A 144,179-nucleotide genomic window follows, 5' to 3' on the forward strand; every position below is an offset into this window, starting at 1 on the left:
TTTATCTATGTCTCAGAAAATGCAAGCTAACTGAAAACACAACATGCCTCAATGCATGGAAATTGTTGTCATAAAAATAAATTATCTCAGTGGATATGCATTCAGAAAGTGGTAAATAATGCTATTCACTCATAAGAACACATTTAAACTGGAAAAAATTACAGACATCTCCCATTAAGAAAGTCTCTTATGTTCTTATAATATAGACACAGTAAATGGTATAAAATCACAACACAGTCAGCAAGTCTGAAAACTCATGAGGTCATATCTACATAATGATAGGACCCAGGTTCAAAAATTCTATCATGCCCATGTTGCCTGTTCTCATTCTAGTACAAAATAATGTAACTAAAACAGAAATAGATGAGCAGATTTTTTTATCTATGGTTTCCTAGGATTAGAAAAATTTGATACATAATCACACTCACAAGGGATAAATTTGGCAGGGTAACATATTCACTTCCATTGCAGTTCAAAGGAAAAAAAGAGTTGCATAGACCTTTTATTCGTTCTATCTGATCTGTTCTTCTTCAGAAGCCTCCACCCCCACTGAGCAGCTGAAAGAAAGAAAACTAAATTTACCTAGTCCAGTCATCTTAGTTTGAATCAATAATGTCAAACGACTCTTTAAGTAATTCCATTTCTTTGGATAAAAAGGTTTTCTTTCAGATGACAATCTCTCCTTTTGAGAGAAGGTGGCCATTTATGCACTCTCATGTCAGAAGAGACTCAGGCTGTAAACCTACGTTATATGTAGGAGTGTTGACAATGCTGACTCCACCTTGTTCATGTCCCAGTGATGATCTCCCTTGGGGTTAAGTGTTCCAGGCCCCTTGGAGGTTAATGTATGCTTGACCAGAGTTCAGGAAGGCTTGTTCTGATCTTCCCTAAAGTTTAAATAACTAGTAGAGAAACATGGTTTCCTCTCCTCTGGCACACAGATGGTGTCACTTTAGATAACTACCCTTTGACTTCACCATAGTGCTCCTTGCTCTATGCAATCTGGGTATTTAGGTCCAGACTTTGTGGAGAATAGCTGTGTATTGCCCTGATCATTATCCACCCAACCTCCCATCCATAAGTTACCCTGAACAAAATTCTGTGTAAATGGTGTGGAGTGGCTTGATTCAGTTTTGGTCTCAAAGTGACTTCACAGTCTGACTTCACAGATGTTTTACTGTCCCTTCTCCACGTTCTAACAATGCCCCATGCATCTTCTGTGATCTTAGCTGTGGTCCAGTGAAGTACGACTGGTCAACTCTCTGGTCTAGTGAAGTACGACTAATCATATATCACCCTATGTGTGTTGTGGCGGCACCCACTTCTGGGTGCCTCTCTAGGACCCAGGTTCAAAATACTTGTCCTATGCCTCTAATTTCCAATCTGTACTAGCTCTGTCATGAAACTCTAAGTTTGACAGGACATCTCCTGTCCCCCTTTGCACATCTGCTTTTCTTCTCAAGGTGTGTCTGACGGCCCAGAGCCTTAGTACAACAAATAAAGGCCTAGAAGAACGTGTGCATGCACCTCTTCAAGTCTATCAGCATGCCTCTGGCCATCACCATTTAGCCAGTACTTTTATACCACATTGACACAGTGGATCCAGAGCATTTTATCAGAGATCTGCAGCTGCCATCACAATTCCTATGGAATTATGCACTTGCTACAATGTTTCTAAAATCTAACCTACAAGAATGGATTTTTTAAAAACCCTCACCTTTAAGTTTTGGTACTGAGTGATAAAGAAGAAAGGAGTTTTGACCTTGAAACTACCAACTCTCTCTTACCAGAGCAAGACTTATGACCCAGTCATCATAAGGAGATGGGAATATCTTCTCTGCAATATGAAAGAAAATCTATGAATAGAGTCTATTAGGCTTATTGCTTTATATACTAAAAAAATTTAGAAAATCATGCTCTATGGAAAAGCTTAGATATCTAGATAATTGTTTATCACCAAAATACTATTTTGAATATTATAAACTGACTACAGCATTAACTCTTTAATCCTTTGCATTCTTGCTGCATCAACTATTACTCTTCACATATAAACTGAAAAGGATGCTTGCTTCTGACAGACTAGTGAGACAACCACAAACCCATTACAGAAAAAAAAATGGTGCCTTAATATATTTCAAAATATCAGATCCACTATACTTAAAAGGGAAACTGTACACTTAGGGTGGAATTGATTTAAATTTGGAATCTATTATCTACCAATTTCCTCCAGACTTTCCACAAATTTCTTTTGAATTGAGAGAACCAAGCAAGTAGGGCTCATATTTTATCATTTCCTTATTTTCTATGCATTCCTCAGGCCAAATCAGAAATTGACTTCCTTACATAACATGAGTTATCCTTGAGAACCTGTAACTCTGGGATTATCCACTAACTACCTGATGAAAACACGAAATGTTAATACTCCATTTTTTCATGTGTGGTAGGATTCTATTAATGTCTATTAATTATCTACCTTACTTTGTTACTGTTCTCACAGAAACCTAGACTTCATTCACCTCTCATATGGCTTCGTTTCTTTCTTTGTCCATCACCTTCACCCTAAATTTGGCCTTAATAACCTGTACTGATCAAACATCTTTTTTGTCCATTCGGCATCATTTCTGTATTAGTTTCCAATAGCTGAGTAACAAATTACTGACTTAGTTCTTAACAAATTAACAATTTAGTTCTTAAAACAAAAGGGGTTTATTGTGATACCACTCTGTGTATCAAGAACTGGGGAGCCTTTCGGAGTGCTTCTGGCTCAAAGTTTCTCATGAGGTTGCCATCAAGTTTCCAGCTAGGCTGCAGTCATCTGGAGGATTTGCTGAAGCTGAAAGATTTACTTGGAATCTCACTCACATAGCTGTGGGCAAGAAGCCTTAGTTCCTTGCTGGCTACTAGCCAGAGGCCTCCATTCCTCCATACGGGCCGCAGGAAAGCTCCAGTGTTCTCATGACATGGAGAAAGCTGCATACCTTTTATGACCTAGTCTTACAACTGTGACTGGCTGTGACTTTTACATTCACCATATTCTATTTTTCAGAATCAAGTGATTAAATCCAGCCCAAATTTAAGGAAAGGGGAATTAAGCTTTACCTCTCAAAAGAAGGAGCATCAGATAATTTGTGGATATATTTTGAAACTACAACACCCTCCTACAGAGAACTACTTTTCTTCCATAATAATGCATCCACCTTTCATAGTCCTCTCCTGGACCCAGGAGTTAGCATGTAAGCAGATCAGGCCAATGACTTCCATCCAAAGGACAATGATAGTACATTCCAGAGCCTACTACTAAAGATCTTTCACTCTTCAACCCAAGAGATGTATCTACACTTACCTACCATAATCCCCTTACCAACATACTCTCTGCGCTCCCAAATCTATATATTTGTCCACCAGATTCCTGCCTGAAATACATTTCTAAATAATTTCCTCATCTTATTAGATATTCTTAATCTTTGTGTATAAAATCTTAATATATCTCTGAATTCTAGCTCAAATGCTACCTCATGTTAAGGTTTTCTGTGTAAAAAATATCTTACCCACCCTTCCCATCTTCTTATGTTCTCTCAGTCTTCAGCCATTGCATAGCAACCAGCTTCACACAGATCTGACCTGACAGCACCTCCCATGGGCTATACCAGTGATCTTTTGCTTTCTGTCCCAAGCTTCTCTGACACAGAACACCTTTGGGAAGCAATCTGGACACTTATGTGCAACCTGGGAGTATGAGAGCATTAATGTCCCAATGGGCCACTATTGATCGAATAGAGAGAGAATAATTGTTATTAAGTTCCGTCCTCTTTTGTCCTTTAGACAGGCAATGCTGGGACACACCCTTCATGGCTCCGCAGAATGTCAAGAGAGAATCAAGCAAGCCAGGTTGCTGTCAGTAGTGACCAATTCAAGAATGTACTCTGGAGTTGGCTTTCCCTCCTTCCCTGTTTCCCTCAGCCTGATCTGTCACTCCTCTTTCCTGCTAATATTTCTGAAAATAAACTACCTGCCCATTCTCTACTTCTGTTTCATAGGTCTATAGCTTGAGGAAGACAATCTACTTGGTGATAATAAAAAGCAATCACTTCTTCCTTCTCTATCACAGTGGGTCTTCTATGTTATGCCTCCCTGTACTTGGATGTAACATTTTTTAAAAGTGAAAACAGTGTGCTATTTATCTTCACAGCCATGATGCCCATCCCAGTGTTTTTCACATCATAGGTTTTCAATCATTTCTTGAATGAAAACATAATTTTTAAATTCCTTAAAAGTAAGTGACATAGTGAATACATATGCATGTTGTCCACAAAGCCAGATAAGAAACTTCTTTGTAAAATGTGCGCTATAATATTTAGTGAGACATATCAATTTCAGCTTGTTTATATTCTTAAAACAGATGCAAACTCTAGCAATTTGGATTTTGGGAGGCATCTCTTCTAGCAAATAATAGCTATAGATTTATGGGGAACTTTCAGGGATTTTAAGGACTTAATAAAACCCAAGCATCTTAGGATCATCTGAGGCTGTGTTATATGACATCAGAAAAAAAATAGCTTACAGAATAGCCAGATTAATAAGGAACGAAAAACATCATATTAACATAGAAACCAGCCCTATCATTTCCCTTTGCCTTTATTTCATAATGTTCTGCAGTGATGAAGGACACTTCTAGCAAAATATCCTTCTTATATTTTGGTTCATCTTTTTCCCAAATCTTCACAAAGTCAACATCTTTCATTCTAAAGAGTTATAAGGAATAACTGTTCTCCCTGTTCCCATTTGACTTTCTTAAAATTAATTTCCCACAGGGCGCCTGGGTGGCTCAGTTGGTTAAGCAACTGCCTTCGGCTCAGGTCATGATCCTGGAGTCCGGGGATCAAGTCCCACATTGGGCTCCTTGCTCAGCAGGGAGTCTGCTTCTCCCTCTGACCCTCTTCCCTCTCGTGCTATCTCTCATTCTCTCTCTCTCTCAAATAAATAAATAAAATCTTTAAAAAAATTTCCCACACACAGCAGCCAAAAAAATTTTGAAAATGCCTATCAGATCATGTCATCATCCTGCTTAAGACAGGGGATGTTAGGAAAAATCCACCTCTTACCTTGAATTATGTAGCTCTATATCATCAGACTCTTACTTGTCTCTCCCACCTTTCATACCATTCTCACTCTTGATTTTGGTGCCAGGCACACAGTCCAATATTCTGTAACATGCCAATTTTTTCTCATGTCGGGGTCTTCCTACTTCCATCTGGAGTGCTCTTCTATCTTTTTGCATGTCTGAGTTCTTATTGTCCTTCAGTATCAGTTCAATGTTACCTTCTTAAGATAATTCTCCCCTAATAATCATATCTAATGAAACCATACTCAACCATTTTTTTCACAGCACCTTTTACAATCCAACATTAAATTACATGTTTATTTATTATCAGTTTTCCTTGTCTCTCTCTACCCCTATCAGATCCATTAAAGCAGGGACCTTGTCTTTTGCTATATCCCCAGTGATCTTCCCACAGCAGGTGGTATTCAATAATTCTCTGTTGAATGAATGAATGAGAAACAATACATAGCATGGTAGGAAGAGCATGGGGCCTTAGAGTCAGGCTGTCTGGTTTTGAATATCAGCTGCATTGCCCACTAGCTGTACACCATAAGCAATTTACTTGGTCTCATGATGCGTCAATAAAATAGAAATGATGAAAAAACAATCGAACATTATTGTGAAGAATACATGCCTAGAACACAGCTCAGCATAAGCACTCACTGAACATTAGATTTGTCAGGGTGGGGAGCAACATGGCCTTATTTAAAGATGGAAACTGCCTGTATCTCCACCACTCATTTTTGAATTAAGAATACTAGTAATTGGAGGAAAGGAGAGTGGTGGTGGGTATTCTTTGTTCCCTTCCTGTAGAAAGGGAAAATTTAAAACTTTTCCAACAGCAAGACCCCTGAAAAAAGCTGGCCACAATCATGGGGTGACTTAGAGACAGCTAAGAAAAATGTCTAGGAAGTAGTGATGGTTCTTCATGGAGTACCACACATAATGACATGAAAGATTCTCAGAAAGAAAGGTCAAGGTGGGTAAATGCTCGCATTCCCTAAGATCAACTCATGAAAAGATGGAATAATTTTCCAAAAGGGACTGTGTACAGATGAAAAACACTATTTTGAACCAGGAACAATGGATAAGCTAAACTTAAAGTTTGCTTTTTGTTCTTTATTTCAGTTTTTTGAAACTAGAGTCAGATAGCAAGATGAAATCAGTAATAGGAAATAAGATTACAGATTTTATGAATTTGAGTTATAATGTATACATTTTGAAATTCCGATGCACACATGTACACTCATTTTGAATATTTTTAAAATATACTATGAAAAATCTCACCAATTATGCTATATCTGACACTAAGGAAAAGGTCCTCAAACTTGAATGGGCAAAAGAATTGCATGGTGGTGTTGTAAACTACAGATGTGCAGTCTTTACTTCTGAAGAGTCTGATTCAGCAGGATGAGGCAGGCCTGAAAATCTGTTTAAAAAAACCCTCTTTAGATGACCAATCATATGACAGGCTGCATGAGGACTAAACTGAAGATTTGTTAAACTGGTTGTTCCAATAAACTAAGAAGGCACTTTCACAGGGCTTATTCCACAAGGGAATAACAAGCCCAGATTTTAGATGGTATGAAAAGAGGGGAGTAAATCACTGAAAACACAAATGTCATCTGCTCACAATGTAAAAACGTCATAACTAATATTGGATGTATTAACTGATAACCAGAAAAAGTTGAAATACTTTAGAGAATGCAAACTCTGTATAATTAAAAAGTCTAGGGGAAAGAAATCTTACAAAGAAATGAAGACAAAATTTCATTATTTTATTCTTCTACCCTTCCTAATTATTTCATTTCCAAATAGCTTAAATTATACCTGAAGTCAAATACAAGCTGTGCCAACTGCTGACAGGTACCTTAATTTTATACCTATGAATGGGCATAATCAAGGGCAAATATGTTCCCCCTGGAGCCTCAAGTGACTTGAGCCAATTTGTCGTTTAAAAAAGAATCTTCTTCACACTGTGTGATTCCATCTGTATTTTACATTCGGCGACAGGCAAAACTAATCTATGCTGTTAGAGGTCAGAACTGTGGTTGCCCTTGGGGGAAGGGGTGGTAAGGACTGGGGATGGAGGTTTTGGGGAGAATGAGGAGGTTTTGGTGGTGCTGGTGATATTCTACTTCATGATCTGGGAGCTAGATACACAAGGGTTTAAAAACACTGAGCTATATACATAGGGCTGGTACTTTTTAAAATACGTTTTTGTAAAATAAAGTAAAATAAAATAACCTTTTGTTATTTTAGAATAGTTTTAGATTGTAAAGATAGTACTGAGAATTTCCATATACCTCACACCCAATTTCCCCTATTATTAACATCTTACATTTGTCATACTTTATTCAGATTTTCTGTTCCAGGATTCTATCCAGAATTTCACACTGCATTTAGACATCATGTCTCATTACCTGTTACAGTTTACCAAAGTTTTTTTTTGTTTGTTTGTTTAGTTTTGATGACATTAACAATTTCTAGAACATGGTCAGGTATTTTTATCCCTCAATTAGGATTTGTCTGATATTTTTCTCATTATAGATTGGGGTTATGGGTTTTGGGGGGGAGGAAGTGCCATTCTAATCACAACATATCAAGAGTGCATACTATCAATATGACTTACCACTATTGATGTTAACATTCATCACCTGCCTAAGGTAGTTATTGCCAGATTTCTCCACTGCAAAGTCACTTTTTCTCTTCCCTTTCTATACTGTGCTCTATAGACAGAAATCACTGTGTGTAGCCCACACTCAGTCAGTGGGAAGTTATGCTCTAACTACTTGAGGTTAAGATACCTACATAAATTATTTGGAATTCTTCTGCACAGGAGCTTTATCTATTTTCTCCTATTTATTTGTTTATTCTATCTGTTATATCAATATGAACTCATAAATATTTGTATTATACTTTGGACTGAATTAATATTACTTTATTATTTGCTCAAACTTTAGTCCCTGGGAACCATTTTAGTTGGTTCCTGTGCCCTTTTGATATATCCACATACTGTGCCTTTTTTGTTTGTTTTTGTTGTATTTGTTTGTTTATTTGTTATGGTAAGCAATTCTTTCCTTCCTGGCACTACAAAATACTCCAGGCTCCTCTTCTGTATTCCCTGCCTCAGGCTTAGAATCAGCCATTTCTTCAAGGAGCAAATGGCTCTTTTATTGGAGAATGATAAAACCAAGATCTGAGTGCTAAGTGTGATCACTGTCACTAGGATGTTGTTGATTCTAACCCTTCTCAGCTGACAGATCAAGAAAATATGTGTGTATATACTAGCTAATATAGGTTTAAATATCCTTAAATATTTCTGTATTAATTCAAATACAACTACATCAACTAATTCATTAATTTCTCAATTCATATTAATTCATCAACTACATAAGCTTAATATAAATTAAGCAAACTCTATTCCATTCTTGATGAAGCCTTCTAGCTCTTGTTCTTTCCTGTATGTAACCTCCCACTCCAATAATAAGAAACCTAGCTCCCACTGTATGCAAGCCATTAATTTAATTGGTCAGTTGCAGTATACATGTAAAACATTATCAGAATTATTAATCAGATATGCTGTGTGAAACAGTTTTATCAACTAGGGTACAGTATTTACATGCAGTTTCTTTTGCCTTTAGTCTCACAGACCCCACACATTTCCAAAATTACTTCAGTCAGCACCTTTCACCCCATCCCTTTTAGTGAACTTGTTTTATACATTTACTCTGCACTCTATCATATGGTATCTTTTTAAATATTTCAAATGACTTAAAAAATTTACAGACATAAAGGTTCATTCTTTTTGCTATAAAGTTCTATGAGTTCTTACAAATACACAGTTTTGTATATCCATCATTACAGTATCATACTGAGCAGTTTTGCCTCCCCGAAAATTCCCATCCCATTAATCATCCTTCCCTCACAACCACTAAACCCCTAGAAGCCACTGATCTGCTATTGTCTTTACAATTTTGCCCTTTCCAGAATGTTATATAATTGAAAGGGTACATATGTAGCCTTTGAGACTGACTTCTTTACTTTAGTAATATGCATTTTGATCCATTCATGTGTTTGTGTGGCTTGATATTTTGTTCCTTTTTATTCCCGAATAGTATTCCATTGTATGGATATAAAACAGCTTGTTTATCAATTTACCTATTGAAGAACATCTTGGTGCTTCCAGTCTTTGGTGATTATGAAAGAATCTGCTATAAAAAATTGTGTGTGGGTTTTTTGTGGATATACATTTTTAAATTATTTGGGGAAATATCTAAGAGTTCGATTGCTAAATCACAAGTTAAGTTTATGTTAGGCTTTGAAAGAAACTGCCAAAGTGTCTTCCAAAGTGGCTGTACCATCTTGCATTCCTTCCAGTAATGAATGAGCGTTTCTGTTGCTATATATCCTCACCAGCATTTGGAAATGTCAGTTGTTTGGATTTTAGCCATTCTAATACATGTATAGGGGTATGTCATTATAGTTTTAGTTTGTATTGCCTTAATGACATAAAATGTTTAGCATCTTTGCTGGTGCTCATTTGCTATCACTGTATCTTCTTTGATGAGGTATTTGTTCTACTCTTATGCTCTTTATTTACTGATTTAACTTATTTTTGTGTTTAAAAAGTTCTTTGTATATTTTTGATATGTTTTTATCATATGTGTTTTGCAAATATTTTCTCCTAGTCTGTGGCTTGTCTTTCATTCTCTTAACAGTATCTTTTGCAAAAAGTTTTTCATTTTATTAAAGACCAGCTTACATGTTTTGTTTTTTATAGATTATGCTTTTAGTGTTGTATCAAAAACTAATCACCAGATTTAAGGTCACCTAGATTTTCTCATATATTCTTTTCTAGCAGTTTTATAATTTTTCATTTTACATTTGGGATATACATTTTTTTATGTAAGATATACATCAATTAAAATATCTTTTTGGGTTTTTTTTTGTTACTTTTGTTAAGATGAATCTTCTATTCAAAGACATTTTTGTCAATTGCTCAGCCACCAGGGATTGAGTTGGATTAAAGAAAAGTTGTCTTTGGGAGTGGTCTGGCCTCAATTAGATAGGCCAAAACTTTGGCAACATATTCCCTGGATGTGATAGCTCTGTTGGCTGCCAAGACCAAGCTCCACCTTGGTGCTATGGGACCCTAGAGTTCTAGTCCGTTATTCATGTTCCATGTTTCTGGGTGCAGATCTTCTCTGAGTCTTGGGTGAACTTGAGGGCTTCTGAAATCTTAGATTGAATTTTTGAGAATGTATCATGGAAAAGAAGGGTAGAAGGAAGTGGTGGGTTGTACATGGCATACTCTTATATCCTCAGTTGTCATGTTTGAGGCTCAATCCTATAAATTGTTTTATAGTAAAGAAAAGACAAAATAGCTTGACTTGATTATATAAACTAAAGTTACTTTGTTCTTTTGCAAATCTTACTTCAGCAATTGATACCAGGAGGTCAGATTGATAGACAACTCTTTGGAAACCATAACACAGTTATTAGAAATGCAGGCGGGTGGGTATGGCTGACATTTTAAAAACTAGATTTATTATACAGCTAATTCTAAGGTTCAAGTACTCTCCCTTAGGTTGGAATTTAGCTTTTGTTAATTAAAAACACATTCATCTAAATTATATTAGGTTTCCCACAAATCTGAAATGTGAACACCTGCAAGTGATATTGACATTCTAAAGCCCTGGCTGCATAAGGATGGGTGAGTTATTTTTCATTGTCAGAAATGCCCTTTTTCCAGATCTCTCTATGAGGAAAATAAGTATGTAATAGGGAAAAAAAATGAAGCCCAGCATTATCCTCTGAGAAGATGGATACTTTTTAGAGGCAGGGGAGTATCACTATATTGATAAATCCTTATTCTGAACTATTTTGCAGTGGATATTTAGAAACAGTAGAACATTATGATAAATCAAAGCTCTGAGGCCAGAGTACATGGGCTTGTATCCCAGTTCCAAAAATGACTGAATAGTTGATCTTGCACAAGTTATTTAATTTCAGTTTCCTAATGAATATACTATGTTAATTACATACATTATAATGAGTCTAATGTTACCTATGCTCACAGGGATATATTTTGGTTTAATCTAGTGTGCCTTTGGTCAGGGATGAGGTTCTTTCCTCAGCCTGTTTCCATCAGGATGTTTGAATTTCCTACCATCTCTTTAAGAGAGAGTTTACAAGCATCCAACCTATGGAAGATCAGGTTGTTTACCATTAATAGATTGGTAGCAGTAGGGGAAATTCATGATCCACTACAGTTCCATCTTAGAGGTCTCTCCAAACCATCCAGTCTCTCCTTTAGGTTATAGATGTCACATCATTTTTTCCCTCTCATTTCCACAGGCTGTTTTATCTAAGAAGAAGCCTGTTTCTGAAAAGAAAACCATGTTTTTCCCATTAGATTGGCAATTTCTTTTCCCTTTAGTGTAAGATAGAAGGAAAATAGCCCCTAGGTTACAAGTGTGAAAGAAAAGGGTAGAGAAGTAGGGAAAATAGCTCTATTAATTAATACTTCAGGATATAATTCTACCATACATATAATGCCCAAAGTTCAGTGCCTGGCACTAATAAGAGACTAGTAACAGACTTGTTACTATCTAATCATGGTCACCACTATTATGATGACTGTCTTAGTCAGTTTAGGCTGCTATAACAAAATACCACAGATTGAATAGCTTATAACCAACAGAAATTTAGTGCCAGCATGATCAGGCAAGGGCCCTCTTCCAGATCACAGACTTCTTGTGTCTTCCTTTGGTGGAAGGGGCAAGGGAGCTCCCCAAGGATTCTTTTATATGAACGCCATCCCATTCATGAGGGCTCTACCTGCATGCCCGAAGCAACTCCCGTGTCCCCACTTCCTAAAGCCATTATTTTGGGGCTTTTGGTTTTTAACATATGAATTTGGGTGGGTGGGTGGGGCACAAATATTCAGACCATAGAAATGACTCAGGCAGTTTCCCTAACATGGGATTTGGGCAAGATTATAAATAAGAATTCCTGACTAGAGAGACAAAAGAAAGGAAAGGAAAGGAAAGGAAAGGAAAGGAAAGGAAAGGAAAGGAAAGGAAAGGAAAGGAAAGGAAAGGAAAGGAAAGGAGAGGAGAGGAGAGGAGAGGAGAGGAGAGGAGAGGAGAGGAGAGGAGGAAGGAAGGAAGAAAGAAGAAAGAAAGAAAAAAGAAAGAAAGAAAGAAAGAAAGAAAGAAAGAAAGAAAGAAAGAAAGAAAGAAAGAAAGAAAGAAAGAAAGAAAGAAAGAAAGAAAGAAAGAAAGAAAGAAAAAGAGAAAGAACAGGAGAGGGGGAAAAAAAAAAGAAAAAAGAAGGAAAACTGTCCTGACTACTTCAAATAGCAACCAAACCAATAATAGAGACAAAAGAGAGAGTGACCCAAGGGATGAAAGGAATCAGAATTGTTCTGAATGCTTTATTTGAGTAACTTGTACTTCACTCTAAATAGCACCTTGATCTCAGATCCAGGAAAGAAAAATCAGTCCTGCTCAGGCACCCATATATATTTTGGCAAGTGCCAACAGAACACTGATTTCAATGAACAGCAAGATAGGTAATCTCTCTCACATCAGTTTGGACTTGGGTGTTGGCTTCTCTAGAGCCTCAGATGGTGCCAAGACCAGGGCTCACTGCAGGGCGCAGGTTGGGGACCCCTAACATTTTCCTTTTCTTTTCAGCACAAATAATTTCCAAGTCACTTGGAATAAAGCAAATTTAATAAATAGGCAGGAAACTCTCTCAGGCAATTGGCTAACGTTTATCAACCAGAAATAATGATGTAGTTAGAAGATTGATCCCAACTTAAGGGTTTAATCAATTTGGGAAGTCATTTTTTATTTCTTGGGTCAGTTTTACATGTTGTATCCAGAAGCTAGAATTATTCCTATTACTAAAATCATCAAGCCTATTCCTTTTCCTCCATTTCTATGATCCTCTAGGATATTATCTGAAGCTACTCTGTGGCTACAGTGACTTAATCATAATTTTGTATTTGTTTTCACTAAACATGCAGATTTTTAGCACTGAACCTCAGCTTAACTTTTACATAATAATGGTCCATTTGCATATGCTTTACATATTAATTATTATGCTGCTAATCTCTTTGCTATAATTAAAGTTAGCACTTCATTATAAAATCCCATTTTCTAAGTTTTATAGCATTACAGTAAATATTTCCTGGAGCTAATATTAACCTACCCACTTATTTGCAGTTCTTTTTTATGTATTGAGATATACGTGTGTGCGTGTGTATGTGTGTGTGTTTTCCCAAGTGTGGGGATAGTATAAAGTTTAGAAAGTTTTGTATTTTTTGTTGTTTTCATTTCTTAGCCTGAAGTTAGTTTACTCATTTCACAATGATCAAACATATCCATTAAAAGTTGTTTTATCTTTGCTACATTAGTTTGCATTACTTACGTATATCTGATGCAATATTTCCTATATCAAAACCTTTCGTATTAAATCACTTCTACCATCTTATAATTTGTGTGGGTTATGAATAATCTAACTAGTTGAGTGTCTTCTTGCAAGGGAAATAGACTCTACCAGAACTTTGCTAAGGGCTAACACCAGTGTTGACCCAGCCAATCATTACTAAATTTAGAGACTCAAGGAGAACCCCAAAGTACAGATATAATTTACTTTCCAAAACATGAGCCACATCTATTTTCTCTTCCAAATCCATCTTTACTAACTGAAGAAAATATTCTGAAAAGAATTTGTGACAATATGGATTGGTTGTCAAGAGACCAAAGTTTTATCTGGCAGTTTGACCAGGTACATGTCTCTTAACTTCTCTGGTATTTGGTTGAAAATATGACGGTTTTGATGAGATCATTTCTAGGGTCTACATGTTGTAAAATTCTAAGATTCTGAGAACTGAAATTTTAAAAGGCCTATGTTCAAATCCCAAATCTACTCTAATAAACTCTATTGATTGGTCAATTGATCTCCCTGGAGTTAGTTTTCTCATCTGTGAAACAAGAGAAGGAAAGTATCTGATAACCATAGGCTTTTTCAAGTATAACATTAAGGATTGTAGATTACTAGTGCAACAAAATAAAGACTAAAACCACAAATAATGGCATGTTGAATGTATGTATTATGTTCCGCTTCTTCCTAAAATCCCATTAAATGACACCAAAAGAATGTTTATAAGATTTGGAGATTTGAAGATTTGGAAAGAAATTCTTTTTTTTTTAAGATTTTATTTATTTATTTGACAGAAAGAGCGAGCAAGCGAGAGAGGGAACACAAGCAGGGGGAGTGTGAGAGGGAGAAGCAGGCTTCCTGCTGAGCAGAGAGTCCCATGCTGGGCTCTATCCCAGAACCGTGGGATCATGACCTGAGCCGAAGGCAGACGCTTAACGACTGAGCCACCCAGGCACCCCAGGAAAGAAATTCTTATAAGAAATTTGAGGCAGAAGGAGCAACTGACTTGGTACACCCAAGGAAACTGAACCTGACATTAATGGTAGGGAAAGCAGAACAGCAACTGTATTTATACTGTGACCCTTCAAAAGGCTCCAGAATTCACCTTACTAGTTACTTCTGAAAATGGGACAGAAAGTAGGGCTATACAAGGCCGATTAAAAATCTCTTTAAGATAGTGGTAGACTTCCACATACTATTTTCAGTTTTGCAACTGAGCAATGGCTCTTCCTCTATCCAGAGAGTGATTGAAATTATGTTTATGGGTTGCATCAAACTAAGGGTTTCTGAACCGGGGGAGAGCAGACCAAGTTGAAAGTTAGAGTCCATATAGAAAAGAGGGAGAATATTAAAGTGCACATATTGATTAAGTCCTCAAACTTTCTCCCTCACTTGGCCCCTAGAATGCTAGTAGCCAGGTCAGAAGATAGAAAGAATCTTCTCCAAGCACTCTAGATCAATCAAGAGGAAAGACTTAATGATATTGACAGAAAATGTCTCAATAAATAGATAGTCCAGATGAACATCCCTCATTAAAACTACACTCAATACAATCTTAATTAGATGTCCCTATCAGTGTGTTACTATCTACTCTAAAATATAAATGGACAGCCAAAGGTATTCTGAAATCTTAGGGATGCATTTAATATGAAAGACAAGGCCAAAAATGAACACAAAAACAGAATAAAAGGATAACTTGGAGGAAACAATTTTTCTGAAAGCAAGGTAACAAAGACTTACCAAAAAGATTTGGAAAGATGAGGGGGAAGTATAGGGGTGGAGGGATGAAGAGCAGGAGGAGGAGGAGAAGAAGGAAGAGCTACTCTGTGGATGACATATAGTAAACACCAAATTTCAACCAACTAATACCCAGAAATAAAACTTTGTAAGCTATTGACCAATTAATTTCTTTCTTTAATATGAAGAAATCAAGAGGCAAATTTCAGGCTTAAGGAGTATTCAAAGATAAGATCCTAAAATAAGAACTTAAAATGAACTTTTATTTAAAAGTCTCTTTTAGTCATGGTTATTTGGATTCATTGTCTCAACTTTCTACTCAATTTTGCTAGCTGAATTCTGACTGCAGTGACACAAATGTGCTGAATTCTTTCTTCTTGCCTGTTTTGGAACTGATTCAGAGGAAAATCCTGAACAACCTTTTCATATCTCTAGAGGTCCTCTGGGGGAACCTACAATGGCAATCCCAGGGGTTAGAGCCACACATACATTGGGGGAACCACTGATTTACTCCTGCCATTCTCAGAATGTTGTGATAAAGGGGTGCATTGGAAGTATGAAGTGGCAAGGATTGTGGCAGATCTGTCTGAAACAATAGCACAGTCACCAGATGGATAGGAGGGACTCACTCAGTGGTCTGGACCTCAGTGGAGAGCATATGGCTGCACTCATGAAAGGAAATCCACATGTACTTGGATCCATATGTTTGATCTTCTTCCCTGTGGCATTATCCAGGGAAAACGGGGAGCCCAGGCCCAGCTCATCACTTTCTATGCTTATTGCAACACAGGGGCCTGCTTGGTATGTGCAATTCACAGGCCGAATTACCCATTGTTCTCTCAACTTTGTCAGTGTCCAGTTTCTATGTTTTAACCTAGTGGTTGGTCAGGTCCAGGAGCTCCCAGGTAAAGGAGGAGGCTATGCTGTGTGAAGTAGCCCCTCTGTTGTGAAGTAGATTTGAGAGCAGTGGAAGAGGCAGGACACCGCTATTCTAACATATTTTGTGGAAAGGAAACCAATAGGCGTCCTATGTTTGTTTCTCTGCCCACTGTTTTTTTTATTAGTATAAAGAAGGGTAATTATTCTTAAAACACCAATTTTTAATTTGATTGGTATTTACTTCGTATTTTTGGGGGTGGAAATACTATTTAACAATATAGCATGCCCGTGATATCTCTTCTTGTTCCAATATTCCCTACTTACTTCACAGAGGTGAAAGAGATTGTCACACTTCAATGAAGGATCCTTCATAAACTGCAAGTGCTAGTTTGAGAAAGCTGACATTTGAGAAGTCATGCTGTGTTTCCATGGAAACTTGCAGGTTTTAAGAAAAACTCTTAGAGCCAGATTTTAATCTCAAATGCAAGAAGCACAGAACTACACATTCTAAATGGAGAAGAGGAATGGAGTGATAGAAGCAATGCTAATTTGAAGGCATAGAATGATTGGTTTTTGTGCAAATTTAAAACCTCAACCTAAAGTTATATTTGTTGTATGTATATAGTTTGCTAATAGTGAATCCAAGTTGGGTTTTGTCAGAGGTCCAAGTGCATTGAAAATGAAGCATTTTTAGTATGAGACTCTCATCTTCAATTTTGGAGGGAATTTGAGAAAGCTGTTTAAAAAGAACCCTATGAAGGGATACTTTTGCAGTAAAGCACGATGGGGTTATGAAAGTTTGGCATAAACTCATCTCTGTGGAAATACAGCACCGTTCTTAGGCACTAAATGACAAATTAGCTGTGGGTTAAAAATTTACTATGAGGATGGGCAGGGTGTGAGAAATATTTAAATAAAGACTCAGAATAAAGGAATAGGATTCTTTTGTAATATTTATAATGAAAAAGAAATGGGAAAAGGGAAAAGCTTTGTGATAGTCTCAAAAACATTCATGGATTTGTTGGCACATTTAAAAAGTAAGTTGGAAGGAGATATGAGGTATTGCTAGCTAAGACAAAATGTCTTTCAAAGGTTTTGAAAGATCTTTTGAATGTTTTTGCCATCTGTGAAAGATCAAAGCTAACTAGAGGGTTACTGATTAGGTAATGAATGTTATAAAATGTCCTAAATAATTCTTTTTCTCAGTGAAATTTTCAGAAAAGGATCAGTTAAGGAGAATTTCGTAAAAGCCTAGATAAATCCAGCTATGACAGTTGAACAAGGAGAATGGAGACAAGATCCCCTATTTCCCAGAAGAAAAAAAAATCAATCTATCAGAAATGTGATAAGATCATCAAAACCACATATATAGCTACAAATAAATTGTAGCACTCGGTGATGGATCGATTGCATAACAGAAAATTCATCATCAAGATACAAAAAATTTTAATGGAAAACTGCCTTTCCTGTAATCCAACAAATGGTAGTATTTTGATATTTTATTTTTTATGATTTGCTGCTTTGCTCATGCTTCACTTAACCCCAGGAATTTGTATGCATTGAGATACAGTAGTGAGTAAAGAAAGAGAGGCCCTACCAGGACATGGAGTTTAAATTCCAGAAGGGATGACAGACTAAAAAATGGCTATGTAATACTGTCTTTTGGTAAAAGAGCCTTGTAGAAAAGTGACATAGTACAAGGGAATAGAAAGTGATATGACTGCTATTTTAAATAGTATAGTATAGTCAGGGAATGAATTTGAGACTTTTGGGCAGAGGCAAAAATGAAATAAGGGTAACAGGAAGCATCTTGGGGAAGATCATTCTGGGAAGAGGAAACAGCAAAGACAGAAAAAGGAGGGCCTGGGGAACACACCTGCATAGAGCACTCTAGAGACAGCAAAAAGATCTGTGTGGCTAGGATGGAGTGAGCAAAGGAAGAATGAGGAAAAAACGATCGGGGCAGAAGCAGGGGCTTGTTCATGCAGGCTTCGATGCTTACTAAGTACTTTAGATTTTATTCCTAGGGGTGAAGGGAGTCATTGGATGTTTTTATGAAATATCATGATGTAACTTAACATAGTAAAAAGAATCATTCACTTAGCTACTAAGAAGGAGATAGACTGCATGCTTCCAAAAATAGAAACAAGTTGGGAAGTTATGGTCAGGAAATAAAAGGTGGTGGTTACAACCAAAGTGGCCCTAGGGAATGGAGTGAGAAAGTTTCATATTTGGGACATATTTTAAAGGCAGCACTGGTATATTTTCCATAAAAAAATGGATGTGGGATGTGAAGTAAAGATTGATTCCAAGGATTTTGGCATGAGGAACAGAAAGTATGCTGATGCCACTTGCTGGGAAAGTTAAATGTTTGTGGGATGCAGGAAATTGAGTTCAGTTTTTAAAAAGTTAAATTTAAGTTACCTATTAGAAATCCAAATTCAGATTGGCTATATAAGCCTAGACATTTCAGATGAAAAGTCAGGGCTTACAGATACAATTTTGGAAGTTATATCCTATAGATATAGTTTTAGAAGTTATATGCATATCCATGAGATTTAAAGCCATGGAACTAGATAAGTTTGCCTGAAAAGAGAATGTGGATAGAGAAGATGTACAAGTACAGAGCCCAGAGTCTTGTTACCTTCACTGATTAAGAAAGGCATGAATATGCAGCAAGGTAGACTGAGAAAGAGTAATGAATGTTAGAAGGAAAACCAGAAGTGGGTGATGTCACCAAAACTAAGGGAAGAAAGTTCTTCAAGGAGGAGGAAGTGATCCACTGTGTCACTGCTGAATTTAAATAAGATGGAGACGGAGAATTACCTTTTACATTTGGTAATTTGGAGGTCATTAAAGACCCTAATAAAAGCATTTTTAGTGAAGTGGTAGGAAAGATTTAATTGGATCCAAAAGAGAGTAGCAGAAATGAATAATAGAGTATAAACAATTCTCCTGAGACATTTGCTATATAAAGGAACAGAGGGCTATAACTGGTGGGAGAGAAAGTCAAGGGAAGGTTTTGTTGTTTTATGATGGGGATATTATACGTTCTTCTATGCAAATGAGAACTATCCAGTAGATAGAGAAAAAATGGAAGATGGAGAGGGAAGAAATAATTCTAGGAGCAAAGTCTTTGAGGTGAGGAGAAGGACTTGGATAAAATGCACGATTCAAAAGATGGCCTTAGGAACACGGAAAGTTTATACATTGTAACAGGTAAGACAGTTGAATAATCAAGGAAAAAATGTAGGTAGATTGGAATACTTGCTGATGGATGTAGAAATCCTCTTCAGATAGCCTCCATTTCCTCAATGAATTCCAGAGATCATAGACAAAGAGTTTTGGGAATTCAGGGGTGTATTAGTTGCATATTGCCGTTTAACAGTATCACAAACTTAGCAGCTGAAAACAAGGCAGATTTATCATCTTCCAATTTCTGTGGGTCAGGAGTCTAAGCATGGTTTATCTGGTCCTCTAAAAGACGGCAATCAAGGTGTCAGCCAAAGCATGTTCTCACGACTTGACTAGGGAAGGATTTACTTTTATACTCCTATAGTTGTTGGCAGGATTCAGATACTTGCAGACTGATGGATTAAAGGCCTTAGTTTCTTGTTTAGTTTCTTGCTTCTGTCAGCTGATTCCCTTCAGCTCTTTGTCATGTAGACTTTCCAAGTAAGGCTGCTTGCTTCATCAAAACCAGCAAGGGAGAGAGTCTTCTAGCAAAGCAGAAATCATCATCTCATATCATAACCACAGATGTGAACATCTAGTCACTTTTGTAGTATTCTACTGGTTAGAAGCAAGTCCCAGGGCCCCACACACACTCAAGAGGAAGGGATTGCACAAAAACTTGAGTACCAGGAATTTAGGATAACTGAGGTTGTCTTAGAGTCTGCGGACCACAGGAGAGAATGGGAGCTTGAGTCAGATTAAAAAATGTTTAGTCCCGTGTGCAGGGTAATTGAGAAGAGATATGGGGTATGGACTTTTTGTCAGGGGGACTAAGATAAACAGGAATATAGGACACAATGTTATTTGTACTGATGGTATCTTATGAAGAGATGGATGATTAAGTCTAATTATAGACCCATTTTGGAACTTGTTCAAGGTAAATTTTGGATGATTGGAGGATGGGAAGTCATGGTCATAGTGAAAGTAAGCCAAACTCTGTTATCTCCCCACCACCCCCCGCAACTCCTGATCCAATGGAGAGCAGTGCAAGAGCTAGGGGAAGTGGTTCTTTCCAGCAGCAGTTAGCTTTCAGTATGTCATTATAGCACAATTAAGCAAACAAGATCTAGAGTTGAACATGTTTAGATTTAAATCCTGGTCTTATACTTGTTAGCTCTAGAACCCTGCATAGGTTACTGTGAATCATTTTCCTCAACTAATAGCACATAACTCCAGGAGGTAAGTGCCACTATTATTTGCATTTTACAGATGAGGAAACTAAAACTGGAGCTACAGTTATCTCTTTTACCCTACAAGGATGTTTTGAAGGTTAATGGGACAACAAACTTAAAACATAGTAGCTATTCAGTAAAACTGGAGCTAAAGTTAACTCCTTTCCCCTACAAGGATGTTTTGAGGGTTAACGGGACAACAAACTTAAAACATAGTAGATACTCAAAAACAATTAGTCATATTTAAATATCATCCTCATCTAAGATGAACTAACATGCTCTAATCAAAATATATGTAGGGAGAGTAATGGAAGTTCAACTATCACCTAATTTAGAGTTTGTAATTTATGAAAAATATGATAGACCATTACCACTAAAATTTACTTTCAAAGTCCACAAAGTTTAAGGCAGATTATAACATGTAAAATTACTTTGGTATTTAGATTTAAAAATTGAAAAGAGAATTCAAAAATGTATGGTATCATAATTTGTATCCCAATAGTTCTACTTATAAAAAAAATCTGTTCTGGAGGAATGTTATTTGTGGAAGTTAGATTTTTTTTTTTTAAGAAAGGAAGGAAGGTAAAAGGGAATGGAGAGGAAAGGAAGAAGAAGGGGAAAAGACAGAAAGCAAGAAAGAAGTGAAGAGAAAAAAAAGAAAAGGAGGCCCTAGAGAAATTTTTAAAACTTTGAAAATGAAGTACATTTATGCTTATTTCCAAGTTGATTATCAAGCTTTTAGTGGAAGTGTCACTATAAATTGTTGGCTCTCTTGAAGCTAGTTAGGCAAATAGGTTTCTCAAATTCGTAGCTGAAAATATTTTATTTCTTAGAGCATAGTAATTACCATTAAGAAACCATGATGCTTATAAATGGCAAATAAAAACACATTTCTCTGGAGTTCTTGGAAATCAGTGCACAATAAAGAAGAAATATTTCAGCTTATGAATTCTTGGATTAATGCCTACAAAAGGTAAAAAATCAAAAAGACTGAAATGTTGCAGGGCATCATTAAAGAAAATCAATATTTTCTCAGCTATCTTAATAATATATAATGCCATAATGCTGAGCAACAAAAGAACACTTGTCAATTAGTGAAAGATACCTTAACTAAAGAAAAGTTTTGAGTGTTTCACTAATTATAAAGAGATTACTGAGATCAATCTGCATGGCATTATAATCACATCTGCAGACTATCAGATATTATTTGAATAAAGTGAATGCTTGAAAATGTGTAGAAAAGGGAACCCTTGTGCATTGTTGATGGGAATGTAAATTGGTGCAGCCACTACTGAAAACAGTATGGAGAGTCCTCAAAAAATTGAAAATAGAACTATATGATCTAGTAATTCCACTTCTGGGTATTGATTTGAAGAAAACAAAAACACTAATTCAGAAAGATATATGCACCCCTATATTCACTGCAGCATTATTTACAATAGCCAAGATATGGAAATATCCATAGTCCATAGATAGATGAATATAGAAAGAAGATGTGATACACACACACACACACACACACACACACACACACTCACTGGAATAATACTCAGCCATAAGAAACAATGAAATCTTGCCATTTGCTATGACGTGAACCTAGATGATATTATGCCAAGTGAAATGAGTCGGAGAAAGACAAATACTATATGATTTCACTTTTATGTAAAATCTAAGAAAACAAAAGAAACTAACAAATGAAACAAAACAGAAACAGTACTCACAGATACAGGAAACAAACTGATGTTTGGGGGCGATGGAGAACGAGTGAAATAGATGAAGGGGATTAAGATGTATGAACTTCCAGTTATAAATAAGTCATGTAAAGTACAGCATAGTGAATATAGTCAATAATATAATAACTATATGGTAACAGATGGTAACTAGACTTAACCTCCATCATTTTCTAAAGCTTTTAAATTACCTTAGTGAAGCCAAAGTTAGAACACATGAAACTAATATTATATTGTATATCAGCTATATGTCAATAAAAATTTAAAATAAAACAGAGTAAAATAAAACCATGTTTAAGTGACTCCAGGTCACACTTAACGATAACAGTATGGAATTTTAAGTTTATTCATAGGTAATGTAAGAAAGAATAAAGAAATTTAAGTAAATATATCTGAAAATATCTGATATTAAATGTGATTTCAAATAATTATCAAATACTGTAATAACCATGAAAACTTCCAAATATGAATCTGTGGCAGCTGACATTGAGAAAAAAATATAAAATAATGGGTTCTCAATTATTAGTCATCCTTGCATAAATATATTTTCTTATTTTTTTAATTTCTCAATTTTATAAGTTATGTAATGGAACTTTATAGAAATAGCTAATTTTATATGGATTTTAATGATAAAACAATTAACACAAATTTAAACAAAAGATCTGTGTGTATGGTTTTGTTATTCAGTCTTCCTTACTATTGAATTAATTTAATATTCATAATAATGACCCCTTTTAACATAGGTAGAAAAATTTTGGGTTACATTGTAAATGTAGTGTATTAAGAAATAATGTCCTTATTGAAGCTAAACAGGGCATGCTTACTGAAGGCAACAAAATCAACATAATTAGAATAATTGTTTTTTCTTCTATGTAAAAACATACAATGGTTAAATAAATCATACATAACTTACATATTAGGCTAAAAATGGTTTTATAAGAGGAATATTCATGAGACAAAAAGTTCAAGAAGCTGCAGCATGTAGAAAATTCTATATCAATTGGTGTTAGATGTTATTAGATTTTGTGAGCAAATAAAAGAAATCTGAAGTTCTCTCAAAACTGTCAGTTCTTAACAGGACTATTCACGGATCCTCAAAAATATTTGCCACTTTTCCTCATAGAAATTAACATATTTTTTGTAAAATATATCTTGCTTTATTCAGATATAAAGCATTTTAAAACTATCACACGTAAGTGTCTCCAACTCTTTTTCTTTTTGCTTGACCGAGTTGCGCTCATGGAGAGAACAGCCACTAACTCATCCAAGCAGTTGTCATCAGCTCTACCTGACTCAGTGGTTCAGCCACACTAGGGAAAATACTTGATTCCCTTAAGAAGTTGTTCATAATTGTATATGCTTAGAAATAACTGCTCCACTCAGGGGTCAGCAGCCCACAGGTAGTAGACCACTGGTCAATAATCTTAGTTATTCTTAAGCCCCATTTCTGTTCTATCCATTTGGTCCTTAGTATATTGTTCACCTTAATTAAGCCAAAGTTAGATGGTTTTAGGACTCAAATTATACCCTTTATAGGAAATCCAATCCACAACAAATAAAGTTTTTGTGTCTTAGTTTAATGAGTTCTCAGAACATGGCAAACATTTCAAAAATTATATATCATAAAACCCTGTTTTCCTAAAAAGTGCCTACAGCGGAATTTGGCTGATGATTCAGTTATCAGATATAAACTTGAGCAATTTATTAATTGCTTTCTCCCTCCATTAAGAAATTGATGACAGTAACAGAGTCTATTTCATAATGTATGTGATATACTTAAGACAATGTTTGACTCACAGTAAGAACTCAGAAATTCAGTAAGGCTTTTTCTTGGTTAGCCCATATGCTGGGTTCTTAGGCTTTTTAAAACTCGAGAGTGACTCCTTTGTGAATGTTTCCCTAGTCTTTCAGAGAGGATTGACTCACTCTTCCTGGTGTCTTTTCCTTATCTACCTCTATGTTGAGACTTAAAACAGTATATGCAGTTTTATTAATCAGAACACTTTCAGGTCCATGAATGAAATCTAACAAATTAGCTTAATCAAAAAGAAAAGTTTATTGACTAATGGAATGGAGCTGAAAGGCAGACATGGTTTAGGGTAGCATTTGAGGGTTCCAAATATCAAGGCTCCTTTTCTCCAACTCTTGCTGCCCTCTGTATATTATTTTCTCAGACCAAAGATTTCCATATGGGACAAAATTTACCTATGGAGTGCTCTGAATCTATATTATTAGAGCACAACTGAGCTTGGTTCACTTGCCTGGCCCTGGAGCAATCACTATAGCAAAGGGAGTAGATTCATTTGCTAGTTTACACCATATATTCAACCCAAAGATACAGAGATTAATAATTCCACCAGGACCACATAGAATAGGGAAAGTTGTTCCTCAAATACAAAGGACAGACTATTTATCCTAAGAGTTAAGGGACACTGTGCAAGCAGAAATGATGATTATCTTGTGAAGAAATTATTCTTTTGCTTATAACCTGTGAACTCCTTGGGCATGGAGATATTTTACCTTCATTTTATTCCCTCATTATCTAAAAGTGACTACACTATATATGTGTGTTCAGTGAAAATGGTGGGCATAATCTAAACTAAAATAGACTAGTCAAAGAAGGCTTCAGTGGAAAGTCCTCACTGATATTTCAGCAAAACCTGAAGAAGGTAAGGGGCCATCATGGTATATTTGTCAAAACTAGGAAACTCACTCCAGTTACTTCAGACTTTGTATTCAGAGTTCAGCAGTTATTCCCTTAATGTCCTTTTCCTGTTTCAGGGTCCAGTCCCATAAACCATTTACATTTATTTGCCCTATTGACTTAGTCTCTGCTGGCCTGACAGCCAACCTTTCCTTGTGTCATGACCTTGACAGTTTCGTGTGGTACTGGTTAGGTATTTTGCAGAAGGTCCCTCAATTTGAGTGTGTCTGATGTTTTTTTCTCATGACTAGACTGGGATTATTGTTTCTTGGAGAGGATACCACAGAGGCAGTATGTTTTTTGAAGTTAGAAGAAGACAGATCTTGTTTGCTGATGAAATGAGTCAGTAGAGAGGGGAGATTTAATGATGTTTGAATAAGAATACTACTGTCAGAGTCACACCTTTGAGCACACAAGAAGAAATAGGATTTAGAACCCAGAGGGAGAAATTGGCCTTAGATGAAACAAGGATGGTTTACTCATAATAAAAGGAAAGGCTGACAGCGTTTATGAGCACAGAGGCATGAGGGAGAGTACATGTGGTGGTAGCAGCTTAGGCACATTTTCTTTTGATTGTGTATTAGTTTTCCATTGCTATGTAACAAATTATCACAAATTTAGCAGCTTAAAACAGCAAATATTTTATTATCTCACAGTTTCTGTGAGTCAGGATATGTGGCATGGCCTACCTGGATTCTCAGCTCCAGGGTCTCACAGGGCTGTACTTAAGGTGTTAACTGGTGTTGAAGAAAATGTAAAGCTGAGTCCTCTTCCCAGCTCATGTGGTTGCTGGGGGAATTCATTTCCTTGAAGCTGTAGACTCATGGTGGTTTTCCTCTTGTCAGCAAGGGAGTATCTTTAGGTCTTGACTCTAACCTCTGGACTTTTTTAAAAGAAAGGGGCCCACTTGATTAGATCAGCCCACCAAGGATTACCTTTTGATTAACTTAAAATCAACTGAATAGGTATCTCAATTATAACCTCAAAATCCCTTCACCTTTGCCATATACTAATTGCAGGAATGATAACCCACTAACTGTGCTGTATTGTGTTGGAGATAAATTCTAGATCCTGCTCACATTTATGGGAAGGGGATTACATAAGGGCATGGCTCACTGGGCATCATCATCAATTGCTTCTACTTTCTTAGTTAAGGAGGAAGCAAGATCACAAATTGGACAGAGAAGGGGGTGGAGGTTTTAGGAAATGGGAAAAAGGATGACCTATATCTAAGAATGTGTACCTTTTGACTAATCTTTTCAAGATTTATCCAGCATGTGCTTTCCTTGCATAATGGCTTATTCAACACAATCATCATACTTCTGGCAATTACTTAATATTCTGAATGGTATTTAAGGGACTTTATCACAAATAGCAAGACAAGAATTGACTCTATTTTTTTATTCTACTGTCTTAAGATTGAATGATCTATGAGGAATTATGATTAATGGAGAAATGAGGTTAATATTCAACACATGGTTTTCTAAATCTTTTTTTTTAAATTTTATTTATTTATTTGAGAGAGAGAATGAGGTAGAGAGAGAGCATGAGAGGGGAAAGGGTCAGAGGGAGAAGCAGACTTCCTGCTGAGCAGGGAGCCCCATGTGGGACTCGATCCCGGGACTCCAGGATCATGACCTGAGCCGAAGGCAGTCGCTTAACCAACTGAGCCACCCAGGTGCCCCATGGTTTTCTAAATCTTAATACTGATAGAAAAGCATGTAAATATTTACTTTTTAAAAAAATTTCTGATGCATGTTCTCTTTTAATAGCTGTGTTAAATTTAGCAAAATATTTAGTGGAAAGAGCACCGGGATTATGCAAATAGCTCAGAAGCTATGACTATCTCAAACATTATACTGTTAGAGTAAATGACTGATTACGAGTCTGTTTAATTGGGACATTTCTAGAATTTCTGCCACCAATGTGTTTAATCAACCAAATAGCTTTACTTTTATGTAAGCAATGGAGTTTGTTTTTTTGTTTTTGTTTGCATTGCAGAACTTTCCTGAAATTTACTTTGTATAAAAGGGTCAGAAAAACAAAACAAAACAAAAATTTATGAGATACAACTGCAATTTTATTTTTAATGTTTTAGTTAATGAAGATGAAAAAGAAATCATATATGTCAATATTATTTGGTTACAACCATCACATCTCGGAACACATCTACACTTTTCTTGCTAGTAGCTCAAGGGGAATAGGTTAACAGTAAATGTTCATGAACAGAAAACTTTGTGTAACACTTTTGTAATATACAAACCTTCATATATTCAATGAATACTTAATTGGCATCTACTCTGTGTCAGACACAGAGAGTGTAAAGATGGAAAAGACATACTCCAAGAGGTTTCAAAGTTGTGAGGAATGTTACATTTCGTTAAATTTAGTGTTGGGTCCATGACTGCCTTTTAAAAAAACATAAATATCTATTATGTTCTCTTTTCAATGTGTGAAAAAAGTGAAACCAAAGATATATCCCACCCCCAGAAAGATACTCACTGATGAAGCTTGTCTCAATACAAAGTAGTGAGTGCTAGGATAGAAGCATATTCAGAGTACCTAACCTGTGTGAGAGCAGGGAAAGTGTCGGGCATAGGGAAATACTTCTAGATAAGTTGGCCCTATAGTAGCATGACATGCTTTGTTCAGACCCATCTCTACTCAGTTGTGGGACATTGGCAGCTTCTGTAATAGAGTTTATTTAACTATAAAATAAATAAAAGCAACCTCAATGTTGGATGAATATTACATGAAATAACATGTATAACACTTTAACACAGCGTTTGATATGCATTAGATACTTGTTAGAGATATTTCCTTTCTTCCTTTGCTTTTCTGTTCCATTCTCGTCCTTTTTCAAGTAGGAGTAAATAAGTGAGGAGCAATGAAAAAGACATCACACACACACACACACACACACACACACACACATAACCTTTATGGGGTTATGAAATAGCAAGTTGTGTTTGATAATCCCTTTGAAGTAAAATATTATTGTAGCAAAAATTTTGAGGGAAAAAAATGAACCAGGAGAGGAGACTGTTGCTATAGAACATACTGGCTAGAACAGTAATGGGACATCTTATATGCTTTGTGAAGTTTGTGCTTTATTCTACAGGAAATTGGCAGTCACTTAAAGGATTTGAAGCAAGAGAATGACCTAGACTCTGGGTCTACAGATTAATTTGAATTAAACAATGCTATAGGTATATAAACTAGTTGAGAAGATCTAACAGGCCAAGTGAAAAATGATGATGTCCTGGGTATGGTCAGAGGTTATACAGATGAAGAATAGCATAAATATTTAAGGAATATCTAGGGGAAAAATGTAACAGTGCTTATTGACTGATGTGGTTTAGGGCACAGAGAGAGTATGTTAAGGCAAAGAATGATGTCATGATTTTGGTTGTATGAATGACAATGTTGTGAATTGAGATAGGGAAGAGAAAATGTGAGATGAGAAATTCTACTACTAGTGAAAGTGACATTGGTGGCCATAGTGTAAAGATATGTTTAACTTTATAAGAAATAGCTAAATGATTTTTGAAAGTTGGGAAAATATTTTATACTAGCACCAGAAAAGTAGGAGTGCTTTAGCATTTTAAGTCTTTTTAATTTTAGTCATTTGTATATGTGTAGTAGTACCACATTGTAGGCTTAAAAAATACTAATATACATACAATTCATCTGGGTTGTTTTTTTTTTTTTTTTTGCATATGTATATGTTGAGAGGAGTTGAAGAGCTCTGTGGATTTTGGCAAATGCATAGTGCTGTTGAGTAATCAAAGATCCTGTGCTGCTCCTTTGTAATCAAGACCCTGTCCCCAACTCTTAGACCTTGGGGGCTACCAATCTATTTTGCTTTTTTTCAGAATCATAGAAGTAGAATCATAAAGTATATACAGGCTTCCCCTGCTACCCAAAGGTTTGCTTTATCCACTTTTCTTTCAGGAAAGACCTACATTAGTATCTATTTTTGCTAACTAGAAGACATTTAAAGAGGATTTTCACTTTTGTGAAATGGCAATTGCTTCTTTGCTTTACGTGGATTTTAGCTAAAAAGGTTTCACAGGAATGTTCTGCTTTCAGATAAGTGGGGAAAACCTGTAATCCTTGGCAGCTGACTTCTTTCACTTAGCACAATGCGTTTGAGATTTATCCACGTGGTTGCATGTATCAGTGTTTTGTTATTTTTTACTGCTGAGCAATAGTCTATGATATGCATATACCAGTTCATTTGTCCTTTCACTCACTGATGGACATTTTGGTTGTTCTTGAGTATAAAAATGACAGGGATGGCCAACATTTATTGAACATTAGCATGTTTTGGGACGATTTTAGACACTTTATTTGTATTAACATATTTAATATCCATAACAATGTTATTTGAAAGGCAAACAGAGTAATAAAATCCAGAGTGGATGACAGATGTTAATTTTAAGGTTTGTGTGATTTTATCAAATCCTCTTTTTCAGATAGTTTTTGTTTGTAGAAATACAGAATTTTTTCATTTTTTTTTGTTTTGGTTTTGATGCTATTGATAACATAAAAATAGTAATAGTTGTAAATAGCAATCTTAGCTATTTCCAAGTCAGTGCCTTCATTTTAAAGATATGGAAACCAGACAGATGAGTTATCAGTAAACATCTTGGTTTCCCTTTTTGTAAATGAGTGGTGATCTATGGCTAATATACTACCAATTCAGCAAATGTAAATCTTTTTCTGTATAAAATTGTGAGCTACATAATTTCATTTTCCCTTCTGGAAATAATATATATTTGACTCAGCCTTTCATTTTGATTATTTATAAGAAAACTTCTATTATGTATATAGCTGATCGGGTATGAGAGATCAAAAAATGTAAACTGCATCACCTAAAACATAATGCTTTTTAAAAACTTTATTTTGAAAGCAGGGAGCTAGTGTCTTATTCATGTGTAATCAGTCCCCTTCACCATTACACTCTCTGGCAAAAATTCAAGAGATATTAGTGAATATTCAAAAAATTGTGGGAAGAATTGATTGAAAGATACATGGACTATTCACTTTTTGAGAGAAATGGATGAATGAGTGGGTGGGTGCATAGATGGATAAATATATAAACGCTTTTAGTAATTGTGCTTTAGCATGATACTGCAATCACATAAAGATATTTATAAGAAAAAGCCTTACGAAATTTGGTCATAAGACATATATATATATATAAATACTTGACACACATTACGTTAGTTTCAGGTGGACAACATAGTGATTTGACAAATCTATACATTATGCTATGTTTACAAGTATAGCTACCATCTGTCATCATACAACACTATTATACCATTGCCTATATTCCCTGTGCTGTACCTTTCATCCCTGTGATTTCTTTATTCCATAACTGGAAACCTCTCTCTCCAACCCACTCCCCTTTACCCATTTTGCTCATTTCCCCACTCCTCTCCCTTCTGGCAACCACCAGTTTTATTTATGTGTCTGTTTCTGCTTTACTTTTTCATTTTTGTTCTTTAAATTCCACATATAAGTGAAATCATACGGTATTTGTCTTTCTCTGTCTGACGTACTCCACTTAGCATAATATCCTGTATGTCCATCCATGTTGTTGCAAATGGCAAGATCTCATTCTTTTTATGGCTGAGTAATATTACTTTGTAAATGTTTACCACATCTTTACCCTTTCATCTGTAGATGAACACTGGTTCTTTCCTCATCTTGGCTACTGTGAATAATGCCAAATAAACAGGGGTGTGAATATCTTTTCAAATTAGTGTTTTCATTTCTGTGGGTGAATACCCAGTAGTGGAATTACTGGATCATATGGTGTTTTACTTTTTAATTTTTTACAAAACTCCCACAGTGGCTCTACCAATTTACATTCCCACCAACAGTGCATGCATGAGGGTTCCCTTTTTGTTTGCTTCCTTGCCAACACTTTTTTTTTTTTTATTCTAGCCATTCTGATAGGTATAAGGTGGTATCTCATTGTGGTTTTGGTTAGCATTTCCTGATGATTAGTGATTTTGAGCATCTTTTCATGTTTCTGCTGGTCATCTGTAGATCTTCTTTGGGAAAATGTCTATTCATGTCCTCGGCCCATTTTTTAATCAGATTTGTTTTACTGATGTTGAGTTGTATAAGTTCGTTATATATTTTGGATGTTAACCCCTTATTGGATATATTGTTTGCAAATACCTTCTCCCATTCAGTAGGCTGCCATTTCGTTTTGCTGGTTTCCTCTGCTGTGCAAAAGCTTTTTATTTTGGTATAGTCCAATAGTTTAATTTTGTCATTTCCCTTGCCTAAGGAGACATATCCACAAATATGTTGCTAGAGTTCAGGTCAAAGAGATTACTGCCTATTTTCTTCCAGTTTATTTTTTTGATGTAGTGTTCCATGATTCATTATTTGCATAGAACACCCAATGCTCCATTCAATACATGCCCTTTTTAATACCCATCACCAGGCTAACCCATCCCCCCCACCCCTTCCCCTCTAGAACCCTGTTTGTTTCTCAGAGTCTTCTAGGAGTTTTATGGTTTTAGGTCTCACAATTAGGTCTTTCATCCATTTTAATTTTGTGTATTGTGTAAGAAAGTGGTCCAGTTTTCCCAGCACCATTTATTGAAGAGCCTGTCCTTTTCCCATTGTATTCTTACTTTTATCGTAATTAATAGACCATATACGTGTGGGTTTATATCTCAGCTCTCTATTCTGTTCCATTGATCTATGTGTCTATTTTTGTGCCAGTGCCATACTGTCTTGATTACTACAGCTTTGTAGTATATTTTGAAATCTGGTAAAGTTTTGTTCTTCTTTCAAGATTGATTTTGCTATTTGGAGTCTTTTGAGGTCCCATATATTTCTTAGTATTATTCTAGTTCTGTGAAAAATGCCGTTGGCATTTTGATAAGAGATTGCACTGAATCTGGAGATTGCTTTGAGTAGTATGGACATTTTAGCAATATTCCAATCCATGAGTATGGCATGTCTTTCCATTTGTGTTACCTTCAATTTCATCGATGTTTTAAAGTTTTCAGAACACAAATCTTTCACCTCTTTGGTTAAGTTTATTCCAAGGTATTTTTTTTTTTGATATGGTTTAAATGGGATTGTTTTAATTTCTTTCTTATCATTTGCATATAGAAAGACAACAGATTTCTATATATTTATTTTGTATCCTGCACCTTTACTGAATTCACTTATTTCAAATAGTTCTTTTGGGGAGTCTATAGTATCATGTCATCTGTAGTTTTTTTTTTTTTTCTTTCCAATTTAGATGCCTTTTATTTCTTGTCTGTTGTGGCTAGGACTTTCAGTACTAATTTGAATAAATGTGGTAAGAGTGGACATCCTTAAGACAGCTCTATTTTTCTTGAGAAATTTATTTTTAACTTACTCTATGGACATTGCACAATATGTGGATGATTAGATGTTTTTTCATACTGGCTATTCAAAAGCTTAAATTTGTGATCACAAGTATAGCAGTGTATTTACCATAATATTGTTTTCCTTTTAAAGCTGGGTTCAATGTGTATTCCTATTCTTGTTCCATTTCAACTGAGACATGTTATATATTCTAACAGATCACTAATACCCTCTTTGAAACAAAACAGGTAAGAAAGGCAGGTATGTTGAGAGTAAGAAAGAAAGGTTGAATAGCAGGCATCAAAAGGCATAAAACAGGTTACAGAAGTGGGGGCTATAACTAAAGGCAATTACTTACAGTATTTTCTACTTACTTTTCAGGTTCCAAATATGGATCTGTATCTAATAAGCAAAAGAATAAAAGAATTCTAGGTCCTTCTCAGTAAATAAAATTAATTCAAATCTGCTAGTCAAAAGCCAAATTAGGATAAATAATAAATGAAATTTGGTCTTGGCATATTGGTCCTGGCTAAAAGATATGTATCTCATTGTTGGGGTGCTTTATTTCTGATCTTCCATAGGATCTGGGAAAAGTTATCATATAGTCAGAACCCTCATGGATTCACTTTCATTGAGTTTTGTTACATACTTAGAACTTATCCAATAATCATCACAATAACTAGTCATATGAAATCCCCTTGAGTGTAATGTTATGAAAAATGTTCTCAATAATTTTATATTCTATCAGAGGTCACAAATTAGTGACGCCAACCAGCAAATATTTTAAAAACCTTTTCCGGTATTTGCTAATATTTGTAATTAGAAAAGTTTATACACACACGGGCATACATACATCCTCATTTTAGTGACCCATAACTACAAAATGAATTGACAGAGCTGATTAGCAAGTACTCCTTTTAGATGAGAGTAGTCCACAGTTCCTAGGACTCTCTAGGGTCTTAAACCTGATGCATTTATTTACAGTACATTACCTGACAGGTTCCTGTAGGTTTTTACATTTTTTAATTGTAGGTATAATGCCAATTTGAAAAATTTTTTTTTGTGTACTTGATACATGTTACATTATTTTCAGGTGTACAACATAGTGACTCAACAACTCACCATAAGTGTAGCTACCATCTGTCAGCATACAATACTATTACAGCACCATTACTATATTCCCTATGCTTTACCTTTTATTTTAAATTGTGATGACAAGGTCAAGTTTACCTTGTAGGGGAAAGAAGGTGCTTCTTTCCTGGCAAAAAAATCATATAACGTCTTGTATTAACTATTCAGAAGCTCAATACCAAATATGTAGTCAACCATATATTGTATGTATATATAGCATTGTATATGTATATTCTTTTTAAAAATCCCATCTTTCATTGTTCATATATTTTTAAATTCTATGGAAAAAATACTTTAAATCCTGTTTTCAAAATGAGTACACATTTTAAAAAGGGGAAACATTACCTACACTCTATATAAAAATGACTCAAGTAAAAAGAAAACAATGAAATAAAATATTATACATTAAAAGAATATTTTATTTGGGGATTATATTGTCTTTAGCTAAGAATACATAATACTCATAAGGAAAAATAAAACAGAATTTGAGCTCAGCTACTATTCATAAAATGATTGTCAACATCTTTTTTATAAGACAGCTAAAAAGTCAAGAGCATAATTTTCAAGAATGTACTTTAATTAAATATAACACCAAATTTTCAAGTAAGAATTTAGCAGCCTTGCAGTTAACTTTTTACATGAGGCTTGAGATTAGACTGCTCTATTTTAATATTAATGGCTTAATAGACTGCCGCATGGCTAAGGAATCTAAGTAATTAAAAAACAATACATAGAATGGCAGCATTCAATAAATAAACTTGTTACATCCAAAAAACATTCTGACACACTACCCTTAGGTGACTGTGTTTAAATATATATTTCTAAACCTTATTGCATTTATTACAATTGAATTTCTTCTAGGTATTTTTCTCTTTTGTATTAGATAGTTTCAAAATCAGGGTAAAGATCACATTACATTAGACATTATTATCAAATTAATAGTGTTTTCATAATGGCTTTTTAAAAACTGACTCACTTTTATGCATGAACATAATTATAATTAATGTATTTTAAATGTAATTGAATAGCTAAAGAGTGTCACTTTATTTCATGTTGTTTACAACAATCTTTGCTCAACCAATTCTTTCAAAAAGTCAAAAACAAAGCATGAAGATACAATCATATACCATAGGTTAAATTATATATAGAATTATCCAACCATAGTACAGCATTGCCTTATGTCATGAAGTACTTATTTCATGGGGTATTTTCTAAAAGTCTCTTTAACTTTATGATTAAATTTATGGTTAATTTTTTAATATAAATTGAGAAACTTAAAATATATAAGATGCTTTTAAATGAAGTGTAGAACATCCAAAATAGTGCTGTTTTAACTTCACTAAATTTTAGATCTGTGACCATTTACTTACTAGTTCTTTATTTTTTCTTTTGATATCATAACTTATGTAACAACAGAAACTAACCACATTGAAAAATGTTACTCTCCATTGATGAAATATAATAGCACTACTACTAAGTTCTTTGATTAGACTACAATGAGTCTCTGTAAAGTAATTAAGCCAATGTAGCACTTGGATTCTCAAGAATGATAATCTTATAGGAAGCATACAATAACATTTAGACTTTATGTGGATATATAACAAAGTCAGCATAAAATTTTATCTGAGCTAAAAAGCTTTTTTGCTTGTGGCTAGGTCTATTTTTCATTTTGAAATTACAGATATTTAGGGGGCGCCTGGGTGGCTCAGTTAGTTAAGCGACTGCCTTCAGCTCAGGTCATGATCCTGGAGTCCCAGGATTGAGTCCCGCATCGAGCTCCCTGCTTGGCAAGGAGTCTGCTTCTCCCTCTGACCCTATCCCCTCTCATGTGCTCGCTCTCTCTCAAATAAATGAATAAAATCTTTAAAAAAAAAGAAATTACAGATATTTATAAAAATAACTGGAATTTTTCTGGTCATAAATAGTATTGCTTCTATACTATGGGACATGAGGGTTTTCGACCTTAATTCAAAATTTAGATAGACTTTCAAGAGCTGTTTCTGCAGGCACTACAGAGTTCAGGAACAGTCGTCATGTTGAACTGATCAGTTTGAAAAAGTGATGGTTATAAACTTGGTAGGTTCTCTGGTGGCTTGTTAGGGTAAGATCTCCCAAAGGAGTTACGGCTAACATGATTATGCCCAAAGAATAAAAAAATAAAACATCTCTGCCCCCACACCCCCAAAAACCTTTGTTTTTTTGTGTGTTTAACAAATTCACAGATTTAAAAATGTATATACAGTTAAAGATACAGACTTTGTAAGTGCTACATATCTCAAACAGAAAAAATATTTAGAGTGCTGAATGACTACTATTTTTCATCTGTTAATCAGAAGTTAAATATTTCATAAATAGAAAGGGACACATTTTTATACCTAAGATACACTATTTCATGTATGCTTTTATTAAATGAAAGTTAATGACTCCATATAACAAAATAGTCTTTTACTTTTAAAACAGAAAATAGTTAACGTACAACTTAAACGTTAACAACAGCAGTTTCTGATAATATTCATCCTTAAGACGAACAATAAAACAAAGATTGTTTTCTATACAGTCAAAACAGACTGATTAAACCATAAAAGAATTGTGATTCATGAATTGCATATATTACACTGTTTAACAGGTATTTTAGTTTATTGAATTCACACCTCGGTAGTTTAAATTAGGCAATCAGTTCTTTGCTTTTACTTGTGATCATAATGATCTAAATGGTTATAAGTCAAATGATAAAGGCAACTGTAATGAATACCTGAGGAAGATTTATGAAATTAGAGATAACTCTTCCTAGTTTTTAAAATAGGCAAAAAGACACAGATTTTCATATAATTATAAATCCTTAAACCATTATGAGATCAGATTCCAAACATTCTTCCCTTGAGAACAAATCTGTTTTATCTTACTTTGAAATCTGGTCATAACTGGCTGGTTGGAGTAATGTGTTAGGAACCACAACAAAGTTCAGAGGTCAAGAGTGCTGTAGTAGATTATCTAGGTCTGCAGTGGGAGCAAGATAAAAAGTGGTAGTACTCGTATTGAGTATTTGTTGACCTTGTTTTTATTCTCTTAATCTCAGAACTTTTTCTGTCATGGTAGGTTCAAATATACAGTATAAGCAATGACAAGAACTCCTCTGTAGTAGTAATTTCTCTAAATTTAATAAAATATGGTAAAAGTGATTATTAGGAATAAACTCTATAAATGTGTCATGCCTATGATAACATAGAGTGGCCAACTGGATATAAGAAAAAAAAATCCACAGGTCATATCTGTATGAATGTTCCTATGAAGAGGCTTGGTTATATCGTTATAGTGATTTAGTCTCATAACTTCCTCTAGAAAGTAGTTTACTACTATTGTTCTAATTTCTCAAGGACTGATCATTCTCTGAGAAATGGCAAATTTTTAAGTTAAAAATAAGTTTAACATTAATCATGCCTCTTTTCAAAGAAAAGATTTTTACTTCAAAATCACTGGCTAAAATAAATTTCATCACCTGATGGGCTATGTTATGATAAATTCTACGGTTGCTTTATTTCTGAATATCTCTAAAACCTGAAGATTTATATGTATTATTGTTTAGTATTGCTTCTCTTTAGTAAATGAAATATCTAAGAAATGATAATCTTGTAATAGCATATATATATTTTATAGTTCTAGTTAACTATAAGAACTGAAGGATAACATATACTCTATTAGCATACAGGTGGATTAATTTGTCACAATATGACAACTGATCACAAGTACTGAATCTGATAGATACCATGAAAGTATAATGTTTTTACATGGGGATATATTGTCTTTTAAACGAGATTATTGCCATCATTAAGTGTTAAATTCATTTGACTTGTAAGTTTAAGATATAAAAGAATTTTCATTTCTATGTTCCTAACATGCTAAGTAAATTCTATTTTGGTAAAAATAGCTTAAAATATTAAGAAGGAAATCCCATGATAGGTAAGAAAGAAGAAGGTTGATATTAACAGTTGGTCTCTGATTAACATTAAATTTTAAAGACATGAATAGAATAACAAGTTAAAAATTGACAGGTTATCCAAAAAGTGGTATTTTGGGCATTCTATCTTCGTAATTGTGAACCAACTATGTTTTCTTAATAGAGAAGCATGAAAGAACGTTCCACAGCTTCTAAAATCTGGAATTCAGCATTGTAAAGCAGATACATTAGACATGCAAAACACTTAACATGCTATAAGAAATCAAAAAATCCTCAAAGGATGATGCATACTGTGCTGTAGAAAGCAGGCCTTCCTAACACAATGTGATTCACAGTAAGGCTTAAGTTATGATTTTATTTTCCTTAAGAATTTTTTATTGGAGACTATTAGTGAACAGACTCTGGATGACTGAAACATGTACGCTATCTTCTAGGTCTTATTTTCTTCACTAGACATATTAAATATACACTATTTCTTTGAGCCCAGAATACAAGAAGGATTTAACTGTGCACTAACCCATGTAACACAAACATTTTTGTGTGAAATAAAAATTAGTAGCAAAGTAGAATTTCAATTTCAGTCAGAAATTCAGCATATGCCACAGGGAATGCAATTTGCACAATTTTTCTCTCTGATATTTTTTCAGTGCAGCATTGTGAAGGATGGCAATGATGATATTACCATTTTTTAAAAAAATACAAATTCTTTTTATTATGGGGATAACTGCCAATCAGTATATACTTAAAAGGTACTAGGTGATTTCTATAATTATTAATGCATTAAGAAACAGGCAGCTTCTGATCTAATGCATAAGTTGCTCTTTCCTTACCGTATTTTTCAGACCACTTGCGAGTTAGTTCTAGATAAAGACTTGGTTTATGAGGCCGGTAATCCAGGTACACTGTATTACTGGTTCTTTTGGGAATAGCTTTTTCAATCTGAGTTCCTTCATGCCACTCATTGAAAGAGGTGATAGAAATCACACTGGGGTGGGCATGGAGTGCAGCACCCAGAGCAGTTTCATAGTACTTCCCGCTGATTCGGTTTCGAGTGTTTTGAGCGTTCCATGGGCGGATGCTGGTATCTATATATCCCGGGCCCACACTTGGGATAAACAGTAGGTTGAACTGGTCACAAAAAAATTTTAGCCTCACCCAATTCTCATATGATGAGCCATAAGTAAAGCCATTTGTGGCAAAATATGTGTAAATTCCATCAAAACCACCTTGAAGAATATCATATCTATGTTTGCTTTCTACTAGAAGTGCAATAAACAGTGCATCATAAGGAGAATTGCGGATGCTCTGAGACCCTGTGGTGGTTAACAAATTGGCCCATTTTTCAGGCTTTGTGATATAGGAATCATAGATATAAAACATAGGAAGAGCATTGCCGGTCTTAGTCTTGTACCTATAAAAGGCCGGATGATTTCCATACCTAGAATACAAAAATACGTAGAAGTGAATATCTGTAACTCATTTTCCACAGACAATAACTGTTTCTATACTGAAAATGAAAGTAATCAGTGCAGTTAGTTCACTTTCTTTGGGGGATCAGTTATATTAAGGATAATCATTAAAAATGCATTTTCAATTTTGCAGATAGGAAAATTGAGATACTGGATATATCAAGACATATTGAGGTTTACAAATGATGACCAACACCATAAAAAGCCCATTTTCTATATGAATATATCAACTGCTATCAGTGATAAATGTCTCACTGTTGCTGACAAGTTTCTTTTTAAGAGTACAGTATCTGTCACAGGTTCTTATCAGTAAAATCTTTGAACAAAATGAAACTATTAACTTTTTCCTTGTAATCAGACTAAATATAAATGAAAATATTAGATGTGGGTACACAGATATAAAAGCAGTTCACATTTCATAATTTGAACCTTCTTTTAAAAAGACAAAACTCTAGTCCTGATTTATAGAATATCAATTTAAAAGGTCAGCCAACAAATCATTAAATAGCTTATTAAACACAAACAATAAATCTATACAGAAAGTGAATCAAATAATTTCAGAAATGTTCCTCAAAATGATTATTCATTATAAAATTTTAGTATCTCAGACCATAAGTCATTCAAATCTCAAATATAATTTAAATGTACTCTTCTTAAAATAATTATTGGATCGTAAAACAGTAATTATAAACACAGAAGACACTCACTTGTCTATAATATATTTGACATTTTTGTACATGTTTTGATCGTCTCGATTGCTATATGGTTCGATGTGAAAAGTGACCTAAAACAAAAAAAGATTAGAGAAAGAATTATCTGATGTAAAAATAAAACTATTTCATATTTTTAATAATTTAATCTTAATTTAGGATGAATACTTCTTGAACATAAATATTATTAACAGCAAGTTCTAGCAGAGAAAGCTCCTAGTTAACGTTGTTACTGTGAAATAATATGCTCAACAGTTTATACTTTTTACCTCCGTTCTCACAACTCCCTTAAGGTAGTTACTAAGTGAGGCAGACTGCTGGAGGCAAAATAAGCAATCAGAATTCAGAACTCAAATGTTCAACCACTATGCAATACTTCTTCCTATATGTTTATTTCTTTTAATTTTTTATTGTTATGTTAATCACCATGCATTCCATCATTAGTTTTTGATGTAGTGTTCCATGATTGTTCGTGTGTTTGTGTATAACACCCAGTGCTCCATGCAGAACGTGCCCTCTTTAATTCCCATCACCAGGCTAACCCATCCTCCCACCCACCTCCCCTCTAGAACTCTGTTTGTTTTTCAGAGTCCATCGTCTCCAGACATGTTTCTTTAAAAAGAACATGGTCCAGAAAAATCTGGATTCTTTTCCCAAGTGTGACCAACAACAATTTTTTTTTTTTTTTAAGATTTATTTATTTGAGAGAGAGTAGGCACATACCAGTGTGGGGAGGGGCAGAGGGAGAGAATCTCAAACAGACTCCTCACCTAGCGAGGAGACTGCCTTGGGGCTGGATCCCACGACCCTGAGATCATGATCTGAGCAGAAATCCAGAGTCAAAAGCTTAACTGAGCCACCCAGGCTCCTCAGTACCAAAGTCCTCTATCATTAAAACACCATTTCACAAAATAATCTACATTTAATGTGTAATAGTACTCAAAGAATTTATCACAAAATTACTGGAAAAATAATACCACTAGTACTATGAAGGCTTGTTATTGATATGGTTTATAGATCTCTACCATAATTGTACAAAGCAGTAACCAAAAGTATTTTATTTACTGTGCACAGAAGATTCATTTTCAGCTTATATATAAATCAAGAAAAACTGATTATGGCTAGTAAAACCATTTTGTATGATACTTCAAACTAGTAGTGTAGATTGTCACTGAAAAGGAGATTTTGCACTTTTATTACTAACTTTGACTTACCAGTAGCCATTAAACATCTTTATGACCATCTAATAAACATCTTGATGTTATTCTAATCTTAGGGTTTAGCTCTGTGAAGCAGGTATGGGATTAGAAACTTCTATACTACTGCAATATAAAATGCCTTTGTTTTGGAGCCACCTGGGTGGGACAGTTGACTGAGCATCGCACTCCTGGTTTCGGCTCAGGTCATGATCTCAGGGTGGCGGCATCAATCCTGCCTGGGCTGCTGCTCAGAGCAGAGTCTGCTTGGGATTCTCTCTCACTCTCCCTGTGCCCCTCCCTCCCATGCTCTCTCTAAAATAAATCCATCTTTAAAATGCTTTTGTTTTCAATTACCCAAAGTAAAATGAATAAATAATAAATATGAATACTATGAATAATAATAAAATGGATTTTGCTAGTCACAGAATTTTAAAGTCAGATGCATTTAGTGAAAATATTCCCTACTTTGTATATTATTATTGAAATCTCATTTTATTAAAAGGAAGTTTTATCAGTAACAAAATAAGGTCAAATTCAATTCTGTATATTTAAGTACTGCTAGGACAGTCATAGTTTTCAGTAGCTCTAGTATTTACTTTTTAACTTCAAGTGAAAGCAGAATGGCAAGGGTATAGGTATTTTCATGTTCTTACATAATGTTACCTTGGCTAATTCTCCCTTTAGATGGAATGCTGTATTTTCTAAGCTTCCATTTTATATATAAAGGGTACCTTGTTTAAGCAAATAGCCTATGTCCATGTCGTCCTTTCCTTCTTTTGTACAGATAAAAAAAGCTGTTATTGATAAATATACAATATTTCATTTTCCCCTCCTATATTTCAAACTTAATTATAATAAAATCACTTCGTAGGTTTAATTAATGATGTAATCTAGTTAATATTTCCTTCACTGGGAAAAACCTATTAGACCAATATTAAAGTAACTTTATAAATGACAGAATACTATATATAAAATCAAATGTTTGCGTTAGCTTCAGATTAGAAAGAATCATAAATGTTCCCTCATTTCATACTGCTACACTTTTGACTCTTCTCTACCCAGCAGCCAAAGTAAACTTTCTAAAGTGTACATCTGATGATCCTGGAGAGTGAGGTCAGCAACATGCTGGCATAAAATGTTCCTATTTATCCACCCCAAAAATCAATGGATTAGACATTCATACATGAACAAAAGCACCCTCATGGGTGTTTTTAGACCCATCACCTTACTCCAAGGAACCTGGGAGGAGTCTCACCCACCAGAGGAGTGAGCCAAACTGCCTAGACCATTCTTGCCTCTACAGGACAAAAATTGGGTGAGTACAGACTGGAATAGTGTCAGAGAGTCTTCCCTAAGGCAGACTCTAGCACACCATTGTAAAGGGGAGAAAAATAGGAGTTCGGCCACCTGAGAGATTGTAAGAGAAACTTTCCTGGCACCACCCCTGTGCCCAATGAAACACTGAAGGGTGCTAATTTATCTGGTGGCAGTGACCTCTCCTGCAGGGGAAAAGGAAAGCAGTGAGTGCCTAGTTACGGCAACCAGAGAAAGCCATTCTCTCCCTCAGCACCTGGAGTACTAAGGTGGGAGATCTATAACTGGGGATTGGGAGGAAATTGGGAAAGCAGCAGATAAGAATTTCAAATAGCTGTAATGAGGAAACTCAACAAGTTACAAGGAAATTCAGAAAGAATTCAATCAAATCAAGAATTAAAAATACAAAATGAGTTCTTTCCAAATTCTGGAGCAAAAATTCAGTAAATTAGATCAGAATGTAACAGAGAGCATATACAGACCACATGAAAGAAAGAATAATTGCATGGAGGATAAGAATTTTGAAATAACACAGAAGAGGGAACTTAAAGTATACAAAGCCTAAATGAGTGGTGATTATAAAAAAAGACAAATTATCAGAATAATCAGGATTTCAGAAGAAGAGAGGGAGAAGGGGATGGGAAAGATAATCCATGCAAGTGGAAACTGCAATAGAACATCAAATTTCAGAATATAAATTCAAAGAGGGCTGAAAAATTAAGTGTTCAAATGAAAATCACTAATTTTTTTCTGGGAATGTTTTCACGTGCTATGGCAACAATGCTGTATTTTAGTGTTTCTTCTGGTAATACTTTCCCCCAAAATATCAAGATATAATTTATTATACTTACACCAATTACTGCTAACTTTCCTCTTTACAAAATGTGTCTGTGTCAAATATTTTTCTTTGTAGTTTTACTTTATAATTTTGTTGAAATAAATATAACTCTACTAGGAAAAGAAAAAAAAAAACACTCCAATTCAAGATAGTGACGTAGGAACCTACAACTCACCTTACATGGACACACTGAATCTACAGCTATCTATAGAACAATTTCCTCTGAAAATAAAAACCTAAAACTTGGCAGAGTGAGCTCTTCCCATCTGGTAAACAAGGGGAAAACCACATCAAAGTGGGTAGGAAAGGCTGAGACACAATCTCACCATAAACCCCCACCACGGACCCATAATCGGATGGGGATTCAAAAGTTGGAGCCTCTCCCTGAGAAGCAAAGTGCTTGATCCCACATTGGGCATCCTAACATTTAAGACTGGCACCTGAGAGATGAGACTCCAAAACATCTGGCTTTGAAGACCTCCAGGGTTTACACCTACCAGACTGATGGGGCTATGGTAAACTGAAAAATGGCTCTTAAACGGCTCATGTGCAGATTCACCTGCCCCAAGGCCCAGCACGGTAGCAGTCCTTTGCAGCTGACCAGACTTTATGTGAAACAGACTCATTTGCTAATGTGAAAGCATTGGTCTGAGGGGCAGAGGCCTACAGGAGGACTCTCTGGGGAGAAGGCTGGTGAGTGCCATCTTATTAATCTCTCTGTTATGCTATAGAGCACCAGTATCTTCTGGAGGAGAGCTTTTATCCATGCCTGGTAACCCAGTTTTTGTGGTTGATGCTCAAAAAACACCCCTTGATCACCTGGCTCTAGAGAATGAGGGGTTCCTGGGTCCCACAGGGCTGTAACAAAGAGGCAGTTTGGCAGACTAACACTCCCAGAGCAGAGTACAGATAGAAGACCAAAACCCATTCCCAGTCTGAGAAAGAGGCCTATTTGCTAGTCTAGGGGCTCTGACCTGAGGCTTCTGGTTGAGCACATTTATAGATACCCACAGAATTGCTCTCACTGAACAGAGGCAAGTGGATGCAATATTTACACTCTCCATCTGCTTTGCTCAAGCGTGCCATTATCTTTAAGAAAGGAACTTATTATATTCATGGCTGGTGCCTTGATTTTTACAGCTGCTTCTGGGGGACACCTCTACATCACTTGGCTCTGGTGGCCAGTGGAGTCTATGCTCACAAATCCCATAGGACTGTAACCAACAGAGAAAGAGTTCTTAAACAGCTACCAAGCTACCACCCCTAGGGCAAAGCAAGAGGAAAAGAGAACTAGGAACTCACTCTTTTTGTGAAAGAGGTCTATTAGCTTATATCATAGCTGCGATCTGAGAGGCAGGCTTCTAATTAAACACACATTTGGGATGCCTGGGTGGCTCAGTCAGTTAAGCGTCTGCCTTCTGCTCAGGTCATGATCCCAGGGTCCTGGGATAGAGTCCCACATGGGGCTCCTTACTTAGCAGGGAGCCTGCTTCTTCCTCTGCCTGCCGCTCCACCTGCTTGTGCTCTGACAAATAAAATCTAAAAACAAAACAAACAAAAAAACCAACCACTCACATTTAAGGACTGCTATAAACCTTTCCTGAGCCCTCAAAGGGCAGGTACTATCTCTCGTTCTCCCTCTGCTGCACTCCAGAAGGTCAGCATCTCTTAGAGGGGAGGTCTTACATGTGTTTGGTGCCCTGATTTTTGTGGCTGCAACCCAAAGGATAACCCCTGATTGCCTGGTTCTGGTAGCAGCAGAACCTGAGTTCCTGAGTCCCCCAGAACTATAATAATCAGATAGTCCTTGGTGGGGCACCACCCAGACAGCAGATTGAAACACAGCCCCATTCTGTCAAAAAGGCTGAGTTGCTTGTCCTGGAGCTTCAGCCTTAGGGGCAGGCTTCAGGTTTGGCATCCAGCTAGAGCCTACAGAAGTGCTCTTAGGGAACACAGGCCACGGGACGCTATCTTTGTGCCTTCTCTCTGCCTCACTACAGCTTGTGGAATCTCCCAGAAAAGAGCTTATAAACTTGCCTGGAGCCCCAGTTTTCACAACTGCCACTCAGACAACACCTCCAGATCACCTGGCTCTGATGGCCAGTGCATCTTATATATAGTCCAGTGGGACCACAAACATATCTGCATTCTTTAAAAGCTACTGCCTAAGGGTCTGGCTTCTAATCAGCCTGAATCTACGTGCTGAATGAGGCCCTCCCCTTCTTTGGGTAACTAGTTATTGGAACACCCAACTACAGGGATCTGTTAGAAATAATATAGGATGCTTGGACAAACACAAAGGATTGAGAGACCTCCAAAAGCTAGGGCAGGGTTGAATGTTAAGGTTCATCTCCTGCACAAGGCTAGCCATTCAAGACGGGGAGAGGTAGCTGTTTCATCTAATGTGTAGAAACCAACACAGAATCAAGTGATAGAGATAGTAAATAGAGATAGTAACTTACCTGATAAAGAGTTGAAATTAATGATAATTATGCCCACAAAACTCTGAAGAATGGATTTAAGAAGTGAGAACTTTAACAAAGGAATAGGAAATATAAGAAAGTACCAAACGGAAGTCAGTGCTAAAGAATAAAATAGCTGAGCTGGAAAATACACCAGACGGGTTCGATAGCATGAAGCAGAAGAGGGGCTCAAACACAGGTCATAGGAACTCACCAATCAGAGCAGCAAAAAAAAAAAAAAAAAAAATGGCAAAACAGTGAAGCTAGATTAAAGAATTTATATGATAACATCAAGCAAACTAACAATTGCATGATAGAGGTCCCAGAAGGAGAACAGAGAAAGAAGGGGGCAGAAAACTTATCTGAAGAAATAACTGAAAATTTCCCTAACCTGAGGAAGGAAAACACCTCCAGATACAAGAAGCTCAGAGAATTCCTAAAAAGATGAACCCAGAAAGACTCACAGTTAGAGATTATTAAATGTCTTAAAATGTAATTAAAATGTCAAAAGTTAAGGACGAGGAAAGAATCTTAAAAAGAGTAAGAGAAAAACACTTGTTACCATACAAGGGAACCTCCATAAGACTAATAGCAAATTTTTCAGCAAAAACTAAGCCGACCAGAATAAAGTGTCACAACCAAGAACACTGCACCTGGCAAAGTTATCATTCAGAATCAGAAGAGATAAAAGAGTTTTCCACACAAGCAAAAGCCAAAGGAGATCATCACCACAAACCCACCTTACAAGAAACGTTAAAGGGACTGTTTTAAGTAGAAAAGAAAGGGTGCTAAATAGTAACAACTTGTGAAAGTACAAATTTCACTGGTAAAGGTAAATATATAGTGAGGGTAGTGAATTAATCGCAAAGCTAGCATGAAGCTTAAAAAATAAAAACAGTAAAAACTACAATAATTAAAGTATACACACAATAAAATGATGTAAAACGTGACACCAAAAACATAAAAAGAGGTGTGAGGAGAGTAAAACTGTAGAGTTTGGAATGCATTCCAACTTATCAATTTAAAACAAACTATTACAAATATAATTTGTTATATGTAAACCTCATGGTAATCACAAAGCAAAAACCTACAGTAGATATGTGCACACACAAAATAATGAGAAAGGAATCTAGGCACACCACTAGAAAGGCATCAAACCACAAAGGAAGAGAACAAAAGAAGATAAAAGAAACAGAAGAACCGAAAAACAGCCGGAAAACAACAAAACAGCAAGACGTACAAACTATCAAATTACTTTAAATGTAAATGGACTAAATTCTCTAATCAAAAGACAGGCTAAATGGATGAAAAATAAATAAAAACAAGACCCATCTATATGGTACCTACAAGAGTATTCAGATATAAGAACATGTAGTTTGAAAGTGAAGGGATGGAAAAAGGTATTTCATGCAAAAAGAAACCAAAAGAAAGCAGGGGTAGCTATATGTATATCCCACAAAACAGGCTTTCAAGACAAAGACTATCATAAGAGAAAAAAGGGGATTACATACTGATAAAGGGGTCAATCCAATAAGAAGATGTAGCATTTATAAATATTTATGCACTCAGCATAGGAGCACCTAAATATATAAAGCAAATGTTAAAACACCTGAAAGGAGAAAAAGCAATACAATAATTGTAGGGGACTTAAATACCCACTTAAGTCAATGGATAAATTATTCAGAGAGTAAAAGAAATTATAGGCCTTAACATGTCAGAACAGATGAACTTAACAGATATTTACAGAAAATTTCATTCAAAGCAACAGACTGCACCTTCTTAAAGTGCATCGTCATTCACCTATACTCCAGGATAGGTCATATGTTAGGCCATAAAACGAGTCCTAACAAATATATGAAGATTGAAATCATACACCATGTGGTCAGAAAAGAAGATGAAACCAGAAAACAATTATAAGAAAACTGGGAAATTCATAAAGAGGGCACGTGTTGTGGTGAGCACTGGGTGTTTTATACACAACTAATGAATCACTGAACACTACCACATCAAAAACTAATAATGTATACTATACTGTGGCTAACTGAAGATAAAAAAAAAAGACGAGACAAAATAGAAATAAAAAATACAAAAACTTAAGAGGGGAGTTTATAGCAATACATGCCTACCTTCAGAAATAAGAAAAAAATCTCAAACGAACAACCTAACTTTACACGTCAAGGAACTAGAAAAAAAAAACAACAAAACAAAAAGTTTGGAGCTATATATGAAAATATATATAACAAAGTTTGGAGTTTTATATAGGGAATAGAGACTAAAATGACAATAGAAAAGAAGAAACCAAGAGCTATTTCTTTGAAAATTTAAACAAAATTGACAAACCTTTAACTAGACTCACAAAGAAAACTCAAAAAAACAGAAATGAAAGAGATGTTACAAATAAACCACAGAAATACAAAGGATCATAAAAACTACAATGAAAAATTATATGCTGACAAATTGAACAACCTAGAAAAATGGATAAGTTTCTAGAAACATACAACCTTCTGAGACTTCATCATGAAGAAAGAAAATCTGAACAAACCAATTATTGGTAAGGAGATTGAGTCAGTAATCAAAAACTTCCAATAAACAAAAGTTCAGGGACAGAATGCTTTGTTGGCAAATTCTACCAAATATTCAAAGAATTTATAGCAATCTCTACTCTTCCAAAATACAGAAGAGAAGCAAACTCTTCCAAACTAATTTTACAAGGTTAGCATTACCCTGATATCCAAACCAGACAAGGATGCCACAAGAAAAGAAAATTACAGGCCAACATCCATGATGAACACAGATGTAAAAATCATCAACAAAATATTACTAAGCTGCATTATTGCCAATAGCCAAGACAACAGAACAACCTATATGTCCAGTGAAGGATGAATGGGTAAAGAAGTAGCAGAATGTATGTGTATACACACACACACGCACACGCGCACACGCACACACACACACACAATGGAATTTTATTCAGCCATAATAAAGAATGAAGAATAAAATTTTGCCATTTGTGACAACATGGGTAAACCTTGAGGCAATTATGCTAAGTAAAATAAGTCAGAGAAAGAAATGCTGTTTGATCTCACTTAAATGTGGAACAAACCAAGCTCACAAAGCAAAGGGCAGGAGGTTGAGGGATGTGGGCAAAGGTGTTTAAAATGTACTGATTTCCAGTTATAAAAAATGTCAGTCATGGGGATGTAATGTATAGCATGGTGACTATGGTTCCTAATACTTCACTACACATCTGAAATTTGCTAAGAGAGTAGATCTTAAAAGATTTTATCACAAGAAAACTTTATAATTATGTATGGTGGCGGATGTTAACTAATTGTGGTGATCATTCCACAATATATAGAAATATAAAATCTTTACACTTTACTTTGGAAACTAATATAATGCTGCATGTCAATTATATCCAATTAAAAAAAAAGAAATCAAAGAATATCTCAAATGACAATGGAAACACAACATACCAAAACCAATGGAATGCTGCAAAACTAGTTCTGAGACAGAAGTTTATAGTGATGAATGTGCATATTAAGAAATGAGAAAGATCATAAATAAACAGCCTTAACTTTACACCTCAAGGAACTAGAAAGAGAACAAACTAAGCCCAGAGTTAGCGTAAGGAAGGAAATAATAAAGATCAGAGCAAAAGTAAATGGAAACCAGAAAAGCAATAAAAAAGATCAATGAAACTAAGATCCTGTTTTTCTGAAAGATAAAATTTACAACTCTTAAGTGAGACTGAGAATATGAGACAGAAGGCTCAAACAAAAAGAAATTACAACAGACACTACCAAAATAAATAGGATAAGAGACTACTATGAATAATTATATGACCTCAAAGAAATGGATAATTTCGTAGAGACACAGAAATAGGAATGTCTGAACAGTAACATGTGAGGAGATTGAATCATTATCAAAAACTTCCTGACAACTGAAATCCCATGACCAGATGTCTTAATTGGGCAATTCTGCCAAATATTTAAAGAAGAATTAATGCCAGTACTTTTCAATTTTTTTTTATAAGAACTAGAAGAGGAGGGAACACTTCTAAACTCATTTTATGAAGCCAGCATTATCCTGATGCCAAAGCTAGATAATGATGCTATAGGAATGGATGGAAAACTATAGATCCTATGAAAAGAGAGGCAAAAGAACATATTTAATGATATTAAAGGCAAAATACAACAGACTCACAGCTAACATTATAGTCAGGGAAAAATTGAAAATTTTTCCTCTAAGATCAGGAACAAGACAAGTATGCTCACCTTACCACTCTTTTTCAAAATAGCCCATGCAAGTCCTAGCTAGAGCAATCAGGCAAAACAAAGATATATAAGGTATCCAAATAGGAAAGGAATAAGTAAAACTGTCATTATTTGCAGATGATAGGACCCTATATATTGAAAATCCCGAAGACTCAAATTAATGGATCTAATCAGTGACTTCAGTAAAGCTGCACAAATTAAAACCAATATACAGAAATCAGTTGCATTCTATACACTAACATACATCTGAAAAGGAAAAAAAAAAATCTATCTCATTCACAAACACATCAAAAACAATAATAAATACAGAGGAATAAATTTAACCAAGGAAGTAAAAGATCTGTATAATGAAAACTACATAACTTTGCTAAAAGAAATTGAAGACAACATAAACAAAAGGAAAGACATCTCATGTTCACAGTTTCAAGAGATAATATTGTTAAGATGTTCATGCTACCCAAAGCAGTCTATAGATTCAATGCAATTCCTATCCAAATCCAATGTAATTTTTCACAGAAATAGAAAAAACAATGCTCAAATTTGTTTAGAACCACAGAAGATCCCTAATAGATATAATAATCATGGGAAAGAACAGTAAAACTAGAGCTATCACACTTCCTAATTTCAAACTATACTACGAAGCTATGGTAATTAAAATTTGGTACTGGTGTTAAGATAGACACATGGACCAATGGAACAAAATAAAGAGCCCAGAATTAAGTCCCTGCATATAAGGTCAATTAGTATTTGGTAAGGGGGTCAGGAACATCCAGTGAAGAAAAGATAATTAACAAATGGTGCTGGGAAAACTGTATAACCACATGTAGAAAAAGAAAATTGGACCCCTAATTTATACAACTCACAAAAATTGCCTTGAGAGGGACTTGAAGACTTAAGCCTAAGACCTGAAACTGCAAAACTCTTAGGAAAAAAACATGGGTAAGAACCTTCTTGACATTAGTCTTGACATGATACTTTGTATATGACAACAAAAGTACAAATGACAAAAGAAAAAAAAAATCAGTAAGTGGGACTATATCAAATTTAAAATCTACACTGTAGAAGAGAAACAATAAAATGAAAAGACAGCTATGGAATGGTAGGAAATATCTGCAAACCATGTACTGGATAAGGAGTTAATATCCAAAATTTATAAAGAACTCATACAATTCAATTAAAAAAATCTGATTAAAAAATGGGCAGAGGAAGAGTAGAGACATTTTTTCCAAAGAAGATATCCAAATGGCCAACAGGTACATGAAAAGGTGCTCAGTATCACTAATCATCAGGGAAATGCAAATAAAAACCAAAATAAGATGGCCATAATAACAGATGTGAGGTGCTATCATCAAAAAGAATTGTTGATTAAGATGTGGAGAAAAGGGAACCCTTGTGTACTGGTAGTGGTAAGGTAAACTGGTGCAGCTACTATAGAAAGCAGTATGGAGGTTCCTTAAAAAATTAAAGACAGCATAATATAGAAATTTCACTTCAGAGTATTTATTCAAAGGAAATGAAATCACTATCCCCAAAGGATATCTGCCACCCTCATGTTCCTTCCAGCATTATTTACAATAGACAATATATGGCAACAATGTAAGTGTCCAATGGATGAATGGATAAGGAAAATGTGGTATATATACACAATGGAATGCTATTCAGCCATGAGAAAAAAAGAATTCCTGCTATGTGTGACAACATGGGTAGACCATGAGGTCATTAAGGTAAGTGAGATAGGTCAAAGACAATTTAGGATATCTCTTATACGTGGAATCTAAAAGAAAATGAATGCAAACAGACAAAAAAACACCACAAAAAACCAGTAGAATGGTGTTGCTAGGGCCTGGGGGCTGGAGGAATGGGAGTGATTTTGTTTAAGGGTATATACTTGCAACTAGTAGATAAAATCCATGGAGATATAACACACAGGACAGTGGTTATACACAACAAAACTGTATTATAAAGACTAGATCTTAATTGTTCCCATCACTAGAGGAGATTATAATTATGTGACATGATAGAGGTATTAGTTAGTGCTGCAATGGCAATCATACTACAGTATAAATTTATCAGTGTGTTGTAAACCTTAATTTACATGTTATATGCTGGTTATATCCCAAAAAAGGAGGTAAAAATCAAATCAAGCTTTCCTCTTCCAACTCCTCCACACCCCACCTTCACTCCTCTATACCCTTCATCTCCTTGAATACAAATGAGGTCCTCCTACACCTATATGGTGCTATAATACTTAGTACTTTTCTCTTCCCGCAATTACTTGTGTTTGTCTCTGACCTCCACCAAACTGCAAAGCCCCTTAAGATACAGAGAGATTATATTATTCTTAATACTACCAGCATCTGGAATAGCACCTGAATGAATACATGAGTGGAAGATTTCCATGCAAAATTGGTTAACAAATTAAACTCTAGGTCTGCCATTTATATACCCCATTTAGGTGAGATTTACCAAGTTTTCACAACAAATTCACCCTATAACTCAAGAACAAGGAAGGAAAAAAAAAGGGGGGGAGGAGATCATTGATACTATAACATCTTTCAAATGGAGCTGAAAAATAATCTTAAAAAAAAAAAAAACACAAACATACTACATGCAACTTTTAACATAGCCAAAAATCTGCATGAACCTGAGAAACAGAATTTTCATTTATTTGGCCTATGACTCTAGAGCCATAGGCCAAATAAATAATGGATGCTGGTAAACTAACAGTATGAGAAATGTGATTTATATATAACATAGAAAAACACTTGCTATTTTAAAATACAAAATTGTTAAAATGCAAGACCATCAGTGGCTAAGTTGGTTCTTTCACTGGATCCTCCTGATTTTCTTTTACCTAGATGGGTGATTTAATTCAGATTGTGATGTGATGATGTTATATAATTAACAACCCACAATCTCCGTGGCTTTCAAAGACAAACATTTGTTTGTTGCACATAGTTATATGGACTGGCTATGATGGCTCTGCTCCAGACTGTGGGTCAGGTTCAGATCTGCTCCATGTGCCTATCATTCTGGGGGTCTAGGAAGAAAGAGCACCAGAGGCATGCTGTTCTTATAGAAAAGGAATACAACCATGGAAGCACATCTGGTGTTTATGCTCAGGTATGGTATATATTATGTTTTTTCACATCTTATTAACCAAAGCAAGCCATGAGGCCAAGGCCAACATCAATGGGTCAGTAGGTACATTCACTCTTTTCCATGGAGGGGAAGGGAAAAAGGACTGTTGACTAAAGAGTGACACAATCTACCAAAATGTGTTTCACTCAAACACTGTTTCACCACTGTGGGTTTTTTTTTGTTGTTGTTGTTGTTTTTAATTTATTTCTTTTAGAGTGTGCGAACAGGGGTAAAGGGCAGAGAGAGAGAGGAAGGAGAACATTAGACTCCCCACTGAGTGGGGAGCCCCACAGAAGGCTCCATCTCAAGACCCTGAGATCACGACCTGAGCCAAAATCAAGAGTCTGACGCTCAACCTACTGAGCCACCCAGGAGAGCCCCTCACTGCTATGTTCTTAAAGATACAGGAGGACGGCAAAGATATAGTGGAAAAGACCCAGCTCTGATTTTTATTATATGCTTAAAAAGTGCTAAAACAGTCCTTGTTCCAATGAATATGCTAACAAATATATCAAAGAGCAGATAACTTGAAACTCATAATTTATATTTTGCTTTACTCATTTACTCTGCCCCCCCCAAAAAAAATTAGTCCACGTTTGCTAGAGATAAAGCAAAACAAGTAACTAAAGTGTCAAACATTTTTGTTATTCTTGCTCATTTGTTTGACTTAAAAGCACTCACCTAAAATACTAGTTAAACCCTTATGTAATCAAAACTAATAAGCTATGACAAAAGCTTAACTGTGAGACAAACTCATTTCTTAACAAACTCTCTATTCCTAAAACAAAAAAAGAGAAAAAAAAGGAAAGACATTTTTAGCTCAAAAAGTAGAAAGGGAAGAGTAAAACAAACCTGAGGAAAGAATGATTAATTCTATCAATCAAGACCGAATAGAATTAATACACTAAAACTGTTAGAATATTTTAAAAACCTATTAGAATATTTAAAAAATAAAACTGATAAATTGAAGGGCTGCTTTTTTGGCAGGAAGGGGCTAAGCAATTCTATACTAATCAAATTGTAGAAAAGGGGAGATTATTTTCTTGTGCTGAAAATTAGCAAGGGCAAAAAGAGCTGTTACTAATAAACCCACTTATTTTACTCTTAAAGTTTCAGGTGTGGTAAGTTATGCAGATTGTAGGCCACAGTTTCTTAGCACAGAACTCACAATATTATTCATCTCTTCTATCACTGCCTTAGAACTTTAATTTTAGTAAGTTACTGTCATTATTTAAGCATTAACTCTTCTTTTATTAGCAAAGTTTCCATTCTTTATATAAACAGGATATATTACACTTTAATTATAAGAAATATCTGCTCAACAACACTACAGAAATCACAAAAACTCAATAACTAAAACCATCTTATGGTTTCATCCTGTCATTTTACAAATGAGGATGATAAGCCAAGAAGATGAAGTAATTAATATAAAATTCCAGAGCTGAGATTAACTCCAGTCTCATGGTTCCTGGTCTATTTTTGTAAGCACTGCATAGTTGCTCCCCAGACACAAGGCCAAGAAATTATCCTAAACATTTTGTAAAATATTAGCCTGTCTGGTTCCAAATGATTCTGATCATTAGATATAAAAGCTGAAGCACAGCAAGACCAAGTACGTTGGCAATTAGATATATCTTTGCCACATTCTCCTGAACAGGAAGCTTTACAGAGGAGAAAACCAAACCTATCCTCATGCACCAGAACATCCTCACTTTACCTTTAAACTCCTGAAAGTACATACTTAAAGGCCAGCTTTCTTGAGTTGTGAAGGCCTCTTCCCTCTCATGTCCCAGGATTACAGAACTTAGAATTACATGGACAGAAGAGTGGCCTTTGGACCTGTTTGGGGGAAGATAAATCATATTACTTATCCAGTTTCAGACCTGGTGCCAGAATTTGCAAGGTCTGTGTATTTGCAGATTTCAAGTGCTAATGAGAGCTTACTGAATGGTACTGGGGGACATGGCAAATGACAGCTCTTTCCAGTCAGCTAATTTAGGTGATGCTGCTGCCTTAGGAGCTTTAGGATTATAAAGTAGAAAAAGAAGGCTTTATGGACAGGAATTAGGGGGGAATAAAAAAGAACTTGCCTATTTAGCTGATCCTGTTTCCCTAGAGTTCTAGCTCCACTCCCTGATAAATTACTGATTCCTTAAGCTGCAAAAGAAGTCTTAAAACACATTTTTCAGATTTTTATTTGAAAATGAATATTTCAACAGAGGTCTACATCATCTCTTAAAGACCTCACTTAACTTACCTGTACCAGACAAACCAGCCTGTCTTCCATTAGGATATATAAACTTCAAGACATTTCAGAGCAAATAAAAACCCTCAGTGATTTTTAAGAGTGGTAAGAACCTGAGAATTCAGACTAAATAGTCTCTAGTGAAAAGATACTCTGATTCACATTTTCATTAAGATTTGCTAACACACTACCTTAAAAAACAGGAACATGAAAAATGAGCAATCTAAGAATTATTGGACATGAAAATTATTGCTTAAGGACAAGAACAGTAGAACAGATAATGAAAAACTAAATAAGTATCAGGAAGACAAGGTTATTAATAAACATTCCTTTTACACTTCATTCTAAATGATTCTTGAATTATATACTAGAATCTCATATAAAGTGCTTTGTTTTTGGATTATTATGTTTCATTGATCTCTTTCTGTATCCTAATGCTAGTGCCATACTCCTAATATCTGTCATTTTATAGTACATTTCATTATTTGGACAAACAAGTTTTCCCTTCATTAATTAACATTTTATGAAGTCTTTTTTTTTTTTAAGATTTTATATATTAGGGGCACCTGGGTGGCTCATTTGTTAAGCGTCTGCCTTCGGCTCAGGTTATGATCCCAGGGTCCTGGGATCCAGCCCTGAATTGGGCTTCTTGGTCAGCAGGGACCCTGCTTCTCCCTCTCCCTCTGCCTGCAGCTCCCCCTGCTTGTGCTCTCTCTCTCTCAAATAAAAAAAAAAAAAAAATTAAAAAAATATATATTTTAAATAAAATCTTTAAAAAAAAATTTAAAAAGGGTGCCTGTGTGGCTCAGTTAGTTAAGCTTCTGCCTTCTGCTCAGGTCATGATCCCAGCGTCTTGGGATCAGGTCCCACATCGGGCCCCTACTCAGCAGGGAGTCTGCTTCTCCCTTTCCCTCTGCTGCTGTCAAATAAATAGAATCTTAAAAAAAAAAGATTTTATTTTTTAGAGAGAGAAAGCGCACATGTGGGCGAGTATGAGTGGGGGAGGGGCAGAGGGCGAGGGAAAAGCAGACTCCCGCTGAGCCCAGAGTCCAATAGGGGGCTCAATCTCAGCATGACCCTGAGACCATGACCTGAGCTGAAGTCAGACGCTTAATCAACTGAACCACCCAGGTGCCCCTAAAAGTCTTACTTTCTTCTAACATTTATAAACTTTAGGATTAGGTGGTTAAATTCTGCATTTAAAATCTCATTAGAGTTTTTCATTGGGATTAAATTTATATATTATATTAAAATATAAAATACAGGGGGCACCTGGGTGGCTCAGTTGGTTAAACATCTGTCTTCGGCTCAGGTCATGATCTTGGGGTCCTCAGATGGAGCCCCACATCGGGCTCCCTGCTCAGTGCGGAGCCTGCTTCTCCCTCTGCCTTTATCCCTCCCCAACACTCATGCTCGCATGCGCTCTCTCTCTCAAATGAATGGATAAAATCTTTAAAATGTATATATAAAATGCAAATGATCAAAAGAATGGCCACTTGGAAATTTTGACTTTTCACATTAAATTCATGTTTCTCTATTTAGGCAAGTCTTTTATATCCTTTCATAAAATGCCAAAGATTTCTTCATAAATCTATGGCTAAGCTATTTTCAGTGTACATGTTTTCCATTTTTCCCGTTAATATAGGAATCCTACTGACTCAAATATTCTTTGGTTTCAACCACCTTACTGGACATACAAGTTTTTAGATACTTTTCATGAGTTTTATAGATATTTTCTATTTGCAAAGAATGGTAATTTTACTTAGAACATTTTTTCTTTTTGTATTTTTTAGTTAAAATGATTTGTTCAGAAACACTATAACAGGGGCGTCTGGGTGGTTCAGTCGGTTCCCGCCTTCGGCTCAGATCATGATCCAGAGTCCTGCGATTGAGCCCTGCATTGGGTTCCTTGCTCAGTGGGGAGTCTGTTTCTCCCTCTGCCTCTCTCCCTGCTTGTGCTCGCTCTGTCAAATAAATATATAAAATCTTAAAAAAAAAAAAAAAAGATTCTCTATAACAGTATTAAATAATACAGATGACAGATGGCATTCTTGATTGATCTTGGTTTAATGAGCATGATACCACTGTTTTTCCATTAAGGATGGTGTTTGAGGGGCGCCTGGGTGACTCAGTGGGTTAAGCGTCTGCCTTTGGCTTAGGTCATGGTCTCAGGGTCCTGGGATCTAGCCATCTGGCTCCCTGCTCAGTCGGGAGTCTGCTTCTCCCTCTGCCCCTCCCCCTACTCATACTTTCTCAATCTCATAAATAAAATCTTAAAACAAAAAGATGGTGCTTGATATAGGTTAGTAAAAGACCTCATCTGTCAAGTTAAAGAACTCACAACAGATTTATTAATGAGTTATTTCCTTGAAATTTCAGTACCTGTTAAGATATTTTATCTCCAGCAAATAATCAAGTTTTATTTACTTAATATAGTGCTTACTGTGTGCCAGACACTGAGTACTTTTCATATATTACCTCATGTAATCTTTATAATCACTCTGTAAAGTACATTTTCTTACTTCTTCCAGTTGAGAAATGAAAAAACTGAGGCATACGAGTTACATAGTTCTTATAAGTGGCTGAGTCAGGAGTGAATGCAGAGATTTGGATTCAGATTTCATACTCTTGAAACCATTCTTAGATTCTTGCTAATAAACACTTCTTATCTAAGTTTTCTTCAGAAATTTTGCACATGTTTTCATTAGTAAGATCAGTCTATAAATCTTTCTTTTTTAAAAAATTTTTTATTTATTTATTTGAGAGAGGGAGAGCGCGCAAGTGGAAGTTAAGGGTAGACAGACTCCCCCCGCCCCGAGCAGGGAGTCCAACTCGGGGCTCGATCCCAGGACCCCGAGATCACAACCCGGGCTGAAGGCAGATGCTTAACTGACTGAGCCACCTAGGTGCCCCAGTCTATAAATCTTTCTCATGCTATACTTGTTTGGTTGGTTTATTCAGTAGATAAACCAGTAGAATAGGGCAAAAGAGATAGTCACTTCTAAGATTAGGTCAAGAAAACACTGCAGCTTCTCCACTGGACTCCCTCAGATCATTCACTACGGGGAACTAGCTGCGATGTCTTAAGGAGACTCAGGTAGCTCTGTGGAGAGGCTTAGAAGAACCCAAACTCCCATTCCAATAGCTGAAAGGAACTGAGGCCTGTTAACCCTCACATGAGAAAGCTTGGAAGGATCCTACAGTCTTCAGAGATAATTACAGCACCAGTAAACAGATTGACTGTAACCTCTTGGGAAAACCTGACCAGACCCACCAGGTTAAGCCATTTCCAGATTCTCAACTTTCCGACAGTGGGTGAGATAATACAGGTTTGTTGCTTTAAACTGCAGAATTTTAGGGTAATTTGTTAAAGCAGCTTTCCATTATATTTCAGTATCATAAGAATCTGCTGTTTCTCAAAGGTTGACTAGAAGTGCCAGGTGAAATCTGATGCTCTGGGAAGACATGTTCAAGAAACTTTTAGAATTTTTTCTAGGATACAAGTCAATTCAGATTTAAACTTCTTTCTATACATAAATTTATGTTTTTGTATTTTCTAAGAAAATGCCCCATTTCTTATACATTTTAAATATGGTGATATAAAATCTAAACTCTCTTCTGTATCTATGGGTATACTCCCTTTTAATCTTTGATTTATTTTCTCTATCTTTTTTTTCTTTTTTAATCTCACCAGTGACTTTTCTATTTTATAAGTGAAAAAAATGATGGATTTATCCAGGCTACTGATTTGAAGGTTTTGTATTCTATTTAATTGTTTATTTAATCCTTATTAATTCCTCCCCTCCCTTTTAGCTTATTATTGCTATCCCACTAGTATCAATAATGCAGTAATTTTCTCAGTGCTATTTATTTTTATATCATCTTAAACTTCACTCTTGATTTTTCTTTTTGTTATTTTAATTAGAATTTTACAATTAAAATTTTTTAAATTTGATACCTTTTAAATGTTTCATTTGGCCTTAACTGTTGCTTAGTTATACTGAATATGGCCAAAGAATGCAGAATATATGGTTATAGTTCTTGAGAATTTATTATGATTAATGTTGCCACCTTCTACATAACCATTTTTTGAAAAGTATCTGTGGATAAAAACAATGCTTATCCTCTTGCTATTTAGTACAAAATTTTCCTTTGCAGTGCTACTGAAATCCTTTTAATCATCATTTCTATTTGTTTCCATGATTCATTAATTTCCAAAAGAAATAAAATTTTATACTGTGAAAAAAACTTCCTCCATTTGTAACACACTTTAATATATGGGTAGAATATACTTGGTCTGGGATGCCTGGGTGGTTCAGTCAGTTAAGCATCTGCTCAGGTCATGATCCCAGGGTCCTGGGATTGAGTTCCTGCATCAGGCTCCTTGCTCAGCAGGGAGCTTGCTTCTCCTTCTGCCTGCTGCTCCCCCTGCTGTGCTCTCTCTCTCTACCTGACAAAAAAATAAATAAAATCTTAAAAACAAAACAAAAAAGAATATACTTGGTCTTCAGACTTTCACCTGCATCTTATATGTATATAAACAGGTGTGTGTTTGTGCGGGGGAGGGGTGTATGTGTTAAATACAGCTTAAGTAAATATCAGATTTTGACAAATTTTGAGTGGCAGTTTGTTTTCCAATTACTTTATAAATACTTAAATTCACATGGTTAACAACACTTGTTTTTAGTACATCTTTGACATCTAAAATATTTAAACATGTAAATCTAATTACTATATTATCTTCATAAAAGAACACTTCAATCCTTTTCTACTAGTAAACAATAAATAAATGAATGTAATATATGTATTTAAAATAGTAGAGATCTTTAATAAATTATAATGTACACAAGCTTTGGAATTCATGATAAAAATTTTTTATGAAAAAATACAGTATTAGAAAAGATTCTCATTCATATTTTCACACATTTTTAATAAAAATAACTATTCCAAAAACTAATATACTCATGTCCAAAAGAATTAACTTGAGTAGCTTGATAATAAAATGAAATATCTTCAGAAGATCCAGTTCAAGATGGTGACATAGGAGGATCCTTAACTCACCTCCTCCCATGGATATACCAGACCTACAAATATGTACAGAATAATTTCCTCTGTAAGAAATTCCAAACAATAGCTGAGTTACTTCTATACATCAGGCTAACAAGAAAAAAACCCATGTTGAAATGGATAGGACAGGCTGAGCCACAATCTAACCATAAACTTCACTATCAGTGCAGCAATCCACAATCATGAGGACAGAGAAGCAAAAACCTTATATTAATAAACTGAATTCAACAATACATTAAAAAGATCATATACCATGATTAAATGGGATTTATTCCAGGAATGCAAGAATGGTTTGACATCAGCAAATCAGTCAATGTGAAACACAACATTAATCAAGAATAAAAGGGGAATGTTGAAAAAGAAAACCAAAGCTGGTGGCATCATGATTCTGGACTTCAAGCTCTAATACAAAGCTGTAATCATCAAGACAGTATGGTACTGGCACAAAAACAGACACATAGATCAGTGGAACAGAATAGAGAGCCCAGAAATGGACCCTCAACTCTATGGTCAACTAATCTTCGACAAAGCAAGAAAGAATGTCCAATGGAAAAAAGTCTCTTCAACAAATGGTGTTGGGAAAATTGGACAGCCACATGCAGAAGAATGAAACTGGACCATTTCCTTACACCACAGACAAAAATAGACTCAATGGATGAAAGACCTAAATGTGAGACAGGAATCCATCAAAATCCTTGAGGAGAACATAGACAGCAACCTCTCTGACCTCGCCACAGCAACTTCTTCCTAGAAACATCGCCCAAGGCAAGGGAAGCAAGGGCAAAAATGAACAACTGGGACTTCATCAAGATAAAAAGCTTTAGCACAGCAAAGGAAACAGTCAACAAAACCAAAAGACAACTGACAGAATTGGAGAAGATATTTGCAAATGACATATCAGATAAAGGGCTAGTATCCAAAATCTACAAAGAATCTATAAAGAACTTATCAAACTCAACACACAAAGAACAAATAATCCAATCAAGAAATGGGCAGAAGACATGAACAGACATTTCTCCAAAGAAGACATCCAAATGGCCAACAGACACATGAAAAAGTGCTCAAAGACATCACTCGGCATCAGGGAAATACAAATCAAAACCACAATGAGATACCACCTCACACCAGTCAGAATGGCTAAAATTAACAAGTCAAGAAATGACAGATGTTGGCGAGGATGCAGAGAAAGGAGAACCCTCCTACACTGTTGGTGGGAATGCAAGCTGGTGCATTCCAGACCTGGTGGGTCTGGAAAACAGTATGGAGATTCCTCAAAAAGTTAAAAATAGAGCTACCCTATGACCCAGCAATTGTACTACTGGGTATTTACCCCAGAGATACAAATGTAGGGATCCGAAGGGCCACCTGCACCCCAATGTTTATTGCAGCAATGTCCACAGTAGCCAAAATATGGAAAGAGCCCAGATGTCCATGGACAGATGAATGGATAAAAATGTGGTGTGTGTGTGTGTGTGTGTGTATACACACACACACACACACACACACACACTGGAATATTATGCAGCCACCAAAAAATGAAATCTTGCCATTTGCAATGACATGGATGGAACTAGAGGGTATTATGCTAAGCAAAATAAGTCAATCAGAGAAAGACAATTATCATATGATCTCACTGATATGTGGAATTTGAGAAACAAGGCAGAGGATCATAGGGAAAGAGGAAAAATGAAACAAGAAGAAACCAGAGAGGGAGACAAATCATAAGAGACTCTTAATCTCAGGAAACAAACTGAGGGTTGCTGGAATGGAGTGGGTGGGAGGGATGGGGTGGCTGGGTGATGGACACTGGGGAGGGTATGTGTTGTGGTGAGTGCTGTATATTTTGTGAGACTAATGAATCACAGACCTATATCCCTAAAACAAGTAATACATTATATGTTAATAAACAAAAAAAAAGCATATCATCTAAATAGATGGAGAAAAAAAGCATTCACCAAGATTCAACATCCATTTATGATAAAACTATCAACAAAGTGGGTATAGAGGAAATGTACCTCAACATAGTAAAGGCTATATGAGAAGCCCCAAGCTAACATCATACCCAATGGAGAAATACTGAATGTATTTTCCTCTAAGATCATGAACAAGATAAGGATGCCTACTCTCATCACTTTATTCAACACAATATTGGAATTCTCAGCCAGAGTAACAATGCAAGAAAAAGAAATGAAAGGAATACAAATTAGAAAAGAAGAAACAAAACTCATTATTTACAGATGACATATGACATAGAAAAGTCTAAAACTTCATCAAAAAACTTTAGAATAAACAATTTATTGTTTTATTCTAATTTAGTAAAGTTGCAGAATACAAAATTTAGTAAAGTCATAGAATACAAAATCAGTATATGAAAATGTTCATATTTCTATTCACTAATAATGAACAGAAAGAGAAATCAAGAAAATCCATCTACAATTGCATCAAAAATAATAAAATACTGGAATAAATTTTACTAAGAAGGTGAAAGATCTGGACACTGACAAGTATAAGACATTAATGAAAACAAAGTGAAGAAAAAACAAAAAGATACCCCATGCTCATAAACTAAAAGAACTATTATTGTTAAAATGTCCATACTACACAAAGCAATGTATAGATTCAATACAATCCCTATGAATATTCCAATGACATTTTCAACAGAAATGGAACAAATATTCCTAAAATTTGTATGGAACCACAAGAGAGAACCAAAGCAATCTTAAGAAAGAAAAACAAACCTGGAAGCATCGAGGTCACTAATTTCAAATTATATTACAAAGCTACAGTAATCAGGGCACTTGGGTGGCTCAGTCAGTTAAGCGTCTGCCTTTGGCTCAGGTCATGATCCCAGTATCCTGGGATCAAGCCCCACATTGGGCTCCCTGCTCAGCGGGAAGCCTGCTTCTCCCTCTCCCACTTCCCCTGCTGTGTTCCTGCTCTCACTCTCTCTAATAATAAAAATATTTAAAATAAACAAAAAAAAGCTACAGTAAACAAAACAGTATGGTACTCACAAAAACACTAACAAAACAAAAAAAAAAACAAAACAAAACCAGACACAGATCAATGGAACACACAAAATAGAAAGCCTCCCTCCCTCCCAGAAAAATCCATGCAGATATCGTCAATTAATCTTCAACCACAGAGCCAAGAATACACAATGGGGAAAGGCCAGTCTCTTCAATAAATTGTGTTTGGAAACCTGGAGAGCTACATGCAAAAAAAAAAAAAAATGAAAATGAACCACTGAATTACACCATATACAAAATTAACTCAAAACGGATGGGGCGCCTGGGTGGCTCAGTTGGTTAAGCGACTGCCTTCGGCTCAGGTCATGATCCCAGGGTCCTGGGATCAAGCCCCATGTCGGGCTCCCTTGCTCAGTAGGGAGTCTGCTTCTCCCTGTCCCTCTGCCCCTCCCCCTGCTTGTGCTCGCTTGTGCTCTCTCTCTCTCAAATAAATAAAATCTTTAAAAAAAAAACCAAAATTAACTCAAAATGGATTAAAATCCTAAACATAAGTGTAGAAAGTATAAAACTTTTGGAAGACAACATAGGTGATAAGCTCCTTGAGAAAGGTCTTAGAGATGATATTTTGGATTTGACATCATAAGGTAAAAGCAAAAATAAGTGGGACTACATCAAACTAAAAGGCTTCTGCACAACAAAGTGAAAGGCAACCTAGCAAATGGGAGGAAATATTTAATATCATATATCTGATAAGGAGTTAATATCCAAAATCAATTTAAAAAAGCATACAATCCAATTAAAAAAGGGGCAGAAGTTCTGAATAATTTTCCTAAGAAGATATCTGGATGGCCAACAGGTACCTGAAAAGGTGCTCATTCCTCACTAATTATCAGGGAAATGCAAATCAAACCACAATGAGATGCACCTCACTTCTGTTAGTATGGCTATTATCAAAAAGACAAGAAATAACCAGTGTTGGGAGCACCTGGATGGCTCAGTCAGTTGAGCATCCAACACTTGGTTTTGGCCAGGTCATGATCTCAGGATCGAGTCCTGTATCAGGCCCTGTGCTCAACATGGAGTCTGCTTGAGATGCTCTTTTTCTCCCTCTGCCCCTAGCCCCATTCATGCATGCACATACCCTCTCTCTCTCTCAAATAAATCAATCTTTAAGAAATAACAAGGGTTGGAGAGGATGGGGAGAAAAGGGAACCCTTGTGCACTGTTGGTGGGAATGTAAATCGATGCAGCCACTATGGAAAATACTATGGAAGTACTTTAAAATATTAAAAATAAGGGCTAGTATCCAAAATCTATAAAGAACTTATTAAACTCAACACCCAAAGAACAAATAATCCAATCAAGAAATGGGCAGAAGACATGAACAGACATTTTTCCAAAGAAGACATCCAAATGGCCAACAGACACATGAAAAAGTGCTCAACATCACTCGGCATCAGGGAAATCCAAATCAAAACCTCAATGAGATACCACCTCACACCAGTCAGAATGGCTAAAATTAAGTCAGGAAACGACAGATGTTGGCGGGGATGTGGAGAAAGGGGAACCCTCCTACACTGTTGGTGGGAATGCAAGCTGGTGCAACCACTCTGGGAACAGAATGGAGGTTCCTCAAACAGTTGAAAATAGAGCTACCATACGATCCAGCAATTGCACTACTGGGTATTTACCACAAAGATACAAATGTAGGGATCCGAAGGGGTACATGCACCCCAATGTTTATAGCAGCAATGTCCACAATAGCCAAACTGTGGAAAGAGTCAAGATGTCCATCAACAGATGAATGGATAAAGAAGATGTGGTATATATACACAATGGAATATTATGCAGCCGTCAAAAGGAATGAGATCTTGCCATTTGCAATGATGTGGATGGAACTGGAGGGTGTTATGCTGAGTGAAATAAGTCAATCAGAGAAAGACATGTATCATATGACCTCACTGATATGAGGAATTCTTAATCTCAGGAAACAAACTGAGGGTTGCTGGAGTGGTGGAGGGTGGGAGGGATGGGGTGGCTGGGAAAAAAGAAAAAAAAGAAAAAAATATAAGAATAAAACTACCATATGATCCAGCAATTCTGGTATTTATCCAAAGGGAACAAAAACAAGTTTGAAATAATACTGATGCTTACCACACAATTACAAGCATACCTGAGAGACATTACAGGTTCTGTTCCAGACCATCACCATAAAATGAATATTGTAAAAAAACGAGTCAAATGGATTTTTTGGCTTCCCGGTGCATAAAAAAATCCAGCTTACACTACACTGTAGTCTGTTAAGTTTGCAATAGCATTATGTCTAAAAAACAATGTATGTGTCTTAAAAGATACTTTATTGCTAAAAAAATGCTAGCCATCATTTTATCTTTCAGCAAGTCATAATCACTCATCACAGATCACCTTAACAAATATAATGAAAAAGTTTGAAATATTGTGAGAATTACCAAAACGTGACACAGAACATGAAGCAAAAGCTGTTGGAAAATATATTTACTATATGCAGGGCTGCCACAAAACTTCAATTTTTTTTTAAAAAAAGTGTAGTATCTACAAAGCACAAAATATAAGCCCAACAAAATGAGGTGTGCCTGTATTTACAATAACCAAGAAATGGAAATAACCTAAATGTCCATTAATGGATGGATGGAGAAAGGAAATGTAGTATATATACAAGGCAAATATTATTCTGCCACGAAAAGAAGGAAATCTTGCCATTTGCTACAACATAGATGGACCTAGAGGACATTATGCTATGTGAAATAAGTCTGTCAGATAGAGACAAATATCCTAAAACACCTCACAGACACAGATAACAGATGTATGGTTGTCTGAGGTGGGGGTGGGGAGGAGGTGAAATGGGTGAAGATGGTTAAAAGGTACAAACTTCCAGTCATAAAATAAAAAAGACTTAGGTATATAATGTACAGCATAGTGACTACAGTTAACATTGTATGATACATTTGAACGCCAGTAAGAGAACAGATCTTAAAAATTCTTCACACACACACACACACACACGAATAATTTGTAATTGTGTAATGAATGTTAGCTAGACTTGTGATGATCATTTCAAAAAATAAACACACCAAATCATTATGTTGAACACCTGATACTAGTATGTCGATATCTCCAAAAAAAATAAAATTAAATACCTTCAGATTATATTTATGAGCTTTATCCAAAATAGTCGGTACCAAGTCATCAGTATTTTCTCCATTCTCATCATTTGTACCAGGTGGGTACCAAGATAGGGCTAGTACACCTAATAGAAAAGACCAAAAAGAAAAATAAATACAGAAACAGGAATGACTGGAGGAATTCTAAAAAAAAATTTAAGAAGGCAGAATAAAGACCAAATTGTTAACAACAGAAAAGAAACACATTCTCATATAAATTGTTGTTTTGTTACTTAGATACTACCTACGGTTATTTAATTACTTTGTAATAGTCTATATATGAACTCTTTATCAAGTATGAATATATTTTAGTTAATAGGTTTTGCTTTCCAGATTAAGTTTACAGAAAAATTGCACAGAAAGTATAGTTTCCATATATTCTCCTCTTACAAACCCACTCCCCAACCCACATATGGTTCTTGTTATTAATATCTTGCCTTTATGTGGTATATTTGTTACATGTGATGGACCAATACTGATACATCACTATTAACCAAAATCCACAATTTACATTAGGGTTCACTCTTTGTGGTGTACAGTTGTATGGCTTCTGACATAAGCATATGTGCCCACCATTACAGTATCATGCAGAATAGTTTTACAGACCTCAGAACCCTCTGACATCCATCTATTCATCCCTCCTCCCTCACTCCCTCAATTCCCTGGATAATAACTGATCTTTTCAGTATCTCTATTGTTTTGTCTTTTCCACAATGCTACATAGTTGGAATCCTAACAGTAACTTTTTCAGACTGGCTTCTTACACTTAGCAATACATAATTAAGGTTCATTTATGTTTTTTTGTGGATTTATAGATCATTCTCTTTACTGCTGCATGATAACTCATTGCATGGATGTACTACAATCTATCCATTCACCTACTGGAAGATACCATGGATGCTTCTAATTTGGGGCAATTAAGAAGATTCAAGAAAAAAAAATTACAGTTTCTCCCTGTAAGAAAGGCCATGAGAAAAATGCTACTTATTTCTAAATCAACCAACACATTATTTAAGGCATGGAGAGAAATACAATGGTAACAAAAGAGAAGCATGTGGAAATACAGGAACTCGAAGGTTAGAAACTGGCAGAGAACTAAATTATAAGACTTTATAGTAGACCTGCCATGTACAGAGCAGCCCCATCTAGAAAAACAAGACAGAAATTTCATTAAAGTTTACAGGAAAAAAAAAAAAGATGTCTATGTCCTCTACCCACTCTGAAAATAAGAATAGCAATAAGAACACAAGAGGTAGAATAAAATAATCTATAATACATGAAGTGCTTTAGGGAAGCTTATGGCTAGCCATGAAGGGAGTATATTATATATAGAAAAGTGCTGGTAAGAAAAGTGTCTGGAAACAATTGATCAAATATCTAAGCTACCTACTAGCCTAGCTTATAAAAAGAACAGTACCAATGAAGAGTCACAGTAAAAAAAATTCTCAACATGGAATTTATGAAAAAATCCTACAAAAAATTTTAAAAAAAAGTTGACACAAAATAGTAAAGGAGGAACATATATAAGAAAGATTATGCCATGAAGCCTAGAAAAATTGTAAGTATAGCATTTTTCAATGAAATTCAAAACAAAAGATTCCTGTTTCTAGTAATAGATTAGGTTACATAGGCCAACATTTCCATGAAAAAAATTATTAAATAAAATATGGATTACAAAAAACTTCTTAAAGCCAAAGAGCTGGACAGTAAGGAATTACCTGTCCAAATTGAGGCAAAAACATGAAGAGAAGTAAATGAACAAGAAAGTCAGTCTTCCCAAAAAAGTAACTGACAGAAGTAAACCAACCATCAAAACCAGTGGATTAAGTCCCAGGGTGACAGTGCTTGGGAAATTCTCTAGCTTTAAAGTGACTAGTATTTTCTACTGTACTGAACAACACAGATAAAGAACATTTTCATTATCACAGAAAGTTCTATTGGACAGCATTGCTAGATTGTTGATTCTCCTAATACTCTAACCATTTCATTCTTATCTACTGATTTTTCTTTCTCCTTATCCTCACTGAAGTTATACTCTAAGGTTTGAGAATGTTCTTTGTTCCTCATTATTACTTTCTTTCAGCTTTTTATCGTACCAAATTATCATTTCCAAATGTCTAATTCTATCTCCATAATGTGCTCCACAATCTAATTTATCTTTGTACGGTATCTTTTGGACTTTATCACTCATGAGTTCTGAATAAGTAAAGGCCTGGGAAATAAGCCAATGATGGTCCTCCTCATGAGGATGGCTGGACCACTTAAAATGGTTATGAATCACCACAGCAACCAGAGGTTTCTCTAACACATATAAACCAGTATCATTTATAAATAAGATTACTGCATATTTCTACTATTTCAATTATGTAGTGAAAAGAGATATTCTTTGAGGTCTATTCTTAGAATATTAGCATTTCATTTTATTATTTTAAAAAAGATTTTACAGAGCACAAGACAGTGCAAGACACCAGGCACAAGTGGGGGGGAGGGGCAGAGGGAGAGACTCTTCAGACTCCCCACTAAGCTCAGAGCCCAACAAGGGGCTCTATCTCACAACCCATGAGATCACGACCTGAACTGAAACCAAGAGTCAGTTAACTGAAACCACCTAACTGACTGAGACACCCAGGCACCCCTAACATTTTATTAAATGCAGATGTCATATTGATCATGTTGTCCCTCCATAGCACATATCACAGGGCCTTCAATATAAGTGATACCCAATCCTTTTTTTTTTTTTTGGGGGGGGTGAAGTCAAATGATGAATCTAAAAGTTAAGGACGTAAGATATGAAATCAGACACCTGGAGAATCAAGTTCCCATTCTATTATTTGATAGGTGTTTATCTTTAATTTTACTTAAGTTTCCATTTGTAAAATGGGGATAACTTCAGTTCATTCCCTAAAAGTGTGTTTTAAAAAGTATAGAGAATGCCTTACATAGAATAAGACCCCCAAAAGTAATTACAAAGAAGGTAATAAAAAGATAACGGCAAATAAATTAGGATATATTTAACTCCACAGAGCTTATGACAGCTTCCCTTATATATAGGTAACTTACTGTTTCTTTCAAACATAAAACATTACTTCAAACTAAAGGTTTAGCAGAAAGGGAAGCCCAGTTCCAGACATAAACACTATTATCACTACACAAGATAACCCATGTTCAACAAAAAGTATAAGGCATATAAAAAAGCAAGAAAAAGATAACTGTCAGGAGGCAAAACAGTCAACAGAACCAGACTCCAATATGAAACAGATGTCTAAATAATTAGACAAGGAATATAAAATTACTATGATTAAAACATTAAAGGTCCTAATGGGAAAGACAGCCATCATATGTAGATCAGGTGGGAAATAGCAGCAGAGATGAAAACTCTAAGAATCAAATAGTTCAGGGAAGATAGAGTAGGGTGATCCCAAGCTCACCTACCCCCATGGACACACCTCTGAGATTATAGCTACATTTATGTAACTAGCTCTGAAAATGATCTGAAGACTGGCAAAAAAGACCTTCCACAGTTAATCATAGACAGGGGGTCACATCAAAAAGGGTAGGAGCCATGGAGACACAGTTGGGAACCAAAACACTGGGTGAGATTAACCACAAACAGGACTTATACTACAAGCAAAGAGAAGGGAGAGGATTAAACCTCACACCAGGCACCTAAGACACTGGGAAATGCACTGGGAAGATGAGTCCCCATAACATCTGGCCTTGAAAACCAATGGGGCTTAACTTCAGGAGCTTTTAGTATCAGCAAAACTTAACTCCACATACTTTAAAAATCAGCTGGGCTTAACTCCAGGAGAGTCAGACAATAATAGGAAACAAAGTCCTGCCTTTAAAAAGCCAGAATAATAAATAACTCAGCCAGAAACATAGCACAATAGTAGCAGTTTGAAAAGTGCCTCGGGTACATGAAGATTTACTTAGTAATTTCAGAACATATGCTAGAGGGGTAGGGATCATCAGGAGACTTCTCTAGAAACAAAAGTACTGGTGGGTGCCATTTCTCTTCCCCTCCCCGATCCTAGATAGCTGGACATTTGGCAGGAGCCAGCATAACAGTCTCTACCTTTCTTGCTAGCACTATTTACCTGCAGATCTGCCCATCCAACCCTCCTGCATTGACAAGCATCCCACCAGAGTGGTTCCTGCCCCCAGCATAACCTGCAAGCAGCCCCAGCAGGGATCAGCACCACTCAAAAGTGATGCCTGCCCTGGAGAGGGGAAGATAATCCCACACACCGGAATGCCCACAGTTCGAGCATCAAAGCCTCTTCACTGGCTGAGCAAAAAGTAAAGTTTGCTGTTTGGTATCCCACAGCTGTGGCAGGCAGGCTAAGTTCAGAGAGCCTGACTGCTGACCTCACCCACCTACAAGATTGCAGAGGCCTCAAACAGACTTCTCAATTGCACAGATTCTGCCTTGTTTGCCCAAAGCAGGCAAAGCAGGTCACTGCAGTTGGCTGGACTGAAGGCAAATGCAGTTCAGCCACAACATTAGGGCACACACAGCATGAAGAGGAGACACCCCAGGAGCACCTGTTTCTGGTGACCAAGGGAGGACTGACAGGGTACCACAGGATCTTTTCTACAGAAGGCACATTAAACCAGATGGGAACTAAGATATATAAAGAACATTCTATCCATAAATAAAAGAATATATGTTCTTTTCAAATGCACATGCAACATTCTCCAATACATACCACACAAAGCAAGTCTCAATAAATTTAAGATTAAAATCATATAGCATCTTTTGACCATAATAGTATGAAACTAGAAATCAATTACAATAGAAAAATCTGGGAAGAACATAAATACATGGAAGCTAAACAACATGCTACAAAACAGTGAATGGGTCAATGATGAAATCAAAGAGGAAATCGAAAAATACATGGAGACAAATGAAAATGAAAATACACGAGTACAAAATCTTTGCGACACAGCAAAAGCAGTTCTAACGGAGAAGTTTATAGCAATACAGGCCTATCTGAAGAAACAAAAAAAAGGTCTCAAATAAATAACGAATCCCACACCGAAAAGAGCTAGAAAAAGAACAAACATAGCCAAAAACAGCAGAAGGAAGGAAATGATAACATTTAGAGCAGAAATAAATAGAGACAAAAAAAAAAAAGAAGAAACAGAAAAAAGAAAAAGATCAATGAAACCAGAAACTGGTTCCTTGAAAAGATAAAATTGATAAACTTTTAGCCAGACTAACCAAGAAAGAGAGGGCTCAAATAAATTAAATCAGAAATGAGGGAGAAATAAACACCAACCCCGCAGAAATGTAAAGATTTTTAAGAGACTATAATGAAAAATTACACACCAACAAATTGGGACAAGGGGCACCTGGGTGGCTTAGTCAGTTAAGCACCCAACTTGAGTTTGGCAGAGGTCATGACCTCAGGGTCGAGATCAAGAACCACATGGGGTTCTGGTCTGGGTATGGAACCTGCTTAGGATTCTTCCTCTCCCTCTGCCCCTCCCACCACTCGCACTCTATTAAAAAAAAAAAATTGCCCAAACCCAATGGATTCACAGGTGAATTCTACCAAACATTTAAAGAAGAGTTAATACTTAAACTATTCCCCAAAACAAAAGAAGTAAAACTTCCAAATTCCTTCTATGAGGCCAGCATTATCCTGATACCAAAACTAGACAAAGACAACACACGAAAAGAAAACTGGAGGCCAAAAACTCTGATGAACATAGATGCAAAATCTTCAACAAGATACCAGCAAGCAGAATTCAACAATATATTAAAAGATCTCTCTCCACAATCAAGTAGGATTTATTCTAGGGATGCAAAGGTGTTTCAATATGCACAAAACAATGTAATACATCACATTAACGAGAAAGGATAAAAATCATATGATCAGCTCAATAGATGCAGAAATAGCAACTGACATAATAATATACTCATTCATGATAAACTCTCAACAAAGTGGGTTTAGAGGTAAAATACCCTAATAACGGCCTCATATTAAAAACCCACAGTTAACATCCCACTCAATGGTGAAAAATTGAAGGTTTTTCCTCTATCAGGAATGAAACAAGGATGTCCACCCTCACCATTTTTATTCAGTATAGTACTGAACTCCTAGCTGCAGTAATCAGACAAGAAATAAAAGGTATTAAAACTGGTAAAGAAGAAGCAAAAGTGTCACGGTTTGCATATGATGTGATTACTAAGAGTAAATGAAAAAGTTAAAGTTGCAAGATACAAGAATAATATATAGAAATCTGTTGCATTATCTATATATTAATGACAAAGTAGCAGAAAGAGAAATTAAGAAAACAATTTTGTTTACAATAACACCAAAAATAATAAAGTATCTAAGAATAAACTTAATCAAAGAGGTGAAAAACCTGTACTCTGAAACTATAAAACACTGATGAAAAAAATTAAAGAGGACACAAATAAATGGAAAGATGTTCCATGCTCATGGTTTGGAAGAATTAATATTGTTGAAATGTCTGTATGAACCAAAGCAATCTACAGACTCAATGTAAACTCTATCAAAATACCAACAGCATTTTTCACAGAACTGAAACAAATAATGCTAAAATTTGTATAGAACCACAAGACCTCAAAGAGTCAAAGCTATCTTGTGAAAGAAGAATTAAGTTAAAGGTATCACAATCCCAGATTTCAAGGTATACTACACAAAGCTGTGGCAATCAAAACAGTATGGTATAGGCCAAATATAAGACACATAAATCAATGGGACAGAATAGAGGGCCCAGAACTAAACCCATGTTTATATGGTCAATTAGTCTATAACAAAAGAGGCAAGGATACACAATGGGAAAAAGAAAGACTCTTCAATAAATGGTGCTGGTAAAGCTAGATAGCTACATGCAAAGAAATGAAACTGGACCACTTTCTCACAGTATACAAAAAATTAAATTGAACAGGGATTAAAGACCTAAATGTGAGACCTGCAACTATATCTCTCCCTAAAAGAAAATAGCAATCTCTGACACTGGCCTTAGCAAAATTTTTCTAGTTATGTCAGCAAAAATAAACTATTGGGACTATATCAAAATAAAATATTTTTCACAGCAAAGAAAACCATGAACAAAATTAAAAGGCAACCTACTAAACAGAAGATATCTCCAAATCACAGATACAACACCAGCACCACCACCACCAAAAAAAAAAAAAAGAAAAAATAATTTGATTAAAAAATGGGCAGAAAACTTGAGTATTTTTTCCAAAGAAGACACACAGATGACCGACACATGAAAAGATGTTCAACACCACTAATCATCAGGAAAATGAAAGTCAAAACACCTTACATCTGTCAGTATGGCTAGAATCAAAAAGACAAGAAATAAGTCTTGGCAAGGATGTGGGAAAAAAGGAACCCTTGTGCACTGTTGATGGACTGTAAATTGGTGCAGCCACTGTGGAAGAAAGTATGGAGGTTCCTCAAAAAATTAAAAATAGAAATACCATACGGTCAGGGCACCTTGGTGTCTCAGTCGGTTAAGCCTCTGCCTTCAGCTCAGGTCATGAACTCAGGGTCCTGGGATTGAGCCCCACATCAGGCTCTCTGTGCAGGGGGGAGTCTGCTTTTCCCTCTCCTTCTGCCCCTTCCCCATTTATGCACACGCTTTCTCTCAAATAAATAAATAAAATCTTAAATAAAAAATACCTTATGATCCAGTAATTCTACTACTGGGTATTTACACACAGAAAACAAAAACACTAATTAAAGAAGACATATGCATCCCTATGTTTATTGCAGCATTATTTACAATAGCCAAAATATGGAGTCAGACCAAGTGTCTATCAATAGATAAACTGCTAAAGAAGATATGGTGTGTGTATATATGTATATACATACATGCAATGGAATATTACTCAGCCATAAAAAGAATGAGGTCTCGCCATTTGCAACAACATGGATGAACCTAGAGGGTATTATGTGAAGTGAAGTAAGTCAGGCAGACCAAGATCATGGTACTTCTGTCATATGTGGAACCTAAAAAATAAAGGAAAAACAAACAAAGCAGAAACAGACCCATAAATATAGAGAACAAATTGGTGGTTGTCTGAAGGGAGGAAGGTGGGGGATAGGTGAAATGGATAAAGGGTATTTAGAAGTACAAACATAATTAAGGGATAAATAAGTCACAGAGATGAAAGATAAAGCATAGGGAACGTCAATAATATTGTAATAACATTTTATGGTGACAGATAGTGACTACACTTATAGTAGCACTGAGTAATAAATAAGATACATTGAACCAACGTTTTGTACACCTGAAACTAATACAACTTTGTATGTTAATTATACTTCAATAAAAAAAATCAAACAGAAATGCTGGAAATGAAAAACATGTTAAAAGATGGAGAATACCTTCAACAGACTCATGAACAGACTGAACAGAGCTGAAGAGAGAGGTAACTTCAAGCAAGTCACAAAGAATGACAATGATTAAAATATAAGATTAAAACAAAACATCCAACATCCAACAGTTCTAGGATAAACATCAACATTCTACCATACATGTAATTAAAAACTCAGAAGAGGTAAAGGTATATATGTCAAAATAACTGCTAAGAGTTATCTAAAGTTGATGACAGACACAAAACAACAAATTCAAGAAGCTCAGAGAACACCAAGAAAGATAAATACCAAAATCAACACATACACATATATTTAAACTGCTAAAAATCAGAAACAGAAAAAACATTTTAAAGTCAGTGCAAAATGACAGAAACACACAGGAAAGTAAAGATATGAAAAGATTTGTAAAAGTTACAGTATACTTCTCGTCATAAACCATGATAGAAGATAATGGAATAACATTTTTAAAGTTCCAAAAGGAAAGTAAAACCTCCAAAATCTGCCCACTGAGAATTCTATAGCAGAGGAAGCATCATTCAAAACAAAGAATATAAACAAAATTTGAAAGAATTCATTGCAATCAGACCAGTATTACAAGAATACTGAAAATGTAATAAAGAGAAAATTAATATTTGTCCTTTAAATACTTTATTTGATGAATGACTGTTTAAAGCTGTCATCAACAAACTATGACCCATGAGCCAAATCTTGCCTTTTGTCTTCTATACATTTGTTTACATATGGCTACTTTTACACCATAATGGCAGACTTGAGTGGTTTGTAAAGAGACAAGTGTCCCACAAAACCAAAAATATCACTGGTTCTTTTTTTTTTTTTAAAGATTTTACTTATTTATTTGACAGAGAGAGACACAGCGAGAGAGGGAACACAAGCAGGGAGAGTGGGAGAGGGTGAAGCAGGCCCCCCACGGAGCGGAGAGCCCGATGAGGGGCTCGATCCCAGGACCCCGGAACCATGACCTGAGCTGAAGGCAGACACCCAACGACTGAGCCACCCAGGCGCCCCAATATCACTGGTTCTTTAAAGAAGATGTTAGCCAACCTCTGATGTACAAGAAAAAGAGTAGTAATGTACAGGGTCTTCTGTGACAATTATGACAACAATAGCAAAAGATATGGGAGGAAATATATTGGGAATATATAAGGTCCTTATACTATGTACAAAGTATGTATTATTTGCAAGTGGACTGATGATAAAAAGGTATATTTGGTAAACCTGATCTCAACAACTAAAAAAGAAAAAATAATAAGCAAATAGTGGAGAATAAATGAATCATAAAAACTATTCAATTAATCCAAAAGAACACAGGAAAAAAGAGGGAACAAAGAAATGGAATAAAATGGAATAAATAGCACATGGCTAACAAGCAGATTTCAATCAATCTAATCATATTAATAATCATACTGAGAACAGTCTAAGCATACCATTTTAAGGGCAGAATTTTCAAACTGGATTTAAAAAAAGCAAGACCTGACCACAGACTGATTTCCTTGAACACAACTGAAGCATGAAAACAGGTTAAAAAGAATGAGAAAAGATTTATCAGGCAAACACTAACCAAATAGAGCTGGAATTGTTATATTAATGTCAAAGTAGACTTTAGAAAACAAATATTACCAGAACTAAAAAAGGAATACTTCATAATAATAAAGGACTCTATCCAAATGATGTAACAGTCCTAAATGTTTATGTACCTAACAAAAGACCTTTAGTATATAGAAAACAAAAAATGGCAGACCTGAAAGGGGAAATAAACACAAAATTACACTTGAATACAATGAAATTGCTTTATCAATAAGTGATAGAACAAATAGATACTTGGAAAACATATAGAAGATCTGAACAATGCTATCAAGAACTTTAACTGACATTTATAAGATAATTCCACAGCAGCATAACAAGCAACCTTTTTTCAGATTATGAAACCAAGTATTGATTTCCTGAAAGATTAAAAAATTTTAATTAGATAAATTGACCAAGAATAAAAAAAAGGAGAAAAAAAAACTATCAAAAGTATGGAGAAAGAGGTAAAACATACAGAATATACAGACCCCATATACTTTAAAAGCTTAACAAAGGGATAATACAAACAATTCTTTGTCCATAAAACTGAAAAATGGACATTGACCAGTTCTTTAAAAAATTAGGAGCAAACTCACTCAAGAAGAAATAGATAACCTGAATAGTCCCATTAATGCACTTGAATTTATAATTAAACAATGAAACCACTAGGCCAAGATGGTTTCACTTGTGAATTCTACCAAATACATAATAGGAAATACTACCATCTCTACTCAACCTCTTCCAGAAAAAAAGAGGGAAGTTTTCTTAACTAGTTTTATGAGGCCAACCAGCACTACTTTATCTTTATATTATTTTTATTTTTTTAAGATTTTATTTATTTATTAGGAGAGAGAAAAGAGAGCACTTGCACACATGAGCAAGGAAAAGGGCCGAAAGAGAGGGTGAATCTCAGACTCTGCACTAACCATGGAGCCTGATGTGGGGCTTGATCTCACGACCCTGAGATCATGACCTAAGCTAAAATCAAGAGTTGGATGCCTGACTGAGCTACCCAGGTGCCCCGCCACACTACTTTAATAACAAAAAGACAAAGATATTTCAAGAAAAGAAACTACAGACTGATCCACCAGCTGAACATGGACACAGGCAAAATCTTTTTAAAAAATTAGCAAATAGGATTTAGTATTATATAAATAAATCATCAACAAATGGAGTTAATTCCAAGAATGAATAAAATTCAACATTTGAAAATAAATCCTCCTAAGTCACTATATTAAAGCCAAAAGAATTAAACAACCAACAGATCAAACAAGAAATCATAAGCAAAGTGTTTTCTAAACATTTACAAATGAATAAAACAAAAACATGACACATCAAAACTTGGATATGGACAAAGTGGTGCTATGGGGATAAACTGACAGCTATAAATGCTTACATTTAAAAAATGAGAATGATCTCAAAACCACCACATACCTTTAAAACTTAAAGAACTAGAATAAAAAAACAATAATCCTAAGGCTTGCAGAAGGAAGGAAACAATAGACTAGAGCAGAGATAAATGAAATAAGAAATTAAAAAACAACAGGAATCAATGAAAACAAAAGTTGGTCCTTTGATGAAATCATCAAAATTAACAAACCTTTAGTAAGATGGATTGAGAAAACAGGAGAGAAGATACAAATTACTAAAATCAGAAATGAAAATCTAATAACAGAAATAACAATTATCAGAGAGTACTGTGAATAAATATGTCAAAAATTGGATAGCCAGATTGAAATGTACAAATTCCTAGAAGCTCAAAGCTACCAAGACTAAATCATCAAGAAATAAACAGGATAAACTTATAAGTAGTAAGGAAAGTGAATCAGTAATCAAAAATCTCCCAACAAAGAAAAGCCCTGGACCACTAGCTTCATAGGTGAATTCTATAAAATAAGTAAAGAAGAATTAAACCAATTTTCTCAAACTATTCCAAAAAATTAAAGAGGAGGGAGAACTTTCTTACTCACTGTATGAGATCAGCATTACCTTAATACAAAAGCAGACAAAGACACAAGAAAACTAGACTACTATCCCAAATGAACATTGATGTAAAAATTCCTCAACAAGATACAGATGGTACCAGATGTAAGATGGTTCAAGATTTTTCAACTTTATGATAATGTGAAAGTGACAGGCATCCAGTGGAAATGATATTTTGAATTTTGATCTTTTCCTGGGCTAGCAATATGTGGTACAATACTCCCCTGTGATGATGGGCAGTAGCAGTGAGCCACAGCTCCTGGTCGCCATGCAATTATGAAGGTGAACAACTGAAACATTTACAATCATTTTGTACCCATACAACTATTTTGTTTTTTACTTGCACTATAGTATTCAGTAAATTACGTGAGGTTTTTAACGATTATAAAAGAGGCTTCGTATTAGATGATTTTGCCCAATTGCTGGCAAATATGTGTCCAAAGCACATTTAAGGCAGGCTAGACTAAGCTATGATATTTGTTAAGTTAGGTGTATTAAATGTATTTCTGACTTACAATATTTTCAACTCACTATGAGTTAATCAGGACACCAACCCATCATAAGATGAGGAAGAACTGTTCTTACTAAAACAAATTCAGCAGTATGGTAAAAGGATCACACCTGGAGTGCAAGGATGGTACAATATGTAGAAATCAATAAATGAAATATAAACACATGAACAGAATGAAGGGGGAAAAATTATCTCAGTTGATGCAGAAAAAGCATATAACAAAATTCAACTTTTCCCTGATAAAAATACTCAAAAATCAAAAACTAAGACTAGAATATATATATATATAAACAACAACAAAAAAAACCCCACAGTGAATAGCCAACAGTGAGATTCAAAGTTTTTCCTAGAGAATCAAGACCAAAGCAGGATGGCCACTTTTACGACTTCCATCTAACATAACACTGAAACAACTCAGCCATCAAAAAAAGAGAGGGAAAAAAAAAAAAAAAAAAAAAACCTTGCCATTTGCAATGATGTGATGTGGATGGAGCTAGATTGTATTTTGCTAAGTGAAATAAATCAGTCAGAAAAAAGACAAATACCATATAATTTCCCTCCTATGTGGAATTTAAGAAACAAAAGAGATGAACATATGGGAAGGGGAAAAAAAAGACTCTAATGATTGAGAAAAAACAGGATTGATGGAGGGAGACAGGCAGGGGATGGGCTAAATGGTTGATAGGTAGTAAGGAGGAACATGTTGTAATGAACACTGGGTATTGTATGTAAGTGATAAATCACTAAATTCTACTCCTGAAACCAATATTATATGTCAAATAACTAGAACTTAAATAAAAATTCGGAGGAAAAGCATAACATAAAAACAAAAAATCAAAAAACATAGTACTGAAGGATCTAGCCAGAGCAATTAGGAAAGGAAAGGACACCCAAGTTGGAAAGAAAGTAGTAAAATTATCTGTTTGCAAATGAAATGACTTTATATATGGAAAACTCTCAAGGTTACACACACACACACACACAAATTAGAATAAAAAATATAAAAAAATATAAAATATTAAAAAAATAACTACTGCTACAAGTTAAATACACAACAAAATGTAGATAAACTGTAATATCAGTAGTATAAAAGGGAGAAGTAAAAGGGTGAACACTTTATAGGCAATCAGAGATAAGCTGTTCTCAGCACAGAATGGATGATTTTATAAGATGTTTTATGTAAGCCCAATAGTAACCACAAGACCAAAACCTAGAGCAGATCTACAGAAGACAAAAAAAAAAAAAAAAAAAAAGAGTGTGGGGGCTGACATACTACCACAGAAAGTAACCAACTTATAAAGGTGGCAGAAACAGGGAAAAATAAAACCAGAAAGCAATTAATAAGTCCTTACATATTAACATATTAATAATTGCCCTAAGTATAAATGAACTGAATACACCAATCAAAAGGCACACAGGGGCAAAGTGGATAAAAAACAAGACCTAACTATGTGGTGCCAGTAAGAGATCCATTTCAGCTTTAAAGATGTACAGAAGACTCAAAGTGAAGGGATAAAAAGATAATCTATGCAAGTGGAAACCAAAGGGAAGTAGGGATAGCGATACTTATACCAAAATAGCTAGAAAATCTACAAATACATGGAAACTAAACAAACTCCTGAACAACCAATAAGTGAAACAGATTAAAAATAGACTGAATCAGTATCTTCAAACAAATGAAAATGGAAACAGAACATACCAAAACAAATGGGATGCTGCAAAAACATTTCTAGAAGTTTACAGCAATATATGCATATGTTAAGAAATGAGAAAGATTACAAAAAAACATAACTTTACACTTCAAAGAAGTAAAAGAACAAAGCTCAGAGTCAGTACATGGAAGGAAATAATAAATATCAAAGTTGGAAAATAAAATGAGTAAGAGATCAGAAAAATAGAAAGTCAACAAAAAGCTGGGTTGTTTTGAAAGATAAATTTGACAACACTTTAGGGAGAGTACTAAGTAAATAAGAGAGAAAACTCAAAATCAGAAATGAATGAGAAGAAATTGCAATTGACTACAGAAATACATAGGCTCATAAGAGACTACTATAAACAAGTATATGCGAGCAAATTACAATAACAGAAGAAATGAATAATTTTCAACAATCCTATAATCTTCCAAGACTGAACCAGGAATAAGTAGAGTCTGAACAAAATGATGATGTGTGAAAAAATGAATCAATAATCAAAAACCTCCCAACACAGAACTATGCAGACCAGATGGCTTCCCTGGTGAATTATAGTAAATGTTTAAAGAAGAATTAAAGCCAATTCTCGAACTTTTCCAAAAAGCTGGAGAGAAGGAAACATTTCCAAAGTTACTACATGAGGTAGCAATACTCTGATAACAAAACAAGATAAGGACCCTACAAGAATAAAAAACTAGAGACCAAGATCCCTGATGGACACAGATGAAATAATTCTAAACAAAATATTAGCAAACGAAATTCAAGAATTCACTGAAAGGATTATACACCATGAACAAGTGGGATTTATTCCTGGGGTTCAAGGATGGTTCAACATACATAAATCAATAAATGTGATACACCAGGTTAATAGAATGAAAAATAAAAAGCATATGCTCATCTCAAAAGATGCCAAAAAAAAAAAGACATTTGATAAAGTACAACATTCTTTCATAATAAAATCCCTCAACAGATTGAGTACAGAAAGAACATACCTCAACATAAAAGTAATATAAAACAAACCCACAGGTAACATCATACTCAACAAAGAGAAACAAAGCTTTTCCTCTAAGATCAAGTATAATACAAAGGTGCCCACTATCACCACTCTTATTCAATATAGTACTGGAAGTCCTACCTACTACAATCAGGCAAGACAAAGAAAAAGCATCCAAATAGGAAAGGAAGAATTAAAATTGTTGCTATTTACAGATGATATGATCTTATATATTGAAAATCCCAAAGACTGAAAAAACTGTTGGGTCTAATCAATGAATACAATAGAGTTGCAGGATATAAAATCAAAACACAGAAATCAGTTGTTTTCTATACACTAACCATAAGGTATCTGAAAAAAAAAAATAAAGAAAACGCCCATTCACAATAGCATCAAAAATAAGATACCTAGGAATAACTTTAATCAAGTTAAAGACCTATGAAAACTACAAGACTTTGCTAAAAGAAACGGACGATGACATAAATAAATGGAAGGATATCCCATGTCAAGGGTTTGAAGAGTTAATATTGTTAAAATGTCCATGTTATTGGGGTGCCTGGGTAGCTCAGTTGGTTAAGCATCTGTCTTCGGCTCAGGTCATGATCTCAGGCTCCTGGGATTAAGCCCCAAGTCAGGCTCCCTGCTCAGCAGGGAGTCTGCTTCTCCCTCTCCCCTTTCGTTCTAATAAATAAACTTAAAAAAATTAAAAATGTCCATGTTATCAAAGCCATTTATATATCCAACACAATCACTACAAAAATTCCTGTAGCAGATGGTGGGGGACCGGGGAGGATGGCAAAGGAGTAGGGGACCCTAGTTTTGTCTGGTCCCTGGAATTCAGCTAGATAGCTATCAAATCATTATGAACACTGGTGAAGTCAACCACAGATCTAAGAAAAGAACTGCTGCAATTCTACAAATAGAAAAGGATCTAAGAAAAGAACTGCTGCAATTCTACAAATAGAAAAGGATCTAAGAAAAGAATTGCTGCAATTCTACAAATAGAAAAGGGACAACTTTTGGCAAGGTAGGAGGGGTGGAGAAGTGAATCTGAGGTGATATGTTGAAAGATAAACCACAGGGGAAGGACCTTCTGAAAGCCGACTTTGGGAAAGTGATATAGCAGCAGAGTGCAAAATCAGAACTTTCAGAAGTCTTCTCTAGTGAGGGATGTCCCCGCCTGAAAGGCACTCAGGTGGCGAGGCAGGGCAGAATCCTAGCTGGAACAGTTGGTCTCAGGATCCACTGGGTCACAGAAAGAACGGGTGTCCCTGAGTGTGGCAGAGCTCCCAGGCATCGGAGTGGGGAAGCCGGCTGCAATCAGTGAGCCCAGGAGTGGGCTTTCAGCTGGGTGTTCCCATAAACCACAAACCACAGCACAGTTGGTAAGGCAACCACTCTCCAGTCAAGGCCCAGCAAGTGGCAGAAGCAGGGCAAGATCCTTATGCTTCCCCTGGGAGGAGAAGCACAGGTGCATGCTACCGAGTCTGCAGGGTTTGCAGACTCCAAAATGGGTGGCAGTGTGCCTGAAATCAAAACACTTGGTCACAGGCTGGGCGAACACAGAGTGCTGACAGAAACCAGGGAGATAAACGTGATTGACTGCTTTTTCCAGAGGGTGCACTGAGGAGTGTGGCTCCGCAATCTTTCAGCTCCGGAGATCAGGACACCGCCATTTTTATTTTTATCCTCTGAAGCGAGACAGAAAGTCTTCAGGGAACAAAAGCCACATAGAGCAATCCATAGCCACCTACATTGAGCCCAGCCCCCTGGCAAGGGCAGTGCAGCTCCGCCCAGGGCAAAGACACCTGAGAATCAGGGCAACAGGCGCCTCCCCCAGAAGATCAGCAAGAACTCCGGCTAAGACCAAGTTTACTGATCACACAGAACTGCAAAACTCCAGCACTAGGGGAAAACAGTATATAGAATTTGGGGTATTTTTCTCATGATTCTTTAGTCTTTCAATTTTAATTCATATTCCTTTTCAACTAATTTATCAACTTTTTTTAAGTTTTTAAAAATTTTCTTTTTTATTCTATCCTTTCATTATATATTTTTGTATATGTTTTTCTTGCTTTACAATTTTGAGATGCAGTTTCTCTAACAAAGAGACCAAAATACACCCAGAATCGAGTGTAATGCTTTGTTCTGTTCACCTGTCTGATTATATTTTTTGTCTCTTTTAATTTTCATTTTACAGTTACATTCTATCATTTCAATGTATTTTAGTTTTGTATATATAGGTTTTTCTTTCTATAGTTTTGGGACCTAGTTTTCTAAGAGACCAAAATACACTCAGGATTTAGTGTATCTAGTGTATTGCTTGTTTTTGTTCATGTGCCTGATTATTTTTTTTTTTCTTGTTGGTTTCTGGTCTCGAGTTTAGTGTATAATTCTCCAGGGTCGTTGTTGCTATTTTACTATTTTATTCTCTTGTTCATCTATTCTTCTCTGGACAGAATGACTAGATGGAAAAACCCCTCGAAAAAGAGAACAAGAGGCAATAGTAACTGCCAGGGACCTAATCGGTTTGAATGTAAGTAAGATGATGGAATGATCAGAATTGTTATTCTGATTATACAGAAACTATCTGGGCTTGAAAAAGCACAGGAGACACTAGAGAATCCCTTTCTGGAAATAACTAAAATCTAATCAGGTTGAAATAAAGAAGGCTACCAATGAGATGTGATCAAAAATCGAGGCTCAGGGCACCTGGGTGGCTCAGCTGCTTAAGCGTCTGCCTTTGGCACAAGTCATGATGCCAGGGCCCTGGGATCAAGTGCTGCATCTGGCTCCCTGCTCGGCGGGGAACCTGCTTCTCACTCTCCCTCTGCCCCTCCCCCTGCTTGTGTTCTCTCTCTCTCAAATAAATAAAATCTTGAAAAAAAAAAATTTGAGGGTGCCTGGGTGGCTCAGTTGGTTAAGCTACTGCCTTTGGCTCAGGTCATGATCCTGGAGTCCCTGGATTGAGTCCCGCATTGGGCTCCCTGCTCGGCAGGGAGTCGGCTTCTCCCTCTGACCCTCGCCCCTCTCATGTGCTCTCTCTCATTCTCTCTCTCATAGATAAATAAAATCTTTAAAAAAAGAAAAAAGAAAAAAATTGAGGCTCTAAGTGCTGAGATATATGAGGCAGAAGAGAAAATTAGTAATAGAGAACACCAAATGATGGAGAATAAAGAAGCTGAGAAAAAGAGAGATAAACTACCAGATCAAGAGGGGAGAATTCGAGAGATAAGTGATACCATAAAGCGAAAACAATATTAGAATAATTGGGATCCCAGAAGAAGAGGAAAGGGTGGGGGGCAGGAGGTATATTGGAGCAAATTATAGCTGAGAACATCCCTAATCTGAGGAAGGAAACAGGTATTCAAGTCTAGGAGGCACAGAGGTCCCCCCCACTCAAAAAAAAAAAAAAAAATAGGTCAACACCCTGACATATAATAGTGAAACTTGCAAATCTCAGAGACAAAGAGAAAATGCTGAAAGTAGCTCGGGACAAGAGGTACGTAACGTGCAAGGATAGAAACATTAGACTGGCAGCAGACCTATCCAGAGACCTGGAAGGCCAGAAAGGTGTGGCATGATATATTAAGGGTGCTAAATGAGAAAAATATGTAGCTAATACTTTATCCAGAAAGGCTGTCATTAAAAAGAGGAGAGATAAAGAGCTTCCAGGACAAAAAGAAACTAAAAGAGTTTGTGATCACTAAACCAGCTCTGTAAGAATTATTAAAGGGGATCCTTTAAGCGAAGAAAGAGTCCAAAGGTAACACAGACCAGAAAGGGACAGAGACAATACACAGAAACAGTAACTTTACAGGTAATACAATGGCACTAAATTCACATCTTTCAATAGTTACCCTGAATGAAAATGGGCTAAATACCCCAATCAAAAGACACTGGGTATCAGACTGGATTAAAAAGCAAGACTCATCGATATGCTGTCTGCAAAAGATGCATTTTGGACCCAAATACCCCTCCAGATTGAAAAAGAGGGTATGGAAAATCATTTATCATGCTAATGGATATCAAAAGAAAGCTGGGGTGTCAATCCTTGTACCAGATAAATTAGATTTTAAACCAAAGACTGTAATAAGAGATCAGGGAAGACACTATATCATAATTAAAGGGTCTATCCAACAAGATCTAACAACTGTAAATATTTATGCCCCTAACTTGGGGACAGCCAATTATATAAACCAATTAATAACAAAAAAAAACCAACTAATAAAATTATACAAAACAATAACAAAAATAATAATAGGGGTCTTTAACATCCCACTCAGTGCAATGGACAGATCACCTAAGCAGAAGGTAAGGAAATAAGGGCTTTGAATGACACACTGGACCAGATGGACGTCACATATATTCAGAACATTCCATCTTAAATCAACAAAAGACATATTCTTCTCAAGTGAATGGGGAACCTTCTCCAGAATAGATCACATACTGGGTCACAAATCAGGTCTCAACCGGTACTAAATGATTGGGATCACTAACTCCATATTTTCAGACCACAATGCTTTTAAACTTGATCTCAAATCACAAGAGAAAATTTGGAAAGAACTCAAATACATGGAGGCTAAAGAGCATCTTACTAAAGAATGAACAGGTCAACCAGGAAATTAAAGAAGAATTAAAAATTTCATGGAAACAAATGAAAATAAAAACACAACTGTTCAAAAACTTTGGAATGCAGCAAAAGCGGTCCTAAGAGGGAAGTACATAGCAATACAAGCCTTTCTCAACAAACAAGAAAGATCTCAAATACATAACCTAAACTTACACCTAAAGGTGCTGGAGAAAGAGCAGCAAATAAAGCCTAAACCCAGCAGGAGAAGAGAATTAAGATTAGAGCAGAAATCAACGAAATAGAAACCAAAAGAACAGTACAGATCAACAAAACTAGGAGCTGGTTCTATGAAAGAATAAGATTGATAAACCCCTGGCCAGACTTACCAAAAAGAAAAGGGAAAGGACCCAAATAAATAAAGGACCCAAGTAAATAAAATCATGAATGAAAGAGGAGAGGATCACAATCAACATCAAAGAAATACAAGCAATTATAAGAACATATCATGAGAACGATATGCCAACAAATTAGGCAATCTGGAAGAAATGGATGCATTCCTAGAGACATACAAGCTACCAAAACTGAACTAGGAAGAAACAGAAAATCTGAACAGACCCATAACCAGTAAGGAAATTGAAGTAGTAATCAAAAATCTCCCAACAAACAAGAAACCAGGGTTAGATGGCTTCCCAGGGAATTCTACCAAACATTTAAAGAAGAATTAATACCTATACTTCTGAAGATGTTTCACAAAATATAAATGGAAGGAAAACTTCCAAACTTGTTCTATGAGGCCAGTACTACCTTGATCCCAAACCCAGACAAAGACTCCATCAAAAAGGAGAACTACAGACCAGTATTACTGATGAACATAGATGCAAAAATTCTTACCAAGATACTAGCCAATAGGATCCAACAAAACATTAAAAGTATTCACCACAAGCAAGTGGGATTTATTCCTGAGCTGCAAAGGTGGTTCAACATCCTCAAATCAATGTGATACACTACATTAATAAAAGGCTAAGAACCATATGATCCTCTCAATAGATGCAGAAAAAGCATTTGACAAAGTACAGCATCCTATTTTTTAAGATTTTATTTGAGAGAGAGAGAATAAGCAGGGGCAGAGGGAAAGGGAGAAGCATGCTCCCCGCTGAGCAGGGACCCCGACACCAGGCTCGATTCCAGGAACCTGAGATCATGACCTGAACCAAAGGCAGATGCTTAACTGACTGAAGCACCCAGGTGCCCCAGCAAACTTTCTTGATTAAAACTCTTCACTGTGTAGGGATAGAGGTAACATACCTCAATATCAAAAAAGCCATATATGAAAAGCTCACAGTGAATATAATCTGTCAGATCAGGAACACCACAGGGATGCACACACTCACCACTGTTGTTCAACATAGTACTAGAAGCCCTAGCCTCAACAATCAGACAACAAAAAGAAATAAAAGGCATCCACATCAGCAAAGAAGAAGTCAAACTCTCACTCTTTGCAGATGACATGATATTCTATGTGGAAAACCCAAAAGACTCCACCCCAAAATTGCTAGAACTCATACAGGAATTCAGTAAAGTGGAAGGATATAAAATCAATGCACAGAACTCAGCTGCATTTCTATACACCAACAATGAGACAGAAGAAAGAGAAATTAAGGAGTTGATTCCATTTACAACTGTACCTAAAACTGTAAGATATCTAGGAATAAGCCTAACCAAAGAGGCAAAAGATCTGTACTCAGAACACTATAGAACACTAATGAACGAAATTGAGGAAGACAAAAAGAAATAGAAAAATGTTCCATGCTCATGGATTGGGAGAACAAATATTGGTAAAAAGTCTATGCTACCTAGAACAATCTACACATTCAATGCAATCCCTATCAAAATATCATCAACTTTTTTCAAAGAGCTGGAACAAATAATCCTAAAATTTGTATGGAATCAGAAAAGCCAAAGGAATGTTGGAAAAGAAAACCAAAACTGGTGGCATCACAATTCTGGACTTCAAGTTCTATTTCAAAGCTGTAACCATCAAGATGATATGCTACTGGCACAAAAATAGACACTTAGATCAATGGCACAGAACAGAGAACCCAGAAATGGACCCTCAACTCTATGGTCAACTCATCTTTGACAAGGCAGGAAAGACCATCCAATGGAAAAAAAACAGTCTCTTCAATAAATGGTGTTGGGAAAATTGGACAGCCACATGGAAGAATGAAACTGGACCATTTCCTTACAACATGTACAAAATAGACTCAAAATGGATGAAAGACCGAAATGTGAGACAGGAATCGATCAAAATCCCAGAGAATACAGGCATCAACCACCTCTTTGACCTTGGTGCAGCAACTTCTTGCTAGACAGGTCTCCAAAGGCAAGGGAAACAAAGGCAAAACAAACCATTGGGATTTCATCAAGATAAAAAGCTTCTGCATAGCAAAAGAAACAGTCAACAAAACCAAAAGACAACCCACAGAATGGGAGAAGATATTTGCAAATGACATATCAGATAAAGGGCTAGTATCTAAAATCTATAAAGAACTTATCAAACTCAACACCCAAAGAACAAATGATCCAATTAAGAAATGGGCAGAGGACATGAACAGACATTTCTCCAAAGATGACATACCAATGGCTAATAGACACATGAAAAAATGCTCAACATCACTTGGCAACAGGGAAATACAAATCAAAACCACAATGAGATACCACCTCATACCAGTCAGAATGGCTAAAATTAACAAGTCAGGAAATGACAGATGTTGGCGAGGATGCAGAGAAAAGGGAACCCTCCTACACTGTTGGTGGGAATGCAAGCTGGTGCAGCCCACTCTGGAAAACGGTATGGAGGTTCCTCAAAAAGTTGAAAATAGAGTTACTCTATGACCCAGCAATTGAACTACTAGGTATCTACTCAAAAGATACAAATGTAGTGATCCAAAGGGGTACCTACACCCCAGTTTATAGCGGCAAAGCCCACAATAGGTAAACTGTGCAAAGAGCTGAGATGTCCATCGACAGATGAATGGATAAAGATGTGATGTGTATATACACACACACACACACACAATGGAATATTACTCAGCCATCAGAAAGGATGCTTACCATTTACATCGACATGGATGGGACTAGAGGGTATTAAGCTAAGTGAAATAAGTCAATCAGAGAAAGACCATATGATTTCACTCATGTGGAATTTAAAAAAGAAAACAGAGGTACATAGGTGAAGAGAGGGTAAAATAAAACAAGATGAAATCACAGAGGGTGGAACACACCTGGGTGGTTCAGTCAGTTAAGTGTCTGCCTTTGGCTCAGGTTATGATCCCAGGGTCCTGGGATCAAGTACCATGTCGGGTTCCGTGCTCGGTGAGGAGCCCGCTTCTTCCTCTGCCTGCCACTCTCCCTGCTTGTGCGTGCACTATCACTCTGACAAATAAATAAAATCTTAAAAGGAAAAAAAAAAATCCACAGAGCAAAGCAATCCATAAGAAACTCTTAATCATAGGAAACAAACCGAGGGTTGCCGGAGGGGAGAGGGTTGGGGGAATGGGGTAACTCGGTGATGGACATTAAGGAGGGCACAGAATGTAATGAGCACTAGGTGTTACATAAGACTGATGAATCACTGAACTCTGCCTCTAAAACTAGTAATACCCTATGTTAATTAATTGAATTTAAATAAAAATTATTAAAAATCCGTCCACTATTCAAGCCAAAAAAAAATTCCTATAGCATTTTTCATAGTAATAAAAGAAACAATCCTCAAATTTGTATGGAACCACAGAAGACTCCTCTACAGATAAAGCAAAGATAACAAAGAAAAACAAAACTGGAGCCATCATATTTACTGATTTCAAAGTATACTATGAAGCTATACTAATTATACAGTATGATCCTGGCATAAAAATAGGCACTTAGATCAACAGAACAAAATACAGTACTTAGAATTAAACCGCCATATATAGTCAATTAGTAAAGGATAAGGGAGCAAAGAATATTAATATTAAATGGGGAAAGGATATCTCTTCAACAAATTATGCTGGGAAAACTGGATAACCACACGCAGAAAAAGAAAATTGGACTCTTACACCACCTAGAAATGGATCAGAATTAAACATTTGGATAGGACACCCAAAGCACAAGAAAAAATTAACAAGTGGGACTACATCAAACCTGAAAGCTTCTACACTGCAAAAGGAACAATTAAGAAAATGAAAAGGCAAATAAATTATTTGTAAACCATTTAACAGATAATGGGTTAATATCCAAAATATACATAGAATTCCTCTAACTCAATAATGAAAAAATCCCCACAAATTATCCAATTAAAAAATGAGCAGAGGAACTTAACAGGCACTTTTCCAAAGAAGACTCGCCACTGTTGGCATGAAAGGTGCTCAACATCATTAACCACCAGGGAAATACAAACCAATACCACAGTGAAACAGCCTTTCATACCTGTTATAACAGATATTATCAAGAAAACAAGAGATAGTAAGTGTTGGCAAGGATGTAGAGAAAAGAGAAACCTTGCACACTTTTGGGTGGAATCTAAATTGGTTCAGCCACTATGGAGAAGAGTATAAAGGTTCCCCCCCCCCAAAATTAAAAATAGAACTACTGTATAATCCAGCAGTCACAACTCTGGGTATAAATCCAAAGGAAATGAAATGTTATCAAAGAGCTATTTGTATTCCTGTGTAACTGCAACATTACACGACAGCCAAAATGTGTCCATCAATGAGTGAACGGACAAAGACATGGTGATACATATAAACAGATGGATAGCTATAGATAGATGCACTCGCATGCGTGTAAACACACACACAGGTAAATACATATAAAGTGTGATATATATACATATACATATATAAAATGGAATACTACTAGGCCAGAAGAAGTAGTGAAATCCTGCCATTTGCAGCAACATGGATGTTATCTTGAGGACATTATGCTGAGAAGACACAGACAAATACTTTCAGATAGCTTATATGAAATGTAAACAAAACAAAGAAATAGAGTGAAATGGTGGTTACCAGGGGCTCAGGAGTGGGGAAACGGGAGAGAGGTTGTTTAAGGTACACACTTGCAACTAGTACATAAATAAGATGTGGAGATCTCATACATAGTACAGTGATTATAGACATCAAGACTATTAAAAACATTCAACTTGCTAGGAGACTAGATCTTCATTTTTTCCACCACTAGAAGAAATGATAACTATGGGATGTGATAAAACGGCTTGCTGATGGCTACAATGGTAATCATATGCAAACATATATCAAATCACTACGCTATATACTTTAAATTTACAGAATGTTAAATGTCAGTATTTCAATAAAAATGAGTACAATATTTAACTGATAAGAAAATAATTTATAGATGGACTGCAATATCACTTTTATTTCTATCAAAGGATATAAAATATTTGCATCAATAGTGAAACAGTCAACATTTAAAATTAAAATAGTTGTATTGTTGACAATGTTCTGAAGTAACTCGTTCACACATATTATGCAGCAGTAAAATAATATACGGGGGAAAGGTCTTCATAAACATAAGGCAGGCATAAAACTAGATATGATTTGAAAGTTTTCTTCCTAATTACAAATAACATACAAAGTATGTCATTTACATATTATTTCTTCAGATGAAACATACCTGGGGGCGGGGGGGGGAGACACTCATTGCATAAAGTTCAGTTTTCATTAAAGAAATCTGAAACTTCCATGGATATCCATTTTTGCCAAGCATAGCAGTCACAAACAAGCCAACCTTGTAATAACAAAAAAGGCTTAAATGTGATATAAATGCTTTGTACAAAATAGTAAAGTCATTGAAAAGTCCTCTCCCCAAAAGTAAACAGAGACTGTAGTCAATGATCTCTGAATCTTATTTCATGTCATATTTTATATTATAGAACATAGAACCTGGAGCTATAAGTATATACTAGAAAATTAAATTTTTTTAAATAGTTGGAAAAAAATAATTACAGAAGAAAAACGAAAAACAAGTCATCTTGCATAGTTGATGCAGATTCACAGAATCCTACATTGTTTTGTTCATGTAAAAGCCTTGCACATCTCTATATACCTATTAGCTCAATAGTGAGTCTGTGCCTTTTGTACAGCTATAAAAATGTGAGAACACCCAATTTGTTCTTGTGGCCCTAGTGTTAGGGACACTAAGAAGATAGAGGAAACACAACAGAGACTTTTTTATTTTAGAGGGTAGATTAACAGTTCGAAGAATTCTCAGGCATCCAATTATGCATTTTTTATTAATTACCTGTGGGATAATGACTCTATGTAAATGTGTGCAGTTGGAGTACCAGAAGTTAGAGGGAAGACAAAGTTCAGGGAAAAGGGGAATAAAAATAATCAGAGACTTCTCATCAGTTAAGTTAAAGTGCATACTGTAAATTTTAGAGCACTCATAATATAAATAAAAGAAATATATAATAAGAAGAGAAAAAAATGGAATAAACATATCCTATACAAGAGAAGGCAGAAAAAGAGGAAGAAGGAGTAGAACAGACAGGATAAACAGAAAACAGCAAACAGAACATTTAAAATAAACCATATCCTTATTAAATACAAATAAGCCCAAATTTAAAAAGCAGAGATTGTTAGACAAGGTTTAAAAAACAGAAAACCAAGACCAAATGATATACTACATGCCTAAAATTTGAAACAGTCCAAATGTTCATCAAGATGAATGCAGAAACAAATTGCTATAATCATACAATGGACTACTATTCAGCAGTAACAATGACTCAACTACTGACATAGTTAACAACAAGGGTAAACTTCAGAATGATGTGCCAAGCAAAAGACCACACACACACAAATGCTAGATGATTCTATCTTCATACAGTAAGAGAACATTCACAACTATTCTACAGTGAGAAAAATCAGATTCACAATTTCCTGGGGAAGAATATGGGGGTGCATAAGGGAAGAATGACAAAAGTTTCTGGGCTATAGGATATTTTACTTCATGTTGGGAAGAGAAACATCATTGAGCTGTATGCTTGAAGTGGGAGAATTCATTGTATCTTATGTAGATCATACTTTAATACAATTCAGAAAGAATATATTAGAAATCAATAAAAATATATCCAGAAATATTCTGAAAATTGGAAATTACATAATGTATTTTAAAGTAGTATTAAAAGGTGGTTTCCTGGATGTTTAAGTACATACACACAGCTTAATTTGGAGTTTATAAGCTTAAAATTGTAATTAACAATGTGAAGAATAATTAGTAACTTAAACAGTCTACATTTCTACACACACACACACACACACACACACACACACAAATAATTACCAATTGAAGCTGAGTACATTTGTTTCATGTGAGTTTCAATGACAGAAGGATCCCGAGAGCTGTAAATTCCCAACTCAGGGTAAAAGCTGGAGCCAATGTCATCCGGGGGACTGTGTTTCCCTTGTGGATAATTCTTGGTTAGTCTAGGGTCCCAATGCTTCAGGATTGGATGGTTCCAATGTATATATTTACCATCAAATTGTGGATTTCCATACCAACTGTAATAAAATACATGTAAATAATAATTCAGAGGTTGCAGCTCTTCCAGGTAAGGTTCAGAGGCTTTGGAAGGCTTCATAGTGATTTCAACACTTTTTAAATTCTTGTTATTTGTTTCACTGTTGATTTTGTCATTGTTTTGGGAATCAAAGTTTTTCCCTAAGCGAGTTTGTTGATGAAGTACTGGAAGAAGTTCAAGTCCAAAAGGATCTCCAAAAGTAGCTTTATTTGGTCTCAGCATTTTTAAACCCATCATCAGGGAGAAAATAAATAGGATAAAAAGTGACAAAATGATGCAAGTCCTTCTTCGAAACTTTGCCATGATGACATACTTTAAACTCCAATATGGTAAATGTTTAGCTGTAATTTATTGAAAAATGGTAATTAGTAAATGGTATTGACAATATTTCCCAATGTATTCGAAATGAAAACTAAAATCCATAAAGTTCATTATATTGAAAAGTTTTAAAAGTGCAATATATTAGTTGTATCATCAAATACTGATGTGTACAAAATCTATATATGGCTAGACTAAATAGCAGTATTTGGAAATAGCAATTATATCTTGTCAGATAAACATCTTAGGAATTTTATTTAAGAAAGTATTTTGCATCATTTGAACAGATTTTGTGTATGCTGAATATAGGAAGGAAATATTCTATGCAAGTGGACTAAAATTTTCCAAATATAAAATTAAAGGCTCATAGTTTAAAAAAGGAAATACTTATGAATGGATTAAAAGCCTCGTCAGTAAGTGGATTTTCAACAAACTTTTTTTTAACTAAAATAATGATTGCACAAGAAGGGAGTAATCACACATACTTCATTTCTGAAATGAAAAGAATGAGAAATAAAAGTATGATCACAAGTGAGGGAGTCCTAATTTAAAAATATATTACTTTATAACTTTGAACACCTTATTGAACAAAGATTATAAACATAGACTTATAACTTCTAAAATGGTATTGTGTATTTTTATGTTTCAGTAACTATGTATACACATATATGTGTAATGTGTATATATGTACATAGGTATGTATACATACATGGAAATAAAATGTCTTTACAAATTCCTTATTTGAAAGGTATTTGGGGAAAAACTGACATTGTCTTTATAAAATATGACTTTTTATAATAAACCATGCTGTTGTTATTCTAGAGAATTAAGTTTCAATAAACTAACCCTAATAGACAAGACAGATAAGTAAAACTTAATCTAACCAGCAAGTAATTCGGTCTCACACACACAAACCCTCTCTACAAATTGCTACTTCCATTATGCATATATGCAAGAATTACTAAGATGAGCAAGCATATTTCTTTTAAGACTAAAATCACAGATTCCTCTCAAAGTTAACCTTGTTTAATTGTGAAATACATTACACCTAAAGATCAATATAAAAGACATATGTCTAGGTTGAAACACAAACATTCAAAAAGGAAACTGCCAGTTTAAATGCTCATTTCCATTTTTTGGGCCCTTTGCCAATCACCAGCCCTGCCCCTTCTCCTTAAGAAGGACTTGACTTTTGTATTTACCATCCCCTCACCTTTATAGTTTTTTCCAAAACATAAACATATCTAGCCAATCTTAATTTTGTTTTGCCAGTTTCAGAATTTTAAGTAATTATATACACATTAATATGCATATTAATCTTCTACATAGACTTTGGTATGCTTTACATATACTTAGATATGCTATCAATATGTATAATTATATATAATTTGATATACATAAAATATACAAAAATATGGGGGAACATTATTAAACCTTCTCTGACACTTTACTTGGTGTCTTACCTCTTTCCCATCCCTGCATTCCATCACATCAGTTCTTCCACTCCCATACAAAAAACCATGAAAATGGAAAGGCGTAGGTAGATAGATCTGGAGAATTTTGTTTTACAACTGTATTAATCCACTGGTTTGATGAAAATGTTTTCATGTCAAGTATTCTCCTTCTTAAACTTTGGAAATAAAAAGTAGCCCTTTCTCTATTGTTCCTAAGACTCTAATTTAGTGACCCCCCCAAAGTTATTATATTTTATTATTAAATGGAGACATTGTGACACCAACAAACTAGACTCATTTAAGTTTGTCATATAGCCAACTGTTAACATTACACATAAACTAAAACAAGCATTATGAAAACAGACGTAGTTTAAGATGAGAAGCAGTTAAGTCCTTACTGTTGTTTTTCAACAAACAAAAATTTCATTTGGTTGAAATACCAAAAAAAGTCTAGAAAACTAAAAAGATGTATAACTCAACTGAGCAACTCAATTGTGTAAAAACTATTATGCTAAGCGTCACATGAAACAGACGGATTAGATTAGTAAAACATAGTTCTTATGTGCAAGGTACTTAGAGTCCATGAGGAAGGCAGAAGACACACGCAAGCAACTATAATTCAAAGAAGAAAAGTGCCAACAGAGAAGTGAAAGGCAATTCAAGACATCAAACTTCACCATTTGCTCAATCTAATAATCTCCCATTCATAATAATTTAAACTAACTCTCTTTCCACATTACTATTTTTAGTGACTCTACCAACACGGATGATCCATCCAGTAGTTTAGTCTCCCAGTTCTTTGCCTCACTTCTAGAGATCTGTTCTTCCACCCCCACTTCACCAACTCAGGTATCATACTCCTACTATTGATCCTGTCTTTTAAATCTTTTACCACTCCAAAATCTTTATTTTTTCCCATTTTCCAAACATAAGCTCTTGTGCTTTGAGCCTCTAGTTTAGTAGTCTCATTCTGGTAATTTCTTGACATTGAGATGTCCTATCTACTGAGTCCACTGTTTCTGCTATTTTTCCTGTTCTTCATGTTTTGTCTCTAGTGATATAGTTTATCCTCCATAATCCAACATTTTTTTAAAAGATTTTATTTATTCATTTGCGAGAGAGACAGAGAGAGAACAAGCAGAGGGAGAGGCAGAGGGAGAGGGAGAAGCAGACTCCCTGCTGAGCAAGGAGCCTGATGCGGGACTCAATCCCAGGACCCTGGGATCATGACCTGAGCCGAAGGCAGACACTTAACCATCTGAGCCACCCAGGCGCCCCATAATCCAACATTTTAATTCCTCACTTCTCTCCTTTCTTGATACATACCTGGTAAAACTCCAAATAAATCATGCGTGTCTTGACTTTGATTCAGAACTACAGAACTATACTGGACAAAAACACGCAACCATGCTGATTTTTCACTATGAATTCATGACCATAAATTTCAAATGAACACTCAAGACCGCTTAACTATCCCATTACCATACTCTAGTATGTTCACTTTTTTAACCTCAGAATGTCATTTTCATTTTTCATCAAACCTACTGCTGTGTCACCAACTCCCTTTATTATCTTCAGATAGCTATGTCTTAAACAGTTGACCCTTCAACAATGTGGGTTTGAATGGTGCAGATTCATTTATATGTGGATATTTTTTTCCATAAATATGGTGAAGTAGTAAAAATGCATTTTCTCTTATGATTTTAACACCATTCCTTTTCTCTAGCTTACTTTATTGTAAGAATACAGATATAATATGTAGGGCATACAAAACATACATTAATGAACTGTTATCAGTAGGCTTCCAGTCAACAGTGGGTAATTAGTTAAATTTTTCCAGTCAAAAGTTATATGCAGATTTCTAACTGCACAGGAGTCAGTACCCTTAACCTCCAGTGCTCAAGGGTGAACAGTACTTCATAGAGAAAAAAGAAACAATCATACAGGAACTCCCTCATCTTCCCATTAAATTAACTAACCTATTGGCATCAACTTTTATCAGCAAATGTTTCCAATATTTGTTGTTTCACTGCTTTTTCTTCTATAGAAAATTTTATTTTGTTGAATTTTGCTCAATTTTTTCAACTGCATTTTCTCTAAGTTTCTTTACCCTCTTTCTCATAAGGCCTGATCTGTTGTGTTTATCTTGTAGTCATTTATGAAATAATTACCTCATTTTTGACTTTTCATAGCTGCAATTTGCTTATTCATTCATATCTCATAACGATTTTATTTCTATTTCATTAGGTTACAGTTGTCATATTTTGTGAACACGTCTCTCTGGCATGCCTTCAGTGTTTACAAGTATGTTGAACTTTTTTGCCTATAATGACTTTGTATGGGATTTGACTGATCTTTTACTGTTACTAAATATTACATGAAATAATTTTCTCTCAATTTTTAGGAGTGTTTTATAATGATAGTTTTTCTAGCTTCATGCATTAGAGAGAACTTCTATTTTTTGTGAAATCTTACTATGGTCTCGAATTTTTGCTGAGATCAGCTGGGTTTTTCTCCATTCCCACATTTATCTGGATGTTTTTATTTCCTTGGCTTCTATTTTGTTATTCTGCTCCATGTGAAAGTTATTTCCAGAAGTTACTCTTGTATATGGGGTTTTGTCCTGAAAACTAAGATGCTCTAGCTTCTTCAGATAGAAGACTTCAAAGTTCCCCTCCCCCCTTGCAGCTATTATTCTCAGACTGGGCTGTCCTTCTTTCAAATTAACATCTATGTTATATATATTCTACATATAGAATATCTATATTTATTCCTGTTATCAGTTTAAGCAGACGCACTATTTCTTCTCCTTCCTCCAGCACAAACCAAGTTAGAATACAAGTCTTATAGCTGTTAGTGAGCTGTCCCCTTCCACTCATACCTTGGGGTCCCTGGGGATAACTTGTCATTTCAGTTTTGTTACAGGTATTTGTTTTGGTTTTACTATTTAATGGTCTGTTTTTAGGATTTCAGAATGATTCCAACACTATACCACTGCTGTTGCCGTCACATCTTTAGCAGTATCTTATGAGTTTTGCACCCCTGTATTTTTAGGACCACTTAGTTCAAAATATATTCAAATTTCCATTATTTCTTCTCCAATGACTATTTTTAAATGTATTATATTTGGGAGACGAACTTTACTATGTCTCAACAATAAAAGCACACTTCTGCCCCACTTTGTACTCCTGTTTTGGTGTATTTTATTTTTTTACACAAATTTTAAACCCCGCCAGATGGGATATGGTTTTACACAGTCAACATTCATTACATTTTTACCCTTTCCTTTGCTCTTCACTTCCTCCTGCATCCCCCCACTTCCATTCAAAACAATTTTCCTTATGGTGAAGAAATTATTCCCTCTAATAAGGCTTTTAGTATCAGCCCGCTGCTGATAAATCCCATGTTAGTTTGAAAATATATTTTGCCTCCACTGTAACATGGATCGATACCCTTCTATATTGGCAATTTTCTTTCAGCACAACCCATTATCTTTGTTTCTGTTGAAAACTCAACTATTGTTTTGTCGTTCTTTTCCTTGATTTTTTAAAAACTTGAAGAATCTTTTCTTTTTCTCTGGCTCCTTTTAATATTTTTCTCATTTGGTTTTCAGCAGTTTTGCTATGGAATATGGTTTTCTTAGTATTTGTCCTGCTTTAGGTCCAACATGCTTCTTCAGTCTGTGGGTTGGTATCTTTCCTTAGCTTTGTAAAATTCTTGACCACAATCTCTTCAAATATTGCTTTTGCTCCATTATTGCTTTCTTGTTCATATCTTTTTGGAATACATTACTCATGTTAGAATTTTATATCCTTTTTAAAGCATTTTAAAATTTCCCTCATCTCTCCTTGCCTCAGTCTGAGTCCTTCTGAACACTTCCTGTTTCCTAATTCTCTTCAGCTGTAATTTAATGTTATAATTTTACTTAGAATTTTCATTTAACTCTTTTCAAAGCCATCAGCTCTCTGTTAAAATTTTCCATCTGCTAATTCATTGAACATGTTAATTCCACTTATTTAAAGTCCACCTCTACTAACCTGAATTGGATCTTAGGGATTCTGCTTCTATTGCCCGTTTTTGTTGTTGTTGTTTTGTTCTCTCTCAATATCTGGTCACGTTTTTTGTATGCTAAGTAATTTTTTTTTAATTGAATGCCAGTCATTATAATGAAAATTTTTAGAGACAATGAAGCTCTATATATTATTTTCCTCTAGAGAAAACTTGTGTGTCTTGAGGACTGCTAAGGTAGAGGAAGATTATCTTAATCTAAACAGAGTAAAATCTTCGAAACTGGTTTTAAGTCCTTGTAAATATCTGAACTATTTCTGATTAATCCTATTCCCTTACATGCATGGGTGCTGAAATTAAAGCCATGGGTTTTATCAAGATCCTGCCACTTTCTATTTTCTACTTATGTTCTTAGTTTCTATTATTCTTGAATCAGGGGTTTTAAACAATCCTCCCCTATTTCCTCCACAATCTCCCAAAGAATAATGCATGTTGTAGGCCTCAAAGCCATTGAAATGATTAAGGAATTCCACCTGAATTCCCTTATAACTTGAGTGTAATGGAAGGCTTTATAACAATGACAAAATTCAGATGCAATATATAAAAAGGCAAATTAACTACATAAATTTAAAGATATGCATATCAGAAAACACTATTAACAAAAGACAACTGACAGTGAAAATACTGGCAAGATCTTCTACCTCTCTCAAAATTTTAAAAAATGCAAATTAAAGTGGCTCCTGGGTGGCTCAGTCGGTTAAGCATTTGACTCTTGATTTTAGCTCAGGTGATAATGTCAGGGTTGTGAGATGGAGCCTGCTTGAGAGTCTCTCTGCCCCTCCCCCCTCTAAAATAAACCTTTAAAATAATGCAAAATAAAACTACATAAAAATATCATTTATCTACGAGACTAAGAAAACAAAAACAAAAATACATGCTGTTGGCAAGACGGTGGGAAAACAAGCACTTCCAAACATTGCTACCTGAATGCAAACTGGTACAGACTTTTTGTGAATTTGGCAATAGCTAACAAAATTACACACCCATTTATCTTTGGACTCAGAAGTCCTACTTCATGAATATTACCTTAAAAATACACAACCACATAAATAGCACATAAATCCATATACAGCACTGTAATTGTAAAATACTGGGGTGTTCAGCTGAATAAAATGAGGAAGAACTCTTTGAAATGACATAAATCGAATTTCTGGATATACTGCTAAGTAAAAGAAGGAAAATACAAACAAGAAAATATACATTTTCTCAAGGGCACAAAAGAAACACAGGAAGAACAAGAATCTTGAGGTTGATTATGGGGGTAAGGACAAATGGGACCAAGAATGTGGAGGGAGGAGAATGGGTAGAAGAGTTGGAGAAGAGAAAGGACTCTACCTTTTTGTACAGCTTTGGCTTTTTGAGCCATGTCATATTTCGCATACTCTAAAAAAACAAGTATTAAATGTTAAATCCCAGTTAGTAAGCTGTTTTTGCAATGGTACACGTTAGCCATTTTTAAAAAATTTGTCAGAGAGAGAGAGAGAGAGAGCGAGCGAGCGCACAAGCAGGAGTGGCAGGCTGAGGGAGAAGCAGGCTCCCCGCTGAGCAAGGAGCCCAATGTGGGACTCGATCCCAGGACCCCGTGATCATGACCCAGGCCAAAGGCAGAAGACACTTAACTGACTGAGCCACCCAGGTGTCCTACAATTCTTAATGTGTATTCTACACGTAAGCAAACATATGCCGGAAACTGGGGCCCAGGTTTTTCACGGACAAAAAGTTATGTATAAAGTGGGAAGGTAGAAAAAAACTTGTGTTGTCAGATTGTAGTTAGCAATATCTGTATGAATGTGTGGCTTTTATCAGTAAATAGGGGTGTTTTGTGTGTTAACATTTCCTAGTTCTGTACACTGACAGAGTCTAGACCCAAAGAAACCCCAGCAGCAATGAACACATCTCATGCCAATATTTTGGTTTGTAAATATCCTTCTCTACCTAGAAGAACCAGGTTCCTTGGAGAAATGTTGATTCCCAGACTGTGGCTGGGAAAGTACAAAATGAGCCTTGATCATCTTACCAGAAAGTAAGAAGTACTCAAAAAGTGTTGGGGACATGTCCATTGGACACAGGAGCCAGCCTGAAGGGGCAACCACTGGCTAAATCCTAGACAATTTCAGCAACACAATAAGGAGTAATAAATGATAGGTATTAAAATAAGAATTCATGAATCCATACAGGTATTTTTTTCATACTGATATTTTTTTAAATGCAAAAATAAAAGGAATAAAGAAGATTCATGTTAGCATGCCAACTAATAAATTTAGATGGAATAATGGAATATCACTATTTGTCAACTACTATAACCACCATACTAGGCAAAAATCATCAATGGATATTAAATGATTTGATGAGAAACAGGATATCTATATATTGGCAAAGAATCTCCCCAAAAGGCACCTGATTAATACAAAGGGAACAACGGTAACTCAGTGCAAAACCTAGCAGACACCACCTTAAACAAGTGATCAAAATAAACTCTGAGGATGCCCTAAGAAGGAAATAATCACTGCTATGGTATTTGTCAAAATTTAACTTCACCCTAAACATGAGGAAACATCAGACAATATATTAGACACTCACGCATATATCCACATACATATATACCTATGTACACACGTATTACATGTAATGTATATAATTATATACGATGTAAAACGTAAGTGTGCACATGTGTATAATGATAAAATATAGTAAAATATTACCATTTGGTGACTATCCAGGAAAAATATACAGGAACTGAGTTGTTTGTACTATTTTTGAGACATTTAAGTATAAAATTTGAAAAGAAAAAAAAAAAAGAAATCCCACCAGCAAACTGGAGGACATAAGCTGGTAACCTAACTCTTATTTCTGGGAAGGGCCAACTCATACCATCCTACAAGCTTTGCAACGCAGGACTCCAGAGAGTGAATTTCTAATGTATGGAATGTGGCAGCCCTACAGAGAAGAATAAAGAGATGATACAATAATTTTGGCCTGCTTCTATCATCTCTTGTCCTGAAAATTCCAAATTATCAAGACGAAAACAAATCCCTCCCCTAAAGACAGAAACTTGACAAGCCATGAAGTAGAAAAAAGAATTATGGTTATAACAGGATCTCAACTACATTAAAGATGCACAAAGGAAAGAAAAGCACTTAAACATGTAAAATGATTATCTCTGGGTGATAAAATCTAGTGATATTTTCCTACTCTACCTTCTAAAATTAGAACATAATACTTCATAAGAAAAGTTTAGGAAATAACAGTAATGAACATTGCCAAGTCACAGAGAACAGGAGCAATGACTACAGGATTTAGAAATACAGCAGGAGGGGAAGAATGAAGGGGGGAAATCAGAAGGGGAGACAAACCATGAGAGAGGATGGACTCTGAGGAACAAACTGAGGGTTCTAGAGGGGAGGGTGTTGGGAGGATGGGTCAGGCTGGTGATGGGTATTAAAGAGGCACGTTCTGCATGGAGCACTGGGTGTTATACACAAACAATGAATCATGGAACACTACATCAAAAACTAATGATGTAATGTGTGGTTATTAACATAATAAACAAATTTAAAAAAGAAATTAGACCTTGCTTTTTGAGAGGCTGAGTGCTGAAGTGTGTGGAAGAGTCAAGATATAGAACAGAATACTGGCCTTGCAATCTAAAAAAACAAAGTCCAAATCAGCCATGTTTACCTCTTAAAAAAAGAAACTATTATCTGTGTTTTCTGACAAAGCTGTTCTGTGAATCATGCACGATAATGTATGTGAAAGTGTAAAAAAAAGGATAGTATTTTAATCATATGGTAAATACCAATTGGATTTAAAAATAAAGGTGAAGTTAAAGGCGAAAAAATAAATAAGACAAATAGTTCTGAAACTTTTATATTTGTTAGATTCATTTCTCAGATCTACACAAGAACACAAAACAAAATGTCCATTTATGGAAGCTGCCTTGTCCCCCCCCAACCCTTGCCTGTAAATGTAGCTTAAGTGGGTCCCTCTCTTTTTACATTACTTAACTCACTTAAAATGTTCATTTATTACATCATTATAGATGATTCACTAGCTCTAACCCAACCTCCACATCTCAATTAACAGTAAGTCACCTCAACCTAAAGGCTGAGCACTGTGATTCAAGGCAAATAACCTACAGCTGTGCCTTTTAAAGCTTTCACCTATTCAAATGACCTCATCTTTCTCTCTATACAATGAGTTATTACCTCATTCACAGATTTTTGAGCATGAAATGAGTTATTATAAAACTTTTAGAATCATTTCCTGTTTGGAGTAACAGTGAATAAAAATGAGTATTTTTTATGATGGTTATTAAAGATGGGCATCTAGCAAGCAATTAATAACACAGTTAATTCTAAATGTCTATTCTCTACACGGCTAACTTTTAAAATGCTACTCATCCTTCAAGACAAAGCTGGAATGTTGCCGCCACTTGATACCTTCCCTAATTGATTCCAGACTGAAAAGTACTCATTTTCTCATACATTCTATTGTTACAGCATTGCCTACTTATTAAAGTGGCATTTCTTTACCTACTGCATCATGCTATTTACTTACATGTATTGTATCCACTACTAGATTGCTCCTTAAGGTCAAAAAATGGAGTTCTTGTATTTACACTGCAGAAGAGTCCCACACATTTTATACACAGTGACCATTAAGTGTTCCGCTTAAACAGTTTCACGCCCTTTTGTTTTTGACATTAGTATATATTTGGGCAGTATGTGTATAAACACATTCTACTGACTATACAGATGGTTGACCATTAATCTATATTGAACATATTATATAGGAAGAAACATCCAATAATTTTAAAAATTCATTTCAATAAAAATTATCATGTTCAAGACAGCAAAAATCACAGTGACCCTTGAGATGCTAACAGGTCTAATGATCTAGGAAGAAAGGAATGGAGAAACTATTTATTTGGCTTCAGCAAAAGGAAGAAGTTTCAGAAGTCACCTGAGAAAATAAAATTACAAGTTAATTGCAGATGTATGGGTTCCCAAAGTAGGAATCTACTCAAGGTATTGGCTATTGAAGACCTGCTTTCTTCAAAGGGCCGTATACATTACATAATACACAGTAGTTATACCTAATAGGTTCCCTTGAAACTCTATGGTTTCTACTTTTGTTTTATGCTTTTAATCTTCGAAATGCTAGTTTTTGACTTAGAAGTCTAAGAGATCCAGAGCACTGTGACATCAACTTATTTCAGAAAGCATTTGCTGTCAATCCAGTTAGGCCAAAAGATTTCACCTTTTAATTACCTATTATTAAATTATACAGACTCCTAGTGCTTTTTTTAGTATTTTCTAATTTTATTTTCTAAGAAGCCATTCTAGATAAACAACTAATAATAGAAGATACACCTGGAACTTTCAAAGTCAGTTTCTATACCAAGGCTTCCTTGCCCAGGTGGTTTTAGTGTAAACACTTATGCCCTCTGGTTAACAGAAATTCAGCTACGCATAATCTTATCCTTCCATTTTAGTCTTCATAACAACCTATGAAGTAAAACTTTTTAACACCATTTTGCAGATGACAGATGTAACAGAGGTACAAAGCAAATGGTAAGTTTTCAGTGGGCTTAGCCCTTCACTGAAGGGCTAAGCAACACTCTGAGGTTAAGCACCAGCAAGAAGAGGAGCAAGCTTGGCTCTAGAACTCAAGCTCTTGCATTCTATTCCACCGTCCTACAACCTACTACACAAATTAGGTTTAGAGATTTTTCTTTAGACAGATGAAAACTGCTGACACGTGCTCATGTTTTCATTTAAATAGTATGGGCTTAGAAAACAATTATGTTACCTACTCATAAATTGCAACTCAACTTTAATTTGAGGACAGTTTATTTTCTGATCTTAGCTTACCGTTCATCACGTGACTACCAGAACCGGGTCTGGTAATGTTTTATGCACAGAGACTGAAAGTCTAGAAGATTCACTGCACCCCACCTTTTTTTCCCTGAGCTTACATACAGCTCAATAAGAAGTTAATCACATGGTCATGAAAATGCTCTGTAATGTGACAGTATTACCAAACCTGCATTTTGTATTTTTCTTTCAAACTACTATCGAAAATACTTTAATATAACCCGTTCCAGTCCTATTTGTCTTTTTTAAAGTCCTATATTATCCTCCCTTGTTCTATTCATCTTTAAATACTTCCACGTTTTCTCTTAACATTTATCCATGGGTCTCACAATAAAAAATTACCATAAATGCCTGAATTTCAATTTGCTCCTGTGGAAAATGGAAAAAGACGTTTAGTCCGGCCTAGCTGCATCCTGAAACTTAGCAAAAGATAAAAGTCTACGCTGACAGAGCCAGGCGTGTTGACAAATGAATGGAAAATAAAAGAACATCTCTGGGGTGGCTTCGCCATCCCTCATCTCCTCGCCAGAGGCCCACAGACGCCAGGAGGCAGGCGGCCGCGATCCTCCTGCGACATCCCGAGCGCAGTAGGCCTCGATCCTCCCTCTCCCTCCGCAGGCTCAAGGCGCAGCGGCAGTTTGGCTACAAAAAGGACAAGGCACTGAACTGCTTCCGTCACTCCCGGAATTCCCAACTTGTTGGGGAGAGGAGGGAAAACCGAGGCGACGACCGGAGGTTCCGCTCCAAGGAAGCTGCCGACAGAAACCCGGCAGGGTCTGTAAAACGCAGGCAACAAAACTAACCAGACACAAGAGCTAAGACTGACAGTGAGGGACCCTGGGGTCCCCAAAAACGCAGCTCGCCGCCTCTCCCCCGCCCGAAGGGCGCGGGGTCAAAGGCCATCTGCAGAAACTCCAAGCACATTGGCTGACGGACAGGCGCGCAGGCGCTGGGGGTGGGTCCCATACTCGCCGCAGCCGCGTCTGCGGAGCCGTGAATCCTCCAGCTACTCACCGGGGTCTGGGAATCCGGCCACAAGCAGACGCTTCAGCCAGAGCCGTAGGGGTTGAGGGGAGAGGGAGAGCTGATGCAGACAGCGCGCGACCTCCCCGCAGCGAGCCCATCCAGCCCCGCCTCCCAAAAGGCGCGCGCAGAACGCTCTTGCAGACCCGGGGGGCGGGGCCTGACGCCGGGCTCCAAAAGAGGGCGGGGCGCTGTCTTTCCCCGCACGGGCTCCCCCTAATCTGTGAGCGTCGGGAGGGGCGTGGATAAAGGAGAGGAGAGCTTTTCCGGGTGTCCCGTGCGGTTGGAGAAAAGGGGCGGAGCCGACTCGGGCTGGACTCCCAGCCCACCTCTCCGACTAGAGAGGACTCGCCCCTCTCTTAAAAACTGTTCTGCGGTTGCTCTGGGAAGCTCTCACTAATTCAGGACAGCTGGTTTTGATGGGATGCTTTCCAGAGTTGCTTTAACTCGAGTACACCGGTTGTTTTCAAACTCTTTAAGGAACAGTTTTATCTTTTTTTTTTAAATGGAAGTTTTCTTGAAGGCCCTAAGTAAATAAAGATGACATTTAATTTGCAAATGTATAAAATCACATTTGTAGTGGAGCATAGAAATAATTGAGAACAATGAGACAGGTGTAAAGAACAAGAACTTTCGAAAGAGGGGTTACAGCTGAAGGTTTCCATCTTACATCAGCCTGAGAAGCCAAGAGAATTCTGTTTTGTTTGGTTACATAGTAACAAGGAAATCCTGGCTCACAGTCTAGAACTTGCTGACGTGACCAATTTTGTAAGGGCTGTCCTTAAAATCACACTGGATTTTTAAGAGGAATTTTGGTTGTGAAATATGCATATGTGAATGTATCCCGTATGTGCACATTTTAAAAAATAATAAAAAGAATACCCTGGTACCCATTACAGAGCTGAAGATGCAGAACACCCGTATTTTTGAAGCCTTCTCAAAAGCCCTCTCCATCTCGCTCCCAGACAGAAATAACCTTTATGCTAAATTTTGTATTATTTATTTCCTTGAATTTTGAGCATAGTTATGTATGTGTGATTCCCTAAAAATATAAGTTATCCTGATGTTGTATTTTTTATAACGAATCATACAGCATTTTCCCCTCCGGTTTCTTTTTTTCACTACACATTTGGGTTTTGAGATTTATCTATACAGAGATACATTTCACATAGGCTGGCATATCACCATAACACCTGTTATTATTGTTAGATTTTAAAATTTTTGCCTGGCAATAGCATCTCTTAATTTGCTCTTTTAATTTACATTAACCCCCTTGCCAATGAGGTTGTGCATCTTTATAAATGCTTAGTGGCTATTTGGTTTCAGTAAAATGCCTGTTCTCAATTTTAACTCACTTTTTATAGGCTTGTTGCTTTTGGAAATTAATTTGTAGATAATTATTTTTAAAGTTTAAGTACGTTTCTCTTGTTGGTTATATGTGTTTCAAATAGCTTCTCTCAGTTTATGGATTGTCCTTCTGACTTTCTGTGGTATCTTTTGATAACCAAAAGCTATATATTTTAAGTACTGCTAGTTGAATTTAACAAATTTTTACATTATAGTTTCACACATTTTGCTTTCTTGTTTACAAGAGTCTTCTCAACCTGAGACCATAAGATACTCTCTTTTATTTTCTAAAAGTTTTAAAGCTTAATTATGAAATATTTTTAGACACAGAAAAATATAAATAAAATAATGAGTATGTTATAGGCTTTGTTGCTTTTGGAAATTAATTTGTAGATAATCTTTATATATTTTTAAAGTTTAAATACTTCTCTCTTGTTGGTTATATGCACTCAGCTCTACATATTGAAAAATTTAGCGAGCCCCTCTTTCTTACAGTTCTTCTCTAAAATCGCCTTAACTACTCTTGGCTGTTTGCTCTTTCATATAAACTTTAGGATGAATCAGCCAAGATCCATAAAAAACCCTATTTGGATTTTGATTGGAATGGATTTGACTTTATTGATTAATTTATGCACAGGCCTGGGAAGTAAGGAGAAGGATCTTTATTGCCAATGCCAAACAAGAAATGGATGCTGTTTTGCTAGTATCAGGACAAGATCAACCCCAAGGATCTTGTGGGGGTAGAGACTATTATAATAATAAATGGGAATTAGGAGAAGCCAAAGGCTACTATTAGTTTAATGCATTAGGACAGTTTCAATAAGAATTTGATAAGCAAAATTTGTATTTTTTCCCCATTCTTCCCTGGTTGGATCATTTTTTTTTCCCTTTGGGATCTCAGTGACCACCCTGATGCAACACATTTGAAATGTCTCTTTACTACACAAAATCAATTTATATGCAGCTCTCCCTTTTTTCCTTCTGGCAATCCATCTATTAGATGAATGGCATATTCCTCCAGTGCTAGTTTTTAGTTAAAATACATATGAAAAATAGACAATTGAATTTGGCAGAAATTATAGCCATCCTGTATTTAAAAAATGTCAAGATTTAGTGTGTAAAAATATATGTGATCATTACAACAAAACATTGTTCCCATACCTCCCAATAATTAAGTAATCCACACAAACACACTTTGGAAAAAAAAGTGATGTGAGAAAAAAAAACAATGACATTGTCTCTATAAGTAATATATCTACATTTCTTGCCATTAGCATGGGACCAACGGAACAGTCAGAGTTATAAGATGAGGCATTAGTTGCAATCCCAGTCCAATTCATAAATACTGTTTTGCATTGAATCTGATGGGTAGAAAAAGTCATGCAATGAGAATCTACCCTAATTAATTTATGTTGGCAGACATAATCAAACAGTTTTTAAGAAGTAGGCAAGCACCAATATAGTTATAAAATAAAATACCCTTTCATTCAATATCAGGATATTTATTAATATAATAACTCCCATAAACATATTAGAGTAGGGAATAATGATTATTTCAAAAAATGCAGAAAAAAAACTAGGCCCTCAGGACTGATACTCTCTTATCTTGATTTCCTAGGATTCTATGATACTGGAAATATTACTTTAGAATTTCTATCTCTGTCAATTTTTAAAATTGATAAACGGGTGGCAACAATTGACTCTAGAGAGAGAGAGAGAGTTATCTAAATGTTCAAATTGAAGCAAGAAAGGAATTTGTATCCTGCAATCCCCTACTGCACTGTAAAAGATTAGCGTCTCCTTGACAGCATGGATTTTGCCCTTTTTAAATGTCCAGAGCCAACAAAAGTTGTTGACATATAACAAGAATGCAACAATAATTTATTCAGGGGATAAAAGAATAAAAGACTAAGGGGTTACTTACTCATTATTATTTAATCCTAGTTTCTGATATGTACTGTTTGCTCTAGTCCTAGAACTGTCCTTACTGTCTCCTGAATACCTTATGTCTTTTTATCCCCTCCAGTCCCTGCAGTTTCCTCAGAATCTCCTAGACATATTATGTCATTTCATACCTTTGTTCATCACTCCACTCACCTGACATGTCTTCTCAGTTCCTGTCCATATCCTTTCCACTCATGTTAATCAGAGTTCTTTTTTGCCAGCAATAGAAACTGAATCTGGCACACTAAAGCACAAATAGACCTCATGTGGAAGGTTACAGAGTATGGCAGGAAGGTGAAGCCTAGTGAATTAGGCAATGGGCGGGAACCCAGAAGGGCTGGACAACTGGGATCACAGTCTCATGCAACGGTACAGATTAAGGCACTGATACTTTCAAGTGTGCACTGAACTCTCAATGTTTTTGACACCACCATGAAGAATTTATCCATTCTGCCTGCATTGTTTGCCTTACTTCTTCAAGATTAAAATCTTTGGTCGGAAAAATTTGATTAGCTAAGCCTAGGTTATATGTCTGTATCTCCTTAGCTTCCTTGAAAAGGGAGTCAGTCCATTTGGCTTCCTTAATGGGCAGTCAGGCACAAGACACACACTATGGTATTCCTCCAAAACCAGGATTTTGGGATTCTAAATAGCCAACAAACAAATGCAGTAAATCTCAAAACAAAAGTTCAATTATCTACTACACTATGCTTCATTGTCCATGTCAAGTCTACCTTCTCTAATATTGTACTACGTACAATGTAATTATTACTACATATATACATTAATCACTATTACAGTGAGTACAGGCAGTACTATGAAACAGCAATAATTTCTTCATTAATTAAATTGTCATACCATTCTTTACATCATATTTTGCTTTATAAAGGTGTAACTCTTGACTAGGCTATCTCTTGACATCATTTGGGATGCAAAGAATGTAACTCCCAAGAAATCCCCTGAATATAACACCAAAGCCTCTACCAGCTGATAGCAGCAGATAATTCAGAGATCCAAACTCTTACCCATCACCCTACTGCTCTAATTTTTCACCATGTGTACCCAGAGATCTTGAATACCTACCAGTCTTGACAACAAAGAATACAATCTAACTCTATCCTACATAAATTCATAAATTGTGACACAGGTCAAAGAGGAAACTAGTGTTGGCAGGTCATGTCTCTAACTCAAAGCCGTGTAAATTCCCTGGCCTTGTAGTGGCCACAGGGGCTAAGGTGCCTTCTTTACTCATTATAGAGGCTGATTTAGGATTGACTCACACCCTAGTATTAAACTCAGTGTAGGTAATTCTCAACTGCTATGGTCTCAGTGTTTGCATTCCTTCAAAACATGTTGAAACCAAACTCCTCTGGTGATGGTACCAGGAGGTGGAGAATTTGGAGGTGGGGACTTTTGAAGTGATTAGGTCTTGAAAGAAGAGCCGTCATGAATAGATAATAGTGCCTTTACAAAAGAGGATCCAGAGAGACCCTGGCCCTTTTCTGCCATCTGAGGATAAAATAAGAAATCTGTGGCTCAAAAGAGGGCTTTCACCTGACCATGCTGGCACCTTAAACTTAAACTTCCAGCCCCCAGACTGGGAGAAATAAATGCTTGATGTTTATAAATCATCTGGCTATCATATTTTGTTATAGCAGCCCTAAGCAGACTGAGAAACCACCTAATAGGCCAAGTCCGTTTGACAGAAGCTCTTTTCATTTCTGATTGAATGACTTGGTGAGGTTATGGCACTGCAAGTGATGGAGATGGGAGAGAGTTCCAGTGTCATTACTGGCCCACACAGAGGTGGCAGAGCATTCACCTCTGGCTAATTGGTGCGGCTAGATTGAATACACTGATGAAGGCTATGGGCCATCTCTCCCGGCAAGACCCTGTTCCATGTGGCAGTTGAGACAGATGGTTGTCTTTAGTTGAAATCTGGGCCAGCAGAAGGATACGGCACTTCCTGAGTGGGGCACCTACTCCACAGGTTGATACATAGCCTGTCAATGTTTAAAGGGAAGGAAGTTTCATGTATTGTGATTGAGCATTAATTTTATACCCTAATTAGCCAATCCCTAAATGTTGTACTACCTAAATCTACTACAGATTTTACAGTTATTTTCTAAGGCATTAGATTTTTTTTTCTTTCTTTCTTTCCAGGATAACATAGATTCCTTAACCAAATTGACCTAACCTTTCTTCTGCCATAAAACCATCATCATCTCCTGATGTTAAAAAAAAAAAGAGCAGTTTGCAAAGTTACTAAAGGAAAAAAAAAAGGCCTGTTATTGCTTAAGATACATGAGCCCACTCATCCTCTATTTATATGAGAGCACAAGTAATTTTTCTCAACGGTGAGTGCTGCAAGGTGATTTTCTGTGCCTGCTTATTCTAAGTAGCTGGCAATTTCTCTTGGTAAAAGAGTAAAAGAAAGAACATGCACTTATTCTCTGATAAAATATCCCTCTATTAGAGAACCCAATTAAAAAGTAGGTCTGTGCCTTGTACATCTTTTCTACCTCCCCTAATGTCAAGATCCATGAGCACAGACACAAAGATGTCTAATTCACTGCTGGGTCTCCTATATCCAGCATGTAGTAGGTGCATGTAGTAGGATGAGTAATAGTCCCCAAAGAGAACTAGCTCCAAATCCTCTGAAAATGTGAATGTTACTTTACATGGCAAAAGAGACATTGCAGATGTGATTAAGTATCTTGAGATGAAGATTGTCTGCATGGGCCCTAACTATCATCACAAGTGTCCTATTCAGAGGCCGGGAAAGGGAAATTTCCTTTAGGTGCCCCACTCAGGAAGTGCCGTATCCTTCTGCTGGCAGAGAAGGCAGTGTGGCTGCTGAAGCAAAACGGTATGCTGCCAACTTTGAAGACTGGGGAAAGGGCTCCAAGGAAAGGAAGGAAAGGAATGAAAGGAATGCAGCTCTAGAAGCTGGAAAAGGCAAAAAAACAAATTCTTCCTTCAGCCTCCAAAGGGAGAGAGACCAACCAAGCCAACACCTTGATTTCAGCCCAGTGAAACTGACTTCAGCCTTCAGAATTCCAGAACTGCAAGAAAATAAATGGATGTTTTTTTTTAAGCTACCAAGTTTGTACTAATTCATTCCAGCAACTAAAGGAAACTAATATGGTGCTCAAGAAATGTGTTGAATAAATAAAGCAATGAACAGTAGGGATTCAGTAAATGTTACATTAATTACAAGATAGGAGATTGGTCTAAAGATAGTGTGTGAGAAGAAAAACGGTAGATGTATCATTTACTCTTCTTTTTATTGTGGACATTAAAATGGTTTTTTGGATGTGAGAGAATTGTCTTACAAATATATGCACGGAGTTAAAATTAATCACACTAATCTAACCTGGAGTTTTCATTCATCAAATTTTATTCTGGTTGTTTTGGTTGTTTTGTTTTGTTGAGATTGCTCAGTATGTTAGTTTTATCATAACTGGTTTTGATTATGCATTTATCCATAATTTTGGGGGGGTGCCTACTGTCAGAATACATCAGTTCAGAAGAAATGTCCACCTTCTAGAAGTTTGTTATCTAGAAGATAGAGAGATACACACTGTGTGGTTTATATTAATTATCCACTTACCACTGTATGGGCTACTTCAATTATATTCAAGAGTTTGTGTTCTTGTAAGGCGGGCTTTCCTTCATTCATCTTTATATTTTCATAGCCCCTAGCTCAATGCCTTTCACATAGCAAGTCTTCAAATATGTTTCTTTAATTGAATGTATCTAGTGGCCAGAAATTCATACTTTATTGACTAAATAAGAAATAAAGCACTGTGTGTGTGTGTATGTGTGTGTATGTGTGTTTATTCAAGTGTGTGATAACCTGGTGGTAACATTTTTATGTTCCCGCTTCTTTCAAAATAAATTATTTGAGTATGATGCTTAATCATCTTTTAGAATAAAAAATACAATAAAAGCAGAACTTACCAAATTACCATTTATGATTCCATAGCAGAGAAAAGAAATACACATATATTCTCTAAACGCTCTCTTAATATTTTATGATTCATTAGAAAAATATTAATGTGCTCCCAGAAAGATTAGAAATACAGTTTTACACATATATTTTAACTGTTTTTATATGTTTTGAACTTGTTTCAAGGTATGACATATCTTTATTTTGCAACATTAATTTTTCAACTTTGTACAACTTGTTCAGGAAAAGTATAGAAGAAAATATCAAAAGAATGAGAAAATATTGACTTCAAAAACTATTTTTCAAGTGAGTGTCAATGATATTAGTCCATTTAAAAAAACAAGGTAAGGAAATTTTAGATTGGGCTTACCAAAAACAGAATATGTTGGCTTTCCCCAAATTTTTCTCCAAACTTCCGGTTCAATTTTGATTCTCTCCTATATATGTTCAAGCTCCCCAGATGATTCTTATCTTCCTAGTTGTCCCTGGGGTATCTTTTTCTCCAAGCCTGAGATTTCTTTTCCCTCCAGCTCTTACCATGGGCAGCTCTGTAGTTCTGTAAATTCTGACTGGAGGTACCTGGCTTGAGCTCATTGGCTCCGCTTGGATTACATCAGGCTCGCATCTACTGGAGCTTTGTTGGAGTTACGGCAACTCATAGAATTTTAGAGTGTGAAAAGATATTAAAGTTCAGCGAGACAGCATTTCTCTTAGTAGAACAATCTCTTCTACAACACTCCAAACACATGGTTAATATAGTTTGCTTGGAAACAGCCAAGGAGAGGCAACTGATGCCCACAAAGTCAGGACAACTTGCTCCAAAGTTGCCCTCAAGTTAAGCCAAAACTGAGTCTATCCCTTCCATAAATTGATCCTAGCTCTTTTTTTATGGAGCTACAAAAAATACTATAATCCCTCTTCTATAAGAAGGCCCTAAAAATAAACAAATATGTTTCTAATTTTCTTTCCAAGTTTTTAGAGAGAAGTATTTGACCTCTTTAAAAATTCTCTGTGACTTTGCAGCCAGAATAAAGAACTGAGTTGCCAGTGCAGAATATACTCTATTTTTCTGTCAAGTTAGCTTGAGATGTCAGTATCAAGAGGAAAAGGAAAAGCTCTAATTTTTCACATCAACTTACTTTCAATATCAAGTTTCTGGTGAACACAATGCTGGGTGAACTAACCAATGTAGATAGTCCTCTTCCCACACACATAGAAATGCTGGGTAAAATGTAATTCCGAACTATTTGTATTTAATGTATAACAGGGCAGAGAAAAAGAGAGAGAGAGAGAGAATACATTGTGTCAAAAACGAAGAGAATTTGAAGCCAAACAACAAAGGCAACAATACAATTAATAACAGCAACAACCCATTAGGCACAGACTGTTTTAGAAGAGCTCCTAAAAACTGTTCAAAGAAGAGAGATTGAAGACTCAGGCAAATATTACTAAATTTTAAATGGACGGTAGTTACATGTATTTCGGATTTTTGGACATATGAAAATATTTTATGATAAAAGATCTAAGGATATATATTTAATATACTTAAAAAATGAGATGCATGGACCCACAGTCTGCCTCTGCTTGCTCCCCAAGTCATCTGGATAGGACTATTGCCCTTACAGGGATTTTTACAACCTTCTGGTGGGTAGTGGCTGGATATGTGCTGAGCAACCTGAACCGGTTCAGAAGAGAGTAGGTGAAAGAAGATGTAGAGCAGCTGTAATGCGCAACAAGATTTCAGAAAAAGTGAAATGAACAAAAATGCTTATTTGGGTTTAATGATGCAACCATTGTGGGTATTGAGTTTCATAACCTTATGTTTATGGCAAACATTTTGTACATTTTTAGTATGTGCATTATACGAAAATGAGTTTGTATAGTTATTTAAAATGTGAAATAAAGTTGAAACACTTCAAAACACAACAAAAATCTAAGGAGAACTCTACACTTAACTCTGGGGTGCCTGGATGGCTCAGTTGGTTATGCATCTGCCTTCGGCTAAAGTCATGATCCCAGGGTCCCGGGGAACAGCCCCGTGTCACTGGGCTCCCTGCTCAGAAGGGAGTCTGCTTCTGCCCCTCTCCCTGCTCCTTCTCTTTCTCTTTCACTCACCCTCTCAAATAAATAAATAAAGTCTTTAAAAAAAATCTAAGGAGAATCTCAGAGGAATCTGGGGAAACTTGGTAAGCAGGTGAAGCAGGTGTAATTTTGTTTTCTTAAATTTTTTATTATTAAGTTTTTATTTTAAATTCCATTATAGTTAACAGAGTGTTACATTAGTTTCAGGTGTACAATACAGTGAGTCAACAATTCTATACATTACTCAGTGCTCATCATGATAAATGTACTCTTAATCCCTTTCACCTAATTCACCCATCCCCCTACCCATCTCCACACTGGTAACATCAGTTCTCGGTAGTTAAGTCTGTTTCCTGGTTTCTTTTCTTTTTTTTCTTTTTTTCTCCTTTGCTCATTTGTTTTGTTTCTTAAATTCCACATATGAGTGAAATCATATGGTATCTGTCTCTCTGGCTTATTTCACTCAGCATTATACTCTCTAGCTTCACCCATGTTATTGCAAAAGGCAAGATTTCATTTTTTATGACTGAATAATATTCAGCACATTATTTTACATCCTCAACATTACTGAATTCATTTATCAGTTGTAGTAGTGTTTTGGTGTTTAGAGCTTTCTATACACAGTATCATGTTATGTGCAAATAGTCAAAGTTTTACTACTTCCTTATCAATTTGGATGCCTTTTTATTTCTTTTTGTTGTCTGATTGCTGTGGCTTGGACTTCCAGTACTATGTTAAATAAAATTGGTGAGAGTGGACATCCCTGTCTTGTTCCTGACCTTAGGGGAAAAGCTGCCAGTTTTTCCCCATTGAGGATGATGTTAGCTGTGGGTTTTTCATATATGGCCTTTATTATATTGAGATATGTTTCCTATAAACCTACTTTGTTGAGGGTTTTCATCATGAATGGATGTTGTACTTTGTTAAATGCTTTTTCCACATCCATTGAAATAATCATATGGTTTTTATCCATTCTCCTGTTGATGTGATACGTCACACTGATTGATTTATGAAGATTAAGTCACCTTTGCATCACAGGAATAAATCCCACTTGATCGTAGTGAATGATTTTTTTAATGTATTGTTGGATTTGGTCTGCTAATCTTTATTGAGGATTTTCGCATCTGTGTTCATCAAAGATATTGGCCCCTAGTTCTCTTCTTTTGTGGTGTCTTTATCTAGCTTTGGTATCAGGTTAATACTGACCTCACTGAATGAATTTGGAAGTTTTCCTTCTATTTTCTTGGAATAGTGTGAGAAGAATAGGTATTAACTCTTCTTTAAATGTTTGGTAGAATTCACCTGTAAAGCCCTTTGGTCCTGGACTTTTGTTGGGAGGTTTTTGATTACTGATTCAATTTCATTACTGTTAATTGGTCTGTTCAAATTTTCTATTTCTTCCTGCTTCAGTTTTGGTAGGTTATATGCTAGGAATTTATGCATTTCTTCTAGGTTGTCCAATTTGTTGGCATATAGCTTTTCATAATACTCTCTTAAAATTGTTTGTATTTCCATGGTGGAGTTGTAATTTCTCCTCTTTCATTTGTGGTTTTGTTTGAGCCTCTCTCTCTCTCTCTCCCTCTTACTCTCCCTCTCTCTCTCTCTCTCTTTCATGTTTCTGGCTAAAGGTTTATCAATTTTGTTAATCTTTTCAAAGAACAAGCTCCTGGCTTCATTGATCCATTCTTTTTGTTTGTTTCTGTATCATTTATTTCTGCTCTAATCTTTATTATTTCCTTCCTTTTGCTGCATGTGGGTTTTGTTTGTTCTTTTTCTAGCTCCTATAGGTGTAAGGTTAGGCTGTTTATTTGAGATTTTTCTTGTTTTATGAGGTAGGCCTGCATTGCTATAAACCTCCCTCTTATAAAAGCTTTTGCTGCATCCCAAAGATTTTAGATTGTTGTTTTCATTTTCATTTGTTTCCATGTATTTTTTTAAATTTCTTCTTTGATTTCTTGTTTGACCCATTCATTGTTTAGTAACATGTTATTTAAGTTCCATGTATTTGTGCTCTTCCAGATTTTTTTCTTGGTGGATGATTTCTAATTTCATGGCATTGTGGTCACAAAAGATGCATGGCATGACTTCTATCTTTTTTAATTTGTTGAGACTTATTTTGTGGCCTATTATGTGATCTATTCTGGAGAATATTCCATGTAAGATTGAAAAGAATGTGTATTTTACTGTTTTAGGATGGAATGTTCTAAATAGACCCATTAAATCCATCTGATCCAATATGCTATTCAAAGCCACTGATTCCTTGTTGATCTTCTGTTTGGACGATTTTTCTGTTGCTATAAGTTGGGTGTTAAAGTCCCCTACTATTATTGTATTACTATAGATTACCTCATTGATGTTTGTTATTAACCATTTTATGTATTTGGGTGCTTCTATGTTGGGTGCATAAATATGTACAATTGTTATAGCCTCTTGTTGCATTGTCCCCTGAATGATTATATAGTGTCTTTCTTTGTCTGTTGTTACAAACTTTGTTTTAAAGTCTATTTTGTCCGATATAAGTATTGCCACTCTAGCTTTCTTTTGCAATTCATTTGCATGATAAATGTTTCTCTATTCCCTGATTTTCAATCTGCATGTGTTTTTAGGTCTGAAATGAGTCTCTTGTAGGCAGCATATAGACAAATCTTGTTTTTTATTCACTCTGTCATCCTATGTCTTTTGATTGGAGCATTTAGTCCATTTACACCCAAAGTAATTATCGATAGATATATATTTACTGCCATTTTGTTACTTGTTTTGCGGGGGTTTTTTTGTTTTTTTGTTTTTTTTTTTTTAGTTTTTCTCGATTCTTTCTTCTCTTCCTCTCTTTCATGGTTTGTTGGCTTTCTTTAGTGGTATTGAATTCCTTTCTCTTTATTCTTTGCCTGCAAAGTTGCTGCTGAAATTCTGCTGATAGCCTTATGGGATTTTCTTGTATATAACTGTCTTCTTTTCTCTTGCCGCTTTGTTTTTTCTTTATCACTACTTTCTGCCATTTTAATTACCACGTGTCTTGGTGTGGATCTCCTTGGGTTGATTGTGTTGGTGGACTTCTGTGCCTCCTGGATCTTGATGTCTGTTTTCTTTTCCAGATTATGGAATTTTTCAGCTATTTTTCTTCAAATAAATTGCCCCCTTTTCGGGCACCTGGGTGGCTCAGTCGTTAAGCATCTGCCTTCGGCTCAGGTCATGATCCTAGGGTCCTGGGATCGAGTCCCACATCAGGCTCCCTGCTCTGTGGGAAGCCTGCTTCTTCCTCTCCCACTCCCCCTGCTTGTGTTCCTGCTCTCGCTATCTCTCTCTCTGTGTCAAATAAATAAATAAAATCTTTAAAAAAATTGTCCCCTTTTCTCTCTCTTCATCTTCTGGGATCCCTATAATGTGAATGTCATTATGCTTGATGGAGTCACTGGGTTCTGTAAGTCTATTCTCATTTTGCATAAATCTTTTTTCTTCTTATGCTCAGCTTGATTACTTTCCATTACTCTGTCTTCCAGGTCATTAATCAGTTCCTCTGCTTGTTCTAGCCTATTTATTCTATCAAGTGTATTTTTAAATGAATTTATTGTGTCTCATCTCTGATTGGCTCTTTTTTTATCTGATTGTTAAGGGTCTCACTGTTGTCTTCCACTCTTTTCTCAAGCCTAGTGAGTATCTTTATGATCATTACTTTAAATTCTCTATCTGGCATATTACTTATCTCTGTTTCCTATAGGTCTCTCCCTTTTTTCTTTTTTTTGTCTCTTACTATGGTTGGTCCTGTTCTTTCATTTGCAAGACATTCCTCTGTCTCCTCATTTTGTCTAACTCTATGTGTCTGTTTATGTATGTTAGGAAACTCAGTTACATCTCCTGCTCTTGAAGATAATAACTTTATGAAGAAGAGGTCCCATAGTGCCCTGCAGTACAGTGTTCCCTGTTCACCAGAGCCTATGCTTGCAGAAGTATCTCCCCTGTATGTTACATGTGCCCTGCTATTGAGTCCTGGCCACTTTTTCTTTCAGTCCTGTTGTCTGCAGAGGTTCTCTCTGCCTGTTGTGGGCAGTGCTTGGTCCCTGGCTGGGTGGGGTGCATTTTAAGAAGGGGTGCACTGGTCTGCTTACAAAATGAGACCTGCCCTGCTGCTGCCACTGCTACTGGAACTGGGTTCCACAAAATGCACAGGTTGGGAGATGAGGTGTTGGCGAGGTCTTCTAGGGAATGGGGCCCACACTGCCAGAATGGAGGCAAGCATGGCCGAGAAGGATGGACCCACTGAAGCAAGGTTTGGGTGTGGGGGGTTGTATAAGCACGTTAGGTAATAAGTGTGGAACCTACACCAGTTCTTGCAGGTGGCTATATGTTCATGCTGGGAGGTGGGGAAGTAAAGGGCACCCGCCAACTCCTTTGTTCCTGGAGGGTCTTCTTCGTGATCTCTGCCTCTCTGGGCCAAGCTCTGAGATGGGTAAATAACTCGCCCCCCACCGCCCCTGGCATTTTTCAAAGTGCTACTTCCAGGTTATATCCCTGCAGGCTATTTGTCATGCTGTCTCTTTAAGGTTGAGGACTCCACATTTTTTTTAATTAATTAATTTTGTATTTTTTTATTTAAATTCAATTATCCCAGGTATAGTACATCATTAGTTTTTGATATAATGTTCAATGATTCATTAGTTGAGTATCACACCCAGTGCTCATCATTCTAATACCCTCTGGGCTCTCTCAGAGCCAGGCCCGTCAATTTTTAAAATTCCAGGATTTAAGTCCTACTGGTTGTAAGAACTCAAAAGATTTGGCCCCCTCGCTTTCAAAGCCAAATATTATAGGGATTTGTTTTCCCTAGATGGGCTCGCTAGTATGATAGTCTGTTTTCCTGCCCTTCTCTGTATCCTGTGGGGTGGCTCCCTACGTACCACAGACAGCCATGGTCCTTTTCACTCCCAAACAGTGTCTTCACACTTCCTGCTTTCTCTGATATGGTCTTATCTCTACCTTTAGTTGTATAATTTGTTTTGCCAGTCTTTTGAGTCATTTTCCGGATCACTTACACTGATGTGAGTGTTATCTAGTTGTATCCATGGGACAAGGTGAACTTAGGGTCCTCCTACTCTGCCATCTCCCCAACCTCCCTAAGCAAGTATAATCTGAAAGACATTCCTTATGAAAGTCTTCTCTGATAAAGTGTATCTACTCTTTGTCTGAGCTGTTCTATTTTCTTATGAGTCCCCCACTGATTAAAGATTTACCTTAATCTCACTACATATAAGATGTTGTGAATTCAGAAAATATCCTAAGACACCTCCTATGTTTTTATTTAAGTTATTTAGAAATGAATACTCTCAGAACTTGGGGTGGAAATGGTTGTAGCGGTAGGAAGAGACTGGAGAGTGACATTGGAATGCGGTAAGTGCTGCTAACATCATCAACTGAGGTACATAAAGTATCTGATTGAATGTAGACAGTTAACTACCCTTCAGTTAAGTCCAAACACAAAGCTTTGGGACTCAGTAGTATGGACCTTTTATTCAAAATTATCTAACTATTTTCTGAGTTAATAATGAATTTTTTACTGCCAATTCCTTACAGACACTAAGAAAATATACTAGGTTAAGAGGCCAGTCTTATAAAATCATGTGTGGGCTTCTAATATGTCACATTGGAATCCGTGTGAGATTCAGACAAAGAAAAAATAATGGCATTCAATGGTCACAAAAGCAATTTTCATTCCTGCAAAAGACAAAGGCCATGACATTAAAATGACTGATAATATCCAGTTCAGGCAAGGACACAGAATATGGACACTCATATATTATCGGTGGAAATATTAGTTGAGAGAACTTTTCCAAAAGGCAATTTGGGTACACCCGGTAAAGGTTATTCTTTGTGTGAGCTATTTGTAGCAGTTTCTCCTGCAAATTACACCTATATTGTGCAAGCTATACACGTAAGTAAATGGCATGAAAAGATGTCCATGTATATTTTTTTAAGAAAAATGAAGTTGCCAAGCTATGTAGATGGCTATAGAAATACATTTATGTCTGTATAGTTTTCTATCACTATCCTATCAAATTACCATAAATTAGTGGCTTAAACAACACAGCTTTATTATTTCACAGTTCTTTAGGTTAGAAGTCAGACTTGGGTCTCCTTAGGGTAAAGTCAAGGTGCCAGCAAGTCTGCCTTCCTTACTGGAGGCTCTAGGGGTTATTTAGTTTCTTTGCTTATTCAATTGTTGGCAGAATTCAGTGTCTCACAGTTAAATGATTTGAGGTCTGCATTTTTCTGCTGGCTGTAAACTGAGGACAGGTTCCAGTTTCTCAATCCATTGCAATTTTTGGCTCATGACTCCCTTCCTCCATTGTCAAAGCCAGCAAATGCTGGTCAAGTCCTTCTCATGTCACATTCATCTGACCCACTATCTGCTACCCTCTTCCACTTTTAAGGACTCATGAGATTGTAGTGGGCCCAAGTAAATAATCAGGATAATCTCCCCATCTCAAGATCCTTAACCTTAATCACATGTACACTTTTGTCACATAAGGTAACATAGTCACAGGTTCTGGGGAATAGGGTGTGAACATCTTCAGGGGCCCATCTTTCCACCTACCACAATATCTATAAGTGTGTTATATATGTGTGTGTGTGTGTGTGTGTGTGTGTGTGTATGTGTGTATAATATATATATATAAATTCTTTTGTGTGTATACATATGCATATATTTGTATGTATATTTATATACATACAACCACAGAGGTGAGGAAAGAGAGAGACAGAGGGAAGACAACACTGACAACAACAAAATATATGTATTCATGTAGAACAAGTTTCTGGAAATAAATATACCAAACACTTTTAACTGGTATTTCTGGGAATTGGGGTTTCAGTTTCTATGTATACACTTAAGAGTAGTTTGCATATATACAATAAGTGCACATTAATTTTGTACTGAAAAAAGTAAAAAAAGTAATAAATTGATCAATTGGCCTCAAGACACTTGATGTAAATCACTTCTACATCTCCTAATATAAACACCTAGGGAAAGAAACAGTCTCTTAGTAAAATCAATGCTCCTTGAATTATTCATCAAAATAAATTTTGGCAGACACTTCACCACAGGTGTTATATGCTCTGAGTTGAAGAAATTAACCTTTAAACTAGTAACTGGCTGATTTGTGGCATATCTAAATATTCTTAGTATAAAATGATCGTATTAATATTGCTACTAATAACACTAACTACTCCTGCAATGGTAATAACAAGGCAAATATTAAATTGTTTTATATTTTAATGATTTATAATGCTATATTTTCAAATACTTTTTAAAAAATTCTGAAAACTATCCTATAATATTAAGTAGGGAGAACAGATAATATTATTATCACTTTTTCAGAGGAAAATATTCAAAAGGCCTAGGTAAAACTTCATGAAGTTCCACTAACTCAAAATTATGAGGAACAGAAATAAGTACTTAGGTGTTCTATTTTGGGAACTATGTATAATGTAAAAATTAATTTCTTCCCTAATGAAATTAACAGTGTAGAAAGGGTGGTAAGACACGTATGTGGGTGGTCATACTCAAGGCAGAAAGTCATTAGAATTATAAGAAGAGTACCAATGAAGTGTTATAAGAGTTCAGAGACAAGTAGATTGCTTGAGTATGAGATCATTAGGGAAATTTAATCAAACAAGAAGTATTTGGATTGGGCCTGAAATAATACATATTATATGATTTTCCATAAACAGGAACTGAAGCAGGGGTGTGAGAGTATAAGCCAAGGATTAAACAAGAGTGGTCCTATTAAAAGCAATGACAAGGAGAAGCGAGAAAGAAGCAAGAGTCATTGTGCATAGAATTAACATCAGAAGACAAATGAGAGAAAAGAATCAAAGATGACTCCATGTGTTCTATTCTGGATACACAGAAGAGTGGAACTGTTAGCAATACTCATGGGAAATATTTCCTCACCTTCCATTACTTCCTGAACCTTCTGTATGATGGTTATTGCTCCCAACACACCTTAGAAATTGCTTTTTCTAGGTCTCCAGTGATTTCCTTGCACTACATAAAATAAAAAAAAATTAGTCTCTACCATATTTGATTTCTCGGCTACATTCAGCTCTTTAGTCAGCTCCATCTGTCTTGAACACTTTCTTCTTCTGACTTTCTTGACTCCATACTCTCTAGTTTTACATAAGGCAATTCATGCAAAGTGCACTGCACTTAAAGCTCGGTGCCCACATGTGCTCAAAATATATTAGCTTTGTCCTGTGATTATTCCTATTACTTTTTTGACGACCCCACGATCTCCTTTGTAGGCTTTTCTTTCTTGGTTGAGCCTCGAGTAGACTCTCTTCTGTCTGGGTCCTCTCTTTTCTCATGCAATGTACTCAACTGTTGGCAACCTCCGTTCAGTTTCCTGGCTTTCATGATCATCAGTATCCTAAGAATCACCAAAGCAAAGTTTCTAGTTCAGATTTTTCTCCTAAACTCCAGATCCATTGATTTCTTTTTGACTATTTATGCTTATAAATACTTTAGGAAATCAAATGCAACATGTCCAAGATTGAACACAAGTTTTCTTCCTTAACCTGCTCCTCTCCTTCTGCTCCATTTCTCCATGGAAGGTTGCAGTATAATAAAAAAATAAATATTTGGTATTTGTCTCCAGTCCCCAGCATACAGATCCTAGAACCCTTGAAATCACCTCAGGGATAAGAGTTCTAGGGGCATCATTTGTTCTATGAGATGACTTGGATGAAACCCCCATAAAAATCCCTAATCAGCCGTGTTCGGGGAGCTACTGGGTTGATGAAACCACCAAGGTACTGGGAGAGAGTTACACTCAAAGAGGGCATGAAAGCTCCATGTCCCCTCCTCTATAGCTTATCTTATGCATCTCTTCCATTTGGCTGTTCCTGAGTTGTATCCATATAATAAAATAAAATAGTAAGTAAGGTATTTCCCTGAGCCTTGTGAGTTATTCTAACAAATTACCAGAACTGAACAATGGGGGGGGGGTGTGGATTGTAGGAACCCTTACCAGCTTAGCAAGACTTTTTAGCTTAGTGAAACAGAACTGTAGATAACCTTGTGACTCAAAACTTGCAATTGGCATCTGAAGTGAGAGCAGTCTTACAGACTGAGACTTTAAAACTGTGGAGTCTGATGCTACCTGCAGGGTAGTTAGTGTCAGAATTTAGCTGAATTGTGGGACACCCTGTTAGTGTCAGAACTGATTAGTGTCATGACAAAAAAAAAAAAAAAAAAAACACCCACAAAGATATCTTTATCCAACCCATCACTCAAGCCAGAAATCTTTGTCTCTTTTTTCCTCTAGGGTCCCAACCAAATAAATCACCAAGTCTTTCAAAATATATTTTAAACCTCTCAGCTTTCTCCATCTCTAATGTCACTGCTTTAATCAAAAATTTCATCACCTCTCATTTGATTCTAATTGATGTTTCCCCTGCCTTTGGCCTTTCAATGCCAACCTCCACACTGCAGTCAAAATGTTCTTTCTAAAATTCAAATTTGACGTAACTCCCTTCCTTATAAACTTCAATACTTTCTCTGTTTCTCAGGAAGTAAAGTAGACTCTTTCTACACAACCTAAAGAATTTGGCTATCAATTGCCTTTCCTGTCTCAAAACTCACTACCCTATACCACCTGTACTCCAGCTATAATAAACTATTTTCTATTCCTAGGCTTGACATATGCCATGATCTTTCTTACTTTCATACTTATTGTTCTTTCTGCCTATAATACTCTCTCCTTCTCCCCTTTACAGGACTAAATTACTACTCAAGCTTTAGTATTCAGTTTACATATTATTTCCTTTAAAAAAAAAAAAGCTTTTCCTGACACCAAGTCAGGACTAGGTGACCCCTTTGTTCTTTCATCTTATCATAAGCTCATCATAACTTGGCACTTATCATGCCATCTCATATTTTTCTGCTAACTTGCATGTATGCATGTCCCTTAATTCTGTGTAGACTACCTCAGAGAAGAGCCTTGTCTACCATCTTCATCAATATACACTCAGCAACAGAACCTGACACAAAGAAAGTATTCAATAAATACAATGATGAATGAATATATAAGTGAGCAGATGAATGAACAAGTAGAGAAATAGATTTGGGAAGGTAGAAAATGATGCACTCAGATTTGGACATGTTGCTTTGACTTAAAGTCATCACCATTATATCCAAGGCAGGAGCAGATCATCTGGATGGTTAAACCAGAGTTTATAGAAAATGCAAATGTAGGTAGTAAGATCTGGAAGTGATCCACAAAGTAGAAATAACTGAAGCCACAAAACTTGATGAGATTGTATATAAAAAATACAGAGAAAAAGAGAGAAGAACCGAAGATAAAACATTAGGGAATATCCACATTTATTTTTAGGTGAAAGTACAGTACACCTGAAATCAGGTGAGTAAAAGCTCCATTAAGGACTCTAGACAAACTCAATTTGATGAGGATTTAAGTTTGTGAATGAGAAGCTATTGGTGATGACTTCCAGACAAGTAACTGCCTTGAGTATTGGTATATCTAGCACCTTTGCCAACTCAACATTCTCAGTTACCTAGTAATTAATAACAAAGTGCCCAAAGAAACATAAAAAAAAAAAATGGTGAAAAGCTTGTGCAGTTTTAGGAAGCATAACTAATCAATATACCTCAAACTGAGCTAATTTATCTGGAAACACATCAAGGACTCATTACTTCTTCTTCCTGAGATTGTAGTGTAACATTACAGAAAGTAAATTTAGGAGATTCTGGCATTCACAATTTCCAGCAGAGAAGGATAAAGGCAATGGCACAGCATAAAATAAGCAGGGAGCACCTTTCTAAGATCCCTTTACTTGCTTTCATCAGCAGCAAATAGTATCATACATTTTGGTATCATCTGCAGTGAGAGACGTATATGAGAATGTAAGCTACTCAAGGAGGAAGCCAGTAGGTGGTGGTTTTCTCCCTGATCTACTATGATTCTTCCCAATGACTGAGTAGTACTAACACGGGAGAGGCAACAAGATACACCATATCTGTAGATTTAAGACTGGGACAAATGGAAAGTGAGACACAGAAAACTGGTCCCTGGACTAGCAGCCTCATAAATTTTAGAGAGGAAACTATGCACAGATTAAATTATCCCACAAGGCCTGCCCATATCTTATCATCGTTCCAATTCTTTTTAGAATGCTGGGTTACTAAATTTATGCTAACTGCCTTTCTATTTCAAAATGTCAAGAAATATATTCTGAAAGATATATTAAGTGTACAATAAAGATACCAAAATGTATCCTCCCATGCGCTACTTAGACAAATTCCAGGCCACAAACAACCTTTCTACATTAAAGAATAAGAAAACAGAATGAAGAAAATTAAAAATAGTTTGTTTTAATAAAAGGAGTAGAATCGAACACTAAAAATTGTTCTGAAAAAAAGAAGCCTTCCCTGAGAAACAAAATTTGTTTTAAAGTGCCTGTTTCAGAAAAAGATATATACCATATGATCTCACTTATATGTGGGATCTAAACAAACAAAAAATAAAAACAAAAAAACAAAACCTGAGCTTATGGATATAAAACAAAGACTGGTTGTTGCCTGAGGTAGGTAGGGAAAAGGGGCTCAGGGGGCCAAAAGGTACAAATTTAAGTTATAAAATGAGTAAGTAATAGGGGTATAATGTAGAGCATGGTGACTATAGTTAATAATACTGTATTGCATATTTTAAAGTAGCTAGGAGAATGGATTTTGAAAGGTCTCATCACAAGAAAAAAATGAGTAACTATGTATGGTGATGGATGTTAACTGGGCTTTCTCTGTGATCATTTTGCAATATATACAAACATCAAACTATTATTTTTTACGCCTGATACTAGTATAATATTAGATGTCAACTATACCTTCATATAAATCAATCAATTAATTAGTTACTTCACAAAAGGAAATTAGTAGTACATTAAAAAAAAAACACACACCACAACACATTTATCTCCACAGTGGAATTATAGTTCAATATTTGGAAATTTACTAAAATAGCATTTCTTATTAATTGAGCGAATGAGATTAAAAAAATAAAAGTGTTGGTCTTACACTATCAAAAGAATTCACACGGACTCTTGAAGCAAAAAAAAAAATGATGAAATGATAAACAAAGACTTAGATAAATATAAGTTCACACCTTGTTTTTAGGTGTAAAAGTTAATGTTTAGAGACAGTGATTTTTTCAGCTGGATCAACATATTCATTGTTTTGGCAATCAAAATCTCGAGAATTTTCTCAACTTGATGAAACAATTCAAAAAACAGGTTAGAAAATTAACCAGTAAGAAAATCACCAAAAAAATTCTGAAGGAAGAAGAATAAATAGAATCATAGAACTATAGTAGTTAAAATAGAGTATATTTGGGGAAAGATCACTCAGATCAATGAAAATGAATAGAAAATCCAGAAATTGATCCTACATTCTTACTGACACATGAAAAATGTGGCATTTCTAATAACTGGAGAAAATATAGATTACAAAATAAATGATATTAGGTCAAATGAATAACCAGTTTGGTTAAAAGAAAATGCAGTTAAGATCTGACCCCAAGTAAAAAACATTGTAAGATTAAATAAACATAATGTAAATATAAATAAAAAACCCTCATAAAACATAAGAAAAATGAGATAATGTTTTAGTAATTTAGGTATAAGCTATATAAAAGTTTGTACAAATCAATAAAAAGATATACTAGAATTTTTAAAACTGGGTGAAAACCACTCAAAAACAGGAGTCAGAAATTAAATAAAAAGGGCTAATATGCATTTGAAAAGCTAAGCCTGGGATTAGTTTCCTGAATGTGAAACTTTTAGAGTCAGTAGAGTTCCAAGCTTATAAAGGCCCCATGCTCAGTGTAATACTCTGTTTCATGCTCTTGAAATTCTTAATAATTTTGCAAATAAGGGCCCTGGACTTTCATTTTGCATGGGATCTTCCAATTTATGTAGCCAGTCCTGATTTATTTTCACAAATAGTCCATGAATTGCAAATTGAACCTGAATTTTAAAATTATTTTCAGATTGAAAAAGATAAAAAACTTGATATTTTATTATATTAAGAATGTAGATAAGGGGAGGGGCACATCTGGGTGGCTCAGTCGGTTAAGCTTCCGACTCTTGATTTCAGCTCCCGTCATGATCTCAGGGTCCTGGGATTGAGCCCCGTGTCCAGCTCCATGCTCAGGGGGGAGTCCGCTTGAGAATTCTCTCTCTCGCTCTCTCTCTGCCCCTCCTCCTGCTCATTCTCTCTCACTCCCAAACAAATAAATCTTTAAAAAGAAAAGAGTATCGATAAGGCAGAACTCTTATACACTTTTAGTTCAGCCAATTGCAAACACTCTAGAACCATATGCCAAAACTTAGTGATCCAGCCATTTTTCCTCCAGAAATAGATCTACAGAAACTAACTGAACCAATACGTAAAAATAAGGATATTCATTACAGTACTGTTTATAATAGCAATCTAAATGCCCATAAAATCATTGATTATAAATTGAAAGATATTTTATATAGCTGCACATTATACTTTAACTTGAAATGTTATACAAATTGTATAATCACATAAACACATCCATATGATATATAAAGATATACAGTGATATGGAAAGATATCCATGATCTACTGCCAAGTGAAGAGCAGGCTATGTAACCAGGAGAGTGAAATGCTATAGGTACCTATAGAAAACTTTTTGTGTATATGTATAAAAAATTTTGAAAAGAAAAACAAAACAGAGATATTTTTGTCTGGATTACATAAAATTTTCATTTTCATTTTGTGGTTACAGTTTTTGGTAGTCTTCTTTTAAACAATGACCTTTTATTCCTATTAAAATACAGAAATACAGGTCTTCCTCCACTTAAGATGGGGTTGCATCCCAATAAACACATCCTAAGATGAAAGTATCATGAATTGAAAATGCATAATATACCTAACCCACCAAACATCATAGCTTAGTCTAGCCTAATTTAACTGTTCTCAGAACACTTACATTAGTTTATAGTTGGGTAAAATTATCAAACATATCAAACACTTTTATAAAGTGTTGAATATCTCATGTAACTTATTGCATACTGTACTGAAAGGGAGAAACAGTATGGTTGTATGGGTACAAAATGGTTGTAAATGTATTGGCTCTTTACCCTCATGATCATGTGGCTGACTGGGTTCTGTGGTTGTTGCTACTGCCCAGCATCATGAGAGAGTCCTATGACGCTAGCGTGGAAAAATATCAAAATTCAAAATTCGAAATATAGTTTCTACTGAATGCATGTCATTTTGGCACCATCATAAATTTGAAAAATTGTAGGTCGAAGCATTGTAAGTTGGAGGCCGTCTGTATGTAGTTGCAAAAATAATTTTAATTTGGCATCAAATAGGGCAAATGACATAAAAAGTTCTGAAAGAAAAGAATCAACAATATTTAAAAGTTATGGTAAATTGTTTCGAACATGCAGATTATACAACTAAAAACTGGAAGGTGGAACCACAAGTGTACTGATTTTTCATCTTAAAAGGAAGCAAATAAATATATACTGCTTCAGTTCTGACAAAGATAATTAAAGAAGTATAGGTTTAATTTTGTTTTTGCAAAGCATGATTGTAGTAGAATTTATAAGGAGTTTTAGAAGCATGAAAAATTATAAACAGACAGTACAGGATTATGAGGTAGAACATAAGTCAGTATATCTTGAGTTGGAGTGAAGAATAGTACTTACTGTGAAAAATAATAATGGATTTGGATTCAAATTTAATTAAAAAGAGAGGAAACCATACCACACTTAATGAACCAAAGAAAATTTCAGTCTTTCATCTAAAAAAGAAAGCACACAGAGTGTAGCTGAATCCAGATGATGTATTACATCCATTGAGTTAATTCTCCCTGTTGATTAAAATAAATACATAATCTCCAATAAATTGCTTCCTGATATTCCTTTAAGTTGTTTTACTTGAAAGAGACTTCAAATGGAGAAAAATAGCAGACATCTGAAATAAACTCAGGACCACCTGCAGTTTGACTCTTAGAAGTCTGATGAGTGGAGATATTTTAGTCAAGTGTCTGATGTAAAACATCACATTTCTATCATCAGTTTTGATTGGAAAGGGGATTCTTGGAAGTAATCCAGCACAGTGTGGTAGTCAAACTGAAAGGTAACATAATGTTAATTTTATCTGTATATCTGAGCTGTTATTAAAACTTAATTTTGAAGAACTTAATGGATGTTTACTTTTCTTGCCAAATTCACTTAAAGTTTATTAAGTCATTTCTCTTTTCACTTTTTGAAAAATATTGAAACCTATGCTATCAAAGTGGTAGGATAAGAAAAATTACATAAAAATAAAAATCAAATCCATATTGTCTATATTCATTATATTGATAGCTGGATAAAATGAAAAAATTGAAGAGCTTAAGCCTTTTTAAACAGTAACTAAAAATGCTTATGTTATGAGTTGTCAAAAGTAATACTAAATTAATGAATGCCAATGTAGAGAAAACACTGTTCTTTTTAAATAAGTCTGACCCTATACAAAGGCAAATGCTTTAGTGACAAAATCTGGCCACTTATATAACAGAATGTTTGTGTCCCCTTCAGAAAATAGGTGACCAAATGAAAAACAATGAAATAGTAGCTGTTTTTTTTTCAACCTATTTTCTGTAGACCATCAGCATAAGGAATATCTGCTATGATTTTTTTAAAGATTTTATTTATTTACTTGACAGAGAGAGACACAGTGATAGAGGGAACACAAGCAGGGGGAGTGGGAGAGGGAGAAGCAGGCTTCCCGTGTAGCAGGGAGCCCGATGCGGGGCTCGATCCCAGGACCCTGGGATCATGACCTGGGCCAAAGGCAGACACTTAACCAACTGAGCCACCCAGGCGCCCCTGCTATGATTTTTTAAGAATTCAGGTATTTAGCCCTGGTTTAGAATGACCAAATCCGAATTTCTGAGGAAAAACTCAGGAATATGCATTTTATTTATTTTTTATTTATTTATTTTATTATTATGTTATGTTAATTACCATACATTACGTCATTAGTTTTTGATGTAGTGTTCCATGATTCATTGTTTGTGTTTAACACCCAGTGCTCCATGCAGAACGTACCCTCTTTAATACCCATCACCAGGCTCACCCATCCCCCCAACGCCCTCCCCTCTAGAACCCTCAGTTTGTTTCTCAGAGTCCATCGTCTCTCATGGTTCATCTCCCCCTCTGATTTCCCCCCTTCATTCTTCCCCTCCTGCTATCTTCTTTTTTTTTTTTTTTAACATATAATGTATTATTTGTTTCAGAGGTACAGGTCTGCCAAAACCTTACTAATGACTTCAAGAAGTCTTCTACATTAATTTCTCTTAAGTCCCTGCTTACAGGGCGAGAGGCAAGAATCTGGAAAGGAAAAGCATGGGGACTACACAAGGGCCACTAGTTGGTTCTCTGAGAGCAGCTGACTTCGCTAAGCAAAACTCTATAGGTTCTTCGGAGTCTGCATTAGGAAGACAGATGTCAGGACAGTTAGGTGCAGAGAACAGAGTGACCATGGCGGGTGCAGGAGCCTGCTGTATCAGCAGTTTTGTAGATAAAACTTAGGAATGAAAGTTAAGAAATGTGTACTTATCTTCCGACCTGCTCTATGAATTTTGGGAAAAAAACATATTTTTACATCTCTTTGGCCATCAGGCATAAAAAAATAAAAATAATGTATGACCCCTTCCAGCCCCAGATAAATATTTATGTGAACAATTAAATGTTTCAAAGAGCTTTGGCCTGTCCATAGAACTGCTGTTCTCTTAACCAGGCTCACTACTTGTCACTAAATCATTTTCTTTTCCTCTCACTGAACTATATCCCACCCCCTTTCATTGCCTCTTTTTTCTGTATATGAAGAAAATATTTATAGACTTCCTTGTAGACTAACATTTTAATACAATACCTAGCATTGTCACCAGGCATATAATTTATTAATAAGGAATATTTAGTATTGTTGGTAAATTGCTAATATTTAATTTATGTTTCATGTTAACCCTTTTTTTTTGTTTTGTTTTAATTCACTGATCAAGTATGTTTGAGACTCTACTTGCAGAAGTCACTGCTAGGCCCTATTCAGGACGTGATGTACCCAATAGACACCATTATGAAGTTTGCAGGATAACAGAGGAAACAAATATCAGACAAGTATTCAAACAAATTCATTTTTAGAAAGATGGAAATGCAACCGACAAATGTATAGGGTACTACCAGAGAATATAATACAGTAATTAACACAGTAACTTAAGTAATTAATGCAGGAATCTAATAGGGAGGTCAGTAAGGGCCTCTTGGAGGGTATCCTATTTGAGGAGGTGCTCGGGCCTGAAAGATAAATTCGCTAGCATTTGTCTACAAGACTGAGGGTGAAAGGGTTCCAGACAGCAAAGAGGATAAATAGTATCTTCAAAATCCAGAAAGCAGTCTAGTGTGGCTGGAGCCACATAATGACAGAGAGGGAGAGTAGCTGGAAAAGAAGCTGAAGGTGGAAGCATGATTCAAAGCAAAATCTTAAAAGCTTGTGCTAAAGCATTTGTCAACCCCTGAAAGGTTTGGAGCTGGGGAGTGACTGGATCCTCTTGGCTGCCTCCATGGAGAAGAGATGTAAACATTAAACATAAGGAGAACATTAGAGGCTAGTTTTTTCTGGGTAAAAGATGACAGTGACTTGTTTAAAGTCATCTAGTGAAGTGGGTGAGAATTGGTGAGCTTTAAAATGTATCTCACATGTGCTACCACCTAAATTAGTGCTAGGTTAGCTGTGGGGTTGGCTGGAATGAGAGGAAAGAAAATGCCAAGCTAACTCAAAGATAAGATCTTGCTTATCTGACATTTTCTCATTTTCGAGTTTGGTATGGTCTAGGAAGTAAGGCTTGGATAATCCTGGAGAAACGCTGACCTAGAGCTAGGTCTCACCATAATGGTGAAATAGGACTTGCTGCCAGGAGTTAGGAAAAATGCATTTCAGGAAGTAGAGTACAATGTTGAAAAGCTAATTTAGCTCTGCGGTATCAGATGGAGCCTAGTGAGGGGAACAGGTTTGGAAATTCCAGCGGGGAAGCAGAGGCAGCAAGGCAGCAGCCAGGACCCAGTCCTCAGACTGGGCAGCAGGTTTTGAACTTCAGGGCAAAATTACAATCCCTCACTTTGTTCCAGGAGTAAGTAAACCCAGAGGAGCTAAAGTACTGGGTAGGTAACCAAGAGAGGGATTTGAACTCACAGAGGAAAAGGCAGAGCTCAGTCTTCAGGACTCATATGTAAGAATGAAACCAAGGCAAAATTTTCAAAACTATAGCAAGACCAGGGGTTCAGGTGACAATGCTTAGTGTCAGAAGGTTGGGCTAGGTAGGAGTCATCAGGCCAGGTTTGTCCTAGAATTCACTGTGCTGTGGATGAGGCTTAGGAAAGTCCAGCTGTGGAACAGAGGCTGGTAGGTACCTCCAGGTAAAAAATGCTTTGTGTTTTAAATCACTGGATGATATGGTGCAATGTGCATTATGGAATAAATGTCACTACAGAAACCTAAAATGTGCTAAGGATGTGTGCTGCACATTTAAAGTGAGGAGTACAAGCATCAGAATCACCTTAGTGGGTGCCTGGGTGGCTCAGTTGGTTAAGCGACTGCCTTTGGCTCAGGTCATGATCCTGTAGTCCCGGGATTGAGTCCCACATCGGGCTCCCTGCTCAGCAGGGAGTCTGCTTCTCCCTCTGACCCTCTTTCCTCTGGTGCTCTCTATCTCTCATTCTCTCTCTCTCAAATAAATACAATCTTTAAAAAAAAAAAAATCACCCTAGTTAGCAGTGCCTGATGAAGTCTTTCCTAGCTTCCAACTATAATATCTATAAAAAATATTAAAACACAAACATTCATAACTCCCCAAATCAATACAACCAATATTATATACACAAATTACAAGTTTCTTTGAACTGAATGAGAAACTATAATTAACGGGTGATGCTGACACATACTTTGACTTTTTGAGGGATATACTCCTCAGAGAAACAGAACCAGTACCTTAGAGAGAAGTACATGGGTACGATATAGCTGATATAGATACAGACACAGATTTATTGTGAGGAACTGGCTCATGTAGTGATGGAGGCTGAGAATTCTCACAATCTGCCGTCTGCAGGGTGGGGACCCAGAAAAGTTGGTGGTATAATTCAGTCTAAGTCTGACAGCCTGAGAGCCAGGGGAACTGATGATGTTAAATCCCAGTCCAGGAGTAGAAGAAGATGAGATGAACTGTCCCAGCTCCAGCTCAAAATCCATCTGAGGGAGGTTATAATAGAGTCAGATGGCTCATGAATTCACCCACAATGTTTATGAAAAAATATCATGTTTGGATACGTTCTTCCTTACCAGAAAAAGCAGATATAAAAGATATGTAGGTATTTTGGGGCGCCTGGGTGGCTCAGATGGTTAAGCGTCTGCCTTCGGCTCGGGTCATGATCCCAGGGTCCTGGGATCGAGCCCCGCATCGGGCTCCCTGCTCGGCGGGGAGCCTGCTTCTCCCTCTGCTTCTCTCTCTCTCTCTGTCTCTCATGAATAAATAAATAAAATCTTTAAAAAAAAAAAAAAGATATGTAGGTATTTTAGCAACTCGACATAAAAGAAGTATAATTGTATTTAAACTGCAAGGACATATATTTGGAAAATGTTCAGTATCAGAAGTATAAAGCACTTTTTCTTAATGCATCTGCTTTGTGTCCTTAATACAATTTAAGAAAGCATGGACTCTGATTTAAAAGATACAAATATGAAGTAAAAATATAATAGATTGACAAGAAAGAACATTAATTGAGAGGAAGGTAGAAATTAAAAACAAAAAATTCAGTAACACAGATTCTCCATGAATAAAAATAGTAAAATAATGCATAAAGGGGTGCCTTCATAAAGGGTGGCTCAGTCAGTTAACTGTCTGCTTTCAGCTCAGGTCTTGATCCCAGTGTCCTGGGATCTAGCCCCACCCATGAGCAGGGAGCCTGCTTCTCCCTCTCCCTCTGCCCCTCCCCCAGCACGCACACACACTCTCTCACTCTCTCTTTCCCAAATTAATAAATAAAATCTTTAAAAAACATGCATAAATCCAGCTAAGCAATGAGTTCAAGTAAAAGACTCAAGAATACATGGTATTAGGCATTATGAACAGTGATACACAATATGTTGAATTAAATGTTATAGATATGTTATGAGAAAAAATACAAAAGTAATTCTTGAAATTTTATATACAAAATGTAAAAATAACAGTAATAATCTGGGCCTCAAATTCCAGATTATAACAATCCCATATTATCCAACAGAGAAGTGAAGGAGGGATGAAGAAAGAAAAATAAAACAATGCTAGTATCCGGAACTACATCGGGTAGTATCAAAACACTACTTTATTTGTTAAATTGATTATTATAATTCATTTTTAACAAGTATGTATCTGTTAAATTGAAAAAAGATATATGTTTTACAAAGCACTGGCAAAAATTATAGTAAAATCATAGTCCATTAAGAATTAGACAAGAAAGATAAAGACGTATTAAAAAAGGTCAGAATTGAAAGGGCAAATAAACAAGCTTTTCAGGGGCATAACAGGCTTAAAAGAGTCAAACTCTTCTACTAAAGACAAAGTCCAATCATGTTATTCCCAAGAGACATAGCTACAGGGAATATGACATAGAAAAGTGAAAGAAAAAAGAACTGCCAGAGATGTATTGGGTAAAGCAAACAAAAGAAAGAGTATAATATTAAAATCAGTTATATTGGATTTTGAGGCAAATAAGTCATCATACAATCGAAAAAAATGACTATCATTTTATCCTAAAAATTATAGATTTTAGATCTATAATTATAGAAGATATTCAAAGCACATACCTTTGTATGACAAAATATTTAAAGTAAAAACTACCATATGAAATTTTACAAGAAAAACTTGGAAAAGAAGAAAAAAGTAGCTTTGAAGACACATCTCTCAAGTTTTGAAGAACCATGTAGAAAAAAGTAAAATTATAAAAGCTATGTAATACTTTAATTTATAATTTATTTAAAAGAGAGTCCAAATATGCTTCAAATATGCAGTGCATACACTTTCTTCTAAAAGCCAATGGATCATTTACAAAAACTGAACATCTAACAGGCCACAAAGAAAAGTATTTTAAATAAATTACAGAAAAGCTGAAATTATGCATGTCATGATATTAGATCAGAACATAATAATAGCCATTAATAACAAAAGCTGAAAATTAATTATTTGGAAATAAACAATGCATGGCTCATTAACATGGATCAAGGGAGATGGATTACTGATTGTTTACAAAGCAACACAAATGAGAATACTCTAATAAATATTTGACAGAAGCTTTATGTCCACAAACTCTTTGGCTTAAAATCAGAAGATGGGATGAATTAGCAACTAGGTAGACAGTGATTAACACTAGGGAAATTCACCTATGATGTTTATGGTCAACTACCATATGTGAATATTCTTTTATCATGAAAAATAAACAGTTTTTAAAAATGATTTTATTCATTTATTTGAGAGAGAGTGAGCACACACAAGTGGGAGGGGAGTGGCAGAGGGAGAGGGAGAAGCAGACTACCCACTGAGCAGGGAGCCCGATGTTGCGTTTGATCTCAGAACCCTGCGGTTCGATCCCAAGACCCTGGGATCATAACCTGAGCTGAAGGCAGAGGCTTAACTGGCTGAGCCACTCAGGCGCCCCGAAAATAAGCAGATTTTTAAAAAGGAAAAATATGCATGGGTGTAGTTAAAAATGTAGCAACCAGCCTGCAGCCAAAACAGTTATTTTTAAATTTTAAAAATTAACGTAGCCAAATTATTTTTAAAGGCTTTCAATACCAAACAAACAAACAAAAAACAAAAAACAAGAAAAGAAATAAGAAATAAAACTGAACATCAAGAAAATCAATCATTCAAATCATCTGCTTGTTTTAAAAGGTAGGTTTGATTATTCCGTACTGTGAGCCCAACAGAAAAAGAAATGAATGCCGTGGAAAAGAGAGTTTGTTACTCACAGTTCCCAGGAGGGGGGCATGCCGTGCCATACTGGGTCACACAGGGAAGCACCAGGGTTGGTCAGAAAACAAAGGTTACAAATGAAAAACATGGGTAAGAAGAGCCTTTCGTGTGATTTCCGTGGGAAGGAACAGACATGGCAGGGTAAGCAGGTTTAGGATTGATTGTCTGAATACTTTCAGTAGGCTCTGAGGTGCAGGGGCTGTGCCAAACTGTCTGGTACCTAACTCTGGGGTGGTTAGAGCAGGGAGATAGTGGCCCTGAGAATGAGAGAAGGTGGTAGGGTGGGAGGACTCGGGATTGGTTGGTTTGCATATGAAAGGCATTCTCCCGGCCAAATCATTTACTACCTCTAGGAACTGGCGAGCGCCTGCAAGGCACAATCTCTCCAGGGTCAGTAGGGCTTCAAGATGTCAAAGCATTGGAATTACAGAAAATAAAAAGGTGTGATTGATACACTGTTGATCCCAGCAGGTGGTCAAAAGCAGGCTTCCTTATGTCCCTTACCAGCCATGACAGATGCTGTGATGCACTGCTGCATTCATAGTTAGAGAGATGGATGACTTATCCCAGCTGCTGGACGTGCTGTCAGCAAACACCTCGCAGCTGCATAACTCTCGCTTCCTAGGTGGGCCCACACCCAGTGACTGATCTGTGCGGAACAGGGTTTCTTAACTTTGGTATTATTGATATTTTAGACAGAATAATTCTTTGTTGTGGGGGTCTGTTCTGTGCACTGTAGGATGTTTAACAGCATCTCTAGCCCCTACCCACTTAGATGCCAGTAGTACACACCCTCAGAATGTCCCCAGACATGGCCAAACATCCCTGAGGGAGCAAAATCACCTCCAACTGAGAACCACTGACATAAGAGTATAAAAGTCCACCCACTTCTAATTCTGGACAGCTGTAATGTGTCATTCTTTCTTCCTCACATCCCACGGAGTTCCATATGAAGCCCACGACTCTGGTCACACTACTCACTCCTTCAGGGCTAATTCATCCATTTCCACGCATCCATTGTCATGTATATTACTGATAGCTTCTAGATCCATATTTCCAGCCCAGATCTCTTGCCTAACCATCAAATCTGTATAATTAACTGTCTATTGGCTGGGTCTTTTTATCAAAAGACATTATATTTTTGTGCTTAAGAACATGAGCTCTAAAAAAATAAGAAAGGAGAAAGAAAAAACAAAAGAAGAACACAAGCTCTAGAAGCAGTTGCTCATGTAACTACCTTGACTCACCTACTAGTTTTATAACTTTGGTATACCACCGAGCTCCTCTTTGCTTCTTCTTCATCTATAAAATGGACACATGAATATGATCTACTTTATAGGTTTGTGTGGGAATCATGAGTTAATGTAGATAGAGAATTTAAAACAGTTCCTGGCAAATTATAAGTTCTCAGTAAATGTTAGCTATTTACTATTAATCACTAGAGTGTCTTGCCAGTACCAAAGGGAGTATGTACAAGTCCAAACTAAATTCTCTGTTTCCCAACTCGGGTCTTCTGCATTTATTTCCATAAATGACATCACCAACTACCCATTCAAGCCAGATGCTTATTCAATGATGTTATTGATTGTTCCATCTCCTACAGCAACTACTTCAAGTTCATCACCAAATCATAGTGAACCTACATTCTTAGAATTGGTTGAATCTGAGCATTTTCTTCATTTCAATTGCCACTATCTTAGTGTCATCCTATATCTCTTGTTGCAAGAGCCTAGTGAAGAAATGAAGAACATGGACTCTGGAGTCATCATAGCTGGGTTAAAGCCCAGTTCTACCATCTGAACCATATTGAGTAAATTTTATCTCCTCTCTCTATCCATCTTTTTCTTTGTCCGAAAAACAAAGACAATCCTGCTTACCTTAGAGGATTGCAAAGAATAATATAAGAAATATTGTTTGTTATTAAAATAACACAAATGACCATTAATAAAAGACTGGATTAAATAAATCATAACACTTTCATAAAATAGAATACTACATAGCAACAAAAATAAGGAAAGTACCATTGTACAGTACAACATTATTGAATCTTGGAAAGATAATATTGAGCTCACCTACAAAAAAAGAAAAAAAAAGGCAAGACACAAAAGCATACAGAATTTATATAAAATTTAAAACAGGAAAGTCTTAATTATATTGTTTAGTGATATATACCTAGTGGTAAAACTGTAGAGGAACACATGGTTGTAATTACCATAAAATCAAACACATGAATGGGGCAGGGAAATACTGAGGAGGGCTGATTTGGGAAGTGACGGTCTGGTGGCTTTTGAGGTGCTGACAATGTTCATTTTCTCAATCTAGGAGGTGGTTGCATGGGTATTTATATATAAATATTATTTATTATATTGTGGATTAAGATTTTATGTTCTTTTTTGTATGATAGTTATATTTAACAAATTAGAAAAGGTTAAATAAAAGGAATATAATAAATGAAAACTAAATATAAGCACAGAAATAGAAAAATGTAACATAATGACACACAAACACATACATATATATTTATGTATAAATATATATATAACTTTTGTAAATAAAGCGTTACTATCAGCCTGAATTTCAGGCCTGTTTCAGGAAGATCTCCAACTCTCATAGCACTGTTTCCTAGGAAACAGTAAAGATAAATGAAGAATATTTTGTTTGCCTCATTGGTGTGTGGAACACACACCTGCCTCGGATTAGGGAGCTTGGCATTGGGCCCATGTGGTAAGTATGGTATAAAAAGCTTGGTGGGAAATAGAGGTTGAGGTTTCCATGTATCAACATGACCCACATGTACCCTGGCTCTTATCTGTGGCAGTCATAGGTGTCTATGTGGGTGAGCCTGCAAATGAAGCCTCCTCTTTGTGTACTTAAGTAGCTGTGGAGATGAGATGAGGAGATGAAGATCCCTAACCGACGGCATGAATGGCTTTCTTTTTCTTCTATAATGCCAGTAAACAGAGCTTTATGTTAAATCCTGCCTATGTCTCTGGGCTGCCTGGGTGGCTCAGTTGTTAAGCGTCTGCCGCAGGTCATGATCCCAGGGTCCTGGGATCAAGCCGGGCATCGGGCTCTCTGCTCCACGGCAAGCCTCCTTCTCCCTCTCCCACCTCCCTCTGCTTGTGTTCCCTCTCTGGCTGTGTCTCTCTCTGTCAAATAAATAAATAAAATCTTCAAGAAAAAAAAAATCCTGCCTGTCTCTTAGTGTGATTGCCAATTCACCCATAACCACAGCTGTGGTGCTAGACATTGGTCTCAGAAATAGGCTTGGCTTTCAGACCCTTGAGTCAAAACGCTGTGATGCCGGAAGCAGAACTGGGCAGGGGTAGGAAGGAGACTCCAGTGAGAATCTGATCCCTGGGTGGCTACATTCTATAGATTCATCTCCTGGGTTACTGATAAAACAGATAGTCAAGGAAAGGCAAAGTGAGGTGGGGGGCAGCTGAAGAAATAAGGAAATGGTGAATCAGATAGACCCATTATCAGGTGGCAGTTAAGACAAGGGAAGAAAAGAGAAGAAATGTAATGGATTCTTTCAAAAGATTTACTAGCTTATTATCAGTAGTTGGAAAATCTGTTCCATATCGGGCAGAGTCCTCCCTTAATAAATCCCATGAGACATGTTCCCTTTAACCCAGCCTGGATGAATTTAAACCCAAAGATGCTGTTAGAGAACAATAATAACAAGTGCTAACTGAGGCTGCTAAATGTACTCTGTAGGTTGAGGTAGCAGATACCAAAGAGGATTAACCTAAAGGGTGGGATAGTTTGTCCTGCCCCTGGTGGAAGCTCTAAGGCCATGTGCTTTGGTTAAAGTAGAATATCTATATGGTGACTAATATAATATATATAAAAAAAAAAAAAAAGGAAAAAAAAGTAGAATATCCTGGGGTTGGTAAAACTTTTGGGTTAAGTGGATACTGGTACATAATGCACTACATACATTTCCAGGGAGCAACATAATATTACGAAGCCAAAAATAAAGCTAAAGGGGATGGAGCTATCATGATTGATGTATCACGAGTTCCAATAAAACTCCAGCTAGAAACATGGTAAAGGAGAAGATATCCAGTAGTGGTAGCCCCTTTGCTTGAATGTATAACTGGAAAGGATGTGATGCCTGAACAGAAGGTCTTGCCCTTACTGGTCTGCAGCTGAATGTTAGGGATATCTGCCTTTTGCCAAGTCTTAACTGGATCAGCTAAATGGGAACCCTAACAATTGCCCTAACTTTCTTCTGTGGTAAAGACTAAACTATACTACCTTCCAGGAGGGTAATCTTAGTCCTGTTTAAAGAAGTTATGGAACCAGTTGTCCTTCTCCAATACCGATTCTTTCCACCTTTACCCTGTCTGGTCTGGAAAAAAGTCCAAAGCTTCTATTGTTCCAGACGTCGTAAAAACTAACAGGAAGTTCAGAGGACAATGGTGATGGTATGCTGTCATAGACTCAGAATCTTGAACATGTCAAACACAGGAGAAACTCCATTAAAAATACTTTTACTGTCTTCCTTTAAGTTTACTTATGTTCTCCAGGATTCAGTTACTGCCCTTCTGTTGATTCATGAAGTTGATAATATAATGATACTTCCCCTCTCAGAAAGGAAGCTGGGACTTGAGGGAGGGGAAATTTAAAAAGCTGTTATTTGCAATAGGACTAGCCAAGGATGCCTGAATCATCTGGCTAAGGAGTCAGGGCCCAGCTCAGTCAGACCTTTTTCCAGGAATAATCTGGGCTAGGGCCACTAGAGGATTTCACAAACAATAAAGAGAAAACTCTCTCCCTTCAGGTCTTAAATAATAGAGAGGAACAAAGCCTCAAAGGGCTGTTTGGATTCTAGAGGACACCATATTTGGGAATCCTGTTGGCCCCAATATACAAAGAGACTAGAAAAAGAAATGGGTTTGAATGCAGTCCAGAGCAGAGGGTAGCCCAAGCTGTCCCTCTGGGATTTTATACTCCTGACATAACCAATGTATTTAGAGAAGTCTACTGCTAAAATACAGACTCAAGTCCCTAGCAAAAGCTTTCCAATGCTACTTATAGGCAACTGTTAGACTTCTGGACTAAAATCTCCCTGATACTTTTTCTAAGAACAGCCCACATGAAAAACAAGTACTGGCACACTATTTGGCTCTAGTAAAAATAACACTCCTACCTAAGAGCATCAGATTATATTGAGGCTTAAGTTACCTATGACATCATAGGTGATATATCAGAAAGAGACTCCAGTAAAGAAGAAGCTATACAAGTTCCCTGATAAAACATAAATGGTATATTTGGGAACATGCTAGAGAGATCCGCTCTGAGGGAAAGCACTGTGTCCATGAGTAGATAGCATCACTGCCTCTATAGTGGAACTCCTGAGCTACCCACTCTTATTGTCCAAAGATCTAAAAACTGTTGAAGCAAAACATCTACCTGGGAGTTCTCAAAGTGAATAGTGGGACTCTATGGAAAGGCTATTGATATCTGACAGTGGTCTGTAAAAATCTTAGCTGCAGAAGGCAATAGGTATACCCAGTGGGCTAAATTGAGAGCAGTATATCTGACAGCACATGAACTTGGTTCTTAGCATCAGGGAAATATCTGAATATATAGAGAGTCCTTGGCTATGTTGCATGGACAGGCAGACAAATGGTTCCTTAATGAATAGATACATAAGAAAAGCCTGGTGTGAAAGGGTAAAATTGTGGATGTTCCTACAGAAACTTCTAGGGAGAATTCCATTCATAGATATTCATCAAGAGAACCTATTTATGGCTCAGAGAGACATGGGATAGTCAAAGCCTTTGCCCTGGTCTGCCCCTGGGGAAAAACAGTTGGGTATATGAGATGAGCTGGCAAAGTGGTGCTCAAACAATGCCATAGTGGCTGAAAGAGTGGCATATACTAGTATCACTAAGAACAGCCAATACTATGGTGAGAGACTATCCTGAATGCTATCAAGAGAAAAAAAATGTCCAAAAATGGCATTAAGGGCATTACACGAGGTCAAGGATTGGCATACCATAGATAAGAGGATTACATAGAACACTGCTCATGGCTCCTGGAGTATTCCAATGGGTCTTTTCAGGAATAGACAAGTGTTTGGGGTCTCCTTTATATGCCTTGTAGGAAATACATTTCACCATAGCCAGTTCACCAAAATGGGACAAAAAGCACAACACAGAATGGACATATATTCCTACCAGTGACGTGGCACTGACTTCATTGAAAATTGGAGTGGGCAATTAAAACATTCATTTTTGAGTGACAGGATGCTAAGGATGATAAGAATGAGAAAGCCTGGATAGTAAGCTCAATGAGTGTGTGCTTCATTTGAATATAAGAGGTATTGAGAGAAGAACAGCCTTAGGGAAGTTTCTGTGTACTGGGAATAAG

At 36.0% G+C, this 144,179-nt stretch overlaps 1 protein-coding gene across 1 annotated transcript; it reads right to left on the reverse strand.

Annotated features, from left to right (window-relative positions):
- Positions 1–37,491: 37,491 nt before the first annotated feature.
- MANEA (mannosidase endo-alpha) lies at positions 37,492–106,479 on the reverse strand. Its single transcript, XM_028104201.2, has 5 exons — positions 106,374–106,479; positions 93,406–93,984; positions 66,336–66,445; positions 39,645–39,721; positions 37,492–38,906 (listed from the first exon to the last, which is right to left on the reverse strand). The coding sequence occupies exons 2-5, from the start codon at positions 93,944–93,946 to the stop codon at positions 38,249–38,251; spliced, it is 1,386 nt and encodes a 461-aa protein (XP_027960002.1). The 5' UTR covers positions 93,947–93,984; positions 106,374–106,479; the 3' UTR covers positions 37,492–38,248.
- Between the last annotated feature and the right edge of the window lie 37,700 nt (positions 106,480–144,179).

The sequence above is a fragment of the Eumetopias jubatus genome, unplaced genomic scaffold (assembly GCF_037043125.1).
Source record: "Eumetopias jubatus isolate StellerSeaLion01/CBP00866 unplaced genomic scaffold, mEumJub1_p1.0 scaffold_6, whole genome shotgun sequence".
Lineage (NCBI taxonomy): Eukaryota > Metazoa > Chordata > Mammalia > Carnivora > Otariidae > Eumetopias > Eumetopias jubatus.

Coding starts and splice junctions, on each gene's coding strand:
- MANEA (XM_028104201.2), bottom strand. CDS start 93,946: ATGGCAAAGTTTCGAAGAAGGACTTGCATCATTTTGTCACTTTTTATC. Junction 66,446..93,405: donor AATGTACTCAGCTTCAATTG/GTAATTATTTGT, acceptor CTTTTCTATTAG/GTGTACTAGCCCTATCTTGG. Junction 39,722..66,335: donor CTCATAAATATAATCTGAAG/GTATTTAATTTT, acceptor TTTTTGTTTTAG/GTCACTTTTCACATCGAACC.